At 38.7% G+C, this 144,179-nt stretch overlaps 5 protein-coding genes, 1 long non-coding RNA gene and 2 pseudogenes across 6 annotated transcripts; 5 read left to right on the top strand and 3 right to left on the bottom strand.

Annotated features, from left to right (window-relative positions):
* Positions 1-10,985: 10,985 nt before the first annotated feature.
* Positions 10,986-12,683, bottom strand: LOC147283063 (uncharacterized). Its single transcript, XM_086249344.1, has 6 exons — positions 12,555-12,683; positions 12,301-12,471; positions 12,097-12,204; positions 11,934-12,006; positions 11,717-11,812; positions 10,986-11,127 (listed from the first exon to the last, which is right to left on the bottom strand). Exons 1-6 carry the CDS (start codon positions 12,599-12,601, stop codon positions 11,029-11,031), a joined length of 594 nt encoding a protein of 197 aa, XP_086105470.1. The 5' UTR covers positions 12,602-12,683; the 3' UTR covers positions 10,986-11,028.
* Positions 12,684-48,002: 35,319 nt separating this feature from the next.
* Positions 48,003-50,175, bottom strand: LOC147283062 (uncharacterized). Its single transcript, XR_015123107.1, has 4 exons — positions 49,790-50,175; positions 49,583-49,698; positions 49,342-49,448; positions 48,003-48,088 (listed from the first exon to the last, which is right to left on the bottom strand). It is a non-coding gene; the product is annotated as an uncharacterized LOC147283062 (long non-coding RNA).
* Positions 50,176-54,336: 4,161 nt separating this feature from the next.
* LOC147283056 (uncharacterized) lies at positions 54,337-133,436 on the top strand. Its single transcript, XM_086248339.1, is given in 3 exon segments — positions 54,337-58,809; positions 58,945-59,687; positions 132,701-133,436. Coding segments are annotated over 3 exon segments (5,952 nt in total).
* On the top strand, positions 92,211-96,917 carry LOC147283061 (HNH endonuclease). The gene is made up of 7 exons (XM_086247191.1): positions 92,211-92,626; positions 93,548-93,602; positions 93,845-93,919; positions 94,077-94,168; positions 94,881-94,962; positions 96,171-96,254; positions 96,570-96,917. The coding sequence occupies exons 1-7, from the start codon at positions 92,289-92,291 to the stop codon at positions 96,693-96,695; spliced, it is 852 nt and encodes a 283-aa protein (XP_086103317.1). The 5' UTR covers positions 92,211-92,288; the 3' UTR covers positions 96,696-96,917.
* Positions 108,262-132,683, top strand: LOC147283057 (uncharacterized; annotated as a pseudogene).
* On the bottom strand, positions 108,761-108,886 carry LOC147283060 (small nucleolar RNA R71; annotated as a pseudogene).
* LOC147283059 (uncharacterized) lies at positions 120,899-126,731 on the top strand. Its single transcript, XM_086246335.1, has 6 exons — positions 120,899-121,725; position 121,877; positions 124,338-125,033; positions 125,126-125,745; positions 125,830-126,114; positions 126,194-126,731. Exons 4-6 carry the CDS (start codon positions 125,387-125,389, stop codon positions 126,729-126,731), a joined length of 1,182 nt encoding a protein of 393 aa, XP_086102461.1. The 5' UTR covers positions 120,899-121,725; position 121,877; positions 124,338-125,033; positions 125,126-125,386.
* Positions 126,742-128,303, top strand: LOC147283058 (uncharacterized; the record flags this gene model as incomplete). The annotated part of the gene is made up of 6 exons (XM_086246333.1): positions 126,742-126,870; positions 126,965-127,180; positions 127,305-127,397; positions 127,492-127,602; positions 127,692-127,940; positions 128,037-128,303. Coding segments are annotated over 6 exons (1,065 nt in total), but the record flags the coding sequence as incomplete, so codon positions are not given.
* Positions 133,437-144,179: the final 10,743 nt, after the last annotated feature.

The raw sequence follows: 144,179 nt of genomic DNA, 5'->3' as shown, positions 1-144,179 counted from the left end.
TTTGTTTCCTTTCCCTCTAATCCGAAAATACACCCTATCTCCAACCCTAGTCATGATCACCATGCCATGGAATAACCATTATCTTTATCTCTTGCTTGAGTAACCTAGGATTCCAGCCCTAGTGGTCTAAATTGGTCAACAATAGGGTTTCAAGGTCAACTTTTCAACCCTTGGTATTCCTAGTTGTCAAATCCAAACTCTAGACATGTATCTGTCACAAATACATGTTTGTACAAGTAAAAGCAAGTATGAGTGTCCAAATAAGTTACTAAAAATATGTAATTTCAAATAAGTGCATTAAAACCATTTTTGGATGAAGTAAAATCATACAAGTTATTGGCCTTCCTTTGAAATCTGAGACCACCAATTGAGTAGACAAAGTCACGCTCATAATCCAATTATCCAAGCATAAGCAATTAGGTCAAAGTGTTGTGCATAAGTGGTCATTTAGTCATTTTAGGCAAGTATAAGTGTGAATATACCTAAAACCCGAAATCACCATAAACATGTGAAAATAAAAATAGTTCACTACTACAATGAAGTTAATAGACAACGGTAAAAAACAGTTGTCTATTTGCCCAAAATTTCGTCGTCTAGGCGAGTGACATCTATAGCATAATTAGACAACGGTAAAAACCTGTTGTCTGAATGGATTAATAAAACAGTTATAATTTAAAACTGTTGTCTAGTATCCACCAAAATGCATGATTTTCATCTTAAACGGTTGTGTTGAAACACAATACACAACGTTTACAGATACAAAACTATTGTATTAGTAATGATTTGACAATATTTATTTACTATAAATATTGTCCAAAGTATTGTTAAACATTAGTTTTAAGAAACACCGTTGCATAATTAAGTATTAAACTGGCATGAATGTTGGTACATAAGAAACTCAACAACAGTTTTAACTTAAACATGTTATTTTAATTACTTATACATATCATTTGATACTCTAAAACTGTTGGGTAATCATAATCTCCACAACTTCTTTTAACTATATGTGATGTTAAGATATGCGTATGACAAGTAATTTTTTTTCAAAAATGTTGTATAGATAGATGATACACATCAATTTTTTGGTAAACCCTAAACCCTAAACGTTTTAACTGTTGTTAGTAGGTGTGTTATACAATGGTTATTTAACTAAAACCGTTGTCTAGGATTAATTAACACAATTGTTTTAAATTGAAAACTGTTGTTTGTTTGATTCACATTTTTATATCTCTGCTTGCATCCAATTGAATCCCCATTAATTCCCTGCTTGCATATCCAATTGGAATTAAATCCCACTAAATCCCTGCTTGTTGCATCCAAAGTAATCCACAAATATTGATAACTCAAAAAGATCCATGAATTCATTAAATTGGAATTGGAGTTTACAAAGTCGATCATGATAACAAACTCATTCACACATCCCTTGCCAATTAATGTATAGCCCAAAAAATTATAAGTAACTTGATAACTACAAAAAGTACTTGTTGATTACAAAAACTATAAAGCTAGGGATGACATGGTATAACCTAAGTAATCGTGCAAAGTCAGCCATATACATACAAAAATATCTGACTTTGCAAGATTAGCTAGTCAATGAACTGCTCCCATCATAATATTGCATGTCTACACAGCCTAGCTAGTTAGCTATACAAAATATTTACCAAAAAATGCTTGTTAAACCCAGCCGGCGGACTTAGGGAAGTGAGGAGTACGTATTGGATCTACATATAGCGCACCAGAAAGCCCGCCCATTCAGCGCTTACTTCATCAATCTGGTCCTGTGAGTAGGTGTTGTCCTTTCTCCTTTCCCACTGAAATTAACCATGGAGTAACAAAGGGATTAACATAAGGGAATACACCAATAAGAAATTCAACATTTTTGTTTAATTAACTTTTTTTTTTTAGTAATTGAATGAATCAATCAAAAAAAAAAAGAGCAGAGGAAACCCCTGAACTAAAGAACAAACATACAAAGCAAGAACAAACCATCAAAATAATGATCTAAGTGACTTAAAAAACAATTAACCTGCCATAACCATCAAGTTAATCATCAACCATCAAATTAATGATCTAATTGACTTAAAAAACAATTAACCTGTCATAACCATCAAGTTAATCCATCATCATCATAATTAACAAGGGTTTTTACACAATTGATCCAAAGCACATTTTAAACAAAATGAAACATGTTCTCAAAGGGGAGGTCCGGTCCTCAATCTTCAAAACCATTTCTTGTCCTACATCAAATTATTAGCTACGAAGACTAGATATTTCCCAAAAATAAATGCAATAAAATTAGCTACTGTCACAACAGAACCTTGTCCTAACACATGGCAGGAACTTAGACTTCCAAATACAAAGAACAAGAAAAAGCTTCACAAAAAGTAGGATGTTAAGAGAACAATGTTAAGATACATTCTCAAGTTTAAGAAATTCCAATAGAAAGATACGAAATAGTAGGAAGCTAATCTGCAGTGAGTCATATGGCATGCATGTATCAATTCTGTTTAAGAAGACCCATTTGGAGTATTGAAAAGCAGTATGTAATTACCATATCTAATTTGGCATATAATACTCTTTTACATGCACAATCATACTTACAAATGCATGCTCGTTTAAGCAATAATTAATAAATCTCAACATGCTTACAAGAGTCATCAATGGTGGCAAGCAGAACTTAGTCACTCTCCTGCTCCCACTTTCCTTTTACGATTTCAAGAATGACTTTTTGTAGTGATGCTCACTTCACTGCAACCTGAAATCATACAAAAAGAAAAGTTACAAGTTGAAATTTTCAAGGGACACTTGGGAAAAACCTTGTTACATATATTATACTGATAAAAAACAGACACAGCCAACCATCTATATGTTCATTTAAAACTTATTTTAGGAAACAATACTGTAATTACAAGAGCCTTGTAGCTAAAAATCAGACAGGGCAACCAATAAACCGTTTAATACTATCTTTTCCCTTCTTAATTTCTTCTTCCTTTGCTTTGACTTTTTCTTGTCATTCCTCTTCCTTTCCCTTTTCAAGAGTGCTTGAAGAGAGATGGGCTGACAATAAGATAATTTATTAAGATTATAAGAAAATGAGATTTCACTAGAACCTCATTTTAAGATATCACTTACTGCGTCAAGTATGTGGCCATACAAAGTAAGATGCACATTCCAATGCTCTCTTTGAATATGAAGTTGCAGTCTGCAGAAAATGTACTCTCATCAGTAAGTAATTAAAATAACCAAAAAAAAAAATAGCTTCTAACAACTCATTAAATCACAGTACTTCTATATGGCTATTTAGCAAGGAAACATCATCGTTTAGTACTTGTCTTTGACCAAAATTTAGACTTCTAAGCTGTACTCTATTATTTTAAATTTACTATAAAAAAAATTCAATAGGATTCCTTTTCCTTTCATAATATGAAGTATGAAAATACTTGGGAACCTGATTTAGAACTTTGATGATAGAAGTAGGCTTCCTTGACCTTATGTTTTAATAAACCTGCAAAGAATTAAAAAGAAAAAAAGAAAGCAAAGTAGGTTGATTGAAACTAAAAGATCAAGCTAAAAAAGTTCTAACTAAAAATGCTGAGACAAAAATAAAAAATTCTATGTTCTAGTTTTGCATAAGTCATTTAACCATATCTGCAAGATCTATCAATTTACCTACCGATAAACAAGTTAATTTTGAGTGGTTCTCTTGCATATCGAGTTATAAAATTATACATCTCCAGTCCAATTTATTGCAAATCATCATAAGTGAAAATATTCATTTGTCGTCCCAACCATCCATCAATACCCAAACCATTCAGCTAATGTAAGATACAAAAAATTCACTCAAGTACATATTGGCTATGAAGTTAACCCAAAGACCATTAAAAAAATAAAACCATAGTTAGCGAAAAATTGTTTCATGCACAACTTTTATTCACAAGTATACATTGATAGATGTCCAATTTCCTGTAAAGTTAAAAGAGCACACATGGCCCATCAATTTTATCATTCTTAACCTCCACTAAAGAAATTTCACACCCAGTCCTCTTAGCCTATATCTCCAGCTAGTCATAGGCAGTTGCTCGAAATGTATCCCCTGCTGCCATCAGTACCTGGCACAATTCCGAATCACAAGGCAATTCAAATAACAAAAGCCACTGAGGAATACACATGCTTTTCTTGGATGTATAGATACATATATATATATATATGGAGGTCTGACCTTTCACTTTAAATTCCAAAGGAGATATGGCTTGCTTCGGCACCTTTCATGCAGGAAAATAACACAAGCTAGTCTTGTCATTTGCTAAAAGAAAAAAAATAAAAAAGGGATTGCAGCCATCAAGATAAAAGAGGAGTGACTCATTTTCTTTGTGTCTTAAGTCTTGATTTTGGAGTGGCTTGCTGCAAGATGAAAGAGCAGGTTTTCAACAAAGTCATATATAAAAAGAAAAAATAGCAAAACAAAAAAGAGGCAGTCGGCACCTGGAGAAATAAATCAAGAACATGGTCTCTTCTCTTCCCTCCCTGCCAAAAAAAAAAAGCATGTATTAGAGAATGGAAAAAAAGACACCAAGAAAAAAAAATGGATGGAGAAATTATGTCCATTATAAAGAAAAGGAACCTCACTCTTTAAAGTCTCACATGGAGGACTATGGGGGTATTGAATTCCTTTTCAGTTAGTTGACACCTGCAAATTAATAAAAAGGGTTAGCTACTGTTGGTATTAGACAAAGGAAAAGTATGGAAATCCAAAGTCAGCAAAAAGAGGACACGTGAAAGGGATTAAACTGCCAAAGAAATAAACAAATTATTTCTCTTGCTCCAAGCCCCACGTAGCAATGTTTGCTGCAAGTTTTCTTAGGTGCTGCAAAGTCTACAAATACACATGGCAAACAAGTTCAAGTCAGCCCAAAAGTAGATACAAGATCAAGTTAAACCCAAAAGAAAATAGTCTAGCTTGCACATGAGACAGCTAGTAAGTGGTTGCTTTCACCAAATATTTATTTTCTGAACAAAGAGATAAGAGAGATCAAAAAGATGCAAAAATAGACATGCGTAAAGTGATCTTGCCTACGCCGATTGCTTTGTTATTTTTCTTTGCCTCCAGTCAAAAGGAATTGGCTTGCTTTCAAAATTAGAGGAGAGGGGTTCTTGCTGCTTCCAATTTGCAACCATGTTCTTCTTCACCTTTATTTAACCCATTATTTTATTATAATTTATTTATCACCATCTAGCTAGTCTCCATATTCCAACCTCTGCTTTCAAATTTCAATCATGAAGTCTCCTTATCTCTTCATCTATCTCTCTTTCTCTCCCCCTCTTTTATCTCTCTATCTCTCTTTTTCTCTGCTATATTAGTGTCCAATTTCCCAACCTTTAAACCTCCCCACTCTGCTATATTAGTTGTAACATTAATTCTGCAAAATGCAGGCCCTTCAAAATAAGGGCCAAGACAAAACAAACCCAAGTATACAAGTTAAATTTTTACTACAAATTACTAGATCCATCAGATTTGGAAATCAAAAACAATGATTTGGAGCTATGTAGAACTATTGAGGGTCCCTAATCTAAGTAAGTATGCCCAGTTACAACAATGCCTTACTTATGAACTCAATTCCCTGACTTCTTATTTTGTAAAGACTCCCCATGTAACGACCCGACCCAAATTTTTCACTAGAAATTTAAATTTTTATTTAACTATGTTTTTAAGAGGTTTATAAAAGATGTTGGATTGAATTTTAAAGATTTTGATATTTATTTGGAAAATAAAAAGGGTTTTGATTTAAAGTTTTGATTTATTTATTTTAATTTAAGCTTGACCAAAAGTTGGCTTTTAAAAAGAATGGGAATTCAATTTTGACTTCGGGTCCGTTAGATAGGTTTCGAACTCACGATTTCATAGACACGCGGCACGCGCCAATCCGAGTTACGGTTTGAAAGATATAGGCGTTTAAAGTGAGGGGCAATGTTGTAAATTTATAAAAGTGGGTTTTAAAAATCAGATTTCCTCTCTCTAGATTTTTCTAGAAATTTCTCTCTCTAGAACTCTCTCTCCCTCTATTTATTCTCTCTCCCCGCACTCTCTCTCTCTCGGTTTTCCCTCTCCTCCGCACCCTCTCCCCTGCGCGCACCACCCAGCCACCCCCACTCACCATCACCGGCCAGCCCCTGGCTCCGGCAAACACCCCCCAGCGCCGACCAGCTTCCCCGAGCCTATTCTCTCTCTCCTCGTGTTTTCTCTCTCTCCCCTTTCTCTGTGCGCACCCAACCTCTGCACCCAGCCACCCAAAACCCACGCCGCCGGCCATTCCGGTCACCTGAGACCTCCGGCGAGCCTTCCCGACGCCGACCATCTCTCCTGGCCACTCCTCCAGCCAACCCAGCCACCCCCTGCGCGTGGTTGCTGTCAGAAGAGCTCCACTGGCCGCCGGCTTCTCTCCCTTCTCCGACCAGTTTTCCGGCGCCAATCACCTCCATACCAGGTGGGTTTTCTCTCCCCCATCTTAGGCTTTATTTCCCCTGTATTTTTAATGGTTAATTTCAAGTATTTAGGAAATTGAAAATTTGGATTTGTAGTGATTTCGGGTTCCCCTTTGAATGTAGAGATTATGGGTTAATCTTGTTGTGTTTTGGATAATTTTCACTCTTAGGAAGGTTGTTCTATGTCTAGCATCAAAAAATCAGAGTTAATTTGGAGGATTTTGGACATTGAGAAGTTTGATTTCAAGGGTTGGAACCCAGTTCGGATTTGCTATGAATGGCTGAGTTTTGTGGAAATTTTTAGTGGTTTTGGATAATTTATCCACTAGTAAACCTCTAAGTGTCGACCCCAATGAGAAACTTGAAGAAATTAGGAGTTTGGGTGTGGTTGATGCTGGTGTGAGCCGGGAAGTTTCGAGATGGTTAGGAATAGGTTAGAGAGCGTATAGTTTTGAGGAAGATGATTTATAACCGTTACTCGAGCATGAGTTTAGCGAGACATTAGAATTAACACACACAAAATTAAACGTATTGGAGTCGAGACCAATTTCATATTTTATCGTTGTGTTATAGGCGACACGATCGGGGTTCGCGACGATTCGGCGGAGGATCGACATTAGATTTTCTCACTGTGAGTGGACTTTATTTTGCAAATGCTTTTTTTAAATTCATGATTTATTTATGTGGTTATTGAATTTGTTTGAGAGATATTAGAGGTTGAATTGGATCTGTGATTTGGAAGTGTTTTCTTAAATTATGATTTTATTATTTGGTTATCATGAGTCTTGAATTAGAAATATTGATTTGAGTTACGAATTTTATGAAGATAAATGAGCAGTTTTAAACCGTCATATTAGTACCCCCTACAGCAGGTATATATTGCTCTGCACTCGCCTAGAGATGACTCGGCGGTGTATGACCAGCACAGGTATATAATTGCTCTGCACTCGCCTAGAGATGACTCGGCGGTGTATGACCAGCACAGGTGTATAATTGCTCTGCACTCGCCTAGAGATGACTCGGCGGTGTATGACCAGCACAGGTACATAATTGCTCTGCACTCGCCTAGAGATGACTCGGCAGTGTATGACCAGCACAGGTATACAATTGCTCTGCACTCGCCTAGAGATGACTCGGCAGTGTATGACCAGCACAGGTGTATATTTGCTCTGCACTTGCCTAGAGATGACTCGGCAGTGTATGACCAGCACAGGTGTATATTTGCTCTGCACTTGCCTAGAGATGACTCGGCAGTGTATGACCAGCAGTTTCCGGGGTACTAGTGTGGCGTGAGTTTTCAGTTGGGAAGTATTTTGAGAAAATATATTCCACCAGTAAACGTTTTAAACGACAGTTTCATTAAGGCATTTCATTTTATTTCAGATATTTTAATAATTTTACAGCTTGAGAGTATTAATTGTTTTTCATGAGTTTTATAACATTTTTAAGACTTGTGAAATTGTTTTAAAACTGGGGGATTTCAAAGAGCGACGTGAGGTTTTAGAGTTAAAAATATTTAGACTTGATTTCATCTCCATTTAACTGTCCACTCACTGAGCCTATCTCACCGTTTCTTGTTTTGTCTTAAATTGTCCCCCAGGTAGTAGATTTGGTGGAGGTCGAGCCAAACACGTCGAGGCAGTTGCAATCATCTCCTTAGTCGGACCCTGTAGGCGCCATTTAATTTTTGTAAAAATTCCATGTAATAGAATAGCAGCTCTGATAACCACCCTACAAATTTTAAGTTGGATTTCTGTGAGATTGTTGGGTCTGAGACCCTATTTGGTTGTGGTAGAGGTGGTTGCTGTATAGAAGTGCTTTTTAACAGGTTTGAATTTCTGGGTTAGTCCATTTTCAGGGGAGGTTCTGCCGAATTTTCGGTAGGATTTTCCTTGAATTTGGATTCCCGCAGGACCTCTCTGGGTTTCAGGGTGGAATCCGGGGGCGGTCCTGTCACCCCAGGAAAAAAAAAATAATTAAAACTCCTCTACTTCCTGTAACATAAGGCTTTTTTCTTCGATCTCCCTTTCTTAGAAGGTATAAAACAAAAAGATTTGCCAAAAGTGACCACAAAAATCAAAATCAAAAACCTAGAAAACTAAATCACAACCTTGCCCAAAAAAATTTTAAAAATTAACAAGATAACCATCACACCAAAGAAAAAAAAAACCCAGCAAACAAAAAATACAAACCCCCAAAATTAAAACATCTAAACCGAAATTTAAACAAAAAACGAGAAGAAAACCTTAACTTTGAAGAAGAACCTAATCCGAAAATAGACAGAAAGATAAGTAAAACCTGATGAAACTTCAACAAGGTGGAAGAACAACTGTAGTAGAGGAAACAACACTGCTGCTCCAGCTTGATTCGCGCAAAAACACACAAACCCAGATAGAATTACCAACAAGCGAAGCTCAAAACTCACCGTCGGGGCCAAGACTAGAACGTTGAAACCTGCCAGAGGATTGACCTTCCACTCCGTGAGCTCTTCGTGTATCCGATTGCGAATCTTACCTTAATCTTGAAGTGGGTATCAAAATCCCTAATTTTATTGGGGTTTTCTGGAAGTGGGAATGAAATCTGTTTAATTGTAATCATGGTGGCTAAAATGAAAAAGAGAAATGAGACAGAGACAAAGACATAGAGAGTTTGGCTGGACTAGGGGGAGGGTGTGCGACAGGACAGAGAGAGTTTAATAGTGGTAGAGAGAGAGAGAGAGAGCAGATCAAGAGGTTTGAGAAGGAGAGGGATTTCGACTGAGTGGAAGAGGTAATGTGAAAATATAAGGAATGGGACATTACACAACCGGCCTAAGCTACAGTAAATTTTTTTAATGAAATCACTGTACACCGGTTTTTTATAAATCTAGCGCTTACACAATGCTTAAAAATTAAAAACGGTGTTTAGACAAAACATAAACAATCAACGGCCCAAAAATCATGAGATTCCATGTATTAATACAACAGTTTTTTTAAAAACCGTTATGCTTTGAAACTAGACAACAGTTTTAACAAAACCGTTATCTATTAAGTGTCGTCTATTTACATTATTGTAGTAGTGGTTCAAGCATAAGTAAGAAACTAATATAAAACCTTAATGTGGAATAAATCCACATTTGTGTTTCAAAAAGGTAACAATTAGTCCTAACTAATTTTAATCAGCCTAGTAACACCCTCACTACTACAAAAAAGCTCATACATATCAGTAATTTACCGATATCTAATGCCCCTAAAATTCAATATTGGAAAGCGTGATATCTATTCTCATTGGTTTACATATCAGTTTTGAACTGATCTCTATAGAGGTTTTTAAATCAGTTCCTTTTTTAAATACGATATATTTTCCATTCCCGGATGGTTAAAAACGCAATAAATGATATATTTATAATATATTATATCCGTATTATATTTATAACTAATATCATATATATTAATAATATGGGTTTTAGTCGTATAACTGGTATAATTATTTCCATAGACATCTGTATTGTGTATAAGAACAGATATCTTATATCAGACTTATATGTTCCTGAATTACGGAACTGGTATACACAGTATCATAGACATCGGTATTAGTTCTCATAAATGATATCTGATATGTGAATTATATGTGTTTGAAATATAAAACGGGTATTTATATTCTCATAGATATCGTTATGTTTATAATAACTAATATCGTATATATGAATTATATGTTTTAAGAGCATGGAACTGGTATAAATATTTTTATAGATATCGATATTAGTGATTAAAAATGATATCGTATATTTGAATTATATGTTTAAAAAGTATGGAACTGGTATAAATATTTTTATAGATATCGTTATTGGTGATAAAAAATGATATCGTATATTTGAATTATATGTTTAAAAAGTATGGAACTGGTATAAATATTTTTATAGATATCGTTATTGGTGATAAAAAATGATATCGTAGACATCTATTATATGTGTTTTTATTGTAGAACTGATTATGAAGCCATGATTGGTATCAGTTTATTTTCCCAAAATAGATATCTATTCTTTATACAATTTCAGTTTTTACATTAGAATTGATCTAATATATTTCGAAATTAGGGTTATGTGACACCTGTTTTGATATCGAATTTATTTTCAAAAAACTGATATAATTGGTTAACACCATTGAACCATCCAGTGCATATTTATTTAGTGGCCAATTTTACTTGCACAGATAAGCTAAACTGATTCAATTCATTCAACAATCCATTCCATTCATCAAATGTCATATATTTCAAAGGACCCAAAAGTTGTTATATCACAAAAATTAGGGGGAAATCTCATCATCTCTAACTACCCCTTCCTTCAAATATGTGTAAGCTAGCTAGGCTAGGCATCACTTAAAGCTACCCTTTACAAAAACTATTAGGCAGTAGGCTAGGCATGCATTTTCCCAAAAAACTAGGCAGTAGGCATGCAATTCCCCATTCCCCTTTACAAAATATGGGCATGGCAGCATTTAAATTAATTGATCTAAAGTTCTATAATATCCACAAAATGGCACATCCAGCCATCACCACATATACCTAAGCCTACACATAATTCAAGTTAACAAAGTCACCCCATTCTTCTCGAACATCATCAATTTGGTCTTTGGTGTAACTGCATCGCTTGATCTTCGATTTGCTCCACTGAAAACACAAACGAAAATTGCATTAGCTCAATAGCAAGGTAGCTTAAAGCTTGCTCATACTAAAATAATGCTTGCAACTAGCTTGTGCAAATTCACATAACTAACACCGTGGGAAATAGATGCTAGACAACTTTTCAAAGGTTAAGAGAAATTAGACATGCAGTAGAATGGTTAAGTTTGATGTATTATTAGTGACAAACAAAAGAGAACTTAGTACAAGTTGAATGCTTACATAAGAAAGGAACAATATATAGCCTGTAGAAAACAGAATTTTGACAACCATAATAATGGCCAAGAGTGGTTTTGGTACTGACCAGTTTCTTAAGGCAGGTTCAGATGGAACCCTTCTTTACTGCAAGGAGAAACGAGAGATATATGGCAAACAGAAAGTATAGTGCTTAATCTTATAATTTGATTTTTTTAATTTTTTCTTTTTTACATGAATATAATTGATGAAGAAAATTCATTTGAGTAGGTTCCAGCTATATTCAATATAAGCAATGCAGTTAACCAAAATTTTAGAAACTTCAAGCAAGGATGTAAGAAAATATATACTGTATGTGAAGGTCATTTGGATTCGATTTTACCGTGCTCTCAAACTCAAGATTCGTATCCTCAATGATGTCCTTCATGTACGTCATAACGTAGTAACCACATTCAACCCCTCCAGGTTGTTTAGGACACTGACCACAAGAAGAAAACAGTGGCATGCATATAGAGTTAGTGTGTATTCATACAGGTTTTAAATAGGAATGGCAGAAATAGTAATTAGGAAAATATTAATGAATTATTTGGAATACATACTGAAAGATGCTTCCACTGTATTGTTTTGCGAGTTCGCCGGCTACCCGTAACTACATTGAATTGTCTAATCGCACTGAATCAACAAAACAACACAATAAGTTACACCCTAACAAATTATCCCTAGTGCATAAACCAATAAATATATAAGGGAGCATCAACTCACGTGTTGACAATGTCCATCCATCCCTGGTTAAAGGTCGGTTTTGCAAGAGGGTCCATTATATAAACAATGTCTTTATCTTCAGTAATTATGGTCAACATCCAATGTGACCTTTCAAAAAGGGTAGCACTATAATTAGCATGCATGAGTAAATGGCAGGCATAAAAAAGGTTCAAGAAAGTCAGTTAATCATCTAAACACCCTTACCCAGAATTGTAAGGCACCAAGAAAACACGATCGCTTTTTCCTTGCTGAAAACGAGCTGCCATGTAGGTTGATCGTTTCTCTGAGCTTGCTACTCCAACAGAAACACGGGCCGGATCCACCAAACCAACCATATCAATCATCTTGGATCTGACCAACTTATCATATAGGTGCCTAATAGTATTTAATTAAAAAATACATATCAGAGCAGATCAGTAGGACAAAACATGACTAGCTTTTCAATTAAACTTAACTACCTCATATACACCACTATGCATGTCGCGGAGAGTTCCTGTATCTCCATGAGGGAAGTTATATCCTCTCTCAAGATAAATAGTTTTCAGACTTCTCCAAAGACTTCTTCCTCTATCGCAGATGTGATTGCTTTTCCACTCTCATACATTGCTTCCCGGGCATAACGATACAGTAGCTTGCAATTTGTTGGCACAAGCTTCTCAACTGGTGCATCCTTCTTGAATAATTCCTTCACCATGCCAGGCACTTGTTTCTTCTGCATCTGCCATGGTTAAGCACAAAGACCCAAGGTTAAGTGAGTAATGAAAGAAAAATAAAGAGACAGAAGTAATGAAAGTACGTACTATATTTACCTTATCATTGTATTAATTACAAGGTCTTTAGGCCAAGCGACATGGCTGCCAACGGCATCATCAACAGTTTTAAACTCCTCTCGGACTGGAATGGGAAGCAAAGATTGTCCATCAATGGCAATGTCAATTGCAACCCGCAGGTTGGCGTCACCCAACGGAACCCCATGCACTTCCTTAGATGCAAGATCAATAATTGAATCGTATGCAACAATCTTTCTAGTAGTTCCCAAAGCCAGTTTGCAAGAATTTTCCTAAGCAAACATAGTACATACCAATACATAAATAAAGTGCTATTCAAAACGCTAAAACAACACCATCTCAGACCAATACCTTTACTGTGCAGTCAGCGATGACGTCTTTGTGTACTGCCTCCTTCCTTTCTAGCTCAACCACCGCAGCCTTAGACTTTCCCTCATCCTGGCAGCTTGCTTTATCGGAGATAATCCCATGGCTTGGAAGTGTCTTAGGTGTAAGAACACCCTTCTCATTCTCCCGCGCCTCCAACTTTTCAATTCTCTCCAACAACATTTTACACATTTCACGCTCCTTTTCTAACATGGCCGCCAACTCATTTTTTGAGACTAGTTCCCTAGGTTTTATGGGAATGTTGAAGTATGTGGTAGGGTTGACATTCCCCCCTACTGCCCTTACCCTACCATGGGTGTCCGGAGTCTCCAAAGCCATAGTTAGAACGTCCACTGCACTCTCGACCTTCAATTCTCCTTGCTTCTTTTTCTCCAGCAATTCGTCCTGCCACATGTCCATGACAAATTACATTACACAAAAATGACCTCATCAATTATGAAATCCACTGCAATAACAGGTCATAATGCTTACAATGACATCAGCCACCGATTGTACTTCCTCAGTTAAGTTCCCATTAGAATCTTCACGTGCCTTCTTCCATAGAACGGAACGGTCAAGATCCTCCGCTGCCACATTTTGTTTCCTCTATCCATAGAACCAAATTTAACATTAAAAATGCAAGTGCAAAATGCTAGTTAAACTAGACATGCAGATATCCATTCACAAGCTTACCAAATCCTCCTCCAAGCCTATATATCCTTTTCGTGACAATCTATGGTGATACTTCCTCTTTGCAGTTCTCTTGCTTTGTGCCTCATGTAGTTCCTACAATTAAGTACAAGGAACAAAAATATAACACATATCATGAGGAAAATGGGTTCTTGAAATAACCAAAATTTAATACTTTGCAAATATCAAATGTAGTTGGAGCAACAGCTTTTGGCAGCAGCTGGCACAAATGAAAAAGCTTACCATAAATGAGTCTGATAGTCGGCGTGCAACAAATGCCTCCCAATGTCGTTTCTCAATGAAGTCCTCATATTGCTTAGGTGGGAGTTTCAAAGCCTCTGGATCGTCCTTGAATGGAAGCACGAATTTGTTTGTAAGATTAGTCTTGAATGTTCTCCACTTAATGCCAGCTGAAGACAACACCATCTTCTGGCTTGTAGAGGGAAGATCAAAGGCATCCTATATTTAGGGTTAATGAGGACAAACAATAATTAAAAATGCAGCAAATATCTCAGGATAAACATGCAGCAAATTAACGGTTACAATAGGTAAAATGAAGCTGAAATACCTCAACATCCTCCCAGATTTTTTTTTAAGTCCTTATCCACCTTCGGCCAACTTTCTTCAATAATAGGGACTGTGGTCCTCGCCTTAACCCCTATGTATGAAGCTAAAGTCTGACGAGCTTCTCCTACCGGTACACCATGTGTATTATACTGCACTTGAACTTTTCGGCCTAAAGCTTTCTTCACAATTACATGGTGCATCTGTGTTATTCCCCGAGTGGAACTACTATCAGCAGTAGTAATCGCCGCTTGCTTCGAACTTGAGCTTGCTTTGGCATCCACATTCTCCTCATCTGCAGGTGGGACTTTGGTTGCCTTTGGTGTGGACACTGCACCTTTCTTTCCTTTTGGTGTTCTCCTGTCTTTTCTTTTTCCCTTCTTGCCTTTCGATGTTGCCATTACTCGAAGATCAAAACTGTAGCAAAACTATGTAATTAAAAACAAAAATTACAGTACATACATAAGTAAGCCATGGAAAATAGCCTAAATAAGTAAGCCTCTATAAGGGAAATTAACACAAGGTATACACATCTATAAGAAAGCATGGATATACACAAGAAAAGCACAAGCCTCTCACCTCTATTAATTAATTAATACTAACACTTAGTAAACTTAGTAAATAATACAAGGAAAATAGCCTAAGTAAGTAAGCCATGAAATATTCAACTTGGTAAAATATACAAGGAAAACAGCCTAAAAAAAAATACAAATCGTTCTTGAAATTAAAGAAATTAAAGTAGAAAGTATGCAAATTAAATTACAAATTAGCATCAAATTACATGACAAAAAAATGCATGGATTATGGTTTTTGTATTCTTGAGTGATCAATCCATATGCCCTCGCAATTATCTCTCTTGTAAGTGTTATCACCATCACTAAGTATATCATCAAATTCCTTGACAGATGGTATTCCTTCAGTAAAGGATTGAGCGTGAACACCAGTGTCCCCTAAGTCATCCTCTTGTGCACCATCTTGATAATCTCTAGTCGGGGCTGCAAGCACTACTGACCAGCAAGAGTCGAGTGGGTCCTCTACATAAAAGACTTGCTTCACTTGGGCAACCAAAGAAAATACGTCTCTCTTGTGACCTATCCTATTCAAGTTTACCAAAAGGAACCCTAATTCATCTGTTTTTATTCCTTTGTTGTTCTCTACCCATTCACACTTAAATAAAGGCACCTGAAAACCATTATAATCAAGCTCCCAAATCTCTTGGATAACCCTATAGAAAGCCATATCAGCGTAAACTGGATTTTTATCCTTCGCGCTTGCCACCTGCATTGTATTTGCCACCAAGCTCACCCCACTTTTTTGGATAGAACGTACCATGTCATGCGCCTTTGTGTGATAATGGCATCCCCCTATCTCATAACCCTCGTATTTAAGCACACTCATAGGTGGCCCTTGAGCTAGTCGCCTCAATGAGGGTGTTATGTCATTCGATCCACTGATTATCTCATCTGCCACCTATATTAATTATTAATGGTTAATTAACACTTTTAAAATATAACAACAACGGGTTCTAATAAATTCAGCCTTGTCATGGGGTTAGAATTCATAAAGGTGGATAGATATGGCTGCAGTAGATTCTTCCGGCCGAGTCCCAGTGGCAGAGTCTTGAGGCACGGATCCAACGTCAAATTCAATTACTCCAACAGTCTGGCGGACGGAATTTTCGAATGCTCGGACCATCATCGTCTTCGCTCATAAAACGACTCTTCTTTTCTTCCCATCTATTGATAGCTCGAGCTACTGGAGTTGAAGAACTTCGCCCCCTGATTCCTAAAAGCAGCCTCTTCCTACCGTTCATGTGCTGCAACTGCGCCCCATTTACTCACCGTAGACACGACAAAAGGAGAAATACGTCTTGTGAAGCTGAACAAGAGTGTTAGTGAAACCAAAACAATGCATAAGACTCTCAACCCATTCTCGGCAAGCAGCTGTGTTTCCCTTTAATTATTACCAAACGTTTACAAAGGGTAAGTGCATTGAAAGGGTAATTAAAAGTATAATACCTTGTCACGTAACCAATAGATAAACGTGCGGTTATGCTCATCTAGCATCCACTTTTCACTCTTCTTTTTACTCTTATAAAAGTCACTCAAGTAAGCCTTATGTAATCTGCAAATAGATTTCATAAAATTTAACCAATTGTAACTTACTATAAGTGTTAGTAACTTAGTTATTATATAAGTGTTAGTGGTGGATAAAATGTAACTTACTCAGCATAAGGGTCGACCTCATCAGCATTCTCTAATACACAACGGTGTGCCTGCTCCCAGTCTTCACGGTGGACTGATTGTACCTTAGCACCTGAGATAGGTCTGCTAAAGGTTGGTTGACCCATTCGCGAAGGCGGGATTCCAACTAATTTTGCATCAGACAAATACTCAGAGCAAAACTCCACAGCTTCCTCACCTATATAACTCTCAGCGATGCTGCCCTCCGGACGGTTACGGTTCCTTACAAAACCCTTTAGCACTTTCATGCCTCTTTCAAATGGATACATCCATCTATAATAGACCGGTCCACATAATCGAACCTCTCTAATAAGGTGCACGGTTAAGTGAATCATTATATCGAAGAATGAAGGTAGAAAGATCTTCTCCAACAAACACAATGTCGTTACAAGTTCTGATTGGATTTTATCCAACTTTGACACATCAATCACTTTATTACATAGGGCATTAAAGAAGAAACATAACCTAGTAATCGCGTATCTCACATGCTTGGGCAGCACCGAACGTATGTCTACTGGTAACTAGATACCCATATGGCAATCATGGGACTTAAGACCAAATAGTCTCAACTCTTGCATGATACTAGATTTCTTATGTTCGAGCTGTAACCTTCTGGGACCTTTATACCAATCAAAGATTTGCACAATGCTTGTTTCTCACCCCTAGACAATGTATATGGAGCAGCAGGTAGAAAGGTTCTTTTCGGCTCAACTTTGGGTGCCAAGTCAAGTCGTACCCCTATTTCCATAAGATCTAGACGGGCAGCAATCTCATCTTTTGTCTTCCCTGGAATGTTTAGTAAGGTTCCAATAACACTCTCTCACACGTTCTTTTCGATGTACATAACATCTAGAGAATGCCGAATGTGAAGAGACTTCCAATATTCAAGGTCAAAGAATATGGACCTTTTCTTCCAACATGGAACATGAGTTTCACCACCTAGGCTGATCTTTACATGTTGCTTTCCGAAAATACAATTGATACCCGACACTTTAGCTAAGACCTCCTCTCCACTTAGAGGTTTAGGAGCAGAACCAAATTCCTGCTTGTTATTAAACGCTATCATTTGTTTCCGATATGGATAGTGGCGTGGCAAGAACCTTCTATGGCCTTGAAAACTGATTTTCCTACCATGTTTCAGCCTAACACTATCCGTGTTTTCACCACAGATGGGACATGCTTTATACCCTTTAACGGTGCACCCCGACAAATTACCATAAGCGGGAAAGTCATTGATTTGTCCGCAAGAGTATATCCTTCAAGGTAAATGTGTATTTTCTAAACCCATCATACACCCCATCAATTCCATTCCATAATGGTTTTAGATCATCAATCAATGGTTGCAAATAGACATCTAGGTCATTTCCTGGCTGCTTAGGACCGGAAATCAAAAGAGTTAACATCATAAACTTCCTCTTCATGCAAAGCCATGGAGGAAGGTTATACGTCACTAAGATGACGGGCCAGCAACTATATCGGCTACTTAAGGAACTGTGTGGGTTGATCCCATCTCTGAAAGAGCCAACCTTAGATTTCTAGGCTCACTTTCAAAATCTGGCCACTTATGGTCAACCAACTTCCAAGCCGGAGAATCAGCTGGATGACGTAGCATGCCATCGTTGACTCTATGATCGGCATGCCAAGTAAGATCCTTTGATGTCTCACCACATTTAAACATTCGTTTAAACCTTGGAATAGGTACACAAGACTTTTGCCGGAACCCCTTCTTGCTCAACCCCTTGCTTGTTTAATTTCCACCTAGATAAGTCACACTTGGGGCACCTACTTTCATCTTCGTACTCATTTCTATACAAAATACAATCGTTTAAGCATGCATGAATCTTATCATACTCCATTCCTAAAGCAGACAATGTCTTCTTTGCCTCATACATAGACAAGGGTAGCACATGACCTTTTGGCAGCATATCACCAATAGCAACTAGCAATTCAGAAAAGCTAATATCAGACCACCCATGTTTTGCCTTCAGATTGAATAGTCTAACCAATGCAGATAGCTTGTTGTACTTCACACAATTATCATATAAGGGTCTCAATCCTTCATCAACATAATGACTAAACTCGTATGGATTATCATTGAAATTATCAAAGGCACTCTCGCACATGTTTACTGTTTCGGACCTACAGACACTAGGTTCTCTTTCGTTTTTTGTATCTCTACTTGTACAACCAGCAACTTCACCATGCCATATCCACTTCGCATACCTTGTGTCAAAACCATTAAAGTATAGATGTTCCCTAATCACTCTAACGGTATACCTTTTCAAGTTTACACATTTCAAGCAAGGACAATGGATGTACTTCAGATTGGTAGCATTCTGTAATCCAATTCTCAAAAAACTCTCAACTCCCTCCTCATACTCCACAGACCTTCTATCAGCATGCATCCATGTTTTATCCATACTCTTACACAAAATAACACCATTTCAATATAAACCCAAGTAAACATATGCAAAAGGAAGCATATTAACTGATAATATATAACTAATATTAATGTCAATTTTAATTAGCAGAAACTCATCTAAAGAACACATATACCTTTACCTAGAACTCATCAAATATTCAATTATATTGACACCATATGACCTAGTTGAAGCCTGGCAATGTATTGGGTTTAAACCTATATATCTTTACCTAGAACTCTACCCTTAATTGCAAAAGCCACATAATATATTAGACCTCAAACCCAAAATCAAACAAATTAACCACATACCCAAATTCATAACACAGTCGACCCAAGTTCCATCTTTCAGTTAAATACAAACAATTCCAGCACCCAAATTTAAACAGACCCAAGTTCAAACAATCTACAAAACAACCAAATATAAACAAATCCAAATTCCAAAAACACCCAAATAAAAAAACACCCAAATAGCAATGCATACATGTTCAAACAACTTGCAAATATTAGAACCCTTAATCCGGAATCTAAACTTCAAATTAAAAAGAAAAAATAACAAAATAATCTCATCAAATACCTGAAATCGCGAAGGCTGGGTGGGGGTATCGGGAAGGGTTCTCTGGGTCGATCTCGATCTCGCGACTCTCTCTCTCTCTCTCTCTCTCTCTCTCTCTCTCTTTGCGACTTCTCAGACTTCTCTTTGTCTCTTTGTCGCCTTCGCTCTCTGCAAGCCTTCGCGCGCGCTTAACCCATCGATCTCGATCTGCAAGTGTTCGCTCTCGACGTCTTAAGGCTGGGTGGATTGGAAAACCAGCTAGCTAGCTTAAGCTTCGAGCTCAATCCATATATCTTCGTTAAAGATTGATGAAGAAGATGATGAGTTAGGGTGTGGGTTTGGGTCTGGTTCAGTTTGGATGTGAGTGACTGAGTGTGGGTGTGTGAGTCTAAGTGTATAAACGCGGGCTGCCAAATTTTTTTTAAGTCATGAACAGTACCCCGATTTTCCCATTCTAAAATTTAAGCATCATTTATTTGTATAGATATCACTTTTAAATCAGGGTTAATAAATTTGTCCAACATAATATATCACATTCAAAATCCTAATGATATATAAACTAGTTTAAATATCATTTTTTGAAAAATAAAACTTTTAAACGATATTAAAAACCATATTATATCGAATACCCTTAAAACTGATATTAATCTAGTGATATGTATGAGCTTTTTTGTAGTAGTGCCTTAACCCAAAATCAATAAAATTTGGGTTGTAACAAAGAGGCTAGTAAGGACTATTACAATGGTAAAGGATACTCTTACTACATTACCGTGTGGATGCGGTAAGTGTAGTTGGCTGTAACGACCCGACCCAAATTTCCATGGAAATTTAAAAAATTTTATATAACTTTGTTCATTTAAGAGATTTTATAAAGAAACAAAATTTGAAAAAAAAAAAAACACCTCGGAAGAATTTTCATTAAATTACTTTGAAAATATTTTGAGAATTTATTTTAAAGAATTAGGGATTTGATTTGAGAAATAAAAAGGTTGTGATTGAATTTTTTTATTTTTGTTTAAAATTGGGCTTGACCCAAAAGTTGACTTTTAAAATTAGTGAACTTTTGTCTTTGACTTTGGCCACGTCGGATAGGTCTCGAGTCCACGAGTTTGTAGACACGAAGCACGCGTAAATCGGAGTTACGGTTTGAGAGTTACGAGCTTTTGAAGTGAGGGGCAAACTTGTAATTTTGCTTGGGCTGAGTTTAAATAACCAAAAGTCAGAAATTTCTCTCTCTTCCCTCATTTCTCTCTATCTCTCCCCGTGCTCTCACTCTTTCCCGATTCTCTCTCCACCTCACCTCCTTGGCCAAACTTTGATTGGCCATAACTCTATAATCTGACCTCCGATTAAGGCATTCTTGGTTGCGTTGGAAAGCTATCGATGATACCTTTCTATTGGTGGTCCTGGATCAGCCATCTGACCACCCAAGACAGCGCAGCAAGCCACCAAAGTTGCAGCTGTACCACTACGATCTCACTACTTCGGCAGAAATTGGATGGCTGGACCTACTGGGCTTTGTTCCCCTCGTCATGGTGAGTCCAGCCATGGTCTTCGTTCATTCATACGATGCTCCACGATGGAGCAATGAGCTCGGGAAACCAAGTCTCCACCGTCAGCCTCACCGCCGATTTCGGCCGTTTCTGGCGAGATTTGGCCATCGACCCAGTTACGAGATTTGGCCACTGCCACCATCGGAACCACCACTTTTGGCGGCGGGTTAATGGTTGTTTGACTCAATTCCGCTTAATTGAAGTCCTAGGAACCCTTCTAGCTAGTTCCTTTTGGTTTCTGGCTCGGGAATTCTATTCCTGATGCCGTTATGTTGCCGAAGTTGTTATCCGAGTAAAGGCACCGCGTAGGGCATTTCGGTCTTTTCACAAGTTGCACGGTGAGTGAAACTTCTCTGGTTATATTGTAGAGTATCGTGGGCGAATTGTCTGTTTTATGTGATATTTTGTTGTAGGTTAGAGGAGGCTAAGTATAGGACTGGATCGTAAGAATGGATTGATGATGATATTGATGCTAAAGGATTAATTGAGAATTATAGAGATGCCCTGAGATTAATTACTGATTAGATGAGAAATGTCTATTATCGAGGTTATTGATTGATGATTAGGCCATCGTTTGGCCAGAAGGATCTAATTAATTTTTTGAGGATGTATTGGTATGATTGGAGGATTATTTTTTATATCTTGGTATTATTATGGGTTTATTTCCATTGGAAAGCATATTTTAAACAATTTGAGGAACTTTATCTATATTCGAAAGATTTTGTTTTAGGCTTTTGGATAAAATTAAATGTTTCTATTTGAAGTTTGTGGTGGAAACTAGAAACTTTATGGTTTTTGCATATTCAAGTTTTATGAATGTATGTATTGAGATGTTGTGGTTTGAACAAATGCACATTTTTGATGAGTTTGGATTATTAAGGAGAACGTTGAGGGAAAGAAAAAGATTATTCATTTATCTCAAAGGTAAGTAGAGATTTAAAGAATATTTTAAAACTGCTGTGTAAATGCACGTATTGATCGGACAAGCCTGCCTGTGTAAAATGCACGGGATTGTGGCCAAGATATGAGCCTGCTCGTGCAGAGTGACCTCTCCGTACCAGATTGTAGCCAGGATACGAGCTTGCTCGTGCGGAGTGACCTCTCCGTATGAGATTGCGGCCAGGAGGTGAGCTTGCTCGTGCGGAGTGACCGCTCCGTACGAGATTGTGGCCAATATACTAACCTGCTCGTGCAGAGTGACCTCTCCGTATGAGATTGTGGCCAGGAGATGAGCCTACTCGTGCGGAGTGACCTCTCCATACGAGATTATGGCCAGGATACGAGCTTGCTCGTGCGAAGTGACCTCTCCGTATGAGATTTTGGCCAGGAGGTGAGTTGGCTCGTGCGGAGTGATCTCTTCGTATGAGATTGTGGCCAGAAGATGAGCCTGCTCGTGCAGAGTGACCTCTCCGTACGAGATTGTGGCCAAGATACGAGCCTGCTCGTACGGATTGAGCTCTATGTATGAGATAGTGGCCAGGATTTAAGCGTGCCCGTGCACGGGATTGTGGCCAGGACATTGTCTGCAGTTACGGGTTTGAGTACGGTGAAACTTCATTCCCCTTTCCAAGGATTTTTCTATGATATAAGTTTAAAGAGGAAATTTCTTTTTATGTTAATTTGGATTCTTAAATTTGGTGTTACAGAATACTTTTACTCAGAAAGTTTTAAAGAACGACTTCTTATTTTTTTAACGCTTCTATCGTGTATTTAAATAGTTCCTTTGACGTTTGAGAAGAGATTTTGAAAATAGTTTTAAAACTGGGGGATTTCAAAGAGCGATTGTAAGGTCTTAAAGGTTTTTATTTTATGACTTCTAAAAGATATTCTAATTTTATGTTTCGTTTTCTTAACTTGTCCACTCCTTGAGTTATCTCATAATTTTCTTGTTTTGTCTTAAATTGTTCTCCCTAGGCAGTAGCTTTGGTGGAGGTCGAGCCAATCACATCGAGGCATAACGTCCATTTTCTTTACTCGGATCTTGTAGGCATCCCTTCCATTTTGGAAGTTTATTTTTACTTGAACTGTAAAATTTGCTGTAATAGAAGTAGTGGCTCTGAGAACCATACTGAAACTTTATGTTATTGTGGTGTGGTTTGGGTCTAAGACCTGTTTTTGGTTGTGGTAGAGGCTGCTGTTGTTTTTAGAAGTGTTTTTACAGGTTTATAAATTTTGGGTTAGTCTATTTTCAGGAGAGGTTCTGCCGAATTTTTGGTAGAATTTTCTTTGATTTTGGATCCCACAGGACCTCTTCGAGTTTCAGGGTGAAATCCGGGGGCGATCTTGTCAACTTGGTATCAGAGCATTGTTTTAAGTTTTCTGTAGACTCCTCACCTCGTGTGCATCCTTCATTGTACATAAAGGTTTTCCTCTGCTAGTATGGATATGCCTCCTCGACGTGGCCGGCCTCAAAGAAATAAGTGAGTTTTTTGGGATATGGTCTCTGTTAAGTCGTTGCGATTAGTGGCACACCTAAATTTTTTTAGCTCGACTCTTACTCTCAGGGGTTATAAGTAATTGATTCATAAGGAAGTGGGATTGTAAAAATGCCTTAACGTTTGAGTTTGGAAAATGTCTTAGTTAATCTTATCGTGATAGCATTGCTTAAAGTTTCAGTACGACATCTTGATCTCGTTTCGAGCATGCAGGTTTGAGTCTTATGGATTAGAATATGGATACTCTGTCAATGATTATGAGTTTTATGGTTCGAATGTATTTATGAAGTTCTTAGATGACAACTAAGGAAATTGAGTAAGGAAACTTGACTTGAGATGAGAAACAATCAGAGAAACTATAAGGTAGTAGACATATGTAAGGCAATTGATAGATTCGAATAATGGATTCAAGTAAACGTGGAGAATAAAAGTTTGAGGAACATCACTTGTGGATAGCATGCGAATAAATGAATGATATAGGCGTGAAAGTAAATTGTTGTGATACAAATATTCCATGTCTTGAGGTGAATAAGAATTTGATGGTCGGCATAGTAAGGTAGATTCTAAGAGTGGGATATGTGGTCGGGTGATGATAAGTGATTTTTTTATATTGTGACACTTGGAATTGGAGACAAAAGTTGTTAATTATGTTAGATTGATGTAACGAAATAAGGATATGAGAATAAAGTAAAGGGATTAATAGAAATTGGTATTACTTTGGAAGGTCATTGATTTCAACTTAAGCGTTAGAATAGAGTGACATGATTTAAGGCGAGAAATTTAAAAAGAGAAGTGAGGAACTGATATGTGTACGGACGAAAATAGATTCAAGAAAATGAGAAAAGGAAGCACATTGTATGTCAATTTCATGAGAAGTGGTGAATTGACTTAAGAGTGAACTCAAGGTTTATGGTGTGTCATTAACCTTATACTGGTTGGATTTGTTAATCACTTGATTGTTTGGCAGGAATTTTAGACTATTAAAAGACATGGTACTCACTTTGAGGAGTTAGTTTTGGGCTTTTGGGACGAGGACATTGAATATCTTATATCCTTATGCGAGGGAAGTAGTTATAGTAATAATTTTTGAGGTCGTGAGTAGAGGGTATTTAGAATACTATTAGATACAATTAGAGACCAGAGGGTCAATTAGAGTACGTAGAGCAGCGGAAGCGTGGTGAGATGTAAACAAGTCACCCTGATACGTGATCAACGGATGGGTTAGTGAGGAAATGAGACAGCTTGGGCAAGAATTCAGATTTTCTTCGATTAAGACAAAGGGTTAATTATATGGCTACAGTTACTGACCGCATAAGTTGAGAAGTTACAAGCTTAGCGTTCAAATCCTTACACATCACTTATCTCTTACATTATATATACTAAATTTTGAGGACGAAATTTTTGTAAGGGGGGAGGGTTGTCATGACCCGACCAAATTTCCTTGGAAATTGAAAATTTTTTATTTAACGTTGTTCATTTAAGAGATTTTATAAGGAAACAAAATTTGAAAAACCAAAAAAAAACCTCTGAAGAATTTTCATTAAATTACTTTTGAAATATTTTGAGAATTTATTTTAAAGAATTAGGGATTTGATTTGAGAAATAAAAAGGTTGTGATTGGATTTTTAATTTTTGTTTAAAATTGGGCTTGACCCAAAAGTTGACTTTTAAAATTAGTGAACTTTTGTCTTTGACTTTGGGCACGTTGGATAGGTCTCGAGTCCACGAGTTCGTAGACACGAATCACGCGTAAATCGAAGTTACAGTTTGAGATTTACTAGCTTTTGAAGTGAAGGGCAAACTTGTAATTTTGCTTGGGCTGAGTTTAAATAACCAAAAGTCAGAAATTTCTCTCTCTTCCCTCATTTCTCTCTATCTCTCCCTGTGCTCTCTCTCTTTCCCGATTCTCTCTCCTCCTCTCTTCCTTGGCCAAATTTTGATTGGCTGTAACTCTATGATCCGACCTCCGATTTTGGCATTCTTGGTGGCGTTGGAAAGCTATCGACGATACCTTCCTATTGGTGGTCTCGGAACAGCCATCTGACCAGCTACGATAGCTCAACAAGCCACCAAAGTTGCGGCTGCACCATCGCGATCTCACTGTTCCAGCAGAAATTGGATTGTCGGACCTACTGGGCTTTGTTCCCCTCGTCATGATGAGTCCAGCCATGATCTTCGTTCGTTCATATGATGCTCCACGACGGAGCAATGAGCTTGGGAAACTAGATCTCCATCTTCGGCCTTACTGCCAATTTCGGCCGTTTCCGGCGAGATTTGACCATCGACCCAGTTATGAGAAATGATCCTTTAGAGTTGTGCCACCACTGCCACCATCGGAACCACCACTTTTGGCGGCGGGTTAATGGTTGTTTGACTCAATTCTGCCTAATTGAAGTCCTAGAAATCCTTCTAGCTAGTTCCTTTTGGTTGCTGGCTCGGGAATTCTATTCATGATGCTGTTATGCTGCCGAAGTTGTTATCCGAGTAAAAGCACCGTGAAGGGCATTTCGGGCCTTTCACAAGTTGCACGGTAGAAACTTATCTAGTTATATTGTAGAGTATCGTGGGCGAATTGTCTGTTTTATGTGATTTTTTGTTGTAGGTTAGAGGAGGCTAAGTATAGGACTGGATCATGAGAATGGATTGATGATGATATTGATGCTAAAGGATTAATTCGGAATTATAGAGATGCCCTGAGATTAATTACTGATTAGATGAGAAATGTCTATTATCGAGGTTATTGATTGATGATTAGGTCATCGTTTGGCCAAAAGGATCTAATTAATTTTTTGAGGATGTATTGGTATGATTTGAGAATTATTACTTATATCTTGGCATTATTATCGGTTTATATCCATTGGAGAGCATATTTTAAACAATTTGAGGAACTTTATTTATATTGAAAAGATTTTGTTTTAGGCTTTTGGATAAAATTAAATGTTTCTATTTGATGTTTGTGGTGGAAACTAGAAACTTTATGGTTTTTGCATATTCAAGTTTTATGAATGTATGTATTGAGATGTTGTGCTTTGAACAAATGCACATTTTTGATGAGTTTGGATTATTAAGGAGAACGTTGAGAGAAAGAAAACTATTATTCATTTATCTCAAAGGTAAGTAGAGATTTAAAGAATATTTTAAAATTGTTGTGTAAATGCACGTATTGATCGGACGAGCCTGCCTTTGTAAAATGCACGGGATTGTGGCCAGGATATGAGCCTGCTCGTGCGGAGTGATCTCTCCGTACGAGATTGTGGCCAGGATACCAGCTTGCTCATGCGGAGTGACCTCCCCGTATGAGATTGTGGCCAGGAGATGAGCCTGCTCGTGCAGAGTGACCTCTCCGTACGAGATTTGTGGCCAGGATACGAGCCTGCTCGTGCGGAGTGACCTCTCCGTATGAGATTGTGGTCAGGAGGTGAGCCTGCTCGTGCGGAGTGACCTCTCCGTACAAGATTGTGGCCAGGATACGAGCCTGCTCGTGCGAAGTGACCTCTCCGTATAAGATTATGGCCAAGAGGTGAGCCGGCTCGTGCGGAGTGATCTCTTCGTACGAGATTGTGGCCAGGATGCGAGTCTGCTCGTGCGGAGTGACCTCTCTGTATGAGATTGTGGCCAGGAGGTGAGCCTGCTCGTGCGGAGTGACCTCTTCGTACGAGATTGTGGCCAAGATACGAGCCTGCTCGTACGGATTAAGCCTTATGTATGAGATTGTGGCCAGGATTTAAGCCTGCCCGTGCGCGGGATTGTGGCCAGGACATTGTCTGCAGTTATGGGTTTGAGTACGGTGAAACTTCATTCCCCTTTCCAAGGATTTTTCTATGATATAAGTTTAAAGAGGAAATTTCTTTCTATGTTAATTTGGATTCTTAAATTTGGTGTTACAGAATACTTTTACTCAGAAATTTTTAAAGAACGACTTCTTATTTGTTTAACGCTTCTATCGTGTATTTAAATAGTTCCTTTGATGTTTGAGAAGAGATTTTGAAAATAGTTTTAAAGCTGGGGGATTTCAAAGAGCGATTGTAAGGTCTTAAAGGTTTTTATTTTATGACTTCTAAAAGATAATCTAATTTTATGTTTCGTTTTCTTAACTTGTCCACTGATTGAGAGTTATCTCATAATTTTCTTGTTTTGTCTAAAATTGTTCCCCCTAAGCCGTAGCTTTGGTGGAGGTCGAGCCAATCACGTCGAGGCTTAACGTCCATTTTCTTTACTCGGATCTTGTAGGCATCGCTTATATTTTGGAAGTTTATTTTTACTTTAACTGTAAAATTTGCTGTAATAGAAGTAGTGGCTTTGAGAACCATACTGAAACTTTATGTTATTGTGGTGTTGTTTGGGTCTGAGACCCCTTTTTGGTTGTGGTAGAGGCTGCTGTTGTTTTTAGAAGTGCTTTTACAGGTTTTATAAATTTTTGATTAGTCCATTTTCAGGGGAGGTTCTGCCGAATTTTTGGTAGGATTTTCCTTGATTTTGGATCGCACAGGACCTCTCCGAGTTTCAGGGTGAAATCTAGGGGCGGTCTTGTCATTGGCTATTAGTGATTAGTCATCAAGTAATGATAGTTGGGATCCCAAAAACGTTTTGAGAAATTGCATGCTCATTATCAAAGATTTTGTGGATTTCAACAATTAAACTTTGATATTGGTTTGTTGGTGAATCTTTCGAACAATTTTATCAGTAGCTCTATATATTAAGTATCTTACTTATTATTTTCAAACCGAGGGGAAACTATGATCGTATGTGATGCTTATCCCCTACATTGTTTGTTTTGCACTTGCTTGTGATTGCAGATCATGCTCCGGTTGATGATCTTGACTAGTTGGTTGGGCGAGGCACTCGTATATCTTACTGGGCATTCTCAGGTCTTCTTCATGTTTAACATGTTGTTTTGTTGGGCCTTCTACCTATTATATTATCTTTTTTTTTTATTCCAGTTTGTAATTATTAAGAACATCTTTCTAGTAGTCGGTTGATATCACGTTTTGGATTTTGCTTCACAAACATGATTTTTACTGACACCATATTGTGCTAAGGGGTTATTTTGTAAAACTGTAAATACCCTAATGGGTTGGCTTATTTTAAACTTTATTCTCTGATCCAACATGTTTTCCATGAAACAAAAGGCTTAACTTGTCTTAAGAAACTTAGAATAGTGATGCTAAGGCGTGGTATTATATTCTGGGGTTCTTGGGGCGGGTGTGTCACGCCCCGAAACCCGGGAACGTAACAGAGGCACCTATCTTGAGAATACCAGAGACTACAACAACCAATCCCCCGGTGTTATAATCCCAAATATCCACAAAATAGGTTAAGCCTTTTGGTTTAGTAAAAATGGGTTGGATCAGAGTGCTTGAGTTTGCAGCGGAAAGTTTATTCAGAAATAATTAATTTATAATTAAACCAACCCTCGGAGCTACTATTGTTTAGAGTAACTTCAAAGAAACTGTTTATATAGACTCGATAATCCAAAAGTAGACAACCCAAGGACTCAGTGTATATACAAGATATGACCAAGGGTATATAAAGATAGTAAAAGGACACCAAGGACCTGCCCAAGGAAAATATACTGACTAAACAGGAACACAGGAGTTGACAAGCTCGAGACCGCACCACCACCCCCTCAATCGAGGCCGTCAAAGTCCACACGCGCAGCACCTGAGAGGGAGAAAAACAACAATGTAGGGGTGAGCATCACATACGTTCATTGCTCCCCCTCAGGGAACTCCCTGCTAGGTTTGAAAAATAGTTTGGGATAATTTAAAATCAAATGCACAACACAAACCAGTTGTCAAGCTTTGTAAAACGAGTAGCATGCTCATACAATTTTCAAAATACAGTTTTCCGGGCCCAAGTTCAGAATCATACCTGTTGACCAGCCGTTAGGGCTAACTACCCTCTCACAAAAGCATAACAAAGTCCTGCAGTCATTTGACTGGGACAGGGTAGCGAAAGTGGCCATTTCATGGTTATACCGCCTAGACTGGCCTCCCAAGAAGGACAATCGACCAGTCCGTCCGTACAACCCCTCATGAGGTTTTGGGGATCGAAACCCAGGGTCTACCGTAAGGGACCTTTCACTCTCAAGTCAAACACAATAACAATCTCACGAGAATATGCATAACAGTCATCATTCCCATCATCATAAAACCAAGCAGATATGCCAATCAAAAACATGCATCTTTATCACACAGTATTTATTATATAGTACATGCAGGAAATCCACTAGTCAGAGTGTGTTGTCCCCCTACCTAGCGTCCAAAGCTTTTGCTTGTTCTCGAGTACAAATCACAATTTGCCACGTCGCAACGATCTCTTTTAGGTAACTGGAGTTCCTAGTTTGACAACAACTGGTGTTAAAAACGGTCTTCACGTAAATCGATGACCTTGTCTGTTAAGACCAGGTATAATTCAGAGGTTTGGCACTAGCGTAACTGCTAGGCTTCTCTGAATTCTTAATCCGATATGACCTTGCACCCCGAGGCAAACAGTCATGTCAGACCGTGTGGTTTCTATATCTATTTTAATTTATTGTCGAGGAGGTTGATCAGATATGAACCTACAACGTGACCAGGTCAGTGCATGGGGAAACTGAGGGAGCTCTGGCTCAGTACCCAACGCCTGTATGCTCATGGACTGACCTTAGTCATCACGTTATTTGGTTACCACTGATATGGCCTCAATATTTATTAAGTTCATTTGATAACAACAGTTAAACAGCGTTTTGTCTATAACCACAACTTAAATAACTGCAGATTAAATAAGCTGGGTTAAGGGTATACCTGTTGAAGATTTCCCACGGGCAGAGTCTCGGTACTACTAGACTTGCTAAGTAACAAGATTAAAAGAACCTAATTAACAAGAGATTAATTTAACAAAATTTTAGCAGAAGTTCGACAGGGATCAAGAAATTACCTATGTAGCTCAGAAATGATTTTTTTAAAACTTCACCAAAACATAGCCTTCACACTACTAGAATTGAAGAGCTCGTCGCCACGATCGCGTAGGCGAAATCGGATCGTCGATCGGAGCTCCAGAACTCAAGATAAACTCAAAACAAGATTGAAGAAGAGAGAGAAAGGAGGAGAGAGGAGAGAGAAGCTCTCTCTTGGGAAGCGTGCGGCTGAATTGTGAGGAAATCAGCTGGGGGGTGCGTTGCTATTTATAGGGAGAGTGAGTGAGTCAACTCGGTTGACTCATCCGAGTTGACTGGGTTGACTCAAGTCAACCGTCACAAAATGGGCCAATGAGGAAGTGACACGTGGCATGTGCACTAACACTTGGCTGCACATGCAGCCATCAGATCTTGCTGCCATGCAGCGATGGACGCTCCAGATCGTGCCACGTGGCGCGATCTGGTGATTTCCTATTTTATTTTTCTTTTTCCTATATTCCCCAACTTCAAAAATTAATTAAAAATAGCTCGGGACTCAGAAAAATACCCCGAAAAATACTACGGACTCGTATCGACTAGTACTAATTAACTATGAGGTCAAATTACCAATTTGCCCTTTAGAAAAATTTCGAAAATTTTAAGCTCCACAAACTAAGAGAAAAGAAATTTTGGGAAATTCATAAAATAATCTCCCGGACTCGGAATAATACGAGACTTGTACCGTTGGGTTCGTGAGTAGGAGTACTACCTTTTAAAGTTCTAACTTGGGTCAAAACCCTAGTCAAAGTTGGTCAAACAATTAAAGCTCAAGGTGGAAAAATTAGATTTTCCAAGAAATAAATTCTATAAAACCTTTTTTGAAAATAAGGAAAAATCACAAAATAAATTTGAAAATTTCCAGGTCTCACAGGGTGCCTTTGCCAGGACCCCCGTTTGGGGCCTTACAATAACTCACTTATATGTTGTAACGACCCGACCCAAATTTCACTTGAAGTTTAAATTTTATTTAACTTTGGTATTAAGAGGGTTTCAAGAAGTTCAGTTTTGTGACCTTGGAAATTTTTTTTATTTACTTTCAGAGTTTTTGAGAGTTTATTCGATGTTTTCACTGAAATTGATTTAACGTTATTTAAAAGTTTAATTGGATTTAAAATGTTTCTTTTTAAAATTGTAAGACCCTGTATTTTTCTAAGTATTATTTCGAAAAGTATTTTAAAGATTCAAAGAATTTATTTTAATTATTTTAGGGTATTGTGAAATAAAATGTTTTGGATTTATTTTTAATTTTCGTTTTAAATTGGACTTGATCCCAAAGTTGACTTTTATTATTAGTGGGCTTTTGATTTTGACTTTGGGCCCGTTGGATAGGTCTTGAGTCCACGAGTTCATGGACACGAAGCACGCATAAATCGAAGTAACGGTTTGGGTTTTACGGACGTTCAAAGAAAGGGGCAATTTTGTAAAATTTCTAGAATGAGTTTTAAATACCCAAAAAGTCCATTTTTCTTCTCTCTCTCTCTCTTTCTCTCTCTCCCTCTCCCCACGCCTCTGTCTCTCTCGCCCCTCACCCTCGCCGCGCTTGTCACTGGCGCGTGACGGCGCGTCGGGCAGCGGCTGGGCTCGGCTTTTGGCCTGCCGCCATCGCCTCCCTTTCCTCTCTCTCCCACTGGTCTCTACTCCTCCGGCCAACCACCCACGACGAAGAATCAACGCATGACAGGCCGAGCCTCTTTGGCGACGATCTCCATTTTTTCGGCCACAACGCGACTCCAGACCACTTGGGTTGTCTTCCCCAGGTCACGGCGTGTTCAACCATGGCTCCCCCATGCTCCGACGACCTTTCACGGCAGCGAATCGAAGAATTTCTGTTCGGCGACTTTTCCGGCGAGTTCGATCGATTCCGGCCACTTTTGGCCTCGACCCAGCTATTGAAATCGATCCTCTCTTCGTCCTTTACAAGTTTGTATGATTGTTTTGGTCTGTTTAGGCTGCGTGTGGTGGCCGATTTGGACTCCCTTCAATGTTTTTGTCTCTCTTATGTTTAATGAGCCTATTGAAGTTGGAATTAAGTTGATACATTTGTGATTGGGTTAAAAATTAGTTTTGGCCAGCCGCCGGAAGTGGCGGTAGTGTCGAATTTCGGCCACTCCAAGACCTCACGGCCACTAAATGGAAATTGGGTGAGTTAAATTGGATAAATTGTTGTTTGTGAGTTGATTTGTGGGCTGGAAATGTAAATTCCCGACAGTTATTGAACCGATCTTAGATTATCAGTCAAATGTTGTGTAATTGGACAGGTTGTGAGAACGTTGGGAATCAATTGTGACACTTGGTTGTTTGGATAGGTTGGGTATACTCGAGGATCTCAATCTTAGTGTAGATTGGTTATCGGAATCATAAATCGACTCGCGAAGGATTTGGAATGCGAGGAGGGTATAATTTCTATCCATCTAAATTTGGGATATTTATGTTTTATAAGTGGATCGATGAGATTAGATTAGACTTAGATTAATTGGTTTTTTAATGATTGAAGGATCTAAATTGTTTGGAGAGCTTAATTATGAGATTAATCGACTATCAAAAGTGAACTGGAATTGGTGTTGTGCCTAGTTAGTTAATCCGATTTGTGGTTGACTTCATTCGTTTCATTTGGATCAATTACCTTGATTTCGTAGTTGGATTGTTGTTGGTTATGTTATGTATATTAGAGGAACACCATTCAAAGTTGATTCGATAAGTGAATCGTAAAATTAAGTAGTGTTGACGAAAGGATTTTATATAATTATCTTCTGAACCTTAAAGCGCATGGTCTGTTTGTGTTAGGTCGATGAAGCTTTATCTTCCGAACCTTAAAGCGCATGGTCTGTTTTATGATTTCATGATTTAATTTATATTTTGTTATATTGAGTTTTGGTTCAGAAATAAGGTTTGTGAGTTGGATTCTAGGTTTCCAATTTGCTTAAAAAAATAAAAATTTAAATTGATATTTTCCTTACCTAATGAAGTTAGCCATGATTTTTCAATTTAAGGGTTATTATTCATGAAAAGGAGAAGGGATTTTATTTATAGTTTTAAAATAACATTATGGGAAACCTAATTTTTAAATCGTGAGTTTGAGCATATGAATTTATAATCAATTAGCTTGACATTTGAATTATGGGTTTTAAAGAGTATTTTAAAAAAACTACTGTGTAAATGCACGTGCTGATCGGACGAGCCTGCCTGTGTAAAATACACGGGATTGTGGCCAGGATATAAGCCTGCTCGTGCGGAGTGACCTCTCCGTACGAGATTGTGGCCAGGAGGTGAGCTTGCTTGTGCGGAGTGACCTCTCCGTACGAGATTGTGGCCAGGATACGAGCCTGCTCGTGCAGAGTGACTTCTATGCACAAGATTGTGGCTAGGATTTAAGCCTGCCCGTGCGTGGGATTGTGGCTAGGACATTGTCTACAGTTACAGGTTTGAGTAGGGTGAAACTTTATTCCTCTTTCCAAGGAATTCTATTACAAAAGTTTAAACGAGAAGTTCTTTTATGCTTTATCTTGATTCTTGGACTTCTAGTTTTGCATGATATTTTTGTTTAGAAAGTTCTCAATGAATGACTGCATATCGGTTTTATTCATATATCTTATGTTAAATGGTTTATTTCTATTTGTTGAATTTTAGAAGTGTTATTTACAGGTTTGTAAATTTTTGGATTAGTCCAATTTCAGGGGAGGTTCTGCCAAATTTTCGGTAGGATTTTCCTTGATTTTAGATCTCACAGGACCTCTCCGAGTTTCAGAGTGGAAATTCGGGGGCGGTCCTATCATATGTTCAAGACATAGTTCAAGACAAAATACCTAAACCCTATCCGGTAGAAAGATCTCAATAAGCTCCGGCACATTCTTCTTCGGCAGTAAGTCTCATTTTTACTTCCCCTTTTTTCTTTTTGGCCTTAGTTAAATCCCCTCACACCCTTTTAGGTGCAAGTAGAGAAATAACTTGCTATGCTGGTGGAGCCTCGCCGAGAGCTTGAAAAAGCACCAGCGCCAACCATTACGCCTTGAAAGTTCAATTTAGGTGATCTATTCACTCAATTAACTTGATTAATTTCACTTTCAGTGATCGGACCCCAAATTTTAGTTTATGTGATTACTCATGAACTAGTCAACCAAACACAACTCAGACGGCCCAGTAACAAAAATGTGAAACTCCACATTGACTTCTAAAAAACCAAAAGTTCACTTAAGTAAACAACACAAATCAGACACACCAAGGATCAAGTGACATCCTATACACTCAGAGGACCCATCACAATAGGCATCCCAGTGTTATCCACAACTACAGTGGTGTGTGATTATCTAAACAGTTATATAAGGCATATATCAATTTCAGGCAAATAGCTCCAGTACAGATTTGTGTTTAAAAGATGAGTGAGTCAGTAATCATAACAACACAACAGTGAAGACAGATGCACACAACATGTTCACCCAGAAAAACCACAAAGGGTAAAAACTGGGGGTCTATCCAGCTGACCAGGCAATCCACTAAATCAGAAATTCAATACAAAAGAGGGCACTCAACACACAAGCTCAATCACTAAGTCCTAGACTAAGTGGCAGCTATCTTACCCCTTTTGTACAACTTCCATACGCAAGGCAGATGGTCATTCATGAAGAAGGCAGCTCCACTCCAAGCTCATCAACCCATGGCACCAATCCGCACCAAGCTAAGTGGTTTCATCAATGCATGAACATGATATGCAAATGTAGGATTCACAAACAAAGATCAATCTTCTCAAGCTATCGGCATGAAAAGATCAATATTGAATCCTTCAAGTTAAATCTAAAATGAATGTGTTTGAAGAATATGTGAAGACATTTAAGCACTCAAACCCATATAAAATTTCAGATTTAACATAAACAATTTCAGAAAATCTCTATGTGATTTTTCAAGAATTAAAAATCATTTTTCTGAAAATTATAAAGATGAGCACCTCACATGGAAAATACCCAGCAGTGAAAACCCAAGAAATCACGCTCTAAAATTGCTCATCAACGCGCACTACAGATCTGGACAGCCAGCCCACTTATCCCCGTACACACCCACGCAAGAGGCATGTTCGCCCATGCCACGTGGAAGCCAATCAATGGCTGTCCACAAGAGATGGATTAAGGGCATATTCCCTTTGTCCTAGAGGGGTATCCTAGTATTTACTAAGGATAGAAAAAATCAGCTGTCAAAAGGAATTTTGCATTTAAAAATCAGAATGTAGAAGATGATGAATAGTGTGTGTGCGTGAATGTGTGTGTGTGAATGGGAAAGAGGAAATCAGATCTGAATGCTACAGTGGAGAAAACAAGTCTTGTGCAATGCACATGCATGTCTAATACTAAATAGAATATGGGCTTTCAAAGAATTGGGCTTAAAAAGCAAAACCCGAAATGACCCACTGTAGCAACTGTAATTTAAGTAACAGTCACTGTACGTGAAAAACAGTGTTCATTATGATCAGTGAATGACTAGTCAAATAGACAAAAATCTGTTAATTTCATGAAATGAATGAAGTGCAGTATACCTTGTGACTTGTTCATTCTTGACTTCTTCAAAGCAGCAGACCTTGTCCTAAATCTAGCCTAGAGCTTGTGAGTGAATAAATACAAATTAATACAATTGTTTTGACAAGGAAAATAGCCAACATTAACAAATCCTAGAAACTAACAATCTCCCCCTTTGGCTTTCCTTGACAAAACAATAACCCAATCACCTCACAAGACTCTCAACACACAGCCCAACACTTGTTATAATGTACCTGCAAGAAGAAACACTTGCACAACACAAAGTATGATAGTATGCAGTTTAAACGCAGCAAGCAACCAATGTACATCAACCAATACATTCTCCCCCTTTTTGTCATGGAAAGACAAAAGGTCAGTCATAAATGAAAATCCAGTTCAGAAACACAGACAAATGGAGAGAAATGCAAGAAAAATACATGCCGAAAGAGAAACATTTCATACAAGTCTAACTCCCCCTAAATTCTAACTCCCCCTAAATGCAACATCTCGATACCGGGCTTGCAGAATATAGACATGTAATATGAGGGACAGCCAGAGAAGAACCTAGGTATGCAGAAAAGTCTAAAATGCCCTTTAATGAACAGTAATCCAAGGTGCAGAATGGTCCTGTGAAAATGACTCTGGGTTTGACGATTGTTAGACTAGTCAAAATGAACAAACTGCGTACTGGAATATAAAACAAAAAAGATAGAGGAATCCTTAGAGAATTGGAAGCAATGACACACAAAAGAAAATCTATGAGTTAGATGTGCTTCAGGGAATTTATTTTTGACAAAACAAATTTGACAAACCAACAAACACACTTGAGAAGAATTAACCACCAATGTCAACACTCTAATAGATATGGAAAATGAAGATTGCAAATTTTGTGCAAGAAAATAAGCATATTTGGGATATAGGGAGGTCAATGCTAGCATTCAAGACTTGTTCAAGATGGAAAAACAATGTCAAAGACAACCAAAGAGGTTAAATAAGTTTCATCCACAACAAAAGATTAGAATTTAACCACTCAAGAGAATTTCTAATTTGGTAACAAATCTTGAAAGCAAAGTTTTTCAACTCATGACAATGGCTTTGAGAAAATTATTTTCATTTGTTTTGTTTAGGCACATCCCAAGTTAAGTGCAATGAATTGGTCCAATTTTGCGACTCTTTACCCTAGAACACCATCAAAACACCTTGTGTCTCCCTAGGGCCGTGACTTCTTTGGTCACACTTCCTTCCCTTTTTTTTTTTTTTTTTTTTTTTTGTATGGTGCACATTTGTTCAAATGAGGAAAATTTTAGCTAAAGATGTGTCACAAATGAGGGATTATATTGAAGGGCTAAATTGCATCCTCAAACAAATTGTCATTGAAAATCATTTAACAAGTTTGATTGATTATGACAAAGTGTAAAAAAAAATCTCAAGGCTAACATTTGACAAGAATGAGGGATTATGCTTATTGACATGACTCATGTTATGCAAGAACCTTTTTGAATATCAAAGAGAGTGTGACACATAATGTTAAGACCTTTCAAGGTGGTTATTTTCTTTAAAAGAAAACTACTTAACCAAATAAAAGAAACTTAAACAATGAAGCACATTTAACTACAAAGACTCATGCATGTGTACAAATGCCAATTGACTTCCGAAGACTAATGTGCTTTGGATTCTCTAGAGCTTTTGTAAAGATGTCCGCAAGTTGTTGTTCGGAAGGAACAAAAGTCAAAGTAAGAGTTCCACTCTCCACAAGATCTCGAATGAAATGATGTCTTATGTCAATATGCTTGGTTCTTGTATGTTGCACCGGGTTCTTGGAGATATCTATAGCACTCATGTTATCACAATAGATGAGAAAAGTTTTCTCATCAATTCCATAATCGGCTAACATTTGCCTCATCCAAATGAGTTGTGTACAACAACTCCCTGCTGCTATGTATTCAGCTTCAGCAGTCGACAAAGAGACAGAATTCTGCTTCTTGCTATGCCAAGACACTAAGTTATTCCCAACATAGAAAGCACCACCCGAGGTGCTTTTCAAATCATCACTACACCCAGCCCAATCGGAGTCACTAAATCCAACCAATTTAGTGTTGGTATCATGGGTATACCACAACCCATAGTCAAGAGTCCCACTTACATATTTGATGATTCTTTTTGTTGCAAACAAATGGGATTCTTTGGGATCACTTTGAAACCTAGCACATACTCCTACCGCAAATGATATGTCCGGTCTACTAGCTGTGAGGTAGAGGAGACTTCCTATCATGCTTCTATACAAGGTTTGGTCCACTTGCTTACCACTTGGATCCCTATGAAGTTTGGAACTTTTACTCATTGGAGTAGTAGCCACTTTGGAAGACTCAAGCCCAAACTTTTTGACCAAGTTTCTAGCATACTTAGATTGGGAGATAAATATCCCACTATCTACTTGCTTGACTTGAAGCCCTAAAAAGAAATTCATTTCACCAACTAGACTCATTTCAAATTCACTAGACATTACATCAATGAATCTCTTAACATGAAAATCTGAAGTTGAACCAAAGACAATATCATCCACATAAACTTGAGCAATCAAGACATCATTTTTCAACCTTTTTACAAATAGGGTCTTGTCAACCGACCCTCTTTGATACCCATTGGACAACAAGTGATGAGAGAGTCTCTCATACCAAGCTCTTGGAGCTTGCTTCAGCCCATACAAGGCTTTCCTCAATTTATAGACACCATCTCTCATGTGAGGATCCTCAAAACCTTTTGGTTGTTCTACAAAAACTTCCTCATTCAAGTAACCATTTAAAAACGCTGTTTTGACATCCATTTGATACAATTTGAACCTAAGATGACATGCAATGGCACAAAGCAACCTAACGGTGCAACAAGCCTTGAGTCTAGCAACGGGTGCAAAAGTCTCATCAAAATCAATACCCTCTAGTTGAGAGTACCCTTGAGCAACAAGCCTTGCCTTGTTTCTAACTACATTCCCAAATTCATCGGATTTATTTTTGAATATCCATTTGGTTCCAATGACATTTGTGTTGGTTGGTCTCTCTACAAGAGTCCACACTTGGTTTCTCTCAAATTGGTTCAATTCCTCATGCATTGCACTCACCCATTCCTCATGATTAAGTGCTTCTTTGACATTTTTAGGTTCAACAATGGAAACATAGCACACATGAGCAAGTTCATTGGCCATTTGTTTTCTAGTCCTAACTGGCTTGTCTAAAGAACCTAGAATTACATCTTCACCATGGTTACACCTCACCCATCTTGGTTTTTCAGATCTGTCACTCAGAGTTTTGTCATTTTGTTCGCTCTCTGACTTGTCAAACTCAACAATTTTTGAGTCATCAGTAGGTTCATCACTGTCTGACTTGGACTCTTCTTTAACCAAACTAACCTCTTTAGGATCAGATTGTGGGAACAATCCATCCTTATCTGCAGCCATTTCAATAGATGCATCATGATCATCTATTTTCACATTTATGGATTCCAACATAGAATTTGTTCGCAAATTGAAGACTCTAAATGCTCTACTGTTGGAAGAATAGCCTAAAAACAGACCCTCATCACTCTTGGAATCAAATTTTCCCAAATGTTCTCTATCCCTAAGGATGTAACATGCACTCCCAAACACTCTAAAGTGTGTAACCTTGGGTTTCCTACCCTTCCACAATTCATAGGGAGTCTTTTTGGTTCCCGGCCTAAGATAGACTCTATTTATGATGTAACATGCCGTGTTTACCGCCTCAGCCCAGAAATGTTTAGCAAGATTTTTGCTATTCAACATCACTCTAGCCATCTCAATCAAAACCCTATTCTTTCTCTCAACAATTCCATTTTGTTGGGGTGTTATTGGAGCTGAGAATTCATGTTTAATACCCATTTGACAACAAAACTCATCGAATTGAGAGTTTTCAAACTCAGTACCATGGTCTGATCTGATTCTGGACAGGGTTGACAGACTCGACATACCTTCACTTTTCTGCAGTTTCACAATCTTGACAAAATGATGAAATGTCTCCGACTTGTCCTTAAGAAATGACACCCAAGTGTACCTAGAAAAATCATCTACCATGACTAGAATGTATTTCTTTCCACCTATTGACAAGGTTTGGACCGGACCAATTAAATCCAAGTGAATTAGTTCAAGTGTCCTAGAGGTGCCTATGTCTTTGACTCTTTTGTGTGGTTCTTTGGTTTGCTTCCCCATTTGACATGGACCACAAACAAAAGTTTCGGGCTTTCCTATCTTTGGAAGACCTCTAACAATCTCATCCTTAGACAACTTGTAAAGGTCATGAACATTAATGTGACCAAGTCTTTGATGCCAAAGAGAGCTAGTGTCATCAATAGCTCTATTGCAAGTATTCTCAATTTTTCCAACATTGCCATCAAACACATAGCAATCATCCCTAGACCTAGGGGCATTCAAGATCTCCCTTCCTTGGGAGTCAACAATTCTACATCCACTTTTAGACATACACACTTCACCACCCCATTCATCACAAAGTTGGCTAATGCTAAGTAAATTAGAATTTAGCCCATCAACAAATCTTACATTTTTCAATTCGGGTATACCGGGTATGTGTACAACCCCCTTTCCACTCACATAGGACTTCTCTCCTCCTCCAAAAGTCACACTACCACCATCATAAGGAGCAAGAGAGGTAAAGACCTCCTTATCTCCCGTCATATGTTTGGAACACCCACTATCTAGGTACCAAATGTTCCTCTTAGTGGCTGAAAAAGCATTCAAGGTTACTAGACATTTAGTGGAGCTCTTCACAACCCATCTTTGATGTGGACTTGGCTTATTTTTGGGAACTGGGGTGACAAGTAAGGCAATTTTGGTTACCTCTTTGAGTAGATTGTTCACTTGCTCTTGTAGAGAAACATTTCTTTTTGGTTCACTTGATTTCTTTCCTCTAAGTTTGTTGCAATTTGGTCTAATGTGACCCTTGACATGACAATGATGACAAACCGGGACAAACTTTGTTTTTCTAAGTGAAGTAGAACAATCAATTTGTGTGACACTTGATGTAGCTTGACTTGACTTAGAATGAGATGCATTTTGACCAATGTCAATGAAACCTAGACCCTTTTTGACACTATGATCAGATTTTGACTTGACAAAAATAGTCTTTGTGTTGGATACACTAGGACTATTTTCACTAAAACCCAAACCGGTTTTGTCACCATGATGCTTTCCAATCCTAAGCATCCTATCAACCTTTTCAGCCCCAATGGTGAGCTCAACAATGCTCTCATTTGCTTCATGAACTTCTTTTTCAAGCTTTTCATTCAAAGATTTAAAGTAGATGTTGCTCTCCTTGAGCACTTTGACTTGACTCTCAAAATTTTGTTTCAAGATAGCCACACTTTCTAATTCACTCTCTAATGACTCAATCTTCTCACACAATTTCAATTTAGCATTCTTTAGTTTCTGATTTTCTTCCTTTATGCTAAGAGTTTCGGTGAAAAGTAAGTCATACTTATCACAAAGTGCAGTGTAAGACTCATCATCAGGAACAGATTCTGAGTCCGACTCACCATCTACTTGATCAATCTCCTTGATTGATGCAACAAATGCAACTTCATCACCCTCAACATCGGAAGAAGACTCACAATCATTTGAGTCATCACTCTCACTATCACTCCAAGTGATTTTCATGGCTTTATTCTTACTTGAAGAATGATTCTTTCTATTGTTTGCACATTCAATTGCTATGTGACCTATTCCACCACAAGTGTAACATTTCACATCTCTCTTGGTTGTTCTTCCCTCTTTAAAATTAGGCTTCCTCTCTTGTTTTCTCTCAAATGAATTCTCTCCTTGAGGTTTGAATTTGAACTCCTTAAAGTTGTTACCACTAGTTCTAGCTTCTCTCCCTTTATTTCTAAGAATTCGTCTAAATCTTTTGACAAAAAGGGCAACCTCATCATCGGACATGGATGATTTTTCACTCAAGTTTTCACTCATCTCTTTGACACTTTGCAAAGCAATATCTTTTGACTTCTTGCTATCCCTTTCATCCATTTCAAGTTCCATCTCAAAGGTTTTAAGCTTTCCTACCAATTTACCAATTTTGAGTTCATCCAAATTTTGGACTTCTTGTATTGCATGCTTCTTAGATTGAAATCTCTTAGGTAGAGATCTAAGAACCTTTTGGACAATGTTAGACTCCTCATAAGGTTTACCTAGGGACATGGCTTCATTTGTGAGGGCTTCCAACCTTTCATAGAACTCGGAAAATGACTCGGACTCTTTCATCCTAATTTCTTCAAATTTGGCATGTACCATTTGAAGCTTAAGTGACCTAACTTGTTTGTCCCCCTCATGAACAACCCTAAGTTTGTTCCAAGCTTGCCTAGCCGTGACACAATGTTGTATGTGTGCAAATTGTGAGGAAGATAGTGCAGTGACAATAGCATTTCTAGCCTTCTTGTTGGAGCTAGATGCCGTGACTTCGGCAAAAGACCATTCGGACCTAGGCTTAGGAGTTTCAATCCCATCAACAATCCGTGTGGGAGGAATCCACTCAACATTGAGATACTCATATGCCAACTCATCATAGGCATCAAGAAAAATTTCAAATTTTTCTCTCCAAGCAGCGTAGTTGCTGCCATCAAAAAATGGAGGAGAGTTGCAAGATCCTGCAACGCGATCTCTTTCCATCTAGACACACCTAGAAAACAAACAACACCCTAGGATCTCTCTATTTGCTTTTAGAGTAGCGCTCTGATACCAATTGAAAGTTCAATTTAGGTGATCTATTCACTCAATTAACTTGATTAATTTCACTTTCAGTGATCGGACCCCAAATTTTAGTTTATGTGATTACTCATGAACTAGTCAACCAAACACAACTCAGACGGCCCAGTAACAAAAATGTGAAACTCCACATTGACTTCTAAAAAACCAAAAGTTCACTTAAGTAAACAACACAAATCAGACACACCAAGGATCAAGTGACATCCTATACACTCAGAGGACCCATCACAATAGGCATCCCAGTGTTATCCACAACTACAGTGGTGTGTGATTATCTAAACAGTTATATAAGGCATATATCAATTTCAGGCAAATAGCTCCAGTACAGATTTGTGTTTAAAAGATGAGTGAGTCAGTAATCATAACAACACAACAGTGAAGACAGATGCACACAACATGTTCACCCAGAAAAACCACAAAGGGTAAAAACTGGGGGTCTATCCAGCTGACCAGGCAATCCACTAAATCAGAAATTCAATACAAAAGAGGGCACTCAACACACAAGCTCAATCACTAAGTCCTAGACTAAGTGGCAGCTATCTTACCCCTTTTGTACAACTTCCATACGCAAGGCAGATGGTCATTCATGAAGAAGGCAGCTCCACTCCAAGCTCATCAACCCATGGCACCAATCCGCACCAAGCTAAGTGGTTTCATCAATGCATGAACATGATATGCAAATGTAGGATTCACAAACAAAGATCAATCTTCTCAAGCTATCGGCATGAAAAGATCAATATTGAATCCTTCAAGTTAAATCTAAAATGAATGTGTTTGAAGAATATGTGAAGACATTTAAGCACTCAAACCCATATAAAATTTCAGATTTAACATAAACAATTTCAGAAAATCTCTATGTGATTTTTCAAGAATTAAAAATCATTTTTCTGAAAATTATAAAGATGAGCACCTCACATGGAAAATACCCAGCAGTGAAAACCCAAGAAATCACGCTCTAAAATTGCTCATCAACGCGCACTACAGATCTGGACAGCCAGCCCACTTATCCCCGTACACACCCACGCAAGAGGCATGTTCGCCCATGCCACGTGGAAGCCAATCAATGGCTGTCCACAAGAGATGGATTAAGGGCATATTCCCTTTGTCCTAGAGGGGTATCCTAGTATTTACTAAGGATAGAAAAAATCAGCTGTCAAAAGGAATTTTGCATTTAAAAATCAGAATGTAGAAGATGATGAATAGTGTGTGTGCGTGAATGTGTGTGTGTGAATGGGAAAGAGGAAATCAGATCTGAATGCTACAGTGGAGAAAACAAGTCTTGTGCAATGCACATGCATGTCTAATACTAAATAGAATATGGGCTTTCAAAGAATTGGGCTTAAAAAGCAAAACCCGAAATGACCCACTGTAGCAACTGTAATTTAAGTAACAGTCACTGTACGTGAAAAACAGTGTTCATTATGATCAGTGAATGACTAGTCAAATAGACAAAAATCTGTTAATTTCATGAAATGAATGAAGTGCAGTATACCTTGTGACTTGTTCATTCTTGACTTCTTCAAAGCAGCAGACCTTGTCCTAAATCTAGCCTAGAGCTTGTGAGTGAATAAATACAAATTAATACAATTGTTTTGACAAGGAAAATAGCCAACATTAACAAATCCTAGAAACTAACACGCCTGGAGCTGCCTCGTCTGTTACAACTACGGCTTAGACAATCACTTTCAGTGATTCATCTGTAAGTTGTATTGTTTCCTTCTGTCGTAGTTTTGTTATTACTACCTAGGAAAAAGTACTCACTTTGTACCTTTATCCCATAGGACTCAGACGACTTTCGCCGTGACTGACAGAACCGCCCCCGGATTCCACCCTGAAACTCGGAGAGGTCCTGTGGGATCCAAAATCAAGGAAAATCCTTCTGAAAATTCGATAGAACCTCCCTTGAAATTGGACTAACCCAAAAATTTATAAACCTGTAAATAAGACTTCTAAAAATCAACAGCCACCTTTACCGCAAACAACAAGGAGTCTCAAACTCAACAAATAAAAATAATTCATTCGTAGGATCCAAATGTGGTTATCAGAGCTACTAATACAAAAAGTTCATACTAAAGCTAAAAGAAATAACAAAGTGGACATGTCGCCTACAATGTCCGGGGAAGTGGACGTATATGGCTCGACCTCCACCACTGCTACTACTTGAGGGGAAAATTTAAACAAAATATATGGGAAAAACGTGAGATAAACTCAGTGAGTGGACGAGTTAAGAAAATGAAACATAAAATTTATTTATTCTTTTATAAGTCATAAAATAATAATCTCTAAGACCTTACAATCGCTCTTTGAAATCTCCCAGTTTTAAAAATATTTTTGAAATCTTTTCTAAAACGTCATAAAACCATTTAACCTAAGATACATGAATAAAACCGATATGCAGTCATTCTTGAGAACTTTCTAAATCGAAGTATCATGTAAAAGTAGAAGACCAAGAATCAAGATAAAGCATAAAAAGAACTTCTCTTTTAAACTTTTGTAATAGAATTCCTTGTAAGAATAATGAAACTACACCATACTTGTACCCGTACTGTAGACAATGTCTTGGGCACAATCCCACGCACGGGCAGGCTCAAACCCTGGCCACAATCTCGTACGAAGAGGTCACTCCGCACGAGCATGCTCGTATCCTGGCCGCAATCCCGTGCATTTTAGATAGGCAAGCTCATCCGATTAATACGTGCATTTACACAATAGTTTTAAAATACTCTTTAAATCTCAATTAGCTTTGAGATAAATGAATAACCCTTTTCTTTCCCTCAACGCTCTTCTTAATAATCCAAACTCTAAAGTGTCATTCCTCAAATCAAGACATCACAAACCAAATATAAGTATTCAAAGAAATGAACCTCCAAGATTATATGAAATCCTTTCAGGAACTAAGTAACAATCAAAGCCCGACTTTAAATAAAGATATCTTCAATATGTAATCACATATAACAGCTTGTTGAAATACTTCTTAATTAATTAAATCGTGAAATCATAAGACACTTTCAAAACAAAAGTCCACTCACAAACTCTTTTAAAGCAAGAAAAGAATTAAAATACAAAAACATTTCGGAAAAACAAAATTCAATCCACTCACAATTTATTATTTCTTGATCAAAACTCAAGAATAACCAAAATAAATTCAAGTAAATATTTCCAAAATAAAAGTCCAACTCACAGTGCAAAATCAACGTCGATCCTTCGTCGGATTGTTTTGAGCCTCGTTGATATTGCCTATAATATACGTAAATAAATATGAAATTAGGCTCTGCTCAACGAAAATATAAGGTGCGTGTGTGAACCTAAATGTTCCGCTTAAATCTATATTTTTTCACGATTAAAATAAAAATTATGTTTAAAGCCCAACACTCAAAAGCCTTCTAGCACCTTCCCGGCTCCAAATCCAGCAACACCCAAACTTTTTAATTTGCTCAATTTACTCAATTAAACCATATACACGCTATACCTCAGCCGGGGTTCGTCTAGGAGTCCTTTGGTATCAAAAAAGTAACCAAATTACTGTCCAATTTGGGGTTTTATCGCGTCCCAGCAACCTCAACCCATCTAAACTCAATAACCAACTAAAAATAAACCTTAATTTCATAATAATTATTGTCAAAATTTCTACAATTTTCCAATTCTAATAATCAAATATCATTTCCTAGGGGTGTAAATTGTCCAAAATTACATACAACATCATCAATTTTCGAAATTTCAAAAGGAACCCGAAATGGGTGCTAAATCCCCAAATTTCAATTTTAAAAAATCCTCAAAATTGATCAACTAAACCAAGGGGGAATGAAAGCCGATACCTAGAGGAGTAAAACCCCTCAAGATTAACGGCCAATGGTGGCCGGAAATGGTCGAAATCGACAAAAGGGGCCGGCGGCAAGGCAGAGCTTCCCTAGTTGTCCCTGCGCACAGGAGAGGCTGGCCGGTGAGGGGAAAGCCGAGGGGAGATGGCCGACTCCTGGGGGTCATGCCGGTGGCCTTGCGCCTCCAATGGTGAGGCCGCCCACGCAGAGGAGAGGAGAGGATAGAGAGAGTCTGCGGGAGGAAGAGAGAGAGAGAGAGAGAGAGCAGGGGAGGTGGTCGGCGTCGGAGGTCGAGGTCGGAGGGAATGGCCGGTGAAGGCCAGTGGTGGTGGCTGGGTTAGTGTGCGCAGGGGAGGAAGGTGCGAGCGAGAGAGAGAGAGAGAGAGAGAGAGAGAGAGAGAGAGAGAACGTACGAGGAGAGAGAGTGATTTTTGGGTTTTAAAAACTCATTTCTGTAAATTTACAAAATTGTTCCTCACTTCAAATTCCCGTATCTCTCAAACCGTAATTCCGATTTATGTGTGTTTCGTGTCTACGAACTCGTGGACTCGAGACTTGTCCAACAAGCCCAAAATTGAGATCAAAACTAATTAAATATGATAGTCAACATTTGGGTCAAATTTTTATAAATTACAAAATTTAAAATGTTTAAAAAGAATAATCCAATTTCCGTCAGATTCATTTTTTGGTGAAAACATAAAACAGGCTATCAAAAATAAATTTGAACTTCCCACCGTCTCAACGTCTTATACGCTTCTAAATAAAATTCTGAAATTCAAATATGTCTCTTATGAAAATAATTAAAGTCTAGAAATTCCCAAAGTAATTTGGAAAATTTTCCCGAGGTCCCACAAACTAACTTCCTTTAAAGCCTTGTAAAGTCAAAGTTAAATAAAAATAAAAATTTTAAATTTTCAGTGAAATTTGGTTCGGATTGTTACAACCTTCCCCCTTACAAAAATTTCGTCCTCGAAATTTAGTACAAGTTCGAATAATATGGGAATCCCAAACTCGTAACTCCTAATCACGTTCTTCAACTTGTTCCTCCAAGTACATTCCATTCGTGAAACTTGGCAGAGAAAAATCTGTCCTTATGTAGTACCTTGTAACACCCTGATCCTAGGGCCCAAAAATACACTGAAACTTGTCCTTTAAACCTCTTTTCAAAAAAAATGCGCCATGCACTTAAAATAATAAATAAATACGTTAAATAAATCAGAGTGTGAGCCCAAAACATTTGTGTAAAATTCACTGTATAAAATCAATTTAAAATAAGTCCCACTGCCTCGTCTTCTCCTCACTGCCTCATCAGCCTACTTAACCTGCAAAACACCAATAACCACACTGCACCATATTCATGGTACACCGGGTCATTCAAACAAACAACCCGGTAAGCTCACTAGAGCTCGTATGAGTGAAATAACGAAATAATTAACCTCAATAATATCCTCAATTTCCATGTATAATAATAATTCACAATAATATCCATAAATATTCAATCACACAATAATTTCATCACCAATCATCCAAGCATCAAAATAAATCATAAATTCCTCAAATTCACATCGTAATCCCACCAAAAATAATAATAATCATTCTGTCATTCAATGCTTAAACGTCAACTATTAACCTCAATCTCGAATCGTTCACTTCCTAACTTATAACCTCAATGCATAATTCATTCATCAATGTCCATCCTCAAGATTCAAGCCTACACTTTACCAAGTCCTAGCCAAACCAAATCCTAACAAAACAAAAGCACACAAGCACACAAAGCAACGAAATAGACTATCTAATTTTACTCACGTCGCTCTTTGAAATCCCCCTAATCTCACTCACGTCGCTCTTTGAAATCCCCATAATCTCACTCTTTGGAATCCCCCAGCTTAAAAACCTTTTCACAAATCCATTTCTGAAAATCATCTCAAATGAACCTCGATATACTGAAAAAGCAATGAAACTTCTAAGCGGAGAAATAACCAATCTGAACTGAAATTATCTTTATAACTGATATACCAAAACACTTGTACTTTAAACTCACACCATACTTGTACCCATACTTCAGACAATGTCCTGGCCACAATCCCACGCACGGGCAGGCTCAAATCCTGGCCACAATCTCGTACGGAGGGTCGCTCCGCACGAGCAGGCTCGTATCCTGGCCACAATCCCGTGCATTTAACACAGGCAGGCTCGACCAATCAGTACTCACATTTCCAACTCACAACATTCCACCCACAATTTACTCCGTACTATGCCGAATCCTTTCGAAATTGATTCCCGCTCATAAACCATCACTTGTCTGTCACTTGAAACATACCGACACTTCCTCAATAATTAATTTGATCGTTTTGTATATAATAACTGCCTAATCATCAATCATTAATCTCGACAATAAACAATCATTCTCTAATCCGGTGACTCTCCTTAAAGCAACTTTATAATTCCCCAATTAATTCCTTAGTCTCAAATACTCGTCAATTCATTCTCCTAATTCAAATCCTACACCTAGTCTTCTCTAACATAAAGCAACAAATCCATAAAACAGACAATTAAACCACGGTACTCAACAATATAAACAGATAAGTTTCACTCACAGTTTAACCACGTAAAATGACAAAAATGCCCTTCTTGGCTCCCTTGCTCGGATCTCCAATCGGACAGCATAACGGCATCGGGAATGAGATTTCCCGAGCCCGTTTACCTGTTAAGACCAGACAATCAATAAATACAATTTAGAAACATAATTGGGCCACTGAACGACCGAAACAGGCGGCCGCCACCACACACGGTGGCTGCCCCACCCCAAACAACACACCAAAATTCACAGAAACTCACCCAAAGCGTCACTGGACAATGAAATTGACTTATGGGACTTTCGAAGAGGCAGAAACGCAACAAATAACCACCAACTCGCCGCCACATAAGGCGGAGCTACAGTGACCGTGGCTGGGCTGCAAATTAGGGAAATTGGATTCGAATCACAAATGGCTCAAACAAGGTGCACAGACATGAAGAGTATGTCGAGAGGATGAAGAATGATACCTCACTCGACGGAAAACACCGCCAAATTTGCCGGAAAAGCCGTCGAAGCAGCCGCAACAAGGTGGCGTCGAATCGCCATCGTGGAGCGTCACCAGGGTGAGAGAAATGCATGGGAAGACTCGCCGTGGCTTGGGGAAGAGAACCCAGGTGGTCCGGCGCCGCGACTTGGCCGGAAAATGCAGATCGCCGGCGGGGAGGCTTGGCCCTGTTTTGCGTCGTTTCTCCGTCGTGGGTGATCGGCCGGAAAAATGAAGGCCACTGGGAGAGAGAGAGGAGGGAGGCGAGCACGGTGGGCCAAAGGCCCAGCCTAGCCGCCGCCGGACGCGCCGCCACGCGCCGGTGGCAAGCGCGGCAAGGGTGAGGGGCGAGAGAGAGACAGACGCGCGGAGAGAGAGAAAGAGAGACAGAAATGAGGAGAGAGAACTGACTTTTGGGGTTATAAAAATTACAAGTTTGCCACTCGCTTCAAAAACCCGTATCTTTCTAACCGTAACTCCGTTTGACGCGTGCCGCGTGTCTACGAACTCGTGGACTCGAGACTTTTCCAACGTGCCCAAAGTCAAAGACGAAAGTCCATTAGTTTTAAAAGTCAACTTTTGGGTCAAGCCCAATTTAAAAACAAAAATTAAAAATTAAACCAAAACCTTTTAAATTTTCAAATAAATTCTCAAAATCCTTAAAATAAATTTGCAAAATATTTAAAATAACTCCTTGAAAAATACGGGGTCTTACATACCTAACTTCTTTCATCCCAACAAATTCAAAGTGAAATGTCACTATGTCGATATCCAAAGGAAACCTGAATTCTTGCTCCAAGTTGTCTCAAGTCCTATCGGTCTCGCTAACCCCTCTGCTACCCACGTGTCAACGTGACTACTCTAAGTCTCATAGCACTTCCACTGTGCCACTCTGATTAACTCTCTGAGCTCTAACCATAGCCTATAATATTCAAAATAAAACCTGCTCACAACCTTAAGAATTGTTAATGACCACAACTTCCACACCATTCCTTACTTATCCATGGAAATGAAAAAATAAGTTATGATCGTGAACTAAGGAGTCACCCTTAAGCTCCTATCATTTCCTTAGAAATGTGCAATGTATTCATATCCATTTCAACTCCAATTACCCAGACTTTCATCACATGATACTTAAGCTCTCCAAAATTGTCTAATTCCTCATTACCATCCAGAAGTCATCTTCAACCCAACTTTGGAAAGGTTAGAGTCACAAAGCTCAATTCACTTTTAATTTAAACATTGCTCCATATGATATCGACGTGAGATGCTCTTTATTCTTCTATTATCAATACTTACTTGAATTTATTACTCTAGGATAGTCACTTTCCATATGCTTACTACTTCCTATTTTCTCTTGATATTCCTTATCTAAGGTCGTATCACTCTACTCAGTTTCCTTAGTTTTCATCCATGAACTTCCGAAATAAAATCAACCCATAAAACTCTTAATCCTTCTTATGGTATCCTTAATCCAATCCATAGATACATATCCTTTGCTATCCTTATTCTAACCCATCAAATATCAACTCTAATTTACAAGTATTACTCCATATCAACACTTAGCATCTATCCAAACACACACTCCAATCACAAGTCACAGAGCTTTCCTTTCACTCACATATAATTCTCAATAATTGATCTACGCATTTTATGCTTGGTTATTAATGTCTTTCTCTCTACATTTTGCTTTGTTATGAGCTTAGTAAATATGTTGCTAACTTGTTTTATGTTTTTAGGCAGAAAATAAAGGAGAAATAATAAAGGAGACGATTCGGAGCAAAAATGTCTGCTAAGGAAGACGTTCCTAAATTCCGAAGAATAAATGGTCACGTAGAATTACATGGACCTTAATTGCATGGACTTTAATGGACCTTAATTGCATGGACATTAATGGATTGATTTGCATGGCATGAGCTGGCTAATGCATGACTTAAAATGGGTGTGAGATAATTGCTAGTGCACAAAACGGTATTGAGCTAGATAAATGGAAGAAACGGCATGGCCTAATTAAATGGAGCATAATTGCATGGTTTCAAATGGAGGTTAATTACATATTCATAGTAACGCACCATTTTTTGGGAGGAATGGCATCATCATCATCCCCTATATAAAGAGCTTTGGAGGAAGAGAAAAAGTCTCTCACGATCATAGAGCCGAATCCCTGTCCTCACATCAACTCCTCTTACACTTAGCAAGAAATCTACCCTAGAACCGAAACACCATCTCCACCACCTTCCAAACTATCCTTCCTTCACCCGTGACTATCCTTTGCTCGACTTGGCTGGGATTTCTGCGTCTCCATTATCACCAAGGTGCAGCTATACTTGAAGATTGCGGAGCGAATATCCCTCGGATCCAAAAAAAAAAGTGTAACCATGTCTTGTATTTTATTTCGGTTTTTTGTGTATTATTTCAATCATATTTGTAAAGAGAACAAGCTTTGATGTATGGATGTTTATTTTCAGACTTGTTTGATGCCTTCCATGTGTTTGCAGCCCCAGGTTCGAATATGCATGCTAGCATACATACCCCTAATGCGTTGGAGCTTGTATGAATGATACTCGATTTGGTTCATCCTTGCATGTTTCAATGAACTAATCAAAGATAAAATTGGACTTAGGAAGTTCACTCGATTTGGTGGCTTCTTATTTTCAATGTATGCATGTGTGTATGTCTTAACCTTAGCTGGAAATTTCGTAGGTACCAAAGGAGGAAGAGGTAAACGGTTTCAAGTGACTAGATGTGATGATCACTTGTAAATAATAGACTTAGGAACTTATTTTCGGCTAGATGCATGTTAGGATTATGTGTTCTTGATTGTTTGCTTGTCTATGAGTTTAAACATGTTAGAACTTGTGATTTCTTGATATGTATCTAACCACCTTCTTGTTTTATTTCGTAGGAACTTAGAAAACCAAACTTTGCACCCCCATTAAACCAAACCTAGCATAGTTATGCATTCACCCTCAATCCCCGGTTAAGAACGATCCCTACTTACCAATGCTACATCTACAAAGAAGGGTTTTAATTGTTTTCGTGTTTGATTGAGTGTTTAAATTAAGTACTTGAAAAGATGCGAATTAATTTTGGCGCCGTTGCCGGGGAATTGAAAAGAATTGTGTGATTATGCTTGTACATTATGTTAATAACTTTCTGTTTTGCAGGGCTGCACACTGCCCAGTTTTGGGTAAATTGTTTGACGTAGCTACAGAGCTCCTAACAATCTGAAAATTTGCAGGATTGTTTGGTTATGTGTCTAGTTTGTGCCTGTAAAATTTCAGCCCCCTCGGATTAACCAATAATTCTGCAGAAAATCGACAAGCAGCTGCGCGCAATTTGCGCGAATCTGGAATTTGTTTATGTCCTTTGTGAATATGTGAAATTTTGTGCATATATACTTGTAAATTTTTTTTTTTTACTAACACTTGTGCGTTAAAGGAAGCTTGGATTTGCATTGCGTACATGAGCTTGGTTAATTAAGTCGCACTCATTGTTGAATAGATGGCGCCTCTTTTCCATGTTTATCTCCTTAACCCCTCGTGATGTATGGATTTCATCACCATACACCATAACCTAAGTGAAGTTATGGACATGAGGTTGAGGGCGGAGTCTACATTGGACTTGAGGGAGTTGTACATTTTCGAAAGATTGGTTGAATGTCGGACATGGTGTCTAGAAACGGGTTATGACTGGTGACAGGTTTTGGATCTAAGAAAGACTTACACCATTGGAGTATATACCATTGGCCCGGTTAGCCTCGGGGTGTATTGTCGAAATTAGTCCTACCTCTCGCGTTATCTCTATCCCTAACTGGCCATGTTTTTCGATTGAACCAAGACCATTCGATTGAAAGTGTACACTTTATCGCGCGGGTCGCACGTCCTTTGAACGACCTAAAGATCAAGCGAATGTACTCTCTTCAAATCTAAAGCGCAAATCAATGAACCCTACTTGTACATAACCAACGTGTTGTATGTAACCAACGTATAAAGGACTTAACCACTTGCATTTGTAGCTTGCATAAAGTTTTCTCTTATGCATTAACTCCATTTTTCACTTAAGTTCTTGCTTGATGCACTTTGAATGAAAGTTGGAATGAATTCTCGCATGAATTTCGTGGACCATGGTGTGCTTGCATCTTTTGAGTAACAAATTGTGTATACAACGTTTTGACTAAGTGTATATACAACTAACCCCTGCAGGAACTAATTATAAGAGGTAAGAACGTGTAAATGTATAACTTGACTTGCATTCATTTTAGGATAAACTTAGAGCCCTAGCATTTCATGTTAGTGTTAAAACCATAGCTAGTGTTGTACAAAGTGTCCAAAACGTAGCTTAGTGTCTTTGTGTGTTTTTGGTGTGTTTTAGCTTACTTTGAATTCGTGTGTTATGTTTTTGTGTGTGTTTATTGTGTTTTTGTTTTTTTTCTCTTTTGTTTTCCAAACGTTTTGGATCAAGTATACTGCATTCCTTGTGTATTCTTTTGATACTAACACTTGATCTTGGTTGAATTTCAGTTCATGAATGACCAAACCTTCTCTACGTGAAGTTCAACTCCGTAACCGCACAGTGATCATTTCTACCAACGCAGTGGAAGACCTTGACCGACCTATTGTTGAAGACGAAGTTGACTCACCAACATCCCATCATTCCGAGCAAGATCAAGAAGAGGAATCTAGGATGAACAACGTCAACAACAACAATGTCCCTCCCAACAATGGTGGAGGCAACAACGTTGTAAGGCAAACTCTTCGCCAACAAACCTGCTCAACAGATTGGAGTGTTGGGCCCTCATGCATTCAGTTTCCTGCTCCTCAAGAGGAAAAGGAGGACATTGAGCTAAAGAGTGGATTTCTCCATCGCTTACCTATCTTTCAAGGGATGGCGCATGAAGATCCAAACATGCATTTGAGGCAGTTTCAGTTTGTTTGCTCGAGTATGAAGCCCATTAATGCAGATGACGAGCTCTTGAAATTGAAGGCATTTCCGTTTACTCTAAAGGACAGAGCTCAGACTTGGCTCATGGAACTTCCACCAAATCACATCACTACATGGAAGCAACTTGCGGATGCTTTCTTGAGCAAGTACTTTCCAGCCTCAAAGATTACTGTTTTGAGGAAGAAGATCACTGGAATCGCACAAGTTTCTGATGAGACATTTGGGCAGTATTATGATCGCTTCAAAGTTCTCTGCGCCACTTGTCCCTCCCATGGTTTCTCTGAGACTAATCTGATGAACTATTTCTATGATGGACTTAAGCCGATTGATCGAGAACTTCTTGATGCTGCTGCAAATGGAGCCTTCATGGATTTAGATGAAGTGCATGCCCGTGCACTCTTGGAGAACCGAGCTAACAATGATGCTCAATATGGGATGGCTCCGAGGAAGACTGTTGCTGAAGTAAGCTCAGCTAAAATTGCTGTGGACGCCAAGTATGACAAGCTTACTAGTCTGATGGAGCAGATGATGGAACTTGAAGTGAAGAAACAAAAGGTGTCTCTAGGCCAGCTTTGTGGCATCTGCCACTCTCAAGGGCATCTAGGTGATCAATGTCCTACCTTGGCCGAGCAACCACATGAAGAACAAGTCAATGCCATAGGTGGATATCAAGGAGGACAACGCTACAACAATTACAACAACTTTGGCAACCGTGATCATCCTGGTTTCAAGTGGAGCAGCAATGAGGGATGTCTGAACCCTCCAACACCTCAGCAACAACAATACCAACGTCCTTATCAGCAATACAATCCAAGGCCTTCAATGGCTCAAACGTCACAAGTACCTTTGCCTCCTCCGGTTCAACAATTCACCAATCCGGATTATGACAAAATGTTTGCTCAACTCTCCACCTCAACGAAAGCTCTTATTGATGGACAAAATCAGCAAAAGGCGTTGTTGAAGACTCATGGCAATGACATTTCCGAGATAAAGAAGCAAATGGGGCAACTTGTGGATTTTATGGGACATATCAGAACTACCGGACAGCTTCCATCTCAAACAACGCCACCTACTAGGAATGTGAGTGCAGTTACTACAAGGAGTGGGAAGGTTTTGGAGCTACCAAAGCAGAAGGAAACGTCATCACCAGATGAAGTCGTTGTGGAGGAAATTTTTGAAGAAGATCCAGCTATTGAAGAGCTCAAAAGAAAGAAGAAGATGGTGCCACTTTTGCCACTACCAACACCATCACCATCACACCCTACCCCAACCAAAGGTATTAACTCTATCCCTTCGAGTTCTGTTAATACTAATGCTTCGTTTGCTCGTGCACCATTTCCACATAGGTTATCCAAATCAAAGAAAGATGATCAATATGATGAGATCCTAGACATCTTTCGGAAGGTGCAAGTGAATCTGCCCTTGATTGAGTGCATTAAGCAAGTTCCTATTTACGCCAAGTTTCTCAAAGAGCTATGCACCCAAAGGAGGCAAACGAGAGCGAAGGAGGTTGTGAAGGTGAATGCAACCGTTTCAGCGGTGTTGCAACGTCGGCTACCCCCCAAATTGAAGGACCCTGGGAGCTTTAGTGTTCCTTGCGTGATTGGTGACACTAGATTCAAAGATGTCATGCTTGACTTGGGTGCATCCATCAACGTTATGCCCTACTATCTATATGCATCCATGGAGCTTGGTGAGCTTAAGCACGACAATGTCATCATTCAGTTAGCCGACCGTTCTCACAAGTATCCAAGAGGGTACGTAGAAGATGTTCTTGTGCAAGTCAACAACTTGATATTCCCTGCAGACTTTTACATTGTTGACATGGAGGAGAGTCCGTTGAATACCACGCCACTTTTGCTTGGACGTCCCTTCATGAGAACCGCAAGAACAAAGATAGATGTGTTTGAAGGCAAGTTCTCCATGGAGATTGATGGGGAGAAGATCGAGTTCAACATCCTTGATGCTATGAAGGTTCCCATTGCTACTGTCAACTCATGTACAACGTTGGATTTGATTGAAGACATGGCACAACAACATTTGGACACACTTAGAGAGGATGAGCTTGACACCGTGCTTCAAGATGGTATGGGGCTGACCTACACTAGGAATGACGCCCTAATTGATGTGTTGATTGATATCTTGGAGCCACGGCTTGAAGAAATAGTGATGGCTTTGAATGAGGCAGCCTATGTGACGTCTAGACCACCCCCTATTCCTTTGGTCTATGGCGAGAACAAGCTTGTTCCCTCCATTATTCAAGCACCCGAAGTGGAACTCAAGGTGTTACCGGATCATTTGAAGTATGCTTACTTGGGCGACAATGAGACTTTGCCGGTTATCATCTCTTCAACGTTGGAGGAAGAACAAGAAGGTAGATTGATTCGAATGCTTCAACAATACAAGCCTGCCATTGGATGGACACTTGCGGACATCAAAGGTATAAATCCAGCAACTTGTGTTCATCGCATTCTACTTGAGGAGGGAGCTAAGCCCTCACGTGAAGCACAAAGAAGGCTCCATCCGCCAATGATGGAGGTTGTGAAGAAGGAGGTGATCAAACTCTTGGATTGTGGGGTCATTTATCCAATTCCGGACAGCCGTTGGGTCTCACCCGTGCAAGTTGTTCCTAAGAAGTCCGGAATCACCGTTGTAAAGAACGCGGATAATGAGTTGGTGCCTCAGCGAACTATCACTGGACATAGAGTTTGCATCGACTATAGGAAGCTCAACGCAAGCACAAGGAAGGACCATTTCCCTTTGCCATTCATTGATCAAATGCTTGAGAGGTTGGCTGGTCATTCCTACTATTGCTTCCTTGATGGATATTCGGGTTACAACCAAATCAGCATCGCGGAGGAGGATCAAGAGAAGACAACGTTCACATGCCCTTTTGGAACGTTTGCATATCGACGGATGCCCTTTGGATTGTGCAATGCCCCTGGTACGTTTCAACGTTGCATGCTTTCTATCTTTTCCGATTACATTGAGAAAATAATTGAAGTATTCATGGATGACTTTAGTGTTTTTGGGAAGGATTTCGATGCATGTCTAGAAAACTTAGAGCTAATCTTGCAAAGATGCGTTGAAACGAACTTAGTACTTAACTGGGAGAAGTGCCATTTCATGGTAACACAAGGGATTGTTCTTGGACATATTATCTCGAAACAAGGGTTGGAAGTTGATAAATCAAAAGTAGATCTTGTGAAACACTTACCCTCTCCGACTTCGGTTAGAGAGATTCGTTCTTTTCTTGGACATGCAGGTTTCTACAGGAGGTTTATAAAGGACTTCTCTCACATATCTCGGCCCTTGTGCAAGTTACTTCAAAAGGACACTCCCTTTGTATTTGATGAGGAGTGTAACGTGGCATTCACCAAGTTGAAGGAGTTACTCACTTGTGCTCCTATTCTTCAAGCACCAGATTGGTCTCTACCCTTTGAGCTCATGTGTGATGCATCGGATTACGCTGTTGGAGCTGTTTTGGGACAAAGGAAGGAGAAGAAGCCCTACGCCATATACTATGCCTCAAGGACACTTGATGATGCTCAAACCAACTACACAACAACCGAGAAGGAGATGCTTGCTGTGGTTTTTGCATTAGACAAATTCAGATCTTACTTACTTCAAAGCAAGGTTATCATTTACACGGATCATGCGGCTTTGAAGTACTTGATGACAAAGAAGGATGCAAAACCAAGACTCATTCGTTGGATTCTACTTCTACAAGAGTTCGATGTGGAAATCAAAGACAAGAAAGGAGTGGAAAACGTTGTGGCTGACCATCTTTCTCGAATTGTGCATGGACAAGAAGCTGTGGCTATTGAGGAAACATTTCCGGATGAACAACTCTTCGGAGTCAAGGTAAGTCCTCTTGAAACTCCATGGTACGCAGATATTGTTAACTACTTAGTTACCGATGAGTTTCCATCTTCCATGCCAAGAGCTCAACGTGATAAGCTTAAGTCTAATGCTAAGTCATTTATTTGGGATGAACCTTATTTGTGGAAACAATGTGCCGACTTAGTAATAAGGAGATGTATCCCGGATAGTGAGTTTGCATCTATTCTTGAGTTTTGTCATAATGGTGCATGTGGAGGACATTTTGGTTCAAAGAAGACAGCCCTAAAGGTTCTAGATTGTGGTTTCTTTTGGCCTAACCTATTTCGTGATTCAAATGACTTTTGTGCTAAGTGTGATAGGTGCCAAAGATCTGGAAACATTGGTTCAAGAGACGAAATGCCACAAAAGTACATGATCAATGTCGAAATCTTTGATGTTTGGGGCATTGATTTCATGGGACCCTTTCCTTCATCTAATGGTTTCACTTACATCTTACTTGCTGTAGATTATGTGTCGAAATGGGTGGAAGCAAAAGCCACCCGTACTAATGATTCGCGAGTTGTTGCAGATTTCCTCAAGACGAATATCTTTTCAAGGTTTGGGATGCCACGCATTCTCATAAGCGATGGAGGGAGTCACTTTTGCAACAAAACCGTGGAGGCATTGATGAAGAAGTATGGCGTCACACACAAGGTCTCTACACCATATCATCCACAAACCAATGGAATGGCTGAAGTATCCAATCGCGAAATCAAGAAGATCTTGGAGAGAACTGTCAAACCAAATCGCAAGGATTGGAGCCAATGTTTGGATGATGCACTATGGGCTTATAGGACGGCATACAAGACTCCCATAGGCATGTCACCCTATCGACTTGTTTATGGGAAGGCTTGTCATCTTCCGGTGGAGTTGGAACACAAAGCATGGTGGGCGATCAAGAAGTTCAACATGAACAAGGATGAGGCTGGTCTACATCGAAAGCTTCAACTTTGTGAGCTTGAGGAGATCCGGAATGAAGCATTTGACAACGCATGGATCTACAAGGAGAGGACAAAGCGCATTCATGACAAGATGATCCGTACGAAGAGTTTTGAACCCGGGCAAAAAGTATTGCTATTCCATTCGAGACTTAGACTTTTTCCGGGCAAGCTACGCTCTAGATGGGTTGGTCCTTACATTGTAGTTCAAGTCTTTCCCTATGGAGCCGTGGAGATAATGAGCTTGGAAACCAGCAAGGTGTTCACCGTGAATGGCCAACGTTTGAAGCACTACTATGAGAATTTCAAGGAGCATGACGTTGAAGAAGTGAAGCTCTTTGATCCACCTACTTCAAACACATGAAGATGCATCACGTCTAGGCTGAAAGACGTTAAAGAACAAGCGCTTGTTGGGAGGCAACCCAATGGAGGAATCTACAACAGATTTGCATTCTCTTCCCTTAACTCTTTTAATTTCGTTGCTTTTATTTACTCAGTTAGATTTTCGTAAGTCCTAGTTTCCATTCTATGACTTTACTTTGATACATTGAGGACAATGTAGAGTTTAAGTGTGGGGAACAACTTTTTTGAGTCATAAATCATAAAAACTCGGGCGGACAATGGAACTTTCCGGTAGTTGATGTTAAAAAAAAAAAAAAAAAAAAAAAAAAAAAAAAAAAAAAAAAAACTTTTGAGTCATACTTAGTGTATTTTGAGTCTTTTTGTTTAACTTAGTGTTTTAAAGAGTCTTAGGATGCCCTTAGTTAGTCGATGATAAAAATGGACCGAAAGAACATACATATGGCGTTGGAAATCATTAAGAATGAATTCATGGGCTAATTGAGACATTTGTGAGTGTTATGACATGTAGTGGATATGGTTTGCATAAACATGGTATAGATTTCGCATGCTAGAATGAGTTTTAAATCATACAACCTTAAAAGTGAGTTTTTGAGCCTACATTACTTCATTTGAGAGTGAATTTCGTGCATATGGTTTTCAAAAACAAAACATGTCTCATCTAATTACTTGCCATAGATCTTAATGAACTAGAGAATACTAGAACTTACTCATGTCAACTTGCAAAGCTTATAATTGTTACATACTCTGATTTTGGATATGATTAAAGGCACTTAGGTTTTCCACCACTTTGCCAAAATGCCATGTATCCCATTTGTGCGCACGAGTTGCGACACCCCTAGATGAGCCCATTTGAGCCTACATTAAGCCTTTCTTTCATTGCCATACATATCTAAACACTTTAACCTAGTGTAGATTATCCATACCTTTGTTCAAAAGACCTGGTGGGGATTTTTGAAGCTAGAATCTTGGAGATGGCGTGAGAATCATGTAAGGGAATGTATGTATGGAGATAGACTTGTTCAAACAGCTTGTTAAAATAGAAATTGCCAAAAACAAAGAAAGAAAAGAATGATCAAAAGCTCTCCGGCAATAGGTTCTAAATGTCTAAAGTTTGGATTAATATTCCCCGTACTTGTGAGTTTGGAGTTTGTTTCGAATAGAATGCCCAATAATGCAAAATATCGCCTTTATCCTGTTCACAGAGCTCAAAGCAAGTTTAGAATGAAGATAGGGCCCAACACGATGAAATCCGGCCCTTGTACTTCAAAGTCTTGCATGGTGACGTCTTTGGTGAGATGGGAGCTTAAAATTGATCAAGTTTTGGTGCTTTGGCTAAGTCTTTAGAATGTTCTTAATCACCACATATCTAAATTTCGAATGCCTTAACCTCAGCCCCATTACAACCCTTTAAAGTCCTTTTTGATCCTTAAGATGAGTAGCCTTCATTCTGTGGAGTAAGTTGCATGAGTAAGCATATGATTTTGGTTCATTTGAGCAAGTAATTCATTCCATTCATTGATTTAAACACTTTGAGTGAACCCTTTGCATGAGTGGAAATATAATGAGAGCATCCGTGTGAGTTGATTTGAATTTCATTCGAAGAATGCACAGATTTAAACTCACCATTGTTTTCTCTATGTCTTACTTGTTCATAGCATGATTATGTCTCTATTATCTATTGAATTCAAAGATCATTCATGCTTGACACATGGTGATTCCATTGCCACATACATTAAGAAATTTCTGAGACAAATTTTGACTAAGGGCTTAGTGTTGTTTTACTTAGTATCTCTTACGTTTTCAAACATGAGAACATGAAAATTTGCGGCTTTGAAACATTGAGACTTCTAAGTGTTTTGTACATATAAGTGTTTTTCCCTTTATTGTTTTTCTTTGTCCTTGTTTTGTTTTGTATTTGCTAGGGACTAGTAAAGTCTAAGTGTGGGGGAATTTGATCTACGCATTTTATGCTTGGTTATTAATGTCTTTCTCTCTACATTTTGCTTTGTTATGAGCTTAGTAAATATGTTGCTAACTTGTTTTATGTTTTTAGGCAGAAAATAAAGGAGAAATAATAAAGGAGACGATTCGGAGCAAAAATGTGTGCTAAGGAAGACGTTCCTAAATTCCGAAGAATAAATGGTCACGTAGAATTACATGGACCTTAATTGCATGGACTTTAATGGACCTTAATTGCATGGACATTAATGGATTGATTTGCATGGCATGAGCTGGCTAATGCATGACTTAAAATGGGTGTGAGATAATTGCTAGTGCACAAAACGGTATTGAGCTAGATAAATGGAAGAAACGGCATGGCCTAATTAAATGGAGCATAATTGCATGGTTTCAAATGGAGGTTAATTACATATTCATAGTAACGCACCATTTTTTGGGAGGAATGGCATCATCATCATCCCCTATATAAAGAGCTTTGGAGGAAGAGAAAAAGTCTCTCACGATCATAGAGCCGAATCCCTGTCCTCACATCAACTCCTCTTACACTTAGCAAGAAATCTACCCTAGAACCGAAACACCATCTCCACCACCTTCCAAACTATCCTTCCTTCACCCGTGACTATCCTTTGCTCGACTTGGCTGGGATTTCTGCGTCTCCATTATCACCAAGGTGCGGCTATACTTGAAGATTGCGGAGCGAATATCCCTCGGATCCAAAAAAAAAAGTGTAACCATGTCTTGTATTTTATTTCGGTTTTTTGTGTATTATTTCAATCGTATTTGTAAAGAGAACAAGCTTTGATGTATGGATGTTTATTTTCAGACTTGTTTGATGCCTTCCATGTGTTTGCAGCCCCAGGTTCGAATATGCATGCTAGCATACATACCCCTAATGCGTTGGAGCTTGTATGGATGATACTCGATTTGGTTCATCCTTGCATGTTTCAATGAACTAATCAAAGATAAAATTGGACTTAGGAAGTTCACTCGATTTGGTGGCTTCTTATTTTCAATGTATGCATGTGTGTATGTCTTAACCTTAGCTGGAAATTTCGTAGGTACCAAAGGAGGAAGAGGTAAACGGTTTCAAGTGACTAGATGTGTGTAACGACCCGACCCAAAGTTGACTTTTAAAAATAATGGACTTTCGTTTTTGACTTTGGGCACGTTGGAAAGGTCTCGAGTCCACGAGTTCGTAGACACGCGGCACGCGTCAATCGGAGCTACGATTTGAAAGATACGAGCATTTGAAGGAAAGGGCAATTTTGTAATTTTGTAGGAGTGGGTTTTAAATACCCAAAATCCAGAAATTTCTGGACATTCTCTCTCCTCTCTCCCCGATCCTCTCCCTCTCCCGCGTGTCTCTCCCTCTCTCACTCGCCGATCTGCCACTGGCGCGTGGCGGTGCGTCCGGCGGCGGATGGGCTAGGTTTTCGGCCCGCCAGCATCGTCGCCCTCTCCTCTCTCTACCCCTGGCCTCCGTTCAACCCAGAAAAGCCCCGAAAACCCGAAACCAGCCTAGACCCGATTTGAGCCTCGCCGTCGATCTGACTGTTCCGGCGAGATTTGGGTGGCCGGACCCACTGGGTCTTGTTCGTCTCACCACGGCAAGTTCAGCCGTGGTGTCCTCCTGCTCCGATGATGCTCCACGACGGAGCGATGAGCTCGGGAAGCCAAGTCGGCCGCCAGCTTCCGCCGCCGATTTCGGCCATTTCCGGCGAGATTTGGCCGTCGGTCCAGTTGTCAAAAATGATCCTCGAGGTATGGGCCTTCTTTCCCCCTTGTTACTGCGTGTAAATTTTGAGAATCTAAAAATTTGGAACTTTAGGGCTTGTACCCATTTCGGGTTTGCCTTGAATTGAGCCTACTTGAATGATTTCTGAGTTGTTTATCATCCAATTGAAGGTCCTAGGTTAAATTTCGGTTGATTTTTAGTTGAAAAACCATTTTCTTAGATTGTGCCGCCGCAGCCACCACTGCCTCCGCCACTTGTGGCGGCGGGACAGTGGCTGTTTGTCTCTTTTTGCCCACTTTGAACTTCTAGGAGATCCTTGGAGGTTGTTTAGTGAGTTTCTGTGAAATTTCTGTGTTGTATAAGCCGGGCAGCCACCGTGTGCGGTGGCGGCCGCCCGTTTTGGACGATTAAACGACCAATTGTCAATTATGTATATATTTAAGTTGGTTGTCTGGTCTTAACAGGTACATGGGCCCGGGAAATCTCATTCACGATGCCGTTATGCTGCCGAATTTGGTATCTGAGCAATGGCATCGTGAAGGATATTTCGTCTTTTACGTAGTTAAATTGTGAGTGAAACTTATTTGGTTATTCTGTTGAGTACCGTAGATGAATTGTCTGTCTTGTTTAATTTGTTGCTTTTTGTTAAAGAAGGCTAAGTATAGGATTTAGATCATGAGAAGGAATTTACGAGGATTTGAGGCTAAGAAGTAAATTGGGAATTTTAGGGTTGCCCTGGGGATTAATTACTGATTAGATGAGAAACGTCTATTTTCGAGGATCAAGGAATTGGTGATTAGGCAGTTATTATGCAAAACGATCAAATTAATTAGTGAGGAAGTGTTGGTATGGTTTGAGTGGTAAACAAGTGAGGAGTCATGAGCAAGAATCAATTTCGGAAGGGATTCGGCATAGCTCGGAATAAACTTTGAGTAATAATTAAGTGGTTGACTTCTCATGTCGAATGGTTTTGTGGGTGGAGAGTAAATGTTTAAGAAATAAATTTTCTGACAGCAAGTGTTGATGGTGATGCAATTGTAGAGATGAATTTGAGGAGAAATACAAGGGGCATTTATACATTGTGAAACAAAGATAGTTTTGAGGATGTTGTGATTGAGGTTGTGTGAGAATACCTGCCTGCTCGTGCATCGATTCGCTCTGCACGAGATGTGGCGAGCATCCTGCCTGCTCGTGCATTGATACGCTCTGCACGAGATGTGGCGAGCATCCTGCCTGCTCGTGCATTGATACGCTCTGCACGAGATGTGGCGAGCATTCTGCCTGCTCGTGCATTGATTCGCTCTGCACGAGAAGTGGCGAGCATTCCTGCCTGCTCGTGTATAGATTCGCTCTGCACGGGAAGTGGCGAGCGATTTATAGTTTGTGGAGTGAGGTTTCGGTTGTGGAGTATAAATTGTTCTTTAGAGGTCGATTTACAATTTTGAGGGGATTGAAAAATGGATCTGAAGGAAGAGATTCTGAAAGTAGTTTGAAGGCTGGAGGATTTCAAAGAGCGATGTGAGTGAAACTAGATAGTCTGTTTGTTTGTTTGGTTGCTTGTCTGCAGTGTTTGCTAGGATTTGGTTAAGTTTAGGCTTGAATCTTGAGGATGAGAATGTTGATAATTTGTCGAAAGATTTTGGAATATGATGAGTGGATTTGATTATCGTGAATCAGTTAGAGATATGGTATAGGCATATAGTTGTGTTTTGAAGTTATTAATGAGGATGTGAATGATTGAGGTTAAGGTTAATAGTTGATGATTTGGCAATTGATTGGCCAGAATGGTGGAGTGATTATTATTATTATATTGTGGATCATTATCAAATATGCAATTTGAGGATAATTATTTCATCATTTCACTTATACGAGCTCTAGTGAGCTTACCGGGTTATTTGTTTGATTGACTCGGTGCACCATGGATATGGTGCAGTGTGGTTGTAGCTGTTTTGCAGGTAAAGCAGGCTGAGGAAGTAGTGGGGAGAAGACGAGGCAGTGGGACCCAGAGAGATTTATTTAAATGTTTTTGACAGAATTATATTTACTTATGTTGTTGTGCATGGCTCAAAAGTAAGAGAAAATAGATTTAACAGTTTGATGTTCAGTATTTTCATGGGCCCGAGGTTCGGGGCGTTTCAATGTGATGATCACTTGTAAATAATAGACTTAGGAACTTATTTTCGGCTAGATGCATGTTAGGATTATGTGTTCTTGATTGTTTGCTTGTCTATGAGTTTAAACATGTTAGAACTTGTGATTTCTTGATATGTATCTAACCACCTTCTTGTTTTATTTCGTAGGAACTTAGAAAACCAAACTTTGCACCCCCATTAAACCAAACCTAGCATAGTTATGCATTCACCCTCAATCCCCGGTTAAGAACGATCCCTACTTACCAATGCTACATCTACAAAGAAGGGTTTTAATTGTTTTCGTGTTTGATTGAGTGTTTAAATTAAGTACTTGAAAAGATGCGAATTAATAATTCCTTCCAATTTACTCCAACCTTAGCTTAAGTTAAGTTCACACAAAACCTCCTTCTAATGATAAATGGAATTTCCATGAGAAATTTATTTCATTCCATAATACATGAAATCTCTTAACCACTCATGGTACTACGAAAATTCACTTTCCATCAAGGTTTAGTATTGATACTTCCTCAACACTCAACCTCATTAGGGCGAAACTATAAACATCCAATAATAATTTTATTCATAAGACTCAAACTTGGTTTATCGAATTGTGTTCATCATCGAGTGCCAAAACTTTGAACAACGCTCATATATTAGAGAACTAAGCATAGACATCAACATAGTTTCAGTCGTTCATTTTCCTCAAGTACTGATTATCTAATGATCCTCACATGTACGAGTCAAGACTGAAACACAGGCAAGCCACTAATCGCATAAATGTAACGTTAAACAAATAAACTATAACTCCCAAAACTTACCACAACTTATGTGAGGTCGGCCACGTCGAGAAGGCATATCCATACTAGCTGAGGAAAACTTTTCAGTACACTGAAGGATGCATACAAGGTGCCGAGTCTATAAGAATTTAAAACCTAAAGCTCTGATACCAAGTTGACAGGACCGCCACCGGATTCCACCTTGAAACTCAGAGAGGTCCTGTGGGATCCAAAATCAAGCAAAATCCTACCGAAAATTCGACAGAACCTCCCCTGAAATTGGACTAACCCAAAAATTTATAAACCTGTAAATAACACTTCTAAAATTCAACTGCCACCTCTACTGCAAACAACAAGGAGTCTCAAACTCAACAAATAAAAATAATTCATTCGTAGGGTCCAAATGCGATTATCAGAGCTACTATAATACAACAAGTTACTTACTAAAGCTAAAAGAATTAACAAAGTTGACATGTCGCCGACAATGTCCAAGGAATGGGAGTGGAAAAATTATGCATCGACGTATATGGCTCGACCTCCACCACCGCTACTACGTGGGGGGAAAATTTAAAACAAAATATATGGAAAAAACGTGAGATAAACTCCGTGAGTGAATGAGTTAAGAAAATGAAACATAAAATTTATTTATTCTTTTAGAAGTCATAAAATAATAATCTCTAAGACCTTACAATCGCTCTTTGAAATCTCCCAGTTTTAAAAATATTTTCGAAATATTTTCCAAAATGTCATAAAATCATTTAACATAAGATACATGAATAAAAATGATATGCAGTCATTCATTAAGAACTTTCTAAATCGAAGTATCATGCAAAAGTAGAAGTCCAAGAATCAAGATAAAGCATAAAAAGAACTTATCGTTTAAACTTTTGTAATAGAATTCCTTGGAAGAATAATGAAACTACACCATACTCGTACCCGTACTGTAGACAATGTCTTGGCCACAATTCTGTACATGGGCAGGCTCAAACCTTGGCAACAATTTCGTACTACAACGTTTTCATTGAAAGGTTTTTTGGCAAAATTGATTTTTGTTATATTTAAGTGCATGGCTCATTCTTTGAAAAGAGGTTTAAAGGGCAAAGTTTCAGTGTATTTTTGGGCCCGAGGTTCGGGGCGTTACAAATTTGGTTCTGGTTGTTACAGTGACCCTAGGGCCTGGTTTGAGAATCTAGAAACCAAAAGTGCACGACGTTGCCCCATTTCTTCTTCTGACTCGAGTGAGTCTGATGGTTCTCCTTATTCCCATCCCTGGTGAGCACCTCCGAATTTTGGGTATAGTTATAGGGGTTATCTCAACCCGAAGCCACTTAAATCGTTTATGTCTGAAACACTTTAGCCAAAGACCGTTCCTATTGAACAGGTTTTGCTTCAAGTTTTGCAAACACTTAGAATGTTTATGCTATTCTTTGTATTCGGTTAGCCCTTTTTTCTAATGCAATTTACATCGGAGATGGAGGTAGGCTTGGCCGAGTTTCTAAAGACATTCTCCTCTCCACCGGCGAAAGTTCAAAGTCCTCCCAGGACACCGGTCGTACTCTCAGCCATGGAGGAAAATAAAAACCTGCTCACACTTCTTCAAAGTTTTAACCACATATTTGGTGAAAAGTAAACTTGCTTTCGCCGAGATTGATCTCCAAATAGCTGAGTGGATTGCAATGAGGTTTCTATTGGTCAAGAGGCGGCGAAGCAACTTGGAGGTTTTGCGACGAAAAATTCAGTCAAAAATTTAGTAGTATAAAGACTTGAAGAAAGCCCAAATAAGAATTGATCAGCAAATAGCCAGGGTTGAGGCTAGGGTGATTGCTAAGAGGAAAGAGAAAGAAGAAAATGCCATGTATCTCTGTTTGACGGTCATGGAGATAAAACATGATGCCTCAGTATACCAGGCTTTAAAGTCTACGGTGGAAGATTTTCGGCATAAACAAAAAGAGCATGAAGCCTTGAGCAGGCGGGTACTGGGAGCTTGGAAGCCTTGAGAGTTGTATTACGGCCGTATTTGTAACTTTGTTTGTAATTCTCCTTTTCATCTGGCCAATTTCGCCGTGTTTCTGTAAACATTCATTCTAAGTTAAATGAGAAAGAAAAGTTTGATAACTTTAAGTTGCACTTTCCCAAGCACTTGGATAATATTTCTTGAGAAACTGACCATTAATTGGCGCCGTGTGCGCATCACCATCAATGTTTGACAACTGATAAGCACCTTTACCCAATACTTGCTTAACCAAAAATGGTCCTTCCCACATTGGAGTCCATTTACCTGTTACCCGGTGCTTCTTCCCAATGGGTAAGATTGCTTTCCAGACTAAGTTCTCTTGGGCGAAAGCCTTGTGCCGAGACTTTTTGTTGTATGCCTTAGATACTTTGATCTTTTGGATTTGCATTCTATTCAAAGCATCTAACTCCTAAAGCATAGTCTGATTGTAATTTTCGGCCATGAGGCCATGTTGCTGACCTATCCTTAGGGATTTAATTGTCATTTCCAAAGGCAAAACCGTATTATGGCTGTAAGTCAATGCAAAAGGTGTAGTCCCAGTTGTCGTGCATTTTGACGTTCTAAACGCCCACAATGCACTCGATAGTTTCTCGTGCCAAGTTCTAGGTTTTTCTTTGATTGTTTTCTGAATAATACCCTTGAGAATCTTGTTTCTTGATTAAACTTGGCCATTAGCTTGGGCATAATATGTTGAAGTGTAAAGCCTTGCTCGGCGGTGAAATTCTGAACTTGTCGTGCAATAAACATTGTGCCACGATCCGCTATTACGATCTCAGGTAAACCAAAGCGGTAAATAATCTTCTCTCTGATGAATTGAATCACCTCAACATGTGTAACTTTCTTCAAAACTTCAGCCTCCACACATTTGGTGAAGTAATATGTGACAACAAGGATGAACCTATGTCCCGCACTTGAACTTGGCGTGATCTGACCTATCATGTAACGACCCGAACCAAATTTCCAAATTCCACTAGAAATTAAATTTTATTTAATTATGGTTTTAAGAGGTTTCTAAAGGATGTTGAATTGTGACGCCCGTATTTTTTGAAAGGGATTTATTTGAAAAGTATTTTTAAAGATTTTTGGGATTTATTTAGAAAATAAAAAGGGTTTTGATTTAATTCTTGGTTTATTTAAATTGGGTTTGACTCGAAAGTTGACTTTTAAAATCAGTGGGCTTTTGATTTTGACTTTGGGCTTGTTGGGAAGGTCTCGAGTCCACGAGTTCATAGACATGTAGCATGCATCTTTTCGAGTTACGGTTTGAAAGTTACGGACATGTGAAGTGAGGGGCAATTTTGTAAAATTGACAAATTGGGTTTTAAAAATTCAAAATCAAATTTTTTAAGGGGTTTCTCTCTCTTTCTAGAACATTCTCTCTCTCTCTCTCTCTCTCTCCTTTTATTTCTCTCTCCCTGCACCTATCTCTCTCTCTATCTTCCCTCCCCGCGACCACCCCTACACACCAGCTGCCGCAGCCACCACTTCTTCCAGACGTCGGCCACCTCCCTCCGATCTGAGTTCATTGGCGAACACCCTAGGTGCTGACCACCCTCTCGAGCTCACTCTCTCTCATCATTCTCTCTTTCCCCGAGTTCTCTCTCTCCCCCTTTCTCTGTGCGCGACCAACCCAACCACCCAGCCACTTACGGTGACTTTTCCATCGACTCCGACCACCGATGACTTCCCCTATGGCCGACCAGCTCAGCCCGGCCCTCCTCTTGCGGCGAGCAGCCCCCTGGGTCGTGGAAACAACTCAAGAACCACCTCAAAACCGCCGGTCTCGTCCTCCAATTTCCGGCCAGATTTCAGCATCAATTTTCGAGGGTTTAAGTGGGTTTTTCTCCTTGAGGTATGGGCTGTCATTTCCTAGTGTTTTGGTACTTTATTTTGAGTAATTTTAGAGAATTGAAATTGGGGATTTAGATCCCATTTCGGGTTCCTCTTGAGAATTTTGGAAATTGGATGATATTAATGTAGTTATGGACAATTTACACCCCTAGGAAATGTTATTTGATTATTAGAATTAGAAAATTTAAGAAATTGGACAATTGGTGACTTTTAGGCTAGACATCCGCCACTTTGGGCGGCGCCGGTGATGGTTCCGACCACCTAGTCGTCAATTTCTTTGGATAATATAAATTTGAGACTCAAATTAAGTTGAGTATTGATTTTGAATAGGTGGATGCGACTTGAGCGACGAAAATATTATTTTGGGCTCGTGATCGAACACTTTGCGGGTATCGTCTTTAGCTCTCGGACAACCCCAAGTAAGGTAGGCCACTTGCAAGATTTCTTTTGAATTTGTGGTTGATTTTGAGGATGTGGGTGTCGTAGTTGGAGTTGGGACGGATTTGGAATAGGGTGAGAGTGTATAGTTTAGAGAAAAACGATTTCTAACTAATAGGAAAAAACGTGAGTTGGGAGGAACGTTTAGGCTATCACACACACACTATTAATTTACGTAGATTGAGACTAATTTCTTTTTTTACTGGTTATTGTATATGCGAGACGACCGTGCCTCGGGACGATCCGGCGGAGGATCGAAGCTAGGGCTATCTCTGTGAGTGGACTTTCTTTTGCTTGCAAAATTTATGGTTTTATGGTTTTTATATTACTTTTGAAATTTTGAGTTAAATGATGAAATAATGAATTGAGTAAAGTTTGTTTTGCATTAATAAATTTTAGATGGATTGAATTATTTGTCATTTTGATCTTTGGGTATAAAAAATATATATATATATATTTTTTGAACCAAGAAGGGTTTATGGGATTTATTCGGTAAAATAATCTCGAAAACTTATCGATTTGGAAAATAAAGGATTCTATTTGAATTATTATGAGTACTTATGTTATATTACAAAGTTTTGTTATAAATGTTTTAAGTTTTAGAGCTTAAGGGTTATCAAATGTTTAAACAAATTATTTAAATGTCGTCTAAGTACCCACCGATTTTTAAGCTAAGTAGGTCATTGGGACCCATCACGGCACACATATAAGCTTTGGGCCGTGTGCCGGGATGCCTCGCCCTTTGGGGGTAGTCTACGTGCACGTACGATACTTTGGCTTGTTGTACGACGGGGAATCGACGGTACAAGGGCCACCGTAGCTCCACTTGTATGACGGCGTTGCGACGGTACAGGTGGAAGGTTATGTAAACGGTGCGATGGTTTTGTAACGGTACCAATGTGGAGCCCGTCATTTGGGTGCTTATATGGCCAACGTTTTTACTAAAAACTTTATTAGGTAACAAAAAAAATATTTTTAGTTATTTCCTATCAGTTCAAGACTCAAAAAAGAGGTTTTTAGCTGGAAATTTTATAAGATATAGCATTTCTATTACTTCCCATTATTTTCCATGTTCAAAAGAAATTTCAAAGTTGAAGTTGTTATATAGAACCTTTATATTGAAATTATGTTGATGATGTAAGGTATTTGTTAAGTTGTAAAAGAGTTCATTACAAAGAATAATTGATATATATTTCTTTCTTTTGATCATATGGGAAAAGTTTCAAAACGTATTTTAAAACTGGGGGATTTCAAAGAGTAACGTGAGGTCTTAGAGAAGATTTGATTTTAAAGAAATTTGAAAGGAGGAATAACTTAATGTTTTTTTTTATATTTTGTCCACTCACTACGAGTTATCTCACGTTTTCTTTATTGTGTTTATAACGTTTCCCCCCAGGTATTATAAATTGCTGAGGTTGGGCCGCACCACGTCGAGGCAGGACTTTCAGCTCTTCGGCGTCATTTCCCTTAAGTTGCGGAATTAACTTTTATATTGTAAATGAAGTTTAGATATGCTCTAATTAGATTTGTATCACTTGTTGTTGGGTCTGAGACCCTTTTTGGTTGTGGTAGAGGTGGTTGAAGTTTTTAGAAGTGTTTTTACAGGTTTATAATTTTTGGGTTAGTCCATTTTCAGGGGAGGTTCTGTCGAATTTTCGGTAGGATTTTCTTTGATTTTTGATCCCACAGGACCCCTCCGGGTTTCAAAGTGAAATCCGGGGGCGGTTCTGTCATATCATGTCCATCACCCAACTGTGAAATGGCCAAGGTTTGATAACCGAATTGAGAGATGGTCGGAACATGTTGAATTGGGCCATGCATCTGGCAAGGGTTGCATGTTTTGGCGAATTCGATGTAGTCTTTCAATATGCTCGACCAGTAATAACCATGTCTATGGATTAATTACGTCATTTTATGGCCGGCTTAGTGGGCACCGCAAATACCATCGTGAACCTCGACCATGATTAACTTAGCCTCTTGCTCACCAAAACACTTCATCAACAAATCTTCCTTGCTTTTCCTATAAAGGTCATCATGCACTAAGATGTAATTTTTAGTTTGATATCTCATTTTTCTTGGATCTTGACGATTGGGATCCTTCAAATATTGAATGAGAGGCCATCTCCAATCATTATTGCTTATTTGAACACAACATATAGCACTGGGATTGGTTCTTTTGAGTTCGTGGGGAAGTTCTCGTCATTCTATTTTAATTAATAGTTCTTGTCTTGGCGTCCTCTGGAATAGTAATTCTTGATGCTATTTTGGTCATCTTATCCGCCTCGTAGTTGTTTTCTCTCGGCAGGTGGTAGAATGAGATCTCGGTGAAGTCGTTGACCATTTGCTTGACCACGGCCCAATATAGGTTGAGGATTGGGTTGAGGCACCAGTAATGCCATGTCACTTGATTGATGACTAACAATGAGTTGTTGTATACTGTAACAACCTGACCCGAATTTCACTGGAAATTTAAATTTTTAATGTTTTGGACTTAAGAAATCTAAAAGAAAGTTGAGTTGTGAGACCTAGAAAAGTTTTTCTAAATTAAATTGGAGACAAATTAGTGTTTGGAGATTTTTGAATATTTATTTGAGGTTATAAGGATTTTTTACGAATTCATTTAAGTCACTAAGGATTTATTGAGTTGAGAATTATTTGGAAACATATAAATTAAATTGAATGAGGTTTGGGGACTCATAGTTTGAGGTTGAGGCGGTAGAAAATTGGTACGAGGCTAGAGGAGCCTATACAAATTTTTCAAACATTTTTTTGGACTCGGATCCATTATGGATGAATTTCTTAAGGACTTGGACATTTATGCCCTTAATATAAAAGTTTGGGTTTTAAGAGGAAATAATTGAAATGTATCTTCATAAATTATGATTTTGGCATGGTTGGATAGATCTTGTGCTCACGAGCGCGTAAGCGAAAACGGATCGTGAATCGAAGTTATGTTGGCGAATTTTTGGGCATTTGAATTAAGGGCCAAAATGGTAATTTTGCAAGTCAGGGATTTTAAAAACCAGCAGTTGGGTCTTCTTCCCTGTGCTTCTCTCTCTCTATCCTTCTCTCCTCCTTGACCAATCTTTGACTGGCCATAACTCTCTCATCCGACCTCCGATTCAGGTGCTCTTGGTGTCATTGGAAAACTATCAACGATACCTTTCCACTAGTAGCCTTAGATCAGTCATCCAACTGCCCATGACGATGTAGTAAATCTCCAAAGTTGCAGCTGCACCGGTAACGATCTCCCATTTTCGGCGAGGATGCGACCTCAAACCACATGGGTTTTCTTCCTCTCGACGAGCTAAAAACAGTGGTGTGCTCGCCTTTTTCCATCCAACCACCGTACAAAGCGATGCGACGAAAAGAAACTCACGACCTTTGGCGGGCTTTGTAAGACCTCGTATTTTTCAAGGAGTTATTTTAAATATTTTGCGAATTTATTTTAAGGATTTTGGGAATTTATTTGGAAATTTAAACGGTTTTGGTTTAATTTTTAATTTTTGTTTTAAATTTGGCTTGACCCAAAAGTTGACTTTTAAAACTAATGGACTTTTGTCTTTGACTTTTGGTACGTTGGAAAGGTCTCGAGTCCACGAGTTCGTAGACACGCGGCACGCGTCAATCAGAGTTACCGTTTAAGAGTTACGGGCATTTGAAATAAAGAGCAAACTTGTAATTTTTACGAAAGTGGGTTTAAATACCCAAAAATCAGACATTCTCTCTCTCTCTCTCTCTCTCTCTCTCTCTCTCTCTTTCTCTCTCTCTCCCCGCGCCTCTGTCTCTCGTGCCTCTCACCTTCGCCGTGCCTGCCACCGGCGCGTGGCGGCGCGTCCGGCGGCTGCTAGTGTTGGGCTTTGGCTCCCCGCCATCGCCGCCCTCTCTTCTCTCTACCCCTGGCCTCCATTCAACCCAAAAAAAGCCTCGAAAACCCGAAACCCAGCCTAGACCTGATTGGAGTCTCACCGTCGATCTGACTGTTCCGGCGAGATTTGGGTGGCCGGACCCACTGGGTCTTGTTCGTCTCACCACGGCGAGTTCAGCCGTGGTGTTCTCCTGCTCCGATGATGCTCCACGACGGAGCAATGAGCTCGGGAAGTCCAAGTCAGCCGCCGGCTTCCGCCGTCGTTTCCGGCGAGAATTGGCCGTCAACCCAGGTATAAATTTTGAGTTTTGAAATTCGCGCAGGTTGACCACCACGGACCACCGCGGGTCCCGTCGCGTTTGGCCACACCGATGGCTGGAATTGTTGATTTTTGGCCTCTGGCCAGTCACCCGAAGCTTGTGGTGAGTTTTCAGTGATTTTTGTGTGTTGTTTGGGGCGGGGCAGCCATTGTGTGTGGTGGCGGCCGCCCGTTTCGGTCGTTCAGTGGCCCAATTGTGTTTTTGAATTGTATTTGTTGATTGTCTGGTCTTAACAGGTACACGGGCTTGAGAAATCTCATTCCCGATGCCGTTATGCTGCCAGATTGGAGATCCGAGCAAAGGAGCCAAGAAGGGCATTTTTGTCATTTTACGTGGTTAAACAATGAGTGAAACTTATCTGTTTATATTGTTGAGTATCGTGGTTTAATTGTCTGTTTTATGGATTTGCTGCTTTACGTTAGAGAAGACTAGGTGTAGGATTTGAATTAGGAGAATGAATTGACGAGGATTTGAGGCTAAGGAATTAATTGGGGAATTATAGAGTTGCTTTAATGAGAAGGATTGTTTATTGTCGAGGTTAATAATTGATGATTAGGTAGTTATTATATAAAACGATCAAATTAATTATTGAGGAAGTGTCGGTATGTTTCGAGTGACAGACAAGTGATGGTTTATGAGCGGGAATCAAGTTCGGAAGGATTCGGCATAGTACGGAGTTAATTGTGGGTGGAATGTTGTGAGTTGGAAATGTGAGTACTAATCAAACGAGCCTGCTCGTGCGGAGTGACCACTCCGTACGAGATTGTGGCCAGGATGTGAGCCTGCTCGTGCGGAGTGACCCTCTGTACGAGATTGTGGCCAGGATACGAGCCTGCTCGTGCGGAAGGGTCATCCGTACGAGATTGTGGCCAGGATACGAGCCTGCTCGTGCGGAGCGACCCCTCCGTACGAGATTATGGCCAGGATGTGAGCCTGCTCGTGCGGAGTGACCCCTCCGTACGAGATTGTGGCCAGGATTTGAGCATGCCCGTGCGTGGGATTGTGGCCAGGACATTATCTACAATATGGGTACAAGTATAGTGTGAGTTTAAAGTACAAGTGTTTTGGTATATCAGTTATAAAGATAATTTTAGTTCAGATCGGTTATTTCTCCGCTTGGAAGTTTCATTGCTTTTTCAGTATATCGAGGTTCATTTGAGAGGATTTTCGGAAATGGATTTGTGAAAAGGTTTTAAAGCTGGGGGATTCCAAAGAGTGAGATTATGGGGATTTCAAAGAGCGACGTGAGTGAGATTAGGGGGATTTCAAAGAGCGACGTGAGTGAAATTAGATAGTCTATTTCGTTGCTTTGTGTGCTTGTGTGCATTTGTTTGCTAGGATTTGGTTTGGCTAGGACTTGATAAAGTGTAGGCTTGAATCTTGAGGATGGACGTTGATGAATGAATTATGCATTGAGGTTATAAGTTAGGAAGTGAATGATTCAAGATTGAGGTTAATAGTTGACGTTTAGGCATTTGAATGGCAGAATGATTATTATTATTTTTGGTGGGATTATGATGTGAATTTGAGGAATTACATTTATCTTGATGCTTGGATATTTGTTGATTAATTTGTGATGTGATTGAGTAATTATGGATACTCTTGTGGATTATTTTGAGTATGGAAATTGAGGATATTATTGAGGTTAATTATTTCGTTATTTCACTCATACGAGCTCTAGTGAGCTTACCGGGTTATTTGTTTGAATGACCCGGTGTACCATGGAAATGGTGCAGTGTGGTTATTAGTGTTTTGCAGGTTAAGCAGGCTGATGAGGCAGTGAGGAGAAGACGAGGCAGTGAGACCTATTTTAATTTGATTTAACTGATTTTATACAGTAAATTTTACATAAATGTTTTGGGCTCACACTCTGATTTATTTAACGTATTTATTTATTATATTAAGTGCATGGCTCATTCTTTGAAAAGAGGTTTAAAGGACAAAGTTTCAGTGTATTTTTGGGCCCTAGGATCGGGGCGTTACAGGCTTTCCCGTTTTCTGGCCATTTCCGACCACCTTTTGAGGTCGACCTAGGTATAAAAGTTTCTTCCCTCATCGTTTTCTACGCAGTAGTATGATTACTTTTTGTAGAAAAATAATTTTGATTTTTGATACTATTCACCGCCCGCGACTACCGCGCATGGCAGCTGTCGGTGTGTTTTTGCATGAGTTTTCGAGCCCTCTCACTCTCTAGGATCACTTTATATCGTTAATGAGTTGATTGTTCATTTTGGATAGGTTGAAGGTGATCGAAAGTTTCAAAACGTGAATTGGGCAGTGAATAGATACTTTTTCCATACGAAATCAAGCCTTGGACGAGCCATTGATTAAGGTATACCCCGTCACCACCTCCATAATAGTATACATAATATGTTGGGATTTGTCGGTGGAGTTGGATTTGAGCTGGAGGGAAAATGGATTAAATTATGGTAATTATGAGAAATTAAATGATAATCGAATAATGGACATTTAGGTGTGCATGGCAAGGTTATTTTGGTGAATGTATGAGTTGGCTGTGATGGTTTGGTCACATTTTTCACTTTTGAGTATGTGGCGTGAGTTTACCCGATCCTTTTGTTATATAGGAGATATTGCCTGTTCGAATTCAAGGACGATTTGGAGGAGAATTGAGCGAGATTGGCTAGTACATTGAGTGGACCTTTGTTTAATAAATGATTTATGAATTTTATGATTTAACACATATTGGTTGTTTGGGTTTTGATTGAGAAATAAGAAATGTACGTGAGTTAGACTTTGTTTTCAAAATGATTATGTGACTTTAAAGATTTATTTCATATTGTATGATTAGAAGCTTCTTGAGATTTAATGGTTTATATAAAGGTTGGGATTTTGATGCATAAATAGTTTTTAATAAATTTATAGCTTATTATTTTAAAATAAGGTTAAACAATTTATATGATTGGTTTAGCATTATTATCAAATGGGCCCTTATGGAAAATTTCATGATTTTCGAGCTTGAGAAATGTTTAATGGAAAATGATTATGGGAAAGAAATGATGAACTTGGGAACATGACTTTGGCCTTAAAGTTTTGAGAGGAAATCATGCATGAGCATTTCATTCTCTTATTTTGATTTTAAAAGTATGCATTTAAAGTGTTATAAATATTTTCATGGTTTTATTTTGATTTTTGGTTTTATGCTTTAAAACGTTTTAATCCAAGTGTTTTAACACTTATTTTAACTACGTTACATTTACATCATATATCATTTTATAAGTTGACATGGCATGAAAGTTTTGAAGCATGATTATTGTAAATGATTTATTGAACGAATTTATAAAAAGTTATATATTCAGTTTTTATATGGATGAGTATTTTGGAGCTGTGTTTTATTTAGAATGGAAAGTGGTTTCAAATGCCATATTAGTACGCTCACCCATAGGTACAGATACATATAGGTCTTTGGGACCCATTTCGGCACATATATTAGTCTTTGGACCGTGTGTCGGGATGTCTGGTCCTTTGAGGGCAGCTCTGCGTACACGTATGACCAAGTTTGTCGCATGTGTGTATAGTCTGGATATTTGCTTGCCTGTGCAAATACAGAATTCTGCACATTTGTATGGCCAGGTTCATCCAGGTACAAGTATGGTGTGAGTTTTCAGTATCTGTGTTTTGAGATATCAGTTTACAAAGACGTTTTCAATTGATATTCATTTTCAGTTCAGATTGGATATTTTTCATGCTTGAGCAATTTTATTATTTTTTTTGGACTATTGAGTATTTATTTGAGACGAAAGAAGTTTGAAGATAATGGTTTCAATTTCAGAGTTTTATTATTACTTCAAGGTTGATTTCCAGCATGAGATTTAGTTTTGAGCATGATATCTTTCAAAAACTAAATTTCTAGTTGAATGATTCTTTATGAGATGCATTTATATGATGATTATTTATTCATTTTGCATTGCATCCTTTCGAGATTTCTCCATACTTCATATTTTTTAGATTTTTGTATGCAGCATGAAAGATTTACTAATTTTAAGATGATGTTTAGAAATGGTTTTATGAAAGGAGTTTTAAAACTGGGGGCTTTCAAAGAGAATGAGCAAATTTATGAAATGGTTTTCAAAGAAAAGGTTTTGAAGTTTATTTTGTCCACTCACTGAGAGTTTTCTCATGTGTTGTTTTTAACATTCTCCCCAGGTATTAGCAATCGCCGAAGTCGGACCGTACCACGTCGAGACATTCGAGTTTCTCATCCCTAGCTTATTGGTATATCGGGGTCAAGACTTGTCTTGAAATTATTACAATGAGATATGATTGTAAAGTTTATTTGATATGCTTTAATTAGATTTTAGTATTACTTGTTGTGGGTTTGAGAACTTATTGAATTGTGGTTGGAGTGGCTAAAATAATATCGAAGTGTATTTCATGTTTGACAGGTTCAGGATAGTCAAATTTATAGGGGAGGTGCTGCCAAATTTTCAGTAGGATTTTTTATTTAGATTGACATCCCTATAAATATCATAAGGATGTTTAAGGTTAGTGGGCTAACATCCTATCGGTGTTGGACCCCACAGGTCCTCACCTTGGGTTCTAGGGTGGAATCTGGGGTCAGTCCTGTCATATACTGACAGGACTGTCCCCGGATTTCCACCCTGAAACTTGGAGAGGTCCTGTGGGATCCAAAATCAAGGAAAATCCTACCAAAAATTCGGCAGAACCTCCCCTGAAAATGGACTAACCAAAAAATTTCAAACTGTTAAAAGCACTTGTAAGATATCAACCACCTCTACCACAACCAAAAAAGGTCTCGGACCCAACAATTTCAAAGAAAACCAACTTAAAATTTAAGAGTGGTTATCAGAGCCACTATTCTATTTCAAGAAATTTCTACAAAATTTAAATGACGCCTACAGAGTCCGAGTAGGAAGATGGACGCAAATGCCTCGACGTTATTGGCTCGACCTCCACCAAAGCTACTACCTGGGGGGACAATTTAAGACAAAACAAGATAACTTGTGAGATAACTCAGTGAGTGGACAGTTTAATGAAAATGAAACCAAAGGTTTAAATATCTTTTCAAAAAACCCTTTATAACCACATTTATCTTTAAGACCTCACGTTGCTCTTTGAAATCCCCCAGTTTAAAAACCTCAAAGTTTATTTAAAACTTAAGAAATCCAATAAAACAATATATAATTTCTCAAAATAATAGTTTTCTCAAATAAAAGAACCATAAAGCATCTAACAGCAACCTTGATAAAATTCAAAAGAATTTCTCACTTAAAATCATATTTAAAAACTCCTGAAAATAACCATTTAATTACCACCATGCTATATACCCTGAATAACCTGGCCATACACCTGTGCGGAATTCTTGCATCGCACAGGCAGACAATATCCTGGCCATACACACGCGTGGAGTAAAATCCAACACATAAAAGCAATATCCTGGCCATACACACGCGTGGAGAAAAAAATCCAACACATGTAGGCAATCTTGGTCGTACGTGCACGCAGAGCGGCCCCCAAAGGGCGAAGCATCCCGACACACGGCCCAAAGCCTATATGTGTACTGTGATGGGTCCCAAAGACCTATCCAATCTGATAACCTGGAGGGTACTGCAAAGGTGGTTTGAAAACCATTTTTCCATAAACCAAATATATATCATTTTTCCGCCAAGAATAGAATTATTGTACTTTCCCAAGAAACTTTAATTTCCATAAAAAAACTTATTGCATAAATCCAACTTAATTTCAAAATACATAAATCAAATCAATCTTTTCAACCAAAAACCGAAATAATAAAATAAACCATATGTATAGAGTAAGAAGCTAAAGTCCTTTCCAAAAGAAATTTATCAACTCCAAAAATCCATCAAGTAAAACCATATTTTAAAACTTATATATGAGGGAAAATGAAAAGCCGAAATCCGACATTTATTTATCAAATCTAAGATCAACTCAAGATGCTTAACATAATTAAATAATGAAGTTTCATAAAATTTGTTTGATAAGTCAACAGTTCACTCCTATATATTATTTCTCAATCTAAAACTCAAATAATTAATATATCACGTATTTCATAAACATTTAAATTCATAAAGTTTAAAAATGCTATTAAAAACAAAAGTCCACTCACAGAGATAGCCCTAGCTTCGATCCTCCGCCGGATCGTCACGAGTCACAGCCGTGTCGCCTATAGAATAAACAATCAAAGAAATTCAATTAGTTCCGACTCAAGACACTTAAATGTAAATGTGTGCTCAACCACGCCACACCCGACTCTCAATCTAACTCGACGATTCCCAACATCCACTCGTAGACCCAAAACTCCTACGTAAACACTCCGAAAGCTCCCAGGCTCAGCCTAACCAAAAACATCATAACCAAGATCCATAACCAACTCTACCGTCGTGTTAAGGTGTGAGTTTGGTATCGGCAAAGTCTCAAACTTCTGTCCAAACACCTCTCGGCTTCTCCAACAACTTTGGACCTAGTTAAGGTCAACCACCAACTTAGAAATCACTCTAAAACATATCTTATTTTCAAGGATTAACAGTGGGGGCTCGAGACTGCCACTGGTGCCGCCCAATGCGGTTGTTTTCAAGACCAAAATAGCCAAATAACACAATTTCATCAAGACCCACTCAACTGCTCAAACTTAAACATCCATTAAAGTTCCTAGGATTGAAATCTTCCCAAATAAGCATCAAGAACAGCCCTCAATCCGAAAAACCCAAGAAAATTCTGAAATGACTTTTCCCTTCAAACTCAATCTTACCCAAAAGCTCAAAATTAAACAATCTACCCAAAAGAAAAAGGAAACCCATAGTGGACAAAAGAAAACCCACCTGAAAATTTGGAGGTTGAGGGTTGTACTCGGCCGGAAATTGGAGGAGGAGTCAGCGGTCCTGTTGGAGGTTTCCCGAGCAGGGGTCGCGCAGGGGAGTTGGGCTGGCTGGAGGAGAGGCCGGGGAAGGTGTAACGCCCTGATCCTCGGGCCCATGAAAATACTGAACATCAAACTGTTAAATCTGTTTTCTCTTACTTTTGAGCCATGCACAACAACATAAGTAAATATAATTCTGTCAAAAACATTTTAAACAAACCACTGAATAAAAACAATTAAATAAATCTTTCTGGGTCCCACTGCCTCGTCTTCTCCCCACTGCTTCCTCAGCCTGCTTAACCTGCAAAACACAAATCCTACACCACATCCAAGCATCAAGAAAATCAAAATATCTCAAATGCACATCAAATCCCATCAATAATAATAGTTATACTCTGACAAATCAATTGCATAATTATCAACCATTAACCTCAACCTCAATCATTCACATCCTAATTAATATCCTCAATGCATAGACACCATCATTTCCGTCCTCACGATTCAAGCCTAGATTTTACTAAGTCCTAGCAAACAAATGCAATACAAGCAACCCAACAACCATCTATCTAATTTCACACACTTCGTTTCTTGGAAATCCTCCAGCTTTATAACTACTTTCGAAAATCTCCTTTCAAAACCATTTTTAAATCCCCTCAGCCGTAAGTCAAACTCTGAACTGAATCTATCCTTGGAAGCTAATATCTCGAAACACTTATTCTTAAAACTCACATCATTCTCGTACCTGTACTGTAGACAATGTCCTGGCCACAATCCCGCACTCGGGCAGGCTCAAATCCTAGCCACAATCTCGTACGGATGACCCTTCTGCACGAGCAGGCTCGTATCCTGGCCACAATCCCGTACGGATGACCCTTCCGCACGAGCAGGCTCGTATCCTGGCCACAATCCCGTATGGAGGGGTCTCTCCATACGAGCAGGCTCGTATCCTGGCCACAATCTCGTACGGAGGGGTCTCTCCGCACGAGCAGGCTCGTATCCTGGCCACAATCCCGTACGGAGGGGTCTCTCCGCACGAGCAGGCTCACCCAATCAGTACTCGCATTTCTAACTTACAACATTTCACCCACAGTTACTCCGAACTAAGCCGAATCCCTCCGAAATTGATCCCCGCTCATAAACCATCACTTGTCTGTCACTCGAAACATACTAACATTTCCTCAATAATTAATTTGATCATTTTGTATATAATAACTGCCTAATCATCAATCATTAATCTTGACTATAAACAATCTTTCTTTAATTTGGTGACTCTCCTCTAAGAAACTCTATAATTCCCAAATAATTCCTTCACCTCAAATCCTCGTCAATTCATTCTCCCAATTCAAATCCTACACCTAATCTTCTCTAGTGTAAAGCAGCAAATCTATAAAACAGACAATTAAACCACGTAAAAGACCAAAATACCCTTCACGGTGCCATTGCTCGGATACCAAATCCGGCAGCATAACAGCATCGGGAATGATATTTCCCGAGCCCCTGTACCTGTTAAGACCAGACAGCCAACTTAAATATAAACATAATTCACAATTAGTCGTTTAATCGTCCAAAACGGGCGGCCGCCACCATACACGGTGGCTGCCCGGCTTATACAACACAGAAATTTCACAGAACTCACCAAACAACCTCTAAGGATCTCCTAGAAGTTCAATGTGGGCAAAAAGAGACAAACGGCCGCTGACCCGCCGCCACAAGTGGCGGAGGCAGTGGTGGCTGCGGCGGCACAATCTAAGAAAATGATTTTTCAACTAAAAATCAACCCAAATTCAACCTAGGACCTTCAATTGGATGAAAAACAACTCAGAAATCATTCAAGTAGGCTCAATTCAAGGCAAACCCGAAATGGGTACAAGCCCTTAAATTTCAATTTTTTTTTAATTCTCAAAATTGACACGCAATAACAAGGGGGAAAGAAGGCCCATACCTCGAGGATCATTTTTGACAACTCGGCCGACGGCCAAATCTCACTGGAAATGGCCGAAATCGGCGGCGGAAGCCGCCGGCTTTTGCATCGTCGATTCGCCGCCGTGAGCGATCACCGGAGCAAGGGGGTGACGCTGCTGGACTCGCCGGAGCCTGGGGAAGAGAACCCAAGTGGTCGTCGGCTCGAACTCGCCGGAAAAATTGAGTCGCCGTCGAGAGCTTCGTTCAAAAACGGCGTCGCTGCGCCGCCGTTGCGGCTTGGTTGGCTGATCGGACCCCACTGGGAGGTCGGCGGCGTGGAGGCGAGTCCAACGCCGGTCGGATCACTGAAATCCGGCGCCGGACGACCGAGGGTCGAGGAGAGAGGTCACGGGGAAGAGAGAGAGAGCCAGCCGAGAGAGAGAAAACCAGCGGGGGGGGGAGGAGAGAGAGTGTGAGAGAATAAAAAAAAAGGGAGAGAGAGAAGATTCTAGAGAGAGAGAGAAAGTTCTAAAAAAAATCTGATTTTTAAACCCAATTTGTCCATTTTACGAAATTGCCCCTTGATTCAAACGCTCATATCTTTCAAACTGTAACTCCGATTGACGCGTGCCGCGTGTCTACGAACTCGTGAACTCGAGACCTATCTAACGGACCCAAAGTCAAAAATCAAAAGCCCATTTATTTTAAAAGTCAACTTTGGGTCGGGTCGTTACAGAAGGTGATCGGCGTCGGGTGGCTGGGCCATGTGTGCTTGCAGGGGGTGCGAGGGAGAGAGAGAGAGAGCGGCGGTCTGAGGTGGTTTCCTGGGTGTTTTCGTGTGCAAAGAGGTCGGCTGGTGTGGAAGGGGGTCTGTAGGAGTTGGCGCTGGCGAGAGGGACCCGCCGCCAGCCACTGGTCGCTGAGAAATTGGCCGGAGCTAGCCGCGCTGGAGAGAGGAGAGAGGGGAGAGAGTGAGCTCGTGGAGAGAGAGAGAGAGAAAGAGAGAGAGAGAGAGAGAGAGAGAGAGAGAGAGAGAGAGAGTGAAATAAGAGAGAGATAGAGGGTTCTAGAAAGCGGGAGAAGTTTCTGAATTTTTTTTAACCCCAAATTTAAAAGTCTAAAATGTTCTTGACTTCACACATCTGTAACTTTTAAACTGTAACTCCGATTGACGCGTGCTACGTGTCTATGAACTCGTGGACTCGAGACCTATCCAACGGGCCAAAAGTCAAAATCAAAAGCCCACTAGTTTTAAAAGTCAACTTTGGGTCAAGCCTAATTTAAAACGAAAATTAAAATTAAATTAAAACCCTTTTAAATTTCCAAAGAAATTTGGGTCGGGTTGTTACATATACGACCACATATTTTGCTTCTATGTCTCTAAGAATCTCCATTCCCAAAAGAGCTTCGTACTTAGCTTGATTGTTAGTTCAAGCAAAACCTAGCTGGAAAGCGAACAGATACCTCATGTCTTGTGGTGATATAATTATAATTCCTGCTCCCACCGAACCATCTGGGCTAGAGCCATTAAACCATAATTCCCATTGTTCGTATGACTAATCATCTGGACATAACAACAAGTCACAGAAGGCTTAACATCATGTCGTTTGGGCCTAGGCCCAAAGGATAAGCCCCTCCTAGGCTCCTGGGCTCCTAGACACCGACTTCTTAGGCCCAAAGACTAAGCCCTTCCTGGGCTTCTCGACTCCTAGCCCCTGACCTCCTAGGCTCCGGCCCCCTAGGCTCCGGGCTCCTGGGCTCTTGGGCTTCTAGCCCCTGACCTCCTAGGCTCTGGCCTCATAGGTCCTGACCTCCTAGGCTCTGGCCTCATAGGTCCTGACCTCCTAGGTTTCGGCCTCTCAAGCTCCAGCGTCCTAGGCCCCGACCCGTGTCAACTCATTCGGATCCACGAAACAGGTGACACGTGGCGCTCCTACAGTGCGAGTCGTTACAGGGGACACGTGTCATCATCGGATTGGTTGACACTCTTCCAAAAGTATTATAAAAGAGGTACTTTCTTGTCAGAAAAGGGACATTCAATCAATATTATACTATTCACTCACTCTGCTCACAGATTCTCTGGACACTGACTTGAGCGTCGGAGGAGGTTCTGCCGGTACCACACCGGTGCCCTTCCCGCTCACTTTTGTGTATTTACGTACGGTTCTTTTGATATTATTCTTTCATCACTATTCATTAGTTGGACCCAGCTAATCGTTCCTACCCCACTTCGACGTGTCATCCTCTCAGCGGTAGGTCAACGGGTCCACGTGGTTTGACTCGATGTTGACTGCTCTACCATTTTTGAGCATCAACACCCATTATTCAATTCCAACATAGCACGCCATAGTCGCACCAATTTCTACTTCACCTATATTTTTCATTTCCTTTGAAGGATGATGAGCTAAAAAATCAGCCAAAGCCTGCCCTTTCATTGACTTTTGAGGAATATACCTAAAATCAAATTATGACAATGCCATAGTCCAATCCGGCCATAAATAATTGGTCGTGTAAACATATATTTGATCACGTCCATTTTAGCACTCACTTATACTGTGCTTGGAAGCATATAGTGCTGTAATTTTGTGGCGGTGAAGTATAGTGAAAGGCAAAACTTCTCATTGAGGACCAATGTGGCGTTGCCACATACTCAAAATGATAGATCCCACTTTGGGGTGTGACACCGGGAATCCTGGCCGATAACACTGTAGTCCTAGTAATTGCGAGGACGTGCCACTGTTCTCGATCGGGATGGCCGTAACAGAAATTGTTTGAGTGTTTGATTAGTCGTGTGATTTGCACAGGATCTTTATTCTTAAATCAAGTGATTGCATGGCAAGAAAGGAACATGGACTTGCCAAAGGTTCGAACTACCTTAATCCTCAAGGACTTTCTAAACATCTTTGGTTTCTATGATTGTGGCTTCAAATTCATAAGTGTGAATGATATGTTGCTGGGTAATTGGATGCATAATGCAATAATAAACCTTAATGAAGAACATATGCACGATCTGGTTCTCTTGGAAACGAGACACTATGGTAGTTCTAACAATAAACCTCGTGGTAAATACATAAAACTTAACTATCGAAACTTAAAGGAAAATCAATACTAAGGAGAAAAACCTCAGCAAAGCTACAAACAAGAAATTTTAAAACTTAAGAACTTGAAATGATTAAATACTTAAAGTTTATGAGCATTTGACTGAGAGGCTAAGAAATTGTGGGGTTGAGAATAGGAAGATCTTAAGAAATTAGAGAAGTTGAGAACTGAGAGGTTGATTCTTGATTTCGGGACTTGTTTTTTGTTGTGTTGATCGTGGATCCTTTTTCTATTGAATTCTTCCTCTTTTATACTTGCATTTTATAAGTGTGAATGCTTCAATTGTGCCACTTGTCATAGGAACTTGTTCCTGACGAACTCTGCATGTCTGGTGGTGGAAGCTGTCTTTGAAACTTGTTTCAATAGTGTGTCTCACATATATTCTTTTTGAAACTTGTTCCTGTCTGGAATGTCACTTCCCATTCTCTAGGGCCATCATTTTGTTTTTTGGGATTTGTGTCAATACTCTCTACTCAATCCATCGCATGGCATTCGTTTGATAGCTCTGACTCCTGACAAAAAGATGCTTCTTTTTCCTGATGTTCGACGGAGAGTTGATGAAGCTATTTCTGGCCAAAAGAGAAAACACTTGGTAATTTCTGAAATGTTCTTCCTTCGGCGAGAGAGACTCATCGGGAACGAAATTGTTTGATCTGCTGGAGAGTGCACACCATGATCTATGTCCACGTGGCACCATCAATTTCATAACACGTGGCAACTACCTCAAGGGTTGGGCTCATGAGTTAGGCCAACATTTAAATATGAACTGAACCTGATCATTGGGCCTTGTTGAATTTGGACTTGGCCATGTTTTTGGCCTAACACCAAATTATGGTGTAAACAATAACCAACCCAAAGATAAAAAACTAGATGACAGATGTTCGAAATGTTTACACGATAACAAGAGGGGATCATAACACAAAATATGTTATAGCAAAAGAAAAGATTTGAACCAGATAGAATACTAGAGCTAACAAGAAGCAAGGTCGCACTCTCAATCCAATTCGTCAATCGGAACGTGATCTGCACTCACAAGCAAGTGCAAACAAACAACGTACGTCGTAGGGGGTAAACATCACGTACGTTCATAGCTTCCCCTGAAGGGACCCTGGCTAGGTTTGCAAATAGTAAAGCAAATATTTACTACTTATTAGCCAGTGACAGAGGTTAGAAACAAACACAAGCACAAACCAGATAGTTAGTATCAGTTACAGAAACCAATTGCATGCTCACTCATATCTCAAAACATTTTGGAAGCTTCAAATTTTAGTATCATACCTAATGACCGAACTCATAATGGCCAATTACCAACCTACCTGGTTTATCAGTGAAAACTAAACTAGTATTAAGAGTATCCATTCCAAGTTATAACAATTTTTTACCGGAAGCCAAAAACTGACATCTACCAGCCTAACTGTATAACCGCCTCCGAAGGTCTAGGGGATCGAAACCCAAGGTCAAAAATAGTGTGACCCCTCACTCTTAGGTCATCTAACAAATCATTTATCACAATAATGGATAAAAATCATGCAATAAATGACAACAAAAAACAATGCAACTCTCACATGCATCAATATTTACTTAACATAATACATGCAAAAAAAAGGGTCTCTAGCAAGGTGTGAGTTTCTCCCTACCTGGAGTCCAAAGCTCGGCTTGATTCCCACAAGTATAAATCCAACTTACAGCTCTTCGTCTTCCACCGGATTTGTTGCTTGGGAAACTGGAGTTCCTAGTTCGACAAATTATATGATCTTAAAACCTAACTTCGGTGTTAACTCGTCTCGTGACTTGACTAGAGTAATGTCTGGTTTAACAGGTTCAATCCGAAGTTTGGCAGAGTTTCGGCATAACCTTTCCTTTTGGTCATGTCTTCCTAGAAAGTTCCAGAAACTAATCTACAAAGACTAAGTCTCTGTATTTTTGGGACTTAGGGTTTCTACTTAAAGTTCAATTTTATTTATAAGTTTAGAGGTTAACCAATAAAAATCCAACAACATGACCAGGTCATTACAGGAAAGATTAGGGAATTAGTCCCAGTGTCCTTAAGTCGGCAGAGCAATAGCAACCGATAATAATTTCGACATCACATGTTCGGTTATTTTAATAGGATGACCTCAATCCATTATTAGATTGATTAATTTAATATGTAAGTAAGTCCAACTAGTCATGCAAGCAAAGTAAATTAATCCAACTTAAACTTTATTTGCATGTTTCTTAGTAAATCTATTTCCTTTTAGTTATGGCAAGTCTATAATCCAATTTATATAATTAATTAATCAATCCAACTTAAATAATTAATTATGTAATTAAATCAAACTTTAGACATGATTAACTAATTAATTTAATAAATCCAACTTAATTAATTAATCATGCAAGACTTAAATTAAAAGCCTAAAAAAAATAAGAAATGTTAGAACACTTACCTTGTTTTAGTTCTCCTTAGCTAGACTCCAACTAAGCTCTCAACTTGGGACTCCTCTTTAAGAGAAGACTTCAAAATATTTTACTAGGAGGGAGCTTCTTAAAAAGATGAGCTTGCTCCTAAATAGAAAGAACAAAAATCTTTTTAGAAAGAGAATGAGAAACCAAAGTTAAAGTGAGAAGCTCTCAAACTCTATTTGGTGTTACAAGTGAAAATGAGGTACAAAGGTCCTTATTTATAGGCACAAAGGGTTGAGAAGTTTCTCTAAATCTTAAATGTGGGACAAAATGCACTAAAAAACACTAACAAAGGGTTAAATCTGAATCAGGTCGTACGGTACCCATGGGTCGATATGCGAGTCAGAATGTGAGAGGAAATGGGAGGATCCGGCTCGAAACAAGTCAAGAGCTCCAGCGAAAACGACATGTCATTTTCGAGCGTGCGGTTGGGAATGCTCATTGTCCATGTCGTCCTGGTGCGTGCGAGCCAGATCACGGGTGCACCGTAACTCACGTGGGCCGCGTCACACACAATCAAGGCTCGATGCTAGGGCATCTGGGCCATCTGATCTGGAGTGATCGACGCCCAAATCGCGCCATGTCAGCGTCTCTAATTTTTTTAATTTCTTATTTTTCCGAAATCCTCCAAACTTTTAAAAATCACCAAAAATACATCCGAGCTCTAAAAAATCTCTCGAACATTCCTACAGACTCGTGGGACTGCCTACTAATTATCTATGGCCTCAAAACTTTATTTTGATCTCCAAAATTTTTATGAAAAATCCAACTTCTCCAAATAATATTTCAGAAAATCAAATAATGGTCTAAAATAATTATTAAACTTCAAAAATACGTAACTCCTTCATCCATTCAACGAACCACTCATCGTTGAACTCAGAAAAACAAGCTCTACACTACTTAGGTCTAACCTTAGTCACTTGGACTTCAGAAAAATTCGTCAACTCTAAGAATAAAACTTACCAAACCGAAAAATAAAATACGCAAAAATTTCGGGGTCTTACAGCAGTAGATTCATTGTTGACCACTCATATACCTTTGTGCTTCCTTTCACTGTACCCAGCGATACACACATTGTACCTCGATATACATTGCACATCAATTAGTCACACAAGACAGTCAATGGTGTCTTAGGCCTAAGGACTAATTTGAATGTACTACAACTAATGAGATCTTGTTTGATAGATGTTTCACTCCATACAAGAGTCTCATTGTTGATCTTGTTCAGTGGACATTTATTCACTATAGGCACCCATACTCTCTACCCTTGGTGTCTCTACACGCGCAGTCCGAGACCGACCGCCTCCACATTTGAGTAGGCTAAAGAGATATGTTGATCTCATTCGGATATACTGTTTCCCAGACAGTAATGCCTTCAATCAGGAACAGTTTAAGAACTATCAACGGAGATGTATAGGTCTTATGGATAACAAATCTTTATTACACTAATATTCTCTTCTTAAATAGCTCTAAGGTGTTATCTGTCTTAATGGGTCTACTTGACGGACGATTGCCTGAAATGTTGTCCTCAAGGTCGCAACGATTCGCCTTAGAGCACACATTTCCTACATGTATGTGATTCGTACCCTCCACTTGCTCTTTCGCATATCTTCCATGGTTGATAATTTGGATTGATTTATTGGGCTAGGCACTCGTATTTCGTATCTGGCATTCCCAAGTCCTAGATCCTAGTCTTTGTTGTTTCTATTGGTCTCTATATGTCATGTTCTTTGTTTTGTCTTTTGTTGGGTTGTTAGATATTTCGAACATCTTCTGCATTTCATTTAGTTTCTTTATTTGTAAAATACTTCTGAAGCATAATCTTTAAAGACATTATGTTTGTTAGGGTTGTTTTGTAAATTCATCACTTTAATGGGTTGACGTTTATGTAAAATATTTTGAAGTGTGCTTATATCAAATCTTGTATGCAAGTTTATTCTGATCCAACTTGCATTCGATCAAATGAGTTTAACTCATTTAAGAAAACTTGAGAGTATAATGCTTGGAGTACCAGCATTGTATTTGTGGAAATTCTTAGTAGAGAAAATTTTACAAAAATGACACATACTTTGATGGTTGTTTCATTTCAGGACATTAATTTTGCTTTGTGTTAATGCAGGACACATACTTTCATTTTGTGTCAATTAAGGACCATATTTTTTTTAATTTTTATCTCAACTTTTGCCCAACGTTGGACTCATCAAAACTCCACCAAATTTAGCAAACTTATACTTGGTTTAAAGATATGCATCTCCTCTTTACAACTATATAAAAATCACTCAAATCGGATTTATACAATTTCAGATAATCGGCCCCAAAGTAGGATACTTAAAATTGTTTGATTTTCTAAATTTTTTCTCAGAGGTCCGATATGACAATTTCAAGTACCATACTTTTGGGCCAATTATCTGGAGTTGTAGATGTCCGATTTGAGTGATCTTTATATGGTTGTAAAGAGGAGATGCATAGCTTTAAACCAAGTATAAATTTGCTAAATTTGGTGGAGTTTTGATGAGTCCAATGTCAGGCCAAAGTTGAGATAAAAATTGAAAACAATATGGTCCTTAATTGACACAAAATAAAAGTATGTGTCCTTCATTAACACGAATCAAAATTAATGTCCTGAAATAAAACAACCATCAAAGTATGTGTCCTGTTTATAAATTTTTCCCTTCTTGGTACGCATATTGCTGTGGTGGTCCCAAATTGGGGCGCCACAACTCATCACCACCATAGCAACTTATGACGAGTCAAAATCAAATTTCAGATTATTGCACGAGGAAAATGGTACAAGGGTAGATTTGTCAATTTGCCTAAAACGCAAGAAGATATTCCGAGTGGGACAAAAGAATATGTGGCAACGGTTCTTTCTGTGGAGTGTGTTTTTATTACCTTCCCAGTTCTCATTTCCAATTCTACTTGCTTTCAGCAGAGACCCATTCCGGAAATCGGAATAGCTAGTAATGGCACAGTTCACAGCTCAAGGACGCGTGAAGTTGCTCTTCAATGGTGAGGGAGTCTCATCCGGGTTGGAGCAAAAAGACCCATTTAACTACATGGTCCCATCAATCCAACCCCACAACCGCATGCTCAGGTGCTTCGATTCTACTAGGCTTTACTCCTCTTCTTCTTCTTCTACGAACAAGGCGAAACGTTTAAATGCTGAGGCCCGTTTGTTTGTTGGTGATGAGGGTGTCAATGGTGACAATAAGGTTGGTCTTGGTGTGGATGATGATGATGATGAGTTTGAAAGGGACGATTTGGCTTGTTTCAGAGGTCTCGTCTTGGATATCTCCTACAGGTCACTTGACTCAATTCTCTTTATGAACCACTTGTTCTTTACCACTAGCTATTTGGTTTTGATAAACTTGTAAATTGTTTGCATGAGTAGCTTGTGTTGGCCTGCTACTTTCTATGAAGAATAGAATTAGCATTTTGTTGATCTCTTATTGACCAATTGGTCATCTGAATTTGGCATTTTCTGGTTTAAATTAGCATCATGGTTTGGCTATAATACTAGTTTAAGTAGTAAATAATTTACTTTGGTTGTTCCTAAAATGGAATTTCATTAGTGTTACAATTATGTTCTTGTGAGGAACTGAGGATGTTGGATCAATCTAGGAAATTTGTTTTCTTGTTGCTTGCTTTAAAACCAACCCATTTCTGTACTGAGGAATTGCAGTAGAGCTCAAGCCGAAGACTTAAAGTCCTCTACCAGAAATAGATGAACAAATTTGCAATTCTTGTTGGCACGTTGTCCTGTTTTGATGCTGAGTAGTACTTTCATAAATTGAGTAAATCATGCACAAAAAGAGACCCATGGTTTTTTTTTTCCTTTTAAGTTATCTACCGGATATGCATATTTAGTAATGTTGTATGTACTAAATATGTTTCTTATCGTACAAGAACCATCTGGTGATTCTGTAGCAAGTATCTGTGCATTGTGGATTGTTTTGTTGGTTATGTTGAAGGCCAACTCTTTGCTACAGTGATGCTGTTGTTATGGAGGACTATCTTGTCAAGGGATTTCTTGATGACAAATTTCTCCATTTGTGTTTGATTTCTAGTATTTGTGTCGTTGGTAATTCATAAGCACCAACTTTTGGATTCTTTTGTTCTTGAGCATTTGTTTTATTTTTCTTTCCCTCATTCCTCTCTACCATTCTAGAATTACTTGAATTTTTTTTTGTTCATAGTTCTGATTGGTGTTCTACTGTGCCAGGCCAGTTAATGTTGTCTGCTGGAAGCGTGCTATTTGTTTAGAGTTTATGGAGAAGGTGGGACTGCCATGGCACACTTACTCATATTCGATATTCTTCCAACAGTAATAATACTAATTGGATAATGTTATCTGCAGTCACTAATTTGTGATGTCAATTATACTCGAAGATGATAAAACATATTGTATTCCTTCAAAACAAATCTACCTGCCATGTTCAGGCTAGAATACTATGAGTGGGTTTATGATGACTGTTTTGAATACTTGTTTTAAGTGCGCTCAATTCTTATGTTGTACCAGGCGGATGTACTAGAGTACTATGATCAGACTGTAAATTCCCCAAGTGGATCCTACTACATACCGGCTGTCTTAAGGGTACGTAATCACATGATGTTTACTCATCCTTTTTCCTGGGATTGGCATTTTCATTGGTTCCTTGCTTGTTGGCACTATACCCTGTTATTTCTGACCAACAATTTTCCCTTGTTGCTTCTACTCCACTTGAACTGATTACATTCATCTCTTGCTCCAGGTTCCCCATTTACTACAGGTTGTAAAGAGAAGAAGAATTAAGAGCAGTCTTAGTCGTAAAAATATACTATGTCGGGACAGTTTCACTTGTCAGTAAGTAGATTACTCTGTTAGTTGAGTTAAACTTGCTCAATTAAGTACAGATCTCTCTTTTGTGATTTATTTGATTACCTAGTTGCTTCTTTTAAGATGAGAATTGGATTATGGACTTGCGTCTCAGGGACCAATAGATAAACATTGCAGCTAGACTAGCTCATAAAGTCTCTTGCAGCTAGACTAACTCATATAGTGCTGCATTTTCTATGATCATCTCTATTTTATGTATTTGGGGAATCCGAGTGTCTGTTCTATGTTGAGCTTCTTCTTCTTAGAAACTCTGCAGAGTTGTTTCACTGCCACCAAGATCTCAGTACTATAAACAAACACCGTTGTAGATCTGGGACTGAATCCCATCTTCACAAGGGATGGGAATTTTTGTGGGATGAGAGAGGTTATCTCTATGTAGCCTATAGCTCAATAAGCCTTTTATGGACCTCAGAAAAGAAAATAAAAAGTTGTGAGGATATAGTGCTGTCTGGTCTACGTTGAGTTCAGATCTCAATATTGGCTGTTATTTTTCTGTTACTTTCTGCGGCAAATTTGCAGAGTTGTTTCACTACCACCAAGATCTCAGTGATCTGTTTGTTAGGCTGTCATCAATAAAGGGACTTCATTAGCCATGCAATTCTAAAATAAATGTGTTATTTCCGCTAAGAATCTTAGACTTAGATATTGAGTACTAACTTTATATATCTATTATCAACAGGTACTGTTGTTCACGTGAAAACTTGACCATTGACCATGTTTTGCCAATTGCTCGTGGTGGAAAATGGAAGTGGGAAAATCTGGTGAGACTATCAATTGCATTTAAGATTTAATTTATCGATGCATTAACTATTATTCGTAGACGTTCTAGTGGTGCTTAATTCTCTGACTCTTTGTGTGCCATATATTGTTTTTTGTCTGACGGGAAACATAAATTATTGAAAGGAGGAAGTAGTATATGAGACTATTGTGTCTTTTGGGGGAGAGAGAGAGAAATCCAATATCATGTTGATCTTAACTCTCCAACCATAGTTTATTAAACATTGGCACCCATCTGAGCAAAGGATTTCAGCTTCTTTTTTTTTTTTTTTTTTTTTTTTTTGGCCATAAGGATTTCAGCTTCAGTTTCATTAAGTAGGGATGAATTTGTAGTGATCACAATTTTAACTGCATCATATAAAGTACAATCCAACTTTCAGGTAAGAGAGCAAAAGAACAGGACATACAGGACATAGCCACGGTACTTGACCTTCAACTGATTATCTACGGTTGACATCATCCAAAAACTCCCCAGGAGATAGGATGGTCCTTTCCATCAACTTGTATAATGAATTCCCCATTATCATTGAGATGATAGAGCACTCTAAGAGAGGATGCTCCTTTCCATCAACTAGTATAATGGATGTCCCATGATCACTGAAACGGAGGAACATTCTGTTGCTTCATATTTCTGTCTTTTTCTTTTCTCCACCTCATTGCTCTGGAAACCCCCAATTTGGGAGGAGCGAATGTGACCTTGATGTGGTGAATGGGATTAACACTGAATATGCTTATTGCAAAAAAGAATAAAATTGGTCGAACTCGCTGCCTAATTGCTACTAACATAGATTATGAAACTGAAATGGTACATGCCTTGAAAATGTAATCTCCCACATAAGTCAAGTCAGTTAAGTCTGAATTCCAACTAACTGAGGTCTGCTTCCTGAATCCTTCTTTCATTATTCAGCCCTGTTAAGGCCATTGTATTAGATGTGATAGAGCAAATGATGTGAAATAAAATTAGTGTTGAATATGTGTATTTGGCCATTCTATTTCACTTTGCTGCTACAAAATATCAATTTTGCAAGAGAGGTTTCTGTTATAACTTTTGAGATCAGGAATCTGGAAAATTGGATTCTCAAGCAAAGCGAGTTTCTGCTAGTTTTTGTTCTAAGCAACTACTGTTCTCTACCCAAATACTTGCTTAATTAATGACCCGTGTTGATATGGTTCTCCTGTTAATGCTTAAAAGGTTACTGCATGTGCAAAATGCAACTCAAAGAAAGGTCAGAAGTCACTAGAAGAAGCAAATATGAAGCTGCTTAAAGTCCCAAAGGTATTCTCAGCTTTGTTTCATTGCTATAATTTTCTTTTTACATGAAAATGGCATGTGTCTGACTATAGCAGGCAACATTTATGCTGCAGTTTTTGTTTAGGTTTAACCAATCTCTTTTTTTTCCTTTTTTTCTTTTTTCCTGTAATTATGTTGTACGTCTCATTTTTAAAGTATGGAAAAGTACAAGCTTTCTTAACTTTCAATTAGCTGAGGGTTCGTTAATTGTAACATAAAATTAATGAGCTCAGAGAGAGAAAGATGAAGGATCTGTTATTCTCTCACTATTGACAAGACTTCATCCACTTGATCTTGCAGACTCCAAAAGACTATGACATACTTGCGATACCCCTAACAAATGCAGCAATAAGAATGCTGAAAATGAGAAAGGGAACACCCGAAGAGTGGCTCCAATATCTATCAAAGCCTTCTTCAAAGCCATGACATTCATGGCTTGTTGAAGTTGTACATTTCTGTGCTTCGTACATAATAGATATACGCTCATTCAAGGTGCTGAAGTCTCCTAAAAGCACCTTATGCATTCCATTGTTGGTGTAAGCACTTAACTTTTTCTTTATTTGCCTTAAGAATTGTAAAATATTAGTGTATATGTTACCCTCAGAAATCACGGCCAAATTTAGCCAATAATTTAAGCAACACTTGCGTTCTCGTTTTAGATTTTGGGCGTGCCACTACATGGCCGAAAAAAAAGGCTTAGAATTAATAAAGGTTATGTCTTCCGCCATAATCTAACTTCTAAATCAAACAATTGCACGGCCAAGAAAGAAACAATCCCAGCCCAAGTTCTTCTTGCCTTGTTTCTTAAGGACTTTACTAATCGTAAGTCTTTGTTACAGTATTAGTGAAATCAAAAGTACGAATAATAGGCTCAAAAGTAATTGGGTTGAAAGTCAAACAATGAACTTTGATGAAAAATGAATAAGTAATCTGATAATCTTGAACTTGGGTAACAATGATTGTTCTAACAATAAATAAAAGAAAATAAATCTCTCATGGAATAAACAAAAACAAATCGCTCCTAAGGAATTTGGAAAACCCTAATAGAGCTAAAAACAAAGAGCAAATTGGTGAAAGCTTGAATGATTGAAGAACTGCTTGAGAACTTTTGAGTCTTGTTGAATTTGAGGTTTGATTGTTGAAAATTGTTGAGAGCTTCTTGGTTTCCTGCATCCTCTATTTATATAGTGATATAAGTCAGGTCAAGTCTAGAAAACCCTCCTCGAGTTGGACTAGGTTTGTCTTTCCTTAACGCCCAAGTCTTTTTTCCTCTGAAACCTTGGATAGATCCAAGGGGCTTGGGCCACATTCATGATCTTTAGGCTTCTCTTCAAACTTTTTGAGCTTTTGACCAACTTCTTGGCTCAATGGTAGGTTTGGTACAAACAATATAGTAGTAGCATATTTGATGTAGTATTATCTCTTATCTTGTTTTTTATCTGTGAATTTCAAAGGTCAGGAATACTAGCAACATCTTGCTGATAAATGAATTGGAGCAGTGTTATTCCCACCCACCAATACTATTTCCCCACCTCTTTCTAAACCATTTTTTAATTAAATTTTTTTGTTTTTGTTTTTTTATTTTATAAAATTACCTAAAAGGACATACTTGAAAAAGAAAAAACAAAGAGACTGTAAGGCTGCCATGGCCACCCACCGCTACACCTTCAGTTGCAATTCATTTGGGGGTGCTCCAAATCTACAAGTGAAACACAAGCTCTAAGAGTATTGAAATGTAGATCCGGCCTTCCAGTTTAATTGAGATGAATTTCAAACTACTACACCAATTGCATACCAATTAACTTTTGACAAGATTATTTGTTGAAGATTTTGACATTTGTGAAATGTGAACATAGATAAAGAGTAGTGGAAATTTGTAATGTGAAATGCAGAAAATCAGAACAAACCCCAAAAGGATCAAATGATTTTTATTATTAATTTATTATGGTTTTGAAGATCAGTTGAAAAATTGGGATATACTTGTTTCCTTGAATTTCTCTATGATCGACAAACTTAATATCATGAAGAGAAAATATTTTTCTTTTAAAGAGGTGAACTGGAGTTTATACATGCATATATTTTCTAGGGTTAGGATTGGGGAAAGGGAAAGCGAAGATGAAGGAGAAGGAAGGCATATGGGTAGTTTGGGAATGATGGGGGTGGGAAGAATAGATTAATTTCTTTTAAAAATAGTTTGTGGGGGTGTGAAAATATGGTGGATGGGAAAATATGAATGAGGGGTGGGAATAGTGCCACTCATGAATTAAAAGTAGTACAATAGATCGATAGGATGTCAACAAATTAAGGGTTCAAAAAAAATTGTCCACGAACTTTGCCCTAATTCTCAATTTGGTCCACAAATCATAAAACGTGACAATTTTTGAAGGGAAACTAGGATACTAGCATGGCATTCTAAAACTATTTTAGAACATGGCAATATATGGAAGACAAACAAAATCCTAGCTTTAACATCCAAGATCATATGGGTTTATAAATATAAATATGGCAAATCAAAACTTTGAAACAAGATAGGCATAGAACATATACCTCTTGCTCTAGCTTGTAGTCCTTGCCAAGTGAACCACCAAAGCCTATCCTCCTCCACCTTGAGTTGATCAAACACACCCAAGTTTAAATCTATGAAATCTCTAGAGGTTAACACGTACACCAGATGAGATGATGGGAGGAATGGATATAGAGAAGGGTTGCTAAATCTCCCTTTGATCTCTATGGAGTGGATAGAGAACACAAGAGAGAAAATGAGAGACATGAGAGTGTGAATGAGGTGCGGCACATGCACAATGAGAAAGTTAGGGTTTGAACCCTGAAAGCTCTCTTTTATATCTCCTCATCTTTTCTTATGGTCCTTAGATTAAAGTGGCTCATCCTTGTCTATTGGATATCTTGTCCTTTTGTCATTTTTTCTTTTAACCCACCAACTATTTAAAATTATGTTTGTGACCCCATGTCTTTGACTAGTCAAAGTCCTAAGGTATGTGTCACATATTAAATATGCGACACATGTGACAACCCATTACCTTATGAGAAATTAATCAGATTAATTCTCAACCATAGGTCACTAATTTAAATAGTGAATCTCTAGAATAAATTCTCTAATTTATTCTCTCATTCCACATGTGTCATTTCCATCATTCATCTATAGGTGCATATGAGACCACATAGGTTCCTCTTAATTTGGCCATGAAATTTAAACCAAGTGAAACCCTTTTAACCTTTCCCAATAATTAGAATTAATAAAACCCCGTATTAATTCTCTGGATTCTATAAGCTCATGATTGGCACTTAGCTATGCATCATGGCTACCCAAATTAAGACGAATGGTGGTGTGTGAACCTATTCGATTATGCATACGATATGATTCGGTCCTTCTCTCATCTCATGTCCATTGACTATAATTATGGGCACGATTTGAGTGTCAATCCCACTGCTTATAGCGTATAGTCAATATTCACGACTTTAATGCTTTGGCCAAAGACTTTACGAGTCAACACTCCCTTGGACATTCCTTTGTTTATACATGGAAGGTGAGAGATTTTATGTTGTGCACTCATATGCCTTCGATTATGTGTGTGCCACAGCACCCAACGTACGCATGTAACATATGCCCAATTATGTCGGTCCATTTCATGCAATCAAAGTACATTGACGCCACACACAAGACATTGATGGTGCCTTAGGTCTAAAGACTATTTCATACCTGTTATAATCCTAGAGGAACTTGTTTGACACGTCATAAACACTCCATGCAAGTTCTCTATGTTTCTTTGTTTAGTGTACTTATCTACTAGCACACACCCACATGTCTGCTCCAATGACTCTTCACTGTGGCTCGAGGCTCGAGACTCGCTAACTCTTCTAATGAGAAAAGCATCAACATGTGCTATTCTTCTTCTAGGTTGGAATGTTAATATCTAAATTAATTGTTGGAAATATGCCCTAAAACTAGTGGTAATTGGTTGAAGTGACTCAAGGGATATTTCGATCAATGTGAATTTCATACTGATCCGGGCATATGCATTATTCACTACACTAGAACTCTAGGATCATTGTGTGAGTGAATGAATGTGTCCATGGAAGTCTAAGGGAAGAGACGTGACGAGCTTGGAGGCCATTGAGATTCATGTTATCGGATGCTTAGATTCCTAAACGTTCCTAGTCGATGAAGGGAATGTTAAATGGACATTAACAATCCAATAAGTCAAGACTAGCACATACGCTTACTCACTTCGGGTTAGTGAATCTCATTCCACAGTGTAGGGACACTAGAGCGGGTATGTGGGTGCGTGTTTGGAGACACGTCCACTAAACTGACCGAACAGAGAATCCTATATGGAGCTTTACAGCATGTCAAATAAGAACTCTGTGGTTATGATAGATACTGATAAATCCTCAGACTTGAGACACCACCGATGTCTTATGTGTGTGCTCAGTGTACTTTGACTGCACAAAATGGACCAACGCAATTAGGCATGGATTACATGTGTACGTTGGGTGCATTGACACACATATGATGGCATGTGAGTGTGCAACATGGAATCTGTCACCTTTCATAAAGAAGGAGATGTCCCAGGATAGAAAGACTCGCAAGGTCTCTGGCCAGAGCATTAGAGTCACACATATGATTATATCTTGTAATGACTTTTGACACTAGCTAGCTTCATACCCAGGATATAATCGCAAAATCACTGATTATACTATATTGTAATCATAACTGAATAGGTTCGAGACTAAATTCTATTTGGTTTGGGGGCCGCAAACTGTGGCTAGGTGTCAATGTGGTCTCTAGAGTCTAAAGAACAGTTAATTAGAAAGCGATTCTAAATTAATTATGATCCTACTACCGAATCGAATAAGAACCTAAAAGGTCACACACATACAAGTATGTGGGAGACCAAAAGGAAAGGATGATACCAAGGATCAATATGTTTTTTTATTGATCGCAACTGTTCACTCGTTTTTAGCCAAGGTTAGCCAAAAGCAACACTTTGGTCCGTTTTCGTGTAAGTGCGGGACGTGTCACTGTCAAGCCAAGTTTTGGCTCGATCGGAATGTGATAGTGATTGGGTTGAGTAACTGCGCCTAAATTGATTCTTATCAAGCGATTGATCGACTAAGCTAGGAACCACTCTTGGCCTAGGTTCTTTTCTAGCCTCGAGGACAAGGCTCTTAAAGGCCTAGTCGGAATCGGAATCCGACCCAATAGTTGGCCTCCTTAGAATTATGTGATCGAACTCGTGCATAAAGTGGTGCAAGTGCCCAAGCAAAAAAAAAAAAAAAACTATGGATAACAAAAATATAATGAAACTCAATACGATCTTGACAAACCAAGTTAACTTCAAGATTCAAAAAAACAATGAAAATAGCAAGCATTAGATTGAGGGCGAATGAAAGAAAAATTGTATTGAAGTTGAAGTAAGGACAAACAAAGTTGCATGAAATGTAAAGAACAAAACTAAATCGATACCACAAGCCTTTGGTAAGGATGATGGCAGAGCTACAAACCTAGTGAACTAGAATTCTTGAAAACCTAAAAGCACTTCGAATGGTAGCAACTAAGTAAAATCGATGCAAAAGAACTTTGAGAGTTTCTTGAGAGCTTGAAAGTTTGTGAGTTGATTGTTGTGTCTTGAATGTGTATCCTTTTTTCTCTTCTGAATGCGTCTAAATATAAGGGTTGGCATAGCAATGGGCTATTACTTGGCCTGGAATTCCCTCTAGACTCCTTGTACGGATGAGATTTAAACTCTCTTGAATTTAGGATTCGACCAGATTCTTCCTTGATAACCATATGATCTTGAGCATTGATGACTGATCGGAATCCTTTCCAAACTTGGACTCTTTACTTGGATGTCTTGGCTTCTTGATTCATTCAAGACTCTTGGTCTCCAAGACTTTCCGAATTCTTCCCTTGGTAGAATTTTGATTGATCTTGCATTTAATTTCTTTAAGGAAAGTCTGTCTTTAACTTGGATTCGGGCTCTCCCTTGGACGAAATTCTAGCTTAAGTAGAACTTCTTGATGGATGGGAAATCCTTATGCAACTTGGGATTATTGGCTAAGAAATTTCCATCCATGAGCTTTAGACTTTTTCGGGCTAGATAGGCTCTTGATAAAATCAATAAAATCCCAACCCAAAATGCTAGAAAAATTATAAGGTCGTTGCTCTTTAAAAAACGAAAGAAAAAGATGACCCGGTCTCAAAATAGGCCGGAATCACTCTTTTCTTTTATTAAAATAATAAATTTGGCCTCTTATTCATCAATAATAAATGAAATGTTTTGGCCTTTTCTCACTCAAGTTGGGCCACTTTTATGATCTATCGCCAAAATCCGGCCTCCAATAGGCCCTTTTAGCCGCTCACAAGACATTTTCGCCCGGCCTCATGTAGTCAATTTCGCCCGGCCTCATACAGGCCATTTCTCCCGTCCTCATGTAGTGGGCGAATAACACTTTTGAAACCAAGGGCGGGGTAACTCGGGTAGATTTTAATTGATCACTTTCATCATGCTCACAAGATTGGGCGATCAACATAGTTGATATTTGGGTGAAATAATCATGAAAAGAGATTGGGCAATGAAAACATAAAAAATAAGGAAAGAAAGTTGCCCAGGCTATGTAGAAGGTATTTTGGTGTGAAAAATGATAGAGTAGTTGGGCGGATGGAAATAATGGGAAAAAAGCAATCCAGACCAATCATAGGATATTTTGTGGGTGGAGGTAGCCTAGAAGCCTAAAAGGAATTTTAGTAGAAAATGGGAGGAGAGAGACTGAACAAAACAAGAAGAATGAGATTGGACAAAATATAAAGACTTTGAGTGGCCAACTTTCATGTCTCTTTTTCAAAATAGACCGGGCCCACTCAAAAGTAAAGACTATTTTTTGGCCTTTAAAACATGTACTTGGCTAGGCATATATAAATATACATACATTTATTTTTAAGCCAAATATCTAACTATATATATATAATATATATATTATATATATATATTAGTGCATATACATAGAAGGCCATGCCACTTACTGGCCATTTTTTCAATTGCATGTATATATATATATATACAGACTCCTTCTGTTGAGGTATACCTCAACTTATTTATGTTGAGGTATACCCTGTTGGGGCCTACACGAGTCGTTTTGTGTCGATCCGAACCGTTCAATTTTTACATCTCCATAAATAGATCATCCTTGCAAAAAATTAGCCAAATCGAAAATCATTTGCCTATCTAACTTTGATCAAATAAATGAACGAATCAAATATTTTCGATGAAACCATCCATTTGTTTTATCAAAGTTAGATAGGCAAATGATTTCGGATTTGACTAATTTTTTGCAAGGATGATCTATCAATGAAGATGTAAAAATTGAACGGTTCGGATCGACACAAAACGACTCGTGTGGGCCCCAACAAGGTCATACCTCAACATAAATAAGTTGAGGTATACCTCAACAGAAGGAGCCTGTATATATATATATATATATATATGCACATACAACTAGATATGTACACTCAATGCAATTAACGCCACTTACTAGACTTATTTATATATATATATATATATACATGCTCAATGCCACTTATTGGACTTATATATATACATATATGTGGTTAATGCCACGTACTCCACAAGCTTCAGATATTACCTTTTCTTCTTTCTATATAATACATACATATGTGCTTATGTATTTCAAGCCACTTGTTGGCACCTTTTCCCTTAGTGTACATATATGCATTGCATATATTTATAACGAGCTCAACTTTTGAAGTGAGTAAAACATATATTGATATATCTGCCCGTGTTCACTTAATTGTTCCACCAACAATTGCCAACCCAACTGCATATACATCCTTTTAATTTCAAGACATGGCTAGGCTTAAGAGAAACCTTCCAGCCCTTTTGCATAGGAACAGCCCACAAGCTTTCAAGTCTACCCGCCCATGCTCACTTAATTACTTAGCCTTATTATTTTCTTTTACAACAATGCAAGTTGCTTTCAAGTATGCCCAACCAAAATAACTGACCAATCATCATAGCACATCGTCCATTCTCCTCTTCTTTTTGTACTGAAGCAAATGCTCCCAGCCCGGCCATTCTTTCAAAGTTTCAAACCAATTTGCACATGCCCAGCACTTCAAGGAACCGAATGAGTTAAACCTTCCATATTGGCTGTGTATTGGCTGCAACCTTGTGATTTTGGGACCCCATAGCAGCTGGCCCTTTGAGCTCTCTTAGTTCAAAGAAAAATGACGCACATCATGTGTTCGATTTTATTCCTCACCTAGGCCTCCTTGCTGAAAACTCAATTAAAAGATGTAGGACGGCTTCTCTATTTTACCCATTCTCTTCTCCGATCATCTTGCCATGGTAAATGCCAATTTATGGCCCAAACAGCAACTATCGTGATAGTTGGTATTGCCTAAAACTAGGAGTTGACACTTCTTAGTGGGTTATCCATCCTAGTATTGCTCTAGTGTGAGCTCACTTAACTGTGAAATACTAATGGAGACCATGAAACTCTAATGACTTAGTTACTAATTGATGAGAACAATTAGTATGGCCATAAGTCAAGTGATTAATTTGGGGTAATCACTTGACATAATCTTTTCTTAAGTAGGATTAATTAGCTAATTAATATACGTAGAGAGTAAGATTGGAAAGTCAAAGCTTGAGCTTGTTGACCCTAGGCTAAATCATTAATTATTAGAGAATAATTAATGTTTTCTTATTAATTAAGATAAATGATTAATTAGTTAATCATTAGTCTCAACCCAAACACTAAACTTGTTGATTAAAGTGTTAATCACATGATTAAGTGTTTGGGTGACCTATTAGTCACATGATTAAGTCATACAATATTAGAAAGCTTTGAGCAATAGTGCAAATATGAGTTTTGTTCATTAAAGATAAATGGACAAGATTGAAGGATGGAAAAGAGATGAGATTGGATGGCTTGGATTAATCAAGCCATCACATTATAAGGGAACACAAGGGCTTGGCCAAAACCCTAAGGAGGGATTCAGCCCCTTGCCTCATCTCTCTCACATCTTCTCTCTTCTCTCTCTTCCTCCTTGAAACCTAGAGAGAAAGAGATGGGTCTTCATGAACCCATCTCCATAGCCATATCCTTGCATTCATATCATGAAAAGGTGATGATCTAGTAGCCAAGATCAACCTTTTAATTTCATCTTTCTTTCTCCCACTTGGTGTGGACTAGCTTTAGAGAGATCACACTTGTGATCTTAAGCCTCTAGTTAGATGACTGTTTGACAAGACCATCCCCAGACTCCACCCTGGAACCTGGAGTGACTCTGTGGAGTCCAACACCAACCGGGTGTTAAGCCCGCTAATCTCCACTACAATCCAAAAATTTAAACAGAGCATAACTAAATAGCATTTTTTTACAACATCAACATACATAAAAACAAATAAGACAAAAACATTGTGCCAACAATGTTGATGGACGAATGGTAGGGAAAACTGATGCCTTGACGTGGTGCAATCCGACCTCAGTGATCTCTAAAACCTGGGGGGAAACGTAAAATAAATAAAACTTGAGAATAATCTCTGTGAGTGGACAAAAGTAAACTTTAAAACCAAACCCTTGAAAACCATTTGTAAAACTGCTCAATCAAACTCATTTCCAAATAAATAGAAATTTTAATCATAAACAACTTAGAATACTACCGAAAAACCATTTCCATAAATCTTGCTTATGAAAATCATGCAATGCAACCATGATCACGAAATCTCACTTCCTTACTCATAGCAAAACAATTATTTAACAAAAAAATTTCAAACTTATGCAATTTAACAGATTTCTAAAACATCTCACAAATCATTAATCGAAAATACCAAGATAGTTAATCATAAATTTAAGCTTCCAAACAATAATAGTAAATCATTAATATTTTCCTCTTTTCCAAATAAATAAACGTGCACTAGCTTTTTAAATCTCTCAATTAAGTTAACATGCAATAATTAAATAATTTTCTTTAAACAAATAATCATAAATTGCATAAAACATTTATAAAACAAAATTCACTCACAGTTTACTCCGAGCTATGCCGAATCCTTTCCGAAATTGAATCCTACTCACGACCCCTCACTTGTTTGCCACTAAAATAATCGAGAGATGAAGCTCTATTGACCTAGTATAAAAACACGCCCAATTTCATGATTTGGAAAGTTAAATATACGAATTTCGAGTAAAGAGGTAAAATGATCAATATATCCTCATTGAACGAGGTTTAAGTTTTTGTTTTCCTACAACAATTCCCATCCGATCAACACACTCAAACCAACATCAAGAATCAGCGTATACCTCGAGAAACAAATCTCAGCTTTTCCAAATCAATTAAACCAACACTTCTCAATCTCTCTATAATCAGTATAAGCCATAATAATACCAAGGATATAAATAAAAATCCTCAAATCATACCAATTCTTCCTCAAAATTAATTAGATCATTTGATAGAATAATTGCCTAATCATCAATCATTAACCTCTGATATATTCATATTTTACATAACTAATCTATCTTTATTTGCTTTGTTTTCATGATAAATTGGTTAGTTTGATGTATTTTGTGAGAGTTTTGAAGGAATTTACATTTTGGGACAAGTTATAGCTAAAAGGAGTAAAAAGGGGAGTCACACCAAAGAATTGGCATGTTGCAACCTTTGCTGCCTTTGGCCCAAGCTCAATGTCATCTCACTTACAATAGAAAAAGGGAAGGAAGGTGTGGATGTCACGTGGCCTAATATTAACCAAAGGAATTGTGGGCCATCCAATTTTAGAAGATAAGCTAAACTCTCAAGCCATGTGCGTGTTTCCTCTGTTTTTTTTACCAAACAAATCAATTGCATATCAATTGAGAGGCCAAAGCTCTCCTAGTCGGTGAGGGACTCTATCTAAATTAGGAAGATTAGGATATGTGCCATCGGATGAGGAAAGGAATCCTTTTTGTGTTGGGCAACCCGTGTTCCAAGGGAAGAAAAAAGAGGGCTTTGGCTTTACTATATAAGGGGGGCTGGCATCGTGAATGGGGGTTGGGTTTTTGCTGGGAGTTTTTTGAAGAATTTGAAAGTGCTGGCGTGGAGCAACATCAAGTCTTTTATCTAGAATTCAATCTATGACTTCTCTCATGATGGTTTTTGTTAGATTTGTCATGAGCTAAATTCTTTTGCTAGGGCTACGATGTAGCCTAACCATGAGTACCTAATTTTTATAGATTATATCAATTTCCTATGTCTATTTCATGTTGAGTATTTGTTGCTGTTCTTAATATTTTAAATATCTGGCCAATATTTAATAGATTTGATGATCCAAACGGAGATGTTTGGTGATTGCTTCCTGTAATAAATACCATGTTTTGAATGAGTACCCGAGAGGGACTAACATGACTCATGTAGTTTTCTTGCAGGTTTAATTTCCATAGAACGTAATGAGTTCTTAGTTTTCTAAGTTCGTTGCTCGAGGGAGAATGGGTTGTTAGTTAAGAATACTTTTGGTTGAGACCGAGAGGGGATATTGAATGAATTAGGGAAAATCATTGTCAACATGGAGAGTAATTAGGATTGATAAAAGTATAGGAATTAGGTGGGATTGGTTAAGGTGAAATCGGAAACCCTAGTGTTTTATAAATTTGATTCTCATTGTTTGTTTATTGTTTGTTTTGTTTGCTATTTTAGTTTAATTAATCAATCATCTTCATAATTCAACTGTTCAGATAAATTTAGGATTAATCATAATTGGTAGTTAATAGGATTAATTAAACGATCTTTGTGGGTACGGTACTTGATTTATCATTATATTACTTGTGCGAATTGTGCGCTTGCAATTATTTCACAACAAGTTTTTGGCGCCGTTGCCGGAGACTGCGTTATTTTCTATTACTATAAATATATTTTAATTCTGAATTTAATTTGAATTTTTCTTTCTTTCGTCTTTGTTTTTTCCAGGTTCTTGTGATTGTGCATGAGCTTTGAGAGACGTTCACGTAGTTTGGAGCTCATACCACTCGACCAAGAGATCGAGCGGACATTCCACAAGTTAAACCGGGAAACCAAGAAGAAGACATCACTCCTTGTTTTGCCCCAGCCCACCACTATGGCTGAGGAAGAACAAGAACGCATCTTGAGGGAATATGCGACTCCCATGGCGACACCTTCATCCATACGCCGCCCAGCCATTGCGGCTAACAACTTTGAGATTAAGCCGACCATTATCACCATGTTGCAAAATTCATCCGTATTTTGTGGGTTGCCGAGTGAAGACCCAAACACTCATCTGGCCACTTTCCTGGAAATCTGCGACACATTCAAGTTTAATGGGGTGTCTGATGATGCAATCCGTTTGAGGCTTTTTCCCTCTTCTCTGAAGGATAAAGCCAAGCAGTGGTTATTATCGCAGCCATAGGATTCAATCCGTACTTAGGACGATTTATCCAAGAAATTTTTGGCTAAATTTTTTAATTCCACCAGCAAAAATTGCTAAATTTTGGCAGGATATTCCGTATGCTCAATATAACAAGGAGCCTCTCTACGAAGCTTGGGAACGGTTCAAAGATTTATTACAAATGTGTCCACACCATGAGCTACCAACTTGGATCCAAGTTCAGACGTTCTATAATGGGTTGGGTAGCACTAGTCGAACACTAGTTGACGTAGTAGCAAGAGGAGCACTCATGGGAAAAACGATTACTGAGGCATTTGATTTATTGGAGCCAATGACATCTAATAGTTACCAGTGGCCGAGTGCAAGAATGCATCTGAGACCAGCTGGGGTTTTGGAAGTAGATGCTGTGGCAGTGTTAACAGCGCAAATTTCTAACTTGACTAAAAAAGTTGATTCTCTAAATGTTAATGCCGTGAATTCTAATACTAATATTGTGTGTGATTTTTGTGCAGGTCCGCATCCAATCTCTGAGTGCAACACTGAGAATCCCTTCACCTCTATTGAACAGGTGAACCAGGTTGCCGATTTCAATAGGCAGCGGAATAGCCCCTTCTTCAACACGTATAATCCTGCATGGAGAAATCACCCGAATTTTTCCTGGAGCAATAATCAAAACGTGCAGAGACCACCACCTGGATTTGCATCTCAAGAAAGGAAGGTTACTCTGGAGGATGCTCTTACCCAGTTAACTATGAACACATCTCAGTTTATGACGGAAACAAAGACATCTCTTCAGAATTAGGCTGCATCTATTTGGAATTTAGAAGTTCAAGTGGGGCAATTAGCTACTGCACTTAGTGGAAGGGAGAGAGGAATAATGCCAAGTAATACTGAAGTCAATCCGAAAAATCAAGAGCATGCAAAGGCAATCACTCTTCGAAAAGGGAAACAAGTGAATACAGCAGTCGACTTGGAAAAAGAACAATTAGAAACGGAGAAAGAAGCCAATCAGCCGGCAACAAAAGTGGGGGATGCGGCTGAACTGCCACTCATCACCGCACAGGCCACCATTGAGAATTCTTTACCAACAGAAGCAGAAAATTTTGGTGCTACGCCAACTTCTTCTCCTCCATTGAAAACATTGATCCCACCGATCCCTTTTCTGCAAAGGCTGAAGAAAAATAAAATCGATGGGCAATTTTCTAAATTCTTGGAGATGTTCAAAAAGTTGCAAATAAACATTCCCTTCGCTGAAGCTTTGGAACAAATGCCGAGTTATGCGAAATTCATGGACATTCTATCAAAGAAAAGGAAATTTGGCGAACATGAGAAAATCCAACTGACTGAAGAGTGCAGTGCAATCCTACAAAGGAAGCTTCCAGCAAAGCAAAATGATAGAGGGAGTTTTAAAATTCCTTGTACTATTGGGACCAATTTATATGAGAGAGCTTTATGTGATCTTGGTTCTAGTATTAATTTATTACCTTTATCTGTTGCTAAAAATATTGGAATAGGTGAAATTAAACCCACAACTGTTTCTTTGCAGATGGCGGACAGGTCAATTACATACCCCGATGGCATAATTGAAGTTGTGTTAGTAGGGGTGTAAACGAGTCGAGCCAAGCCGAATACCATTGTGCTCAAGCTTGGCTTGTTATAAATTTTTCGAGCTTGAGCTAGGCTTGGCTTGGTTCTTATACGAGCCGAGCTCGAACGAGCTATAAAACAATCGAACTCGAGCTATATCGAGCTTTTTTATATAATTTTATCTAAGGTATTTTATTGGCTACAATTTTAAAAAAATTATTAAAAAAATCTGATTTCCATTTAAACATTCATAACATAATACTTGCAAAAATTCTCATTAAAATAGAGACAAAGAGACATAAGGTAGTAGAAGTCTCATAACCAAACAATATAAAAACAAACTAGGAAATAAAAATAGTAAACCCTCATATAGTCATAGAAGCTATGGAAAAGGAGGGACAAACAAAAGATACAAAATAGAACACTTCCAAACACAAACAAGTTTGTAGCAAATAATCTTAAAAAAGCAACTGTCAATTGCTGAAATAAAAAAACATTGATACTTCATTCCCAACAACTTTTTGAGCTTATCATTCAAAAGATCCTTCATTCAAGCAAACTTCTTGCATAGATTCTTCATCAAACTACAAGGAAAAAATAAATTTAGAAAATAAAATTTATATGCAAAAAGAAACTAAAAATATAATGAAAATAATTGTTTTACCTCTAGTGGCTTGGAAATTCCAAAATCACAGCGTAGCCAATTGTAAGACCCCGTATTTTTCAAGGAGTTATTTTAAATATTTCGCGAATTTATTTTAAGGATTTTGGGAATTTATTTGGAAATTTAAAAGGTTTTGTTTTAATTTTTAATTTTTGTTTTAAATTGGGCTTGACCCAAAAGTTGACTTTTAAAACTAATGGACTTTCGTCTTTGACTTTGGGCACGTTGGATTGGTTTCGAGTCCACGAGTTCATAGACACGCGGCACGCGTCAATCGGAGTTACGGTTTGAAAGATACGGACATGTAAAGTGAGTGGCAAACTTGTAAATTTTACGAAAGTGGGTTTTAAATACCCAAAAGTCAGATTTCCTCTCTCTTTCCTCATTTCTGTCTCTCTCTCTCTCTCTCCCCCGCGCGTCTGTCTGTCTCTCACCCCTCACCTTTGCCGTCATTGACACCGGCGCGTGGCGGCGCGTCCGGCGGCGGCTGGTGTCGGGCTTTGGCTCCCCGCCATCGCCGCCCTCTCCTCTCTCTACCCCTGGCCTCCGTTCAACCCAGAAAAGCCTCGAAAACCCGAAACCCAGCCTAGACCCGATTGGAGCCTCGCCGTTGATCTGACTGTTCCGGCGAGATTTGGGTGGCCGGACCCACTGGGTCTTGTTCGTCTCACCACGGCGAGTTCAGCCGTGGTGTCCTCCTGCTCCGATGATGCTCCACGACGGAGCAATGAGCTCGGGAAGTCCAAGTCAGCCGCCGGCTTCCGCCGTCGTTTCCGGCGAGAATTGGCCGTCAACCCAGGTTGACCACCACGGACCACCGCGGGTCCCGTCGCGTTTGGCCACACCGATGGCTGGAATTGTTGATTTTTGGCCTCTGGCCAATCACTCGAAGCTTTTGGTACACGGGCTTGGGAAATCTCATTCCCAATGCCGTTATGCTGCCGGATTTGAGATCCGAGCAAAGGAGCCAAGAAGAGCATTTCGGTCTTTTCGCGTGGTTAGACTTGTGGTTATTGGTGTTTTGCAGGTTAAGCAGGCTGAGGAGGCAGTGAGGAGAAGACGAGGCAGTGGGACCTATTTTAATTTGATTTAACTGATTTTATACAGGATTTTTACATACATGTTTTTGGGCTCACACTCTGATTTATTAAATGTATTTATTTATTATGTTAAGTGCATGGCTCATTCTTTGAAAAGAAGTTTAAATGACAAAGTTTCAGTGTATTTTTGGGCCCGAGGATCGGGGCGTTACAGTTTGGTATCAGAGCTAGACCCGGCCGGAAGTGTGTGGATTGCAAGACCCAGGGACCAAGACCCTGAGTGGGCGGCTGCGCGAGGCAGTGGCGAGCTACCAGGTGAGGAGAAGTGAGTGATCCCACACTGCCCGGGTGAGGAATGGTGATGTTACAAAAAGTTTGAGGAAATCAGTTGAGAAAGTGTTTGAGAAACCAGTTTGAGAAAATCAGTTCAGAAAATGTTTGTGAAAGCCAGTTTGAGAAAGAAAATGATTTTCAAGTGATTTCAGAAAAGTATTTTATTTGAGCCATGAAAATGTTTGAGAAAGTTTTGAGAAATGTCCCCTGCACTGCCATCGCCTCTCTTCTCCTCAACAAGTTCAGGAAAAGTTGAAGTTGGAGATTTAGTAAGAGGTTTGAATTTAGAAGAGTTTGAAGTTGGAGTAAGATTATTAGTTAGAGAACAAAGGTTCAAGGGAAACAGTGGAGTAGTATATTTCTGGTTGGTTGAAGGGTTAGTTCACCGAGTAAGTAGGGTTTTTGAGGTAGTAGCCAGGTAGGACCTAGGCTGTTGGTTGTTTGCCGGAACTCAGCGGTTACTGTTTTGCGATCTCAAGTGGCAACGCTTCAGAAGTGGTTGAGCGACTCGCACATGAAGATGAAAGTTCTGAAGATGGAGAATTCAGAGTCATCAAGAATTGAGGCAAGCTACTCGAAAGAATCGAAGATCAAGTTGGATGCACTCGAAGATCTTGGAAAACGGATGCGGATGGAACACGACAAGCTCGTTACCTACAGTTCTCAAGTGAAGGTTTCGATTCGTCAATCGTATTTTACTTTTCGTCTTGCTTGCGTTATTCTCAGGTTCTTTTAGCTTAAAAGAGTTTCTTTGAACTGTGATTGGTTGTTGCTTGTGATTGCTTATGTTTGTGTGAGGTTGTTATGCTTTTACTTTCCTTGGGAATTTCGAGGACGAAATTTTTTTAAGGGGGGTAGATTGTAAGACCCCGTATTTTTCAAGGAGTTATTTTAAATATTTTGCGAATTTATTTTAAGGATTTTTAGAATTTATTTGGAAATTTAAAAGGTTTTGTTTTAATTTTTAATTTTTGTTTTAAATTTGGCTTGACCCAAAAGTTGACTTTTAAAACTAATGGACTTTCGTCTTTGACTTTGGGCATGTTGGATAGGTTTCGAGTTCACGAGTTCATAAACACGTGGTACGCGTCAATCGGAGTTACGGTTTGAAAGATACGGACATGTGAAGTGAGTGGCAAACTTGTAAATTTTACGAAAGTGGGTTTTAAATACCCAAAAGTCAGATTTCCTCTCTCTCTCTCTCCTCATTTCTGTCTCTCTCTCTCTCTCTCTCCCCCGCGCGTCTGTCTCTCTCTCGCCCCTCACCCTTGCGTCCCTGCCACCGGCGCGTGGCAGCGTGTCCGGCGGCGGCTGGTGTCGGGCTTTGGCTCCCCGCCATCGCCGCCCTCTCCTCTCTCTACCCCTGGCCTCCGTTTAACCCAGAAAAGCCTCGAAAACCCGAAACCCAGCCTAGACCCGATTGAAGCCTCGTCGTCGATCTGACTGTTCCAGCGAGACTTGGGTGGCCGGACCCACTGAGTCTTGTTCGTCTCACCACGGCGAGTTCAACCGTGGTGTCCTCCTGCTCCGATGATGCTCCACGACGGAGCAATGAGCTCGGGAAGTCCAAGTCAGCCGCCGGCTTCCGCTGTCGTTTCCGGTGAGAATTGGCCGTCGACCCAGGTTGACCACCGCGGGTCCCGTCGCGTTTGGCCACACCGATGGCTGGAATTGTTGATTTTTGTCCTCTGGCCAGTCACCCGAAGCTTGTGGTACACGGGCTTGGGAAATCTCATTCCCGATGCCGTTATACTGCCGGATTTGAGATCCGAGCAAAGGAGCCAAGAAGGGCATTTCGGTCTTTTCGCGTGGTTAGACTTGTGGTTATTGGTGTTTTGCAGGTTAAGCAGGTTGAGGAGGCAATGAGGAGAAGACGAGGCAGTGGGACTTATTTTAATTTGATTTAACTGATTTTATACATGATTTTTAAATACATGTTTTTGGGCTCACACTCTGATTTATTAAATGTATTTATTTATTATGTTAAGTGCATGGCTCATTCTTTGGAAAGAGGTTTAAAGGACAAAGTTTCAGTGTATTTTTGGGCCCGAGGATCGGGGCGTTGCACCAATCTGCAGTGCAAACCAAAGCTTCTATTGTAGTTGGTTTCAAAGAACTCCTATACTGATCAATAACTCTCCCTCCAGCACTAAATGTAGCTTCAGATGCAACTGTGTTGATGGGAATAGATAATATGTCATGTGCCAACTTTGAAAGAATTCGAAACTTAAGGGTACTTGCCTTCCACCAATCCAAAACATTAAATTTCAAATCCATTTCACTTGGGCATACATACCGACCTTCTTCAAGATAAACATCCAAATCATATTTAATAGGATCAATTGTATCCATTTGTTGAGCCCAAAGATCAAACTCAACTCTACTTTTTGTGATGCTTTTTCTCCCACGAGCACCAATAACACTTGAAGAATTGCAAACTTCTTTAGAACCATGAACAACAACATATTCTTCAAAAAGCTCATAAAGAGAGTCACGCACAAGTTTGATATATTTCTCAGCATCATAAACTCACATAAATTTTGGGAAAGCAAAATTCAATAAACTTCATCTTGTATCGAGGATCTAAAACCACTGCCATAGCCATTAACAGATTGCAAGATCCCCAATACTTATCAAACTTCACACTCATTTTCTTAGACATCTCACGCATGTAATCACATTCATCCAATGCTGCCTCTTTCAAAAGTTGTTTTATTTTCCAGATTTCAGGAAGAAGTAAATTTGCAGTTGGATAATCACAGCCAGAAAATATAATAGTAGCTTCATTGAAAATTTCAAGAAACTTACATACCTTCTCAGCTTTTATCCAATCTTCTACAGATGGGAGCCACTTGTAGTATGGATCTCTTTCTTCGTATCTTGGAAAAACATCTTTAAACACCAAAGCAGCTTCTAGCATTGCATATGTTGAACTCCAACGTGTAGGAACATCCAGAATCAAACGTCTTGATGTTGGCAGCTGCAACTGTTTCACTATCTCCACAAACTTATGAAGTCGTGATAGTGACATTTTAAAATATTTTACACTATGCCGAATATTTGAGATAATGCTTTGAATTTCATTCAAACCATCCTGAACCATAAGATTTAAAATATGTGCAGCACACCTCACATGAAATATCTTTGCCTTGAAAAATAATTTTTCCTTCAATGCAAAATTATCTGTCAAATTCGTAATTGCAGAATCATTTGCAGAAGCATTGTCAAAAGTTATCGTAGACACTTTATTTTCAATACCCCAATCAAGAAGGCAATTAAAAATAGAATCAGCAATAGCAACTCCAGTATGAGGAGGTGCCAAACCACAAAAATTGAGTACCCTCTTTTGTAAATTCCAGTCAGAATCCAAAAAGTGTCCAGTAAGACACATGTAACCAATTGTTTGGTTAGATGTCCACAAATCTGAAGTTAAACTCACCCTGTCAACTGCAAGCAACTGTTTAATTTTCTTCTTCTCTGCAGCAAAAATCTTCATCAATCATTTTTCATTGTGACACGAGAAATCTTTTCAAACCGGGGATTGAGTGATTTCAGCAACACATTAAATAATTCATGTTCAACCAAACAAAATGACAGAACCGCCCCCAGATTCCACCCTGAAACCCGGAGGGATCCTGCGGGAATCCAAAATCAAGGAAAATCCTACCGAAAATTCGGCAGAACCTCCCCTGAAAATGGACTAACCCAGACTTTTCAAAACCTGTTAAAAACACTTCTAAACAACAACCACCTCTACCACAACCAAATAGGGTCTCAGACCCAACAATTTCACAGAGAATCCAACTTAATATTTAGAGTGATTATCAGAGCTGCTATTCTTTTACAAGGAAATTTTTACATCGAAAGATAGAATGACGCCTACTGGTCCGAGAAGGAAGATGGATGTAACTGCCTCGACGTGTTTGGCTCGACCTCCACCAAAGCTACTACCTGGGGGGGAAACAATTTAAGACAAAACAAGAAAAACTGTGAGACAAACTCAGTGAGTGGACGGATTAAAAACGAAACATAAAATTTATTTATTCTTTTAGAAATCTTAAAATAAGAATCTCTAAGATTTCACAATCGTTCTTTGCAATCCCCCAACTTTAAAACCATTTAGCAAATCCATTTTTTTTTTAAAATCATCTCAAATAAACCTTGATACAATGGAAAAAGGCAATAAAACTTTTCAAGCTGAGAAATATCAACTCTGAACTGAAATTATCTTTGTAAGCTGATTTTTCTCAAAACATTTATACTTAAAAGTCGCACCATACTTATACCCGTACTGTAAACATTGTCCTGGCCACAATCCCGTGCACGGGCAGGCTCAAATCCTGGCCACAATCTCGTACGGAGGGGTCGCTCCGCACGAGCAGGCTCACATCCTGGCCACAATCTCGTACGGAGGGGTCGCTCCGCACGAGCAGGCTCGTATCCTGGCCACAATCTCGTACGGATGACCCTTCCGCACGAGCAGGCTCGTATCCTGGCCACAATCTCGTACGGATGACCCTTCCGCACGAGCAGGCTCGTCAGATCAGTACATGCATTTACACAACATTTCAAGATACTCTTTAAAATCTCTGCTTACTTTTGAAATATATATGAACAACCCTTTTCTTTCTCTCAACTCCCTCAATGATCGAAACCTTAACGTGTCATTTCCTCAAATCACAAATGTCTCAAACCAAACATAAATATTAAATGGGATGAACAACCAAGATATATGTAATCCTTTCATAAGCTAAGTAAAATTACAACACGCCTGTTAAATAAAGGTATCTGCAATATGAATTCACGTAGAAATGCATGTCAAATATTTCTGGATCGCTTAAAATTATAGATTCCAAGATCAGGAAAATCGAACTAATATAAAAGATTATTTAAGAAAACTTAACATTTAAAACTCAAAGTCAATTTAAATATAACCGAAGAGATTGAAATCACATAATAAAGCATAATTTATTAAGATCAAAGTCCACTCACAGTATAAAATTCTTAGCTTCGACTCTCCACCGGATCGTCTCGACCTACGGTCGTCTCACTATAAATAGAACCATATGGTATATCATTAATCTCGACTCAACCACAATTAGGGTGTGTGTGTGTGAACGAACCTAACATCACGCCTCTTACTTGTTCATCTCAACGATTCAATTACGTACTCACCAAAAATCCCAAATTAAACACTCCCTCCTTCCTCGAAAACTACTCGGCTCTACCCAAACTCAATCCGAATATAAAAACATAAATATAATATAGCCTACGCACAAAACCGCGATTTAGTTTAAGGTTAGTTTCGGTAACCGAAGAGCACCCAAATACTGACCAAAAGCAATCCGAACTTTACTTATTCTTCCACCCCAAAAATCACCACAAAACTCAGCCAATCCTTAGCAAACCCGAAATGGGTTCCAACCCTTGCAAATCCAACTTCTCAATTCTACTCAAATCTTTAATTCCAAACATCCAATAGGTTTCCTAGAGATGAAATTTGTTAAAAACCATCACTAATTAACAACCCCCAAATCAGAAATCCAAGGAAATTCGAAAAGGCCCTATAATCCAAAAATTTAAGTTTCTAAATCTAAGGTTTTTACACTACAAAACGAAAGGAAGTGAAAGCCCAATAAAAGAGGAAGAAAACTCACCTAAAATGGAGGTGATTGGCGCCGGGAATTGGTCAGAATCCAACGAGACCAAGGGGAGCCAAGCTGCTGGTTTTCTGGGTTTCCTGTGCGCGCGGCTGGGCTGGCTGGAGGAGGGCCGGCTGAGCTGATCGGCCGACGTGGGAGGTCGCCGGTGGTCGGGGTCGATGGAAAAGCCGCCGAAAGTGACTGGGTAGCTGGTTGGCCGCGCACAGAGAAAAGGGAGAGAGAGAGAACTCGGGGAGAGAGGAGGCCGGTGGGGGTCGGCGCCTGGGGGAAAGCTCGCCGGAGCCAGAGGCCAGGTCGGCGAGTGGCGGTCGACGGCGAGGTGAGTGGGGGTGGCTGGGGCTGGTGCGCGCAGGGGAGAGGGTGCGGGGGTGGAGTGAAGACAGGGAGAGAGAGAGTGCGGGGAGAGAGAGATATAAAGGAGAGAGAGAGAGTGTTCTAGAGAGGGAGAAATTTCTAGAAAATCTGACTTTTAAACCCCAATTTGTCATTTTACGAAATTACCCCTCGCTTCAAACGCTCATATCTTTCAAACTGTAACTCGGATCGAAGCGTGCTACGTGTCTATGAACTCGGGGGATCGAAACCTATCTAACGGACCCAAAGTCAAAGTCGAAAACCCATTTATTTTAAAAGTCAACTTTGGGTCAAGCTTAAATTGAAACAAAAATAAATATTTAAATCAAAACCCTTTTTATTTTCCAAATAAATCTCAAAATCTTTAAAATACAATCCAACATCTTTTTATAAACCTCTTAAAAAAAATCATAATAAAAATTTAAATTTCTAGTAAAAATTTGGGTCGGGTCGTTACACAAAATGGGTATTCATGAACTAAAACCACACTACACCAAAATTGAGCTTTCACGGCGTGCACTTGCTGATCGCCGTAAATAATTATGTTTTACGGCGTACTTGGGTAGCGCACCGTGTATTTTATTTCTATGTATCAATTTACGGCGTGTATTAACCACATGTCATAATGGAATATAAATCATGGCAAACATATTTTGCGTCGTTAAATGTGAGACAATTTTACGGTGTGCATTTTTATTATTAATGGTGTGCATACTTTATGCCATAATTAAAACTGATTTTTTTATTTTACATGCGAAACCAAAAAAAGCATGAAAAATTCCCTCGCGTATTTTCATTTTGGTTCTTCAGTTTCTAGAACTTCACAACACTCACTCCATCTTTCTCTGTCTCTCTGTCTCTCCCACTCTTTCTCTCTCGCTCTCTCTCGCCAAAACACTCGATCAGCCTATCCATTCTCTCTCTCTCTCTCTGTGGATCCTCCCCCTTTACTTTTCTGGGCGTTGCTCTCTCTCTCTCTCTCTCTCTCTCTCTCTCTCTATGTGGATCCTCCCCCTTTACTTTTCTGGGCGTTGGTACTAGATTTTTTTTAAGAAACACCCAAATGGTGTAAGGTACTAGTATTCCCCTTTTGTAATTTGCTCATTCTCTACTTTACTTAACTAATTTCGTTTTCTGCTCACCTAATTTTATGGGTTATGAGTTATATTTTATTATTCAAATTTTATACATTTTATGGGTTTTCTATTTTTTCAATTTATGGGGTTAATGGGTCATTTATGTTTTGCCAATTTAATGGGTTCTATTGCCTTTTGGAAATCAAGATAACCAATCTTGATCCCTTTCAATATTTCAGGAATGTAATATATTGGGTAGCTTATTTGTTGAAAACCTTGGTTTCAATTTCAGGTTGGCAATGATCAAAAAGCAAAACTGACACTTTCTTTGGTTAGTTATGATGCAGAAGTGAAGGTATGTTTTCAAACAGGCCCATGTGTTGTGTTAAAAACTTTAACTTGATGTTAATATATTATACATATATCCTGAAGTGTAGAGTTCTCTTATGCGATTTCTCTGTACTTAGAATTGTGGGTGGTTGGAATTTGTTGTAGGCTTTTTTTCTTTGCTGACACAAACAAAAGACATTTGAATTTTTAAATTCTTCCACATATCCCCACCTAATCCCATTTTCCCCTCCAGAACCATGTCTATTATTCCTGAGTTCTGGGAGTATTGAACCATTAGGTAGCAAGTACATTAGCTTTAAGGGGAAAATGTCTTATCTTTTTATCCATCAAAGTAAAACTGAGTTCTATGCCAAAAGAAAAAACAGTAAAACAGAGGCTAAAAATTTGCACATTTTTCATTATTATAATTGTTCTTTTAATTAAAATTCAATGTTTATTGCATAGGGCTATGGAAAACGTTTTTTCCTCAAGCTTTGTTTGCAAAACTATTGAGCTTGCAAGACAGGTAGGCACACCTTTGCTACTTTCTTCATGTCAACTGAAGATATAGTAAAAACTATAAGATTAAAGTAAAAATCTAGCACTAAAATAAAAAAGAAAATACAATATATTTGTACTTCTCTGATTTCTCCCACACTTCAATATGAGAATCTAGAGATAAACGGAAACTGCATTTTCTTATTTCAACTTCAATTATATTACCTTCATTTACATTACCTTTTTTTATTGCTTGGTAGGCTTGAAAGAGTATATGAATGATAGAATTGGATTTCTTATGTATGTGTGGATTTTATTCATTTGCTTTATGGAGTGAATACATACATAGCTGTGTGCATTTATACATGTATTGGTTTGCTGCACTACTTTATATTGTTTTCCTTGTGTTTTTTTTTTTTTTTGTGTAAGAATCATTTAATTATTTTATTGACAAATATATTGTATAATTTTAAATTGGAAAGGTGTCTAGACATTAATTAGAGAGCAACACCAAGGAAAGACAGAGACCATGGATAAAGAATGGGTAAACTATGCAAGGTTATTTTTAAGGCCCTAGCTATACATATTTAGATAGTTTATATGCATGTAGTACTTATTAAAAATAAGATTTTTTTTCCTTTAGAAATTCTAAAGTGCATCGTGATGGAGCACAAAGGTTTGTTGATATGGTCTAAGCGAGTAAGGGAAATCCAGCAAAGATCCAATGTCCTTGCAGTCGTTGTATAAACCTCCAATACCAGCATTTTAATATAGTGTATGAGCATTTGGTCATGAATGAGATGGATTCTACATACACTACATGGGTGTTTCATGGAGAAAATCCAAGTTCATCTGTACAAGAGAGAACTGATGAATTGCCAGAGACATATAGAATGTATAGGGATGCATTCTACCAAGATGATGATGATGATGATATTGCAGAACCACCACAAGTAAGAAGAGAGCCAAATTTTGAAAATTTAGTGGAGGATGCAGAACTTCCTTTATATACAGATTCTACTTACACAAGGATGTCTGCAACTGTTGTTTTATATAAGTATAAAGCTAGATATAGTCTAAATGACAAAGCTTTTGATGAGCTTCTTGAGATTTTTGATGATATGTTACCACTTGATAATAGGCTTCCAGATTCCTTGTATTCAACAAAAAAATTACTCAAGGCATTTGATTTAGGCTATGAAAAGATACACGCATGTGTAAATGACTGTTGTTTATTTAGAAAAGAGTTTGAGCACATGGAGACATGTCCGAAATGTGGTTGTTCGCGGTGGAAAATGAATGACCGAACAAAAAAATTATACATTGGAGTCCCTGCAAAGGTCTTGCGGTACTTTCCAGTCATACCGGGATTTAGGAGAATGTTTAAGTCACCGGAAATGGCAGAACAATTAACATGGCATTACACTCATAGAAGTCAGGATGGAAAAATGACGCATTCAATAGACTCGTTGGCATGGAATATAATTGATAATAAGTGGCTGTCACGCCCCGAAACCCAGGTACGTAACAGAGGCACCTATCTTGAGAATACCAGAGACTACAACAACCAATCCCCCGGTGTTATAATCCCAAATATCCACAAAATAGGTTAAGCCTTTTGGTTTAGTAAAAATGGGTTGGATCAGAGTGCTTGAGTTTGCAGCGGAAAATTTATTCAGAAATAATTAATTCAGAATTAAACCAACCCTCGGAGCTACTATTGTTTAGAGTAACTTCAAAGAAACTGTTTATATAAACTTGATAGTTTAAAAGTAGACAACCCAAGGACTCAGTGTATATACAAGATATGACCAAGGGTATATAAAGATAGTAAAAGGACACCAAGGACCTGCCCAAGGAAAATATACTGACTAAACAGGAACACATGAGTTGACAAGCTCGAGACCGCACCACCACCCCCTCAATCGAGGCCGTCAAAGTCCACACGCGCAGCGCCTGAGAGGGAGAAAAACAACAATGTAGGGGTGAGCATCACATACGTTCATTGCTCCCCCTCAGGGAACTCCCTGCTAGGTTTGAAAAATAGTTTGAGATAATTTAAAATCAAATGCACAACACAAACCAGTTGTCAAGCTTTGTAAAACGAGTAGCATGCTCATACAATTTTCAAAATACAGTTTTCCGGGCCCAAGTTCAGGATCATACCTGTTGACCAGCCGTTAGGGCTAACTACCCTCTCACAAAAGCATAACAAAGTCCTGCAGTCATTTGACTGGGACAGGGTAGCGAAAGTGGCCATTTCATGGTTGTACCGCCTAGACTGGCCTCCCAAGAAGGACAATCGACCAGTCCGTCCGTACAACCCCTCATGAGGTTTTGGGGATCGAAACCCAGGGTCTACCGTAAGGGACCTTTCACTCTCAAGTCAAACACAATAACAATCTCACGAGAATATGCATAACAGTCATCATTCTCATCATCATAAAACCAAGCAGATATGCCAATCAAAAACATGCATCTTTATCACACAGTATTTATTATATAGTACATGCAGGAAATCCACTAGTCAGAGTGTGTTGTCCCCCTACCTAGCGTCCAAAGCTTTTGCCTGTTTTCGAGTACAAATCACAATTTGCCACGTCGCAACGATCTCTTTTAGGTAACTGGAGTTCCTAGTTTGACAACAACTGGTGTTAATAACGATCTTCACGTAAATCGATGACCTTGTCTGTTAAAACCAGGTATAATTCAGAGGTTTGGCACTAGCGTAACTGCTAGGCTTCTCTGAATTCTTAATCCGATATGACCTTGCACCCCGAGGCAAACAGTCATGTCAGACCGTGTGGTTTCTATATCTATTTTAATTTATTGTCGAGGAGGTTGATCAGATATGAACCTACAACGTGACCAGGTCAGTGCATGGGGAAACTGAGGGAGCTCTGGCTCAGTACCCAACGCCTGTATGCTCATGGACTGACCTTAGTCATCACGTTATTTGGTTACCACTGATATGGCCTCAATATTTATTAAGTTCATTTGATAACAACAGTTAAACGGCGTTCCGTCAATAACCACAACTTAAATAACTGCAGATTAAATAAGCTGGGTTAAGGGTATACCTGTTGAAGACTTCCCACGGGCAGAGTCTCGGTACTACTAGATGTGCTAAGTAATAAGATTAAAATAGCCTAATTAACAAGAGATTAATTTAACAAAATTTTAGCAGAAATTCGACAGGGATCAAGAAATTACCTATGGAGCTCAGAAATGATTTTTTTAAAACTTCACCAAAACATAGCCTTCACACTACTAGAATTGAAGAGCTCGTCGCCACGATCGCGTAGGCGAAATCGGATCGTCGATCGGAGCTCCAGAACTCAAGATAAACTCAAAACAAGATTGAAGAAGAGAGAGAAAGGAGGAGAGAGGAGAGAGGAGAGAGAAGCTCTCTCTTGGGAAGCGTGCGGCTGAAATGGGATGAAAATCAGCTGGGATGTGCGGCACTATTTATAGGGAGAGAGAGTGAGTCAACTCGGTTGACTCATCCGAGTTGACTGGGTTGACTCAAGTCAACCGTCACAAAATGGGCCAATGAGGAAGTGACACGTGGCATGTGCACTAACACTTGGCTGCACATGCAGCCATCAGATCTTGCTGCCATGCAGCGATGGACGCTCCAGATCGTGCCACGTGGCGCGATCTGGTGATTTCCTATTTTATTTTCTTTTTCCTATATTCTCCAACTTCAAAAATTAATTAAAAATAGCTCGGGACTCAGAAAAATACCCCGAAAAATACTACGGACTCGTATCGACTAGTACTAATTAACTATGAGGTCAAATTACCAATTTGCCCTTTAGAAAAATTTCGAAAATTTCAAGCTCCACAAACTAAGAAAATTTAGGAAATTTATAAAATAATCTCCCAGACTCGGAATAATACGAGACTTGCACCGTTGGGTTCGTGAGTAAAAGTACTACCTTTTAAAGTTCTAACTTGGGTCAAAACCCTAGTCAAAGTTGGTCAAACAATTAAAGCTCAAGGTGAAAAAAAAAATTAGAATTTCCAAGAAATAAATTCTATAAAACTTTTTTTGAAAATAAGGAAAAATCACAAAATAAATTTGAAAATTTCCGGGTCTCACAGTGGCCCTCTTTTGCTTCAGATCCACGTAACCTCAAGCTTGGCCTTTCTTCTGATGGATTCAATCCGTTTGGTGATCTTAGTTCAAGATATAGTTGTTGGCCAGTGATTTTGGTTACTTATAATCTTCAGCCATCTCTATGCATGTCCAAGGAAAATTTAATGTTGACTTTACTTATCCCAGGGCCAAAGCAATCTGGAAATGATATAGATATATACTTGGAACCACTTATAGAAGATTTAAAAGAATTATGGATCAACGGTGTAAGTGTTTATGATGCATTCAGTAAGTCCACATTTAATTTGAAAGCTGTATTGATGTGGACAATAAATGACTTCCCTGCTTATGGGAATTTATCTGGATACTCCACAATGGGTGAAAAAGCATGTCCAGTATGTGGTGTTGACACATGTTCAAAATGGCTGAATTGTAGTAAAAAATTTGCATATATGGGTCACAGAAGGTTTCTTCCACACAATCACCCATTTCGGGTTAAAAAAGATTGGTTTGATGGAACTAAAGAACATGGATGGAAGCCTAGAATATTAACTGGTTCAGATATTCATCAGTTTGTCGAGAATTTTGAAAATGATTGGGGAAAGTTGAAGAATAAGAGAAACAAAAAGAGGAAGAAAGATAGAAGTCCTATTTGGCCATGGAAGAAGAAGTCGATTTTCTTTGAGTTACCATATTGGGAAGTTTGTCGCTTTTCCCTTTATTTTTATTAAATTTTAAAAATACTTCATAGTTTTTGTTGTTGAATTTTAGATAACTTTGGATAATATTGCAGACATTACTATTACGCCACAATTTGGACATGATGCATGTGGAGAAAAATATTTGTGAGAGCATTATTGGTACTCTCTTGAATATGAAAGGCAAGACAAAAGATAGCTTAAATTCTTGTAAAGATTTGGAAGATATGGGCATAAGAAAAAACTACATCCAAAAAATGATGGGGCTGGTTTTCTTTGTGCAACTGCATCATATGTCTTATCCAAAAAAGAGAAACAAGTTTTCTGTAAAAGGCTATTAAATTTGACATTAGCAGATGGTTATAGCTCCAACATTTCAAATCGTGCGTCATTGCAAGATTTTAAGTCTCAAGTCTCATGATTGTCATGTCCTAATACAACAAGTGTTGTCAGTAGCATTAAGAGGACTTTTGCCAAATGGACCAAAGGTTGCAATATTCAGATTATGTGCATTTTTCAATGAAGTATGTCAAAGGGTGATTGATAAAAATAAATTAGAAATACTTGAAGATGATGTTGCAGAGACTTTGTGCATGTTTGAAAGGTTTTTTCCTCCATCCTTCTTTGACATTATGGTTCATTTAGTCATTCACCTTGGACAAGAAGCTAGGATTGGTGGCCCTGTTCATTTTCGTTGGATGTACCCATTTGAAAGGTGACATTCGAAATGTACTATATTAATTATAACCGAAGTTAATATTAATTATAATTTTTAGTATGACTTTTTCTTGTGATTTAGGTTTATGAAGGTACTAAAAAGCTTTGTTAAAAATCGTTCAAGACCTGAAGGATGCATAGCCGGAAAATATTTAGCTGAAGAGATCACACGGTTTTGTAGTGGGTACATGAAACAAGCAGCTGTAATAGGTGTTCAACATAGACGCAATGAGGATTTTGAAGATGAAAAAATAGTAGAAGGACGCCCAATTGGTTATGGAAAGTTGAACACAATGAATTCTGACATGTTAGAAATTGTTCATCGTTATGTTTTGTTCAATATTTCAGAAGTAAAACCATACAAAGAGTAAGTAAAATTAACATTTGTGGCAGTGAGTTGTATTGGTTTATATTGCTGTTACTCACACTCTAAATTTCATGTACAGCATGCATTTAGAGGAACTTAAGCGTTCAGATAGGCGTCTTTTGATAAATGAAAGCCTTTTACAGAAGAGACATATAGATACTTTCAATGCATGGCTATCAAATAAAGTGAAAAAAAGTGGTAGTAGTGAAATGTCACATATGCTGAGGTGGATTGCATGTGAGCCTCTGAACTATGTTGAATTATTTTCTAGTTATATTGTTAATGGAAATCGATTTCACACAAGGAATGCTGAGAAAAGCACACAGAATAGTGGGGTTTCCATTGAAGCAGATACAATGTGTCTAGCAAGTGCAAGAGACACTTCACATGTTCTTGGAAAAATACCGTACTTTGGTGTTATAAATGAAATTATTTTGCTAAACTATAGCCATTATAAATTCTCTATCTTTCATTGTGATTGGGCAAATATAAGAAATGGTGTCAAGGTTGAAGATGGGTTTACATTGGTTAATCTCCACCAAGGGCAACATCAATTTGAGAAAGATCCATTTATATTGGAGTCACAAGAGAGCTATTACAGGGCAACATCAATTTGAGAAAGAACCATATAGAGGTGATGTAGCAAAATTTGCTTCATTCCTTGGTACCACAGCAAGAGAGCTACTGCCAGTGACATTGGAGAATTGGAAGGACCTTTCACAAGAATTTAGAAATCAAATATGGGAGCACATCACGGTATTGTAGAGAAATATATTTCCCACATACACATTGAATAATTTATCTATAATTTCACTCTAATGTTACTTTGTATACAATTTTTTTGGTGTAGCAAAAAGTTGCTATTGAGGAATGCCACAAGAAATATACATTTCAAAAGTTGAAGAAGCATTGGAGAGATTTTCGATCCTTATTAATTAAAGAAGTGATGCAGCAAGCTAAAGTGGTCGGCCTACAACGTGCTACTGCCCTCCTCAAACCAGATAACATTCACTCCAAAGAGGAATGGCAATCTTTTGTCAAAAAACGAACCTCTACAACATTCAGGGTAATGGTTTTTGACATTTTCTTTCAAGTATACTTGTGGGCTATCTACTGTTTTCAGCCAATATCCTCCAACATTCTATTTGTTTTTTTTATACTAACTAGTTATTTATATATATTTTTCATAGGAAAAATGTGAAAGATTCAAAAGGATGAGGGCAAAACAAACTTTAGTGCATAGGACAAGCCGTAAAAGCTTTGCTCGTTTGGAAGAGGAAATGGTAAAATCTTTCTTAATTTCATATGAATTTTGTCCTGTGAGAAAGTCTGCAATGTAATATTAGCATTAGTTGATCTCTACTTGTTATTTTATAGCGACATGAAAGTGAAACACCAAATGCAATTTCAAGGGTTGATGTCTGGATCCGTGGTTATGAAACGAAGAAAAATAATGAGGATGAAGAAGTTGAGGATCCAGAGATAGTGGTAAAAAATTATCTGCTGTATACTTTTATGTTTATGGTTAAATTTTTATTTTTCTATTTATATTTATATTTGCAATTATGTACTTGAAGCAAAAAGTGAAAAAATACAAGGCAGCAGACTCGGAGAAATGCTCTATTAAAGATGATGCCCTTACAAAAGTACTTGGTCCTGACCCACGAGGAAGACTAAGAGGGCTTGGATTTGGGGCAACCATTTCAAAGGTGGAAGGTCAAACACATATGCGTGATAAGTTCAATAAATTGGAGAATGAGATGCAGGACTTGAAAAACCAGATGCGGGATCTTATTTCTAAGTTAGACAAAGGGGGGATTAACACTGTAAGTAATGAGGATAAACATAATGGTAATTTCATTTTGTTCATATTAGATTTGTGTTAAAATTTGGTTTAATTGATGTCTTAAGCATTGTTACAGCAAAAAGAAAACACAAGTGATCAACATTCTGCTAATGAGGCATCACAAAGAAAACAGACAACAAATCCAAGTGTTCAACATTCTGCAAATAATACAGCACAAAGCAAACAAAAGGAAAATGCAGCTGTTCTATGTTCTGATCATCCTGAGAATACAAAGTGCAAGTTGTTAAGTTGGCTTGGGACAAATGAAGTTGTTGCAATTGGCGAAATTGCATCCAAGGATCCCAATATATTGGTCCATCATGTGCCGGCCTCTTGGCCATGACTGCTGGAAAGTTTGGGTGAATGATGTGTTAGATGATAGTGTGGCTCTATATCGACCAACACGTGAGTTCTTTCTTCTTCGTGAAGCATTAGGAAGTACAATTGTGTGGCCAATAAAGTATATCAAAGTATATTAGTTTCACATTTTCGAGGTACATTCCTTTTTCTTTACTTAATTTACTTAATAGCTTTATGGAATGTTGTAAGATAGGGTGATATATATGTGATAATACCAAGCTTTAGCTTTTGCATACACATGCATTAATTATTGCGTACAGACTTTGAACCAATTCCATTTCACCATACCCATATAATTTTGCAATTTAAAACAGTAATTTAACACCAAAGTTTATAATTTCAATTTTATTTATAAACTCCAATCCAATTGAGTAAACTTTCAATAATAGGATCTCTATAAAATCCAAAAAATCACCCCTTCACAGACTATTGGTCAATTTTATTTTATTTTTAAAAGTAGAGCTTTATTTTCTTATAAATTCATTTGGCAAAACTCCTTGCCCCAAACGCTTGCTCAGATTCTTGTCAATTCTCACTGCAATTCAAATAATAAAGTACCATGTTCATCTCATTGTCTCTTACTGCATCCTCTACCTACTTCAAAACCTGAGCTAATGATGGCATGGAGGCAAAGTGAATGGGCGATGAAGGGGGCTGCATATTTGAGAAGTAAACACAAGTTCCTGTATTATTGAAGCTATATATCAATTTCATCTGTTTCCCTGTATTACATTCATATGTTTTTTGTGGTATCGGGGGATGCATGCCAAATTGATTTTTAGCTTCAGTGAAACTAAATACAAGTCCCTGTATTACATTCATATGTTTTTACTTTGGCTGATGTCCAGGAGATGGAAGCAATAATTTTCAACTTTCTATTTGAGCTGCTTGTAGATTTGGTTCTAATTACACTTAATTTTGAGTTTGGCTACTAGTTCGATCATCAATTCTGGGTTTTTTTCTTTTGCCTTATCTTTTTGTTTTCTATCTTTCTTGGGTTTGGCTGCATAATCTTTGACTTTTGTTTTGAATGGATTGTTTTCTCTGATTGTTATGCATATTTGCTCATGCTGTGGTGTATTTGGTTGAGATGCTGCTCTTACTAACTACTGAAACATCTTTCTTTCATTTATAGGATCCATTACTGATAAAATATCAAGTGCCACAATGATATGTTTCTAGATTAGCCTATTTTCTTTTTGGCACTGCATTTGTTTCCAAATGTATTAATCATAACTGAGTACTACAACTAATTGGGGTTGGAGCATGGATTTAATTAATTTTTCCTTTCAAGTCTAAACTTAATTTTTATTACTTGCTGTCATACATTATGCTAAGCTTCTCACTATTCTAATAATTATTTTCAAGTACGAGATGAGGTTCCTAGAGTAGTTAAAGGGAATGTCAACATTTTTTTGGTGGATCCAATATATGGCTGTATGGGAGGCTAGTTTATTGCACCTTTTTTTATATCAATCAGGGTAGCATATATAGTTAGGAACTCTTGGTACTTATAAAATATATCTTGTTTTGGCTTGCATTTTGTTATTTACTCTTTAATTTCTAACTCTTAAAAATGTGATTTTGTATTTGGAATTGATTACCATAATTTCAATGAAGTGTGTATTTCTCTTACATTTATTTTGATGCAGTATTTTATTTGGTAAAATTAAATGGCAGGTGTATGAAGCTAGATAGAAATTAAGTTGCATATGTATAAATAAGCAAAAAAAAATAATAATAATAACTCAAAGACAGCGTGCAAAATGTAAGCCGTAATATGTAGAATAATTACAGCGTGCAGATCATGTCGTAAATAACTCAAAGACGGCGTGCAAATGTAAGCCGTAATATGTAGACTAATTACGGTGTGCAGATCATGTCGTAAATAGTAATCTTAAACATGAAAGATCGTTATTTATGGCGTGTTTTGTTTATATTTACGGCGTATATTGCACGCCATATAAGTATAGACCTTTCACGGCATGCGCTTCAACGGCACACAGCGACACGCCGTAAATATCAATTTACGGCATGCAACGCCCGCCGTGGAAGCTCCATTTTGGTGTAGTGCCATCTTTGCCATAATTTCTCTGACCTTATCTTTATCATACTTGTAAGCTGTAAGATTATTGACAGCTCCAAGTTCAAGACCAAAAGACTCAAAAGCTAATTCCTTTTGTTGTTTACTACCAATTCGTCGTGCCATGCAATTAGATAAATGTCTAAGAAGATGAGTTTTGCAATGATTACATTGAGCTTTTTTTTTCCCATCAATTGTTAAAATCATAAAATCATTCCAAACTTTCGATTTTCTCTTCTTACCTTTACTTTCCTCTTGAGGTTGATCATTTTCATTTTCTTCTGCACCATTGCTTTTGCCATCAACTTGAGCAATTCTTAAATTAGGTTGTTCAGAATCTCTTTGCTCAAGAACATGTGTAATCTCAGCGTTTTGTGTCTCTGTTAAAAGATAGTCAATTAATTCATATGAAAAATATAAGAAATATAATAAACACGAATCAAATTTAAGCAATTAAATAAAATTGAGTACGTGCAATCGGCTCCATAAGAGAGAATAGAACTTTCGCTCTAGACCTAAAATTACATAAATTTCAAATAGGTCACCATAAAATAAAAATTAAATAAAAAAACTAAACAAATTAATGGTAGAGAAAAAACTTGAGAAAATACCTTGAGAATTGAGATGGTGTAGTAGATTCAAAACCCCCAACAACTCAACAAATCTTACTTGAAGGTAGAGCGTAAGGAGAAAGCAGAGTACATATATGAAATGAGGAGTTGTATCTAAATAGAGGTGAGACATCTGATATTACAATCGAAAACTCAATCGTTCTTTATGTGTAAATATTGTGTGGGGAATTGTTGCTTGGCTTGAATCTAGGTATTAAATTGATAGTTGGGTGGAGCAATTTAGATTGATACATGCACAAAAGGGAAAACCAAAAGCTAGCAGCAGGTGAGAGTTTAACTGTTTAAGAGATTGAGAGTGTCGTTTGGTTTGGATAACTCATGTACATGGCTGTACTGGACCAAATAATGGTCAGATAGTATTTTTTCTTTTGGGCTTTTGTTCTTTGGGCCCTTTTTTTGTTTTGCTGCTTTTGGTAATTTGGACAATATATATTTAATTTTTAATATATAATTAATAAGCTTTATAATTCGAACGAACGAGCCGAGCTTTGTTCACGAGCTGTCTCATAGGAAAATACGAGCAGCTTAAGAGCTTTCCGAGCTGAACATACCAAAGCTCAAGCTTGGCTTGTTTTTTTACGAGCCGACCTTAAACGAATCAAGCCCGAGCCGAACTCGATACGAACTCGAGCTGTATCGAGCCGATTTACAGCCCTATGTGTTAGTGAAGGTTGACAAATTAATTTTTCCAGCAGATTTTTTGGTTTTGGATATGGAAGAAGATTTTGAGACACAGCTAATTTTGGGCCGCCCATTCCTGATGACTGCAAGAACTCTGATTGACGTGGAAGAAGGGTTACTGACTTTGCGTGTTGGGAATGAGCAAGCGACGTTCAAAGTTTTTGAAGCAATGAAACTTCCAGGAGAAGCGGAGGAATGTTTTCACATTGATTTAGTTGAAAACATTTTTTCGGAAACGCTTGAAAAGGAAATTCTTAGCCATCCATTGGACGCTACTTTAGTCCTTGTAGTCACCTCCAAAGATGACAACTCCATGGTTGCTGAATGTGCCTCGTACATGGAAGCATCAAAACTGTATAACCCGAGACGAAGGAATGAGTTCGAAGCATTAAGTCCAGCACCTCTTAAAGCTGCCTCTTCTGTAACTGTCACACCTTCACTCACTCTGAAACCATTGCCTTCGCATCTGAGGTATTCTTATTTGGGAACATCTGAAACTCGGCCAGTTATTATTGCTGCGAATTTGAGTGAAACTGAAGAGGAAAAAGTGTTACGGGTGTTGAGAAAATATGAAACTGCAATTGGGTGGACAATTGCCGACATCAAGGGTATTAACCCTTCTATGTGTATGAACCGAATATTAATGGAAGATGAATATCAGCCATCAGTGGAGCATCAATGCCAATTGAATTTGAACATGAAAGAAGTGGTCCACGTAGAGGTATTAAAATTGCCTGATGCAGGTATTATTTACCCTATTTCTGATAGTAATTGGGTGAGTCCTACATAGGTTGTGCCGAAAAAAGGAGGGATGACCGTGGTAAAAAATGAGAATAATGAGTTGGTCCCCACAAGAACAGTCACAGGATGGAGAGTCTGCATCGATTATAGAAAATTAAATTCTGCAACCAGGAAAGATCAGTTCCCGTTGCCCTTCATTGATCAGATGTTGGAAAGGCTTGCTGGGCATGTGTATTACTGTTTTTTGGATGGGTACTCAGGGTATAATCAAATCCCTATTGCGCCTGAAGACCAAGAAAAAACGTCCTTTACATGTCCGTTTGGCATTTTCGCATATCGTCGGATGCCCTTTGGGTTATGTAACGCTCCTGTCACTTTTCACCGTTGCATGATGAGTATTTTTTCTGACATGGTGGAGCGAATTATTGAGGCTTTTATGGATGACTTCTCAGTCTTTGGTTCGTCTTTTGATTCTTGTTTGAATAATTTGGTATTGGTGTTGGCAAGATATGAAGAAACCAATTTAGTTCTAAATTGGGAAAAATGCCATTTTATGGTACAAGAAGGGATTGTGTAAGGGCATAAAATTTCAGCTAGAGGTATTGAGGTTGACCACGCAAAAATTGAGACCATAGAGAAATTGCCGCCCCCTTCTACAGTGAAAGGGATCCGAAGCTTTTTGGGACATGCTGGGTTTTATCGTCAAATTATCAAGGACTTCTCAAAAATTACTAAGGCCCTCTGCAATCTATTATTGAAGAATGCCGAATTTGTTTTTACTCCTGAGTGCTTGGCTGTGTTTACATTATTGAAGGAGAAGTTAACCACTGCGCCGATCATTGTTGCTCCAAATTGGGAACTATTGTTCGAAATTATGTGTGACACCAGTGATTATGCTGTAGGAGCAATTTTGGGTCAAAGAAAAAACAAATTTCTCCATGTAATATATTGTGCGAGCAGAACACTGACCGATGCTTAGTTTAACTACGCCACTACAGAAAAAGAGTTATTAGCAGTGGTATTCGCATTGGATAAATTTTGTTCCTATTTATTGGGTGCAAAAGTGATTGTGTATACGGATCACGCAGCCTTAAAATATTTGTTTGCCAAGAAGGAGGCCCAACCAAGATTAATCCGATGGGTCCTATTACTTCAAGAATTTGATCTCGAAATTCAAGACAAAAAGGGGTCTGTGAACATGGTGGCCGATCACCTTTCGCGACTGGTCCATAAGGAGGGCACCACTGATGATGCCGCACCTATCTTGGAAACGTTCCTTGATGAACAATTATTCTCCATTAGCACAGCTGAACTCCCTGGTATGCAGATTTTGTTAATTATAAAGCTTGTGGAATACTTCCCCCTGATATGTCCTTCTATCATAAAAATAAATTTCTTCCTCTAGTTAAGCATTATTATTGGGATGACCCATATTTGTGGAAGCACTCTCCTGATCAAGTGATACGACGATGTGTGCCTGAGGTCAAAATGATAGATATACTGACACACTGTCACACATTGGCGTGTAGAGGCCATTATGGGGCTCTAAAAACTGCTGCCAAGGTGTTACAGTAGGGATTTTTCTGGCCCACTCTGTTCAAGGATGCCCAAACCTTTGTTGCTACTTGTGACTGATGTCAACGTACTGGGAACATCTCTAGTCAGAATCAGATGCCTTTGCATAACATTATAGAGGTTGAATTGTTTGATGTGTGGGGAATCGATTTCATGGGCCCTTTTCCATCGTCTTATGGCAATCAGTACATACTGGTAGCAGTAGATTATGTTTCAAAATGGGTTGAAGCGGCTGCCCTACCCACTAATGATGCCCGAGTTGTGGTCAAATTCCTCCGAAAAAATATTTTTACAAGGTTTGGGACCCCGCGCGCCATTATCAGTGATGGAGGTACGCATTTTTGCAATCGACAATTTAATTCTCTTTTGGCTAAATATGGAATTACCCACAAGGTTTCCACTCTGTATCATCCGCAAACTAGTGGGCAAGTTGAAGTTTCGAATAGAGAATTAAAAAGAATTCTGGAAAAGACGGTAAGCACCTCCAGGAAAGATTAGTCGTTGAAATTAGATGATGCGTTGTGGGCTTATCGTACGGCGTTCAAAACACCAATTGGCATGTCACCTTATCAGCTGGTTTTTGGGAAGGCATGTCACTTACCTGTGGAACTCGAGCATAAGGCATTCTGGGCTATCAAAGCATTAAATTTTGATATGGTTGCAGCCGGTGAGAAAAGAACGCTACAGTTGAATGAAATGGAGGAGTTGCGGAATGAAGCTTATGAAAATGCCAAGATTTATAAGGAACGTACGAAACAATGGCATGATAGGCATATTATCAAGAAGGAGTTCCATGTCGGTCAAAAAGTTCTCCTCTATAATTCATGGCTGATACTTTTTCCAGGGAAGCTCCGATCTCGTTGGTCAGGCCCATTCACAATTGTGAAAGTATTCCCATATGGCACAGTTGAAATCAGTAATGATAATGATGGAACAACTTTCAAAGTTAATGGCCACATATTGAAATTGTATGTGCCAGCTGTTTCTCTTGCGGATGGGACCACCATCCTCCTCCATGATCCTAAGTAGTTGCATCTGATAGTCGGGCTAAGGACTATAAACTAAGCGCTTGTTGGGAGGTAACCCAACTAGGTACTTTCGTTCCCTATCTTTTTACTTTTGCTATGCATTATCTTTACTTTCACTTCTTTAAACATTGAGGACAATGTTTGGTTTAGGTTTGGGGTAGGTGAGTTTCGTTTTCATCTTTTTCTTTTTCATTTCTGTTTTTGAGTCATGCAAACTTTGAGGTTTATGTTTCGAATAAACTGCTTTTATCCATAAAGCATTTGTGGAATTGGCCCGCGATGCCTTCTTTAACTATTCGTGCTGAATTAAGCCATATAAAGCCTAAAATTTTCTGATTTGTGGTTTAAAAGTTAGAGTTGTTTTTCTGAACAGGGTTCGGAACTGGGATTTTGTGCGATTCTGCACTGTTATCTATTTTCAGGATTTTGTCTAAATGAAAGCCATGTGTAATTCTGTCTATTTTCTATGCATATGAGGTGTGTCAAAATCCGAGTTGTGTTAAGTGAGAAATTAAAAAAATACTGATTGGAGGTCAAAACTGAAAATTACATTATTTTTTATTTTTTTTGGGACATGAACTTTTGTTAAAGTTATCACTTTACTTACTAATGGAGATGTATATGTGATGTTTTATCATTCTTGCTTTACTAACGAATTGCCATGAAGGTTTATTGCATTATAATCTTTACACTTCACTATATCAAGCTTGTAATGTTTGGGTGGACAAGGTAGCTATGCTTGAATGATTATGGAATATTAGTGGAGACTAACCTTGTGAGATAATTGAGCCAATTGCCATTCTTTGAGAGGGTTTTCATTGTTTCTGTGTTTATACACTTATCAATTTCATTCTAATATTTAGATTGATCTCATTAGGTATATATTGGATACTAAAGAAAATTTTTTTTTTTCTGACCTTCTTGAAGCTAGGTTCTTTGCTTCCAAGCTGGATAGTCCATGAGAGATGACGTTAGGCTATGCATGCTTTCGCCCACTAAAGGCCTTTTGTCCTATCCATTTGTAATGACCCGAACCAAGTTTCGTTCTTTTATATAAGATCAAGTTAATTTCATTCGGTGGTGATCCAGTAAGAAAGTTTAATTTGAAAGAGACTTATACATTCTAATAAGAAAATGGGTAATCAAACGGGAAATTAAGGAAAGATATAACTTTTAGAAAAATTTCAATAGACGGGGGTAACGAAGTAGTAGTTCATAACGTATTTCCGAAGACGGACTTTAAATTTGGGCCATGGTTTGAGAGAGTGGGGCGTAACATTTTAGGGGCAATTTTGTCCTTTCACAAGAAAATTCTAGAAAATTTTTAGTTATAAAACCGGATTTCTCTAGAAACCCCCACCATTTACTCAACACACCCCCTATCTATTTCTTTCACACTCTCTCTCTCTTTCCCCACAACCTCTCTCTTCTCATCTCTCTGTGTCTCTCACTGCAAACTCCCAGCCACCACCACAACCATCTACGTCGGCTGTTTCCCCATCGACAAAGTCAGCCGCGCAGCCTCCCTTTCGGCGTAGCCGACCGTCCACCCCGAGCCCCCCCCATGTCACTCTCTCTCGACAACACTCCCCTGCGCACACCCAGCTCCACCCAAGTCCAACCCTTCCGGTCACTTCCAGCCTACGTTGAGCAGCTGACAACCTTCCCCAGCCGCCGGCGCCACCAGCCCAGCCACCCCCAGCCCCGGTTGCAACAAACAGCTCAGAAACATAGGCTTTGGGCCATGTGCCGGGATGCCTCACCCTTTGGGGGTAGTCTATGTGCACGTACGACATTTTGGCTTGTTGTATGACGGCGATTCGACGGTACAAGGGCCACCGTAAATCCACTCGTATGATGGCGTTGCGACGATGCGGGTGGAAGGGCAATCTACGTGCACGTACGACACTTTGGCTTATTGTACGACGGTGAATCAACGGTACAATGGCCACCGTAAGTCCACTCGTATGACGGCGTTGCGACGGTGCGAGTGGAAGGTTATGTAGACGGTCCACTTGGTGCGATGGTTTTGTAACGGTACCAGTGTGGAGCCCATCAATTGAGTACTTATATGGCCAACGTTATTACTAAAAACTTTATTAGATAAAAATATTTTTAGTTATTTTTTTTTTGTTTATCAGTTCAAAGCGTATTTTAAAATGGGGGAAATCTATTGTGTTTGTGAAATTGAGAATATTAATAACATGTTCTACTTTATTAACTTTGTTATCTTTTGACTTGTTCATCCACTCACTGAGCCTTTCTCACCGTGAGTCATCTTTTTGTGTTTTAATGGTTCCCCCAGGTGAAAGCTGCAGCCAGTCACAATTTTCTCGTCGAGGCGGGCTTTCTCTTCTCATTGTATAGTGTAGGATTTCCTGTAAACCTTAACTTGTAGTTTGGCTCTGATGTTTGGTTGTAACCTTATAAATTTTGTAAACTTTATGTTGGGTCGGACACCCAAATTGGTTGTGGTAGGGAAGTTGGAAACTTAGAAGTGTGTTTTGACAGGTTTAAGAAATTGGATTAGAGGTATTTTTAGGGGAGATGCTGCCAAAATTTATATAGATTACTCCCTAAGTTATGATAGGATCTCTAAAAATAAGTTAAAGTAAGGAAGTGGGCCCTATATCCGAGGGATGTGGGACCCCATAGGACTGCCTCGGAATTTAATTGAGAGCTCCGAGGTCGGTCCTGTCAAATTGGTATCAGAGCCTAGGTTTTATATTGTTGTCCCAGTGTCCCTTCTGTAAATTGATAAAATTTTGGTTTTTTATATAGGTACTATGCCTCCTCGACGTCGCCATCCGTGGGGGAACCACCATAGTGTAGCTCATGGTGCAGATGAGGCTGCACCTGGATTAGAGCAGACCATAGACCGTTTAGTTGAGGCGGTGACTAATGCCGTGCGCAGTCGTGGCCCAGCTGAAGGAGATTATAGTATTGAACGAGCTCGTAAGCTTGGGGCCACTGATTTTAGGGTCACTACCGACCCCAGCGTTGCCAATGACTGGATCGTGAGGTTGGAGAGAATCTTTGACGTTATGAGATGCCCAGAGGATCAAAAGATGGTTCTAACTCCTTTTTTACTAAAAGGCAATGCATATCATTGGTGGGAGTTCGAAAAGGTGGGACTCGCTGCCAAGGAATGTACTTGGGATCGATTTAGGAGAGCTTTTTACGAGCAGTATTATCCTCGGGTCTACTGTGATGAAAAGATAGCAGAATTTCAGAAGCTGAGGCAAGGAACTATGACGGTAGCAGAGTATGAGAGGAGGTTTACTGAGTTATCTCGATTTTGACCTCAACTTGTGGCTGATGAGAGAGACAAGTGCTCTCGATTTGAGGATGGCTTACGGGAGGAGATTCGTACAGTGGTTGCTGCAGCCATCCATACTAGCTACCCCAACTTGAGGAAGGCCGCTATGAAGGTGGAGAGGTCTCTCTCAGAGCGGAACAGGGGTGGTACGAGACGCCATCAGCCTCAGAGTGTTGTGTCTGGCGGACCGAGTCAGGAACCAGCGAAAAGAGGAAGTTTCAGCTCTGGTTCATCTGGAAGTTGTGGATTCAGAGGTTACAGGAGTGGTTCTGGTTGTAGTAGAGGATCAGGCCAGAGTCGTAGCTCCAGCCATCAGTCTGTGGGTAGTTCAGCTCGGAGCACCATACCAGAGAGTGGGTCGCAAGGAAGTCGACCCCACGGACCTAGCCAACCACCATGTAACACGTGTGGAAGGCGCCATGATGGAGTTTGTTTGAGGAGAAGTAGTAGTTGCTTCCATTGTGGCCAGCAGGGACATTTCAAGAACGATTGTCCACTATTGTATCATGGAGATAGTGGGACTTCGGGATCTACTTTTGGATCGGGACAGACTTCAGGGACTCAAAAACAGGGCTAAGGAGCAGTTCAGACTGGAGGTAGTGCATCCGGTGGTGGGGCTCAGTCCAGTCATACTAGTAGAGCTGGAGGACAGCAAAGAGGCCAAAGAGGACGTCCCAGAGCTCAAGGCAGAGTGTTTTCTATGACCCAACAGGAAGCTCAAGCATCACCGGACGTCATAATGGGTACGTTACTTATCTATGGACAAAATGCTCGTGTTTTAATAGACCCTGGGGCCACACACTCAATTATATCACGTAGACTTATTTTATGTGCTGATCGAATGCCTACACCACTAGATTATGAGTTAATTATAGCTACACCCGCTGGAACTTCACTTATGGCTCGCGAAGTCCTTAGAGATTGTCTGATAAGGATTGATGGACAGGACTTTAAGGCCGATTTAATTCCATTAGATATTTTCGATGTGGATGTCATCTTGGGTATGGATTGGCTTGCTACCCATCATGCTTCCATCTATTGTTTCCATAAGAAAGTAACTTTTAATCGACCAGAACAAACCGAGGTAGTATTTTATGGGGAGCGTAAAGTTTTTCCATCCTGAATGATTTCGGCATTATCGGCTAGACGGTTGCTTTGTAAAGGTTGTACGGGGTACTTGGCTCACATAATTGATACCTATTGTTGTCCTACCTCAAGTGCAAGGTTGTCAAGTTTTAGTATGGAAATGGAAGTAGGGGGTTGTCGTACCCAAGAGATTGGACTGGAATTTCAACCACAAGCTAGATTGATTTTAGGGTTATAAAACTAACAAACAACCTACTATGTACTATGCAAAGCCAAGACTAAACATAATGGTATGTGCAAATGTGTAGTGTTGAGTTGTTGTTTGGTTGATTAATGATAAATAACACTAGAGTTTGAAACTAACAAATGAAAATGCAAGCAAATTCAAGTGCAAATTAAATTCGATGATGATGAAGGATTTGGGGTTATTAGGGGTTCACACTAACCCTCCCATGACAAACAATGCAATTAGTGATTATGCCAAATTATATAGATTAGATTCCCTTCTAACCCCCAATCAAGGTAAATTAGGGCACATCCTCTTTCATGTTATCAACTATCCCAACCAAGGTGATAAATAACTACCTAAGATTATTGTCATAGCAAACCCTAGATGCATAAAGTTCTAAGGTTGAAGAATCCAAGCAATTAAAACAATCCAACCAAGGTGCTTTTAAATTACCATGCTCTTATGCAACAAGCTTTAGAAACTAAAGGTTACCAATCTCCAATTTCTACATAACAACATTTCTTATATGTACAAGTGGTAAATTCACACATACAAGTCATGATCTTTAAACTAGCATAAGAGCATATATATCCAAAATGGCATTTATATCACAAATCACAAAGTCATTACATGGTTGAGCTAGGGCTAGATCCCTATCCCCAAATCAAGAAACTACTCACTAGCCATAAAAGTTACAAACAACATCACAAATTGAAACATACATGGAAACAAGAAGGAAAAGAGAAAACTCTAGATGTTGAAGCCAAGCTCCCAAGGGGTGTCACTCCTCCAAGGATGCCCAAAATAACTTCTTGTCCCAAGTGCCTCCAAGCTCCTCTTGCAATAATGGTGGTGAATATGGTAGATGGGTGTTGTGATGGTGTTTGGCTTTTTGGAGAGAAAGAGTTGATGGAGAGAAGATGGAGAAAAGAAATGATGTAGAGAGATGAGAAAATGCTAGGGTTTTGGAAGATGGAAGATGAGATGTGTGTTTTTGAAATGAGATGATGAAATGAATGATGAAATGAGTGAAATTAGAAAGGATGGAGGGCGGAGCTCGAAAATGAGAGAGTGTTTTATGGTTTGGGTGAGTTGTTATGTCTAGAATATATGGCTAGGATTAAAAGAAAATGAAGGGATAAGGTTTGGTTAATTCAAAAATGAGAATATTTCATCTTATCCCTCAATGGATGATCCTTAAAGGATGTTGAGATAGGTAGATGTTCTCTTTGCCTCATTTAGAGCCTTCACATTGTGGTTTCTGAATTTTGCTTAGAATGGGCAAACAAAGGGAAAGAAAAGAGAGCATGTGATAGGCAATTACCCAAAATGGAAAAGATGCCTTGGGACCACTTTATCCTTTTGTTGACAGGATTTCTGAGCTGTCTTTAGAAAGCAATTTGAAGGCCTTAACCAACTCAGAAATTTACGTTTTATATATCAATAGAAAGCCCTGGATGTCGTCTTTCCAACCATATATTATATGCCTCAATCCAAGCTCAAACCAAAACATTATGCCCCACACAATGCTGCTGACTCAGTTTTCCTCGGGTGCAGTTTTGGGCTGACTTTGAAATTCAAAATGAACACCTTAGAAGTCTTCAAATGTCACGAAATTTAACCTGGAATAACTTCAAGGTGTTAGCTTCTATCTTCAATTGGATTCATGTTAAAATATATTAAGGAGAATAAATGGTGAAATTTCTCATTTTATTGTTCGGAATCTAAAAACACAAAACTAAATAAAATTTAAAGCTTTTAATCAAATGAACTCACAAAAACTAAGTAAGAGAAATATAAAAGGATATGAATTTATGAACATATCAAATACCCCCAAACTTAGGTTTTGCTCGTCCTCGAGCAAACAAAACACACAATAAAGAAAAATACAAGATAGGGCTATGATTTTCATAAGCACAAAATATTTCCTAGATTTTTCTCTAGTGCTAATAACAAGACATGAAACACATGCTTGAGTGAGTGTGTGCACTATAAACCATATGTCAATTCAATACATTCATAAGATATGTAATTCAAACTTGGATAACCAAACACTCATTGGAATGCTCTCTATTTTGACACAAGTGTTTAAGGGTTAGTATATACACTCAATGTAATGTTCTGCATATGCCTCCATATTCTTGCTATTCAATCTCATCTCCACTAGTCATGCACAAAATATTTTGGATCAAAAGAACTTTTATTAGGTTGTAATGGGGTTTAGGGTGATGGATTAAAGAAATGAAAAGGAAAGGTTATCACAAATTCCAAGCAAACATAATAAACAATTCTCTTTTGAGATTTAAAAACTTTAAAGACTTTAAGATGCTTGCCAAAACTCAACCCTCAAATCATTCCCCCAAACTTAAACTAAAAACATTTTTTATTTCTTGAATAACACTTTTTTTTTTTTAGCCAATCCTTTCAAGCTAGAGATGCAATTGCATTTGCAAAGTTATCACATCCACACTCTGTTTGACAATTGTACATGTAATCACAATCACGATTTTTTTTTTTGCATACATAGAACACCCCCACACTTTTCTTTCCCAAAACCCCCAAACTTATTTCTTTGCAAGCACCTTAACATAACTCAATCTCATATTGCTCACTAGTTAGCTTGAAAAGGGTAAGGCTAGTGTTTAAGCAAAAGGGTAAGACATTTATAGTGGAAAGAAATGAAAGGCTAACATAAAGGCACAAAATGGCAATCTAATGGATATAACATATTTAGGGATTATGCTCATTTGGCCATGGTGGATTCCGAATGCCTAGATCATTTCCAAAATGGATTCATACATGACACAAAGCTTTGAGAGATATTAAGCAAGTTCTAGAGATGCAATATGCACAAGATTGATCACACATGAAGAACAAAGTGCTAGGAACAATATATGCACTTCCATTAGGCTCAAAACTCACATATATGGCATAATTGGTTCATACAAGTCTTACTATGCTTCTTGTTCATTGTGGCCTCTATCTTCTTCAATTCTTGTTGCACATTGATGTGAGGAGTGTCCATGTCAAATACTCCTCTTCTTTGTTGCTCTTTCATAGATAAGTTCACATCCTTCATTGGCAACCTATCATTGACATTGTCCCAAAGTTGTGAAGTCTCACTCAAATTGTCAAGAACCTCTACGGCCTCCCTTTCGGTTTTGTCCATAAAGCTTCCTCCACATGCATAGTCCACTCTTCTCCTTGTCTCTTGAGTCAACCCATTGTAAAAGAAGTTGAGAATCATCCGCTTGGTGAGACCGTGATTAGGGCAACCATTTTCCATATCTTTGAATCTCTCTCATGCTTCATGAAATAGCTCATTAGGTTGCTTCCTAAATTGCATTAAGAGTTGCCTAAGAGCATTGGTCTTTGATGGTGGAAAGAACTTTTGGAGAAAGCTCTTTTGCATTTCCTCCCATGTGTGGATGCTTGCGGCCGGCAACTTGTATAACCATTGCTTAGCTTTGTCCTTCAATGAGAATGGGAAAAGCCTTAACCTTAAATTGTCCTCATTAATTCCATTTAGTTGTACGGTTGAGCAACCTTCACAAAATTCAGTGATGTGCAAATAAGATCACTACTTGTCATTCCATGAAAGTTAGGTAACAATTGCAATGTATCCGGCATGATCTTAAATGCATTTGCACAAGGTGGAAGCACAATGCAACTAGGATGAGTGGCCAAAAGAGGTAGTGTAAAATCTCTCAAAGGTCTTTCTTCCTCTAGTGGTGGTGGAGGTGAATTCCTATCCCCCATCCTTGCTTCCTTTGGAGGTGATTTTTCCTTATCTTCCTTGTACCTCTTTCTCTTGATTTACCCCTTGTAAACTCTATCAATTCCTTCCCACTTCTCAAAATAATGTGTGAACTTGAAGTGGTTGGGTTTTCACTCATACACCTATCAAGAGAGCAAGAACACTATAAGTCACAAGGATAAAAGAAAGAAACTCAATATAGCATCCAATGTCAATAAAAGAAAAGAGTAACTAACAAATGTACACAAAGTAATACACAAAAAGTGAAACAATTAAACTAAAACGCAACAGAAAACTACTTTATGACCTCTGCTCAGTTTTTACCTTATAACTTTTAAACCGCTGATCCGATTTTGACGTTCTTTATATGGTTGGATTCAGGACGAAAAAATAAAGAACCTTAAGTGGACCAAATTTGCAAAACAGTAACCAAGCAAAGCAGTTTAATCCATAAAGAAACACTACGTTTTCTAACAAAGTAAAAACAAATTTAAAACTAAAAATTTGAAAATTTTTTTTCTTTTCTTGTATACTAAATAAAATTAACCCTAAATGCAACCCAAGCTTAGCATCAAAGTCCAAGGACTCCAATCCCCGGCAACGGCGCCAAAAACTTGTTGTTGTCATACCTCAAGTGCAAGGTTGTCAAGTTTTAGTATGGAAATGGAAGTAGGGGGTTGTCGTACCCAAGAGATTGGATTGAGATTTCAACCACAAGCTAGATTGAT

This window comes from Dryas octopetala, chromosome 6 (assembly GCF_963921425.1).
Source record: "Dryas octopetala chromosome 6, drDryOcto1.1, whole genome shotgun sequence".
Lineage (NCBI taxonomy): Eukaryota > Viridiplantae > Streptophyta > Magnoliopsida > Rosales > Rosaceae > Dryas > Dryas octopetala.
Note: the sequence above shows the minus strand (reverse complement) of the source record. Positions and strands in the feature narration are given on the sequence as shown.

Excerpts from the sequence above, each read along its gene's own strand:
- LOC147283063 (XM_086249344.1), bottom strand. The coding sequence starts at position 12,601 with ATGGAGATACAGGAACTCTCCGCGACATGCATAGTGGTGTATATGAG. Across the intron at positions 12,472-12,554 it reads TGCATAGTGGTGTATATGAG|GCACCTATATGATAAGTTGG; the intron begins GTAGTTAAGTTT and ends AAATACTATTAG. Across the intron at positions 11,128-11,716 it reads ATCTTGAGTTTGAGAGCACG|TGGAGCAAATCGAAGATCAA; the intron begins GTAAAATCGAAT and ends TTGTGTTTTCAG.
- LOC147283061 (XM_086247191.1), top strand. The coding sequence starts at position 92,289 with ATGGCACAGTTCACAGCTCAAGGACGCGTGAAGTTGCTCTTCAATGGT. Across the intron at positions 92,627-93,547 it reads GTCTTGGATATCTCCTACAG|GCCAGTTAATGTTGTCTGCT; the intron begins GTCACTTGACTC and ends CTACTGTGCCAG. Across the intron at positions 93,920-94,076 it reads ACATACCGGCTGTCTTAAGG|GTTCCCCATTTACTACAGGT; the intron begins GTACGTAATCAC and ends CTCTTGCTCCAG.
- LOC147283059 (XM_086246335.1), top strand. The coding sequence starts at position 125,387 with ATGGTTATAGCTCCAACATTTCAAATCGTGCGTCATTGCAAGATTTTA. Across the intron at positions 125,746-125,829 it reads TGGATGTACCCATTTGAAAG|GTTTATGAAGGTACTAAAAA; the intron begins GTGACATTCGAA and ends CTTGTGATTTAG. Across the intron at positions 126,115-126,193 it reads GAAGTAAAACCATACAAAGA|CATGCATTTAGAGGAACTTA; the intron begins GTAAGTAAAATT and ends TTTCATGTACAG.